The sequence below is a fragment of the Acomys russatus genome, chromosome 8 (genome assembly GCF_903995435.1).
Source record: "Acomys russatus chromosome 8, mAcoRus1.1, whole genome shotgun sequence".
NCBI lineage: Eukaryota > Metazoa > Chordata > Mammalia > Rodentia > Muridae > Acomys > Acomys russatus.
In genome coordinates this window covers 5539620-5681818 of record NC_067144.1, presented here as the reverse complement: position 1 = coordinate 5681818, position 142199 = coordinate 5539620, and the positions used below count along the sequence as shown (strand labels likewise).

Here is a 142199-nt window from a genome sequence, read left to right as displayed (position 1 = left end):
TGCAGTCAGAGTCCAAGAGAAATCTGCCCAAGCTGGGCAGTGGGGGTGCACTCCTCTAACCCCAGCACTCGGGAGGCACAGGCAGGAGGATCTCTAAATCTGAGGCCAGTCTGGTCTATAGAGCAAATTCCAGGACAGAGAAACCCTGTCTCAGAAAAAACTAATAATAATAATAGTAATAATATAAAAAGAAATCTGCCCCAATACATTTTTATTCTTTTTTTAAAAAAATATTTATTTATTTAGTATGTATACAGTTTTCTGCCTGCATGTACACCTGCACGCTGGAAGAAAGCATCAGATCACATCATAGACGGTTGTGAGCCACCATGTGGTTGCTGGGAATTGAACTCAGGACCTTTGGAAGAGCAGGTGGTGCTCTTAACCTCTGAACCATCTCTCCGGCCCACATTTTTATTCTTAAATCCTAGACACTCAATACTACAGAATGCAAGAGCTAAAGTTTCAAGGTAAGTAACTGATTGATTAAATATAGGAATGAGAGCTGGGCATGGTGGTGCATGCATTTACTCCCAGCACTCGGAAGGCAGAGGCAGGAGGATACTGTGAGTTCAGAGGCCAGCCTGGTCTACAAAGTGAGTCCAGGACAGCCAAGGCTACACAGAGAAACCCTGTCTCAAACAAACAAAAACAAACAAACAAAACCCCCAAAAAACAAGACAAAACAAAATATTGGAATGAGCAAATGGTTATATAAAGGCAGGTTTATTGGAAGCGGGAGGGGGGAGGGAAAAGGGAAGGGAGAGTGCGGGCTGGGAGTGGGGAAGTGGGGAAAGGAGCAAAGGGGGTGCAACAGAACCAAACTGTCTGGATTGTACAGTGAAGGGTCTCTGGGAGAGGGGACGCCCCATAGGAGAGAGGGCAGGGCCTGCCAACCTTGCCCTGCCACCGGACTTAACAGTAACAACTTCATGCATTAGGTCAGTCTAGGAAACAAGTAGTAGAGCTTCTGAGTCGGCGCTTAACTAATGCTCGCTTTTGTGTTCTTTTCAGACTCAGAGACTCAGACCCTGAGACAGCCCTGAGTGAGTTCGTCACCTACGTTCAACCACAAGGGGCTATGCAACAAAGCCCTCTGCTTAGTGCCCGAACAGGGTCTTTGCCTCATTCCCATTTCTCTGTGGTCTCTTTCTCTGATTTCTTCTTTGAGTACCCATCTCTTTCTATAATGTTTAAGGTTAGTAGGTGTACAAGGAATGGATGGTCCCTCATGGAAGCGATGCACTGGCTCCCCTTACTTCAGACACATTCTCTGCCCTCTGGGCTTTAGTAACAGGCGAAGGCGGTGACGGACTGTGTGAACGCATCGTAGTCATCTTTCTTTCTGTCATTAAACAGGAGTGAGGAGCCAGACACAGCAAGAACAGTTGGCGTGCTAGCTCTGGATATTCTGTGGATGCTACAGGTTGTCCTCAGACCACCATCTCAGTCCTCCTTTGTCACGACCCCTCCAGTGGAGTCTGTGTGACAAATGTTGCTGCACAACCTGAGGCGACAACCCCTGGCCAGGGAGAGCCTCCTGGGATGGGTCTGATGTTCCTGTCAGGAGGAACTGATTGCAGCCTTCTATTTTCTCATTGTGTGGCATAGTCTGTCTCTATTCTTTCTCCTAACCTTACTCCCATACCAGGACCCTTCAAACATGATGACGTTTCAATGTAACACCCTAACATGGGACTGCAGCCAGGGACCGTTCAGGCTGCGAGTTAACCACCAAGTTCTGCTCCACTTATTGAAAGAAATATGGCTAACAATTATTCGTTAGATAATAATATATATTATGGCTTACATGGCTTACAAAGAAACAAAGTGTTTCAGAAAGTTCCAAATAGTGGTGCTCAGATATGAAAACGGAGGGGGAAAAAAAAAAAAGATCTTGGCACACAGGTGCCGGGCAGAAGTAAATGAGAGAACATTGACCCTTGACAAAGAGGGCACATGCGTACTGATACCAAGCCAATAACTTAAGAATGATGGCGTCTTTACTTTGTATTCTGTACCCTGTATTATTTCAAGTCAATAATTAAAAAAAAAAAAAAAAATGACAGCACTATTACTTTGCGTTCTGTACTTTGTACTGTGTGTGCCTGATTGCTTCACTGACTCCCTTGAATCTACTCCATGGAAAATGTAACCACAACACACTCCCTGTTTCAGAATGTGTGTAAAAATCTAGACTGCTTGCCTGCAAAATGCATTCAGATTCAAACTGCCTCTGGGTTTGTCTCTGTCACCGCCGAATCCTTGTGCACCGACTCCCGTTCCCAAGGACCCGTACCCTGCTGAGAAGGCGGCGGGGCGCTCTTTCTCTCTGCTTCTTAGTGGGGGGCCTTTGCAGGCATCACAGTTGTCAGGAAATGATCTGGGTGAGCTAAGAATGAAACTTGGATTCAGCTTGACTCAGTCAGCCAGTACTGGGCCCAAACTTCTTTTTTCTTTTCTTTTCTTTTTTTTTTTTTTTTTGGTTTCTCGAGACAGGGTGTAGCCTTGGCTGTCCTGGAACACACTTTGTAGACCAGGCTGGCCTCGAACTCAAGCAATCTGCCTGCCTCTGCCTCCCATGTGCTGGGATTAAAGGCGTGCGCCACCACAGCCCGACTTCTCTCTTTTTAAATTGAAATAAATCATACAACATATTTTCATGTTTTCCCTCCTCTAGTTCCTACCAGATCCTCTGTACCTCTCGATCTTGTTTCCTTTTCTTTCTGAGATAAATAAACAGAGTAAAAAAATGTAAGAAACACCCCCCCCCCCCAATAAAACACAAAAAAGAAAGCAAAAACAAACAAGCAAGAGACCGGTAAGACACACACACACACACACACACACACACACACACACACACACACACACAAAAAAGCCCAAATGGCAAATGAGCCAAAATGTCTACAAAAATACCTCTTAATTTGTTTTGTGTCTCACAATTACTCCTACATGTGTGTCCTGCCCTTAGGCATGGCTAATATATATTTTCAGTGAGATTCCACGGGAGACAACGCATTTCCTTTACCAGCAGGTATCAACTGCAGAGTTTCCTTGGTTAGGGGTGGGAGCTCACATCCACTCTCCCTCTCAGTGCTGGGACCCATCTGCCTTAAACCTGCGCAGGCCTTGTGTATACTGCCATAGTCTCTGTGAGTTCGTATGTGCGCCAGTTCTGCTGTGCCTGGAAGACACTGTTTCTTTACAGCCGACCGTCACCTCTGTCTCTTACAATCTTTCCACCTCCTCTTCCACACAGAACACGGAGACTGGAGGGGGAGGGGCTACACAAAGATGCTCCAGGAAGGGCTGAGTGAGCCACAGTTTCTCACTCTGCACGCTGTCCAGGTGTGAGTCTCTGTGCTAATTCTCATCTTTTTCAAGAAGAAACTTCTCTGCTGTTGGTTGATTGAGTGTGGTAGTAAACATAAAAAATATCCAATAACGTTAATTGTCAAAACCTATAATTGCTGAGTGCGGTGGTGCACTTCTTTAATCCCAACACTCGGGAGGCAGAGGCAGGTGGATCGCTGTGAGTTCGAGGCCAGCCTGGTCTACAAAGTGAGTCCAGGACAGCCGAGGCTACATAGAGAAACCCTGCCTCGAAAATGCAAACAAAACAAACAAACAAACGCCGCCCCCAAAACCCTAAAATTATTACAGTGGCATTTTCTAACCCTCTATTATAATAAAGACACAGACACCTGTTGTATTTTAGATAAGCCTTATTTTATCTGGGGCTGGGCAGATATTAACCCTCTAAACTGGTTTCCATGATCTCCAAGCCTCAATCCAATGCCATCGGCTTTAGTCAGTTCTATCTGGGCTATTTCCCATCGATAATCCCCAGAGGCTAATGTTACTCTTCTGGGCGGCTTCTTTGCATGTGGAAGTTCAGAGCTCCGCCTCCCGTCCCACGTGACTCTTCCCTTTTCGCGTCATGGTGAGTCTCTCTCCTCCTTCCCAAGATCCTCCTCTCCTCAAAGACCGTGCACGCTGGTCACACCTACCCCATTCTGCCCTGCCCGGGTTAGGCCTTTTATTTTATTTTTGAGACAGTGTTTCTCTGTATAGCCATGGCTGTCCTGGGCTTGCTTTGTAGACCAGGCTGGCCTCGAACTCATAGAGATCCGCCTGCCTCTGCCTCCTGAGTTCTGGGATTAAAGGCCTGTGCCACCACACCTAGCTAGGTTAGGCCTTTTAATCAGCTAATTAGGAATAATTTCTTAGGCAAGGTTACAAATGCCATTTTGGGGAACATGAGTGCTTGTAAAAGACACTTGGTAATAGCCTGTGGAGATTTCCCCGGGGCCCCTTCAGTGAACGACTCAACAAAGTGTAACCCATTCCCGGCACTGGAGCTTTTACTTGGGAGTGTTATGCCGAGATCACCCAGATCGCGAGACCTCCCAAAAAGACCAGCAGGACTTGATACCGATGCAATACACACAGGGTCCTTTATTACCGGATCAGAGCTTCGGATCACCATCCTTCCGGATGCAGCAGGATAGGAGAGTGATCCCTACCCCATTCTGCCCTGCCCGGGTTAGGCCTTTTATTTTATTTTTGAGACAGTGTTTCTCTGTATAGCCATGGCTGTCCTGGACTCGCTTTGTAGACCAGGCTGGCCTCGAACTCACAGCGATCCGCCTGCCTCTGCCTCCTGAGTGCTGGGATTAAAGGCGTGCGCCACCACGCCTGGCTCCATCCCTATTTAATCACCCTATTCTAGATTCTCTTTCATCTCTCCATAACAATATATTCTATTTTTCATTCTTCAAGAGACCTTCCTCCCTTTTAGTTCCTTTCCAGGTACCAAACCTCTGTGGCTATTCAAATGGTAACACAAATATCGAAGATTTGTAAACTAATATACACATGTAAGGGAAAACATACAACATTTGTCTTCTTGTGTCTGGGTTACCTTACTCCGGATGATTTTTTCCCCCTAGCTCCATTTATTTACCTGCAAACTTTATTATATCATTTTTCTTAATAGTTGAATAACCACTGTGCAAATGTGCCACGTTTTCACTGTCCATTCATCCACTGACAGATATCTAGGCCTTTTCCAATTTCTAGCTTTTAGGAATAGAGCAGCAATAACTTAGTTGAGCAAGTGTCTCTGGATTTTTTTTTTTTTTTTTTTTTTTGAGACAGGGTTTCTCTGTGTAGCTTTGGCTGTCCTGGACTTGCTGTGTAGACCAGGCTGGCCCTGAACTCACAGAGATCCAGCTGCCTCAACCTCCTTGAGTACTGGGATTAAAAGCATGCCTATTGCCTTACCCTGAACTCTTTATATAATTTAGGATGAGAAGGAATAGAGCAACACTGAAAGTCAGTGAGGGGAAATTGAAACGATGTGAGCAATGATATTTTGTTTTGTTTGTTTTTTAATTGTATATGAGTGCTTTATCTGCAGAAGAGGGCACCAGATCTCATTATATATAGTTGTGAGCCATCATGTGATTGCTGGGAATTGACCTCAGGAGCAGCCAGTGCACTTCACCTCTGAACCATCTCTCCAGCCCTGTAAGCAATGTTCTTATCCTGCAAGAGACAAGGAGATCTCTGCAGAGAGGCAAGAAAGCTGAGACTCAGAGCCCAGCTGGAAGGCTTGGCCAGGTCCCTGTACCCTCACAGCCAGGTTGTACCCTCACCCCTGTGCTTGTCTCCCCAGTAAAGCTGCCCAGGAGAGAGCTGCAATGGAAAGCACTTGCAACCTCCTCTCTTCCCTGTACCGAACTCAAAGACCAGGGAGGCTGCGAAAGCCAAGGGCTCCCATCTTACCCTCCTCCTTGCAGCACCGCATGGAGCCAGCTAGAACAGCGGGAAGCTGCGAACTGTGTCATTCAACTCGGCACAGCTGTGAGCAATTCATGATGAGTGTTGTGTTTCCCTCTCATTTTCTACGACTTAATTTCCGCTCTGGCATGTTTGTCTCATGATGGCTTTACTCTTGTTGGTACATTGCTTGATTAGGTTTTAGGGCTGTGTATGTTTCTCCACCAGGCTTTCCAGAAGACATTTTTTTAAAAATTGAAAATAGGCTTTTTTTTTTCATATAATATATTCTGAGTATAGTTTCTCTTCTCCCCAAGACTCCACCTGGACAGCCAAGGCTACACAGAGAAACTCTGTCTTGAAAAACAAAACAAAGCAAAACAATAAATAAATAAATATAAAAAGAAAGAAAAAAAAGCACGAGAAACATACATAGACACAAAGACACACATGTTCACACAGACAGAAACATCATAAAATACAACACTGGAAACCTTAATATATGCACAAAAGACTTGTAACGGGGGAAGGGGAAAGTCCAGAGAGAGCATTATGAGACGAGAAACCTCCAAAACCACCACTGAGTTCGTTTCGTGTTGGCTAGTCATGGGGACTTCGCTTAAGTGTGGTTTGTGTACCCAGTGAGCTTCCCTAGGAGAAAACAAATGTTTCCTCTGTGAATGGTTACCAACTGGAGATAGCTTTTCGGTTAGGGCTGGGGGCTGTGTCCACTTCCCCGGGCAGCACTGGGACCCCAGGTGGCTTAGACCCACGGAGGCCCTGTGCGTGCTACCACACTCTCTGTGCGTCGTCAGGCACGCTCCACTGTCCTCTTCCGCCTCGTTTTATGTTCTCCCTTTTTATCCCTCCGTCGTTTCCTCTTTCTCGAATTCTTATCCCTTCCTCCTTTTACCTCTTAATTACAATATTCCATAGCGTTGGCAATCTCTCCCATCTGTGGGCCCTAACAGTCTCCCACCTTCTCCTAAACCGCCTCCATCTTTTCCTTTTAAAGGTTGACGGGGTACTTGATATTTACCTGCCCCCTTGCCCGCCCACTCCTGATCTTATTCAGTAAAATCTGAGCACACTCTATCCTGTCTTTGCTGTTTATCCCCCAGCAGCTGTTAAAGCTAAAGTTACTAACCGGCATGCTACTTGAATGATGGTAACACGGAAGCACCTGGGGTAAAGCCTTCAGACAATAGAAGTGTTTACACCAGGCACCTGTGCTTCTGGACTGGGGAACTGTTTTCTTCTCTCTCTCTCCCTCCCTCCCTCCCTCGCCTACTCTCCCCACCTCCTCTGCATGTGTGTGCTTGAATATGGGTTCAGATACCCACAAAGGCCAGATCCTGTGGAGCTGAGGTGACAGGCCGTTGTGAGTCACCCAACATGGGTTTCTCTGTGTAGCCTTGGCTGTCCAGGTGGAGTCTTGGGGAGGAGAGAAACCATACTCCTTTCCAGGCCCAGGAGGAACTATTTTCTGAATTATACATTCAACTCTGCCATATCCAGGTCTCATGTGAACATTGAAAATACTTAAAGAATACAGCTGAAAAAAATAAACAAATCAAAGGAATAATGTCAGATGTATAAAACCTATAATAACATAAAAAAATAATAAAACCCAAGACAACATAACTCCTCTAAAAATTATTAATTCTATAGTAATAAATATCTGGCGACCATGAGACAGATGACGATCCAGACAGAAACTCAAAAGAATTATTGTAAGTCTGCTCAAAGGAAAAAAAAAAAAAAAGAATATAAGATTGTGAACAAGAATGTAAACAGCTGGATGAAACAAGGAAGGTGGTACAAGATATAAAAGAACATTAAACTAAGATAGAAATTGAGGGGAAAAAAATCTGAAATGCTGCAATGAAAAACTTAAGTCAAAAAGAAAACTCTGTGGAGAGGACAGAATAAATGATTTGGAAGAAAGAGGGGCTGGAGAGATGGCTCAGAGGTTAAGAGCACTGACTGCTCTTCCAGAGGTCCTGAGTTCAATTCTCAGCAGCCACTTGGTGGCTCACAACCATCTATAATGTGATCTGATGCCCTCTTCTGGCCTGTAGGGGTACATGAAGGCAGAGCACTGTATACATAATAAATAAATCTTTTAAAAAAATGATTTGGGCTGGGCGTGGTGGCGCACACCTTTAATCCCAGCACTCGGGAGGCAGAGGCAGGCGGATCGCTGTGAGTTCGAGGCCAGCCTGGTCTACAAAGTGAGTCCAGGATGGCCAAGGCTACACAGAGAAACCCTGTCTCGAAAAAACCAAAAAAAAAAAAAAAAAAAAAAAAAAAAAAAAAAAGATTTGGAAGAAAAGGTGAAAGAACTGGAACAATCAAACAAGGACAGAGATAAAGCAATAAGATCCTCTATCAGTGAGGGTTCTCTAGAGAAATGGAGCAGATGGTATGTATGTTTGTATGTATCATCTGTACACACACAATGTAAAGTAGCTTATGTGCTGTGGTCTGGCTCTTCCTATAATGGCTGTCTCCCAACAGAAAGGCCAAGACCTGGTAGTGGTTGTCCGTAAGTGGAATGTCTCTGCTGGATTTGTGTCTATGTTGGAATCTGGAAGATGTAGGCTCTAGTACCAGTGAAGGGGGTGCCTCCATAGCAGCATAGATGAACGTGTCATCAAGAGTGAACACATGCAGGCAAAAAGCTTCATTCTTTTTTTTTTTTTTTCCCCACAGAAGGAAGAGTTTATTTGAACTTATGATTCCAAAGGGATTGTCCACAATGGTGAGAAAGGCACTAACAGCAGATGGTCAGACCAGGACGCTGAGAGATGATATTTTCAACTACAAACACAAAGCAGAATGTGAACTGGACGTCAGGTGAAGCTTTAAATTCTCAAAGCCTGTCGCTAGTGACATGCTTCCTCCAGTAAGGCCACACCATATAAAGGTTTCCTGACATCCCCTCAAACAACATTGTCAATTGGGGAACAATTATTTAAATACCTGTAGTGCTCTTTACCCCCCTCCAGATAGGGTCTCTCTGTGTAGCCTTGGCTGTCCTGGACTCACTTTGTAGACCAGGCTGGCCTCGAACTCACAGCGATCCACCAGCCTCTGCCTCCTGAGTGCTGGGATTAAAGGTGTGGGCCACCATGCCTGGAGTCAATTGAATTCTTTAAGCACCCAGCAGTCTCCTCCAAGCCGCTGAGCCCCAAGGGTTTCTCTGTCTGTCTGCTTCAAATAGTACCACCATCCATCTCTTGTCTCTTCAAACTGCTATGTGCCACGAGCCAGACACCACACTCCATGCTCTCTCTCTGCTCTTATTTATAGCCTTAGAGCCCTAGGCCACGCCCCTCTCCATGTTGCTCAACGAAGGCCATTACCAGCTGGGAAAAGACAATTAGCAGAGGCAGGCGGATCGCTGTGAGTTCGAGGCCAGCCTGGTCTACAAAGTGAGTCCAGGATGGCCAAGGCTACACAGAGAAACCCTGTCTCGAAAAACCAAAAAAAAAAAAAAAAAAAAAAAAAAAAGACAATTAGCAGATGTGTACTAGCTAAAGCTCAAACTAAAATCCCATACTGCACGTTGGCTCAGGTTGAGGATGGGGACAGAGCGGGACAGGGGACATTTCTCATATAAGTCCCTGTATTCCACTTCCCCATCCCTACAGCCTCCTGTGTAACAGGGAGACTCTGTCTTGAAAACAAAGAAAAAAAAAAAGAAAAAAAAAAAAAAAAAAAAAAAAAGAAAGGCAGAGTATACAGTCCTATTCTTAAAAAAAAAAAAAAGATAATGGGCCAAAGCAAAACTGAAACCCAACAGGGCAAACACCATGTCCTGTACCTCCATGTCTCACGTCTGGGACTTTATTTTATTTATTTTAAAGATGTATTTATTATTTATACAGTATTCTGCCTGCATGTTAGCTTGCACGCCAGTAGGGGGCACCAGATCTTATAGGTGGTTGTGAGCCACCATGTGGTTCCTGGGAGTTGAAGTCAGGACCTTTGGAAGAGCAGACTGGGCTCTTAACCACTGAGCCATCTCTCCAGCCCAAGTCTGGAGCTTTAGGTTCAAAGGGTTAGATGGCTCATCTTCCTTCAGAGCTGCTGCCTCCAATTTGCATTTCCCTTCTGGGCTGGTTCCACCTCTTTGTACACAGCTGTCCTTGGCAGATGGCTCCTGGCTCTGGCATCCTCAGAACCTTGAGCTCTCCAGGGCAAGTCAGGCTTCACCTTCGCAGCTTCGTGCAGTGGTCTGGACCGGCCTCCTGCCTTCAGGCAGGAACTTCCTTGTTGCTTGGTTCCAGTGGTCTTGGATCCCGCTGGTATTCTTGTGGGACTCCTTACAGTGGGAGCAGGGGCTGTCTCTGACTCTTTTTTTTTTTTTTCTTTTTTGTTTTTTCGAGACAGGGTTTCTCTGTTTAGCCCTGGCTGTCCTGGACTCACTCTGTAGACCAGGCTGGCCTCAAACTCACAGAGATCCGCCTGTCTCTGCTTCCTGAGTACTGGGATTAAAGGCATATTTGGGACCCCCCTTTTTTTTTTCTTCTCCTGGGTTGCTTCTTCTGGCTTTAATACAAAAGGTGGTGTCTTGTCTTGATATGCCATGTTTGGTTGATATTCCTAGGGGGCCATTACAAGCAGCAACGGGGATTCATGTGAGTTCTAGGACAGCCAGGGCTACACAGTGAGACCTTGTTCTCCTCCCCCCTCCAATAAAAATCTGTGTTAAATTGCTTTGCGATTCCATCTCACCCCAGTCAGTACGGCTTTACTGATGGATTAAAATGGATTGAGCTAATGGTGAGAAGAAAAAAGCTTCCTTCTTCCATGTTCTTCTATGTGGAGTGCCACCTGAAGGCTTGACCCAGACTCAGGGTGGACCTTCTGACCATAAGTGATCCAAATTTAAGGTGGGTCTTTCTACCCCAAATAATCCAATCAGGAGAATCATTTGTTACCGTTATTTGTATCCGTTCAGCCTACAAAGCAAATAACTGACACAGGGAGACTGAAATGTACTTCAAAGCTGCCAGCACTTCGCCCGGCAGAGTCTAAACTAATACAAATCTATTCCTAAACTATGGTAATCAAACTACTTAAAAATGATATATAATACTTATACCACTTACCACTATAATGATCAACAGGCCATTAACTCCCCTTCGTCCACTTCCTCCGTCAACCGGCCTCTCCTCCAGGAAGTCCCACCTTCCACTTCCTGTCCTTCTGCCCAGCTGATTGGCTAAACAGCGCTTTATTGCCGGTTAATACATTCACTCAGCATTTCTCCACAATCCTTCAAGGTGTGCTCAGATGCTTGGGTCTAGTTGATTCTGGATGCAGGCAAGTTAACCCAGTACATCACAAGTACACTTCCTGTCAACTCCAGGCACAATCACAACTTCTTATGTCTTTATTAATTTCCGTGCATGGTAGCGGGGGGGGGGGGGGGGGGCGGGGGCTGGGAGTAGAAGGGGGGAAGCACCGTGCACACGCGCGCGCACACACACCAACCATGGCTTGTACTAGGCACGAATCTCATTGCCTAGTCCACTGTCCTCTGATAGTGTACTCATAAGCTGTTCTTCCCTGCCTGTCCCCCAAAGATCACATCAAGAAAAACAGCCCCATGCCGGGCGTGGTGGCGCACGCCTTTAATCCCAGCACTCAGGAGGCAGAGGCAGGCGGATCGCTGTGAGTTCGAGGCCAGCCTGGTCTACAAAGCGAGTCCAGGACAGCCAAGGCTACACAGAGAAACCCTGTCTCGAAAAACCAAAAAAAAAAAAAAAAAAAAAAAAAGAAAAAAGAAAAACAGCCCCATGAACATATCAGACACTCCAGACTGAGTATAACACACACACACACACACACACACACACACACACACACACACACACACACCATGGAATAACTTAGGGTTGGGCAATACGCACCTTCAAATGCTAATAGCATTTGCAAGTTTTGTGCAATGACTAGAAAGAACTATAGAAGGAGAGAGGTGGCACCTCCACTCCTGGAAAATCACACATTCCCAGAGCACTCGTGAGTATTCATCCACATTAGCCCTATTTATCTCCCTCATTTCTTCAACTGTGTATCTATAACCCAAAAGGGCTGATGGTGCTGCACCCATGTTTTGAGATTCCCCAAAAAGAACCAGAAGACTCGAGACCACTGTAAATAAAGAGGAATCCTTAATATTGCAGTTTAAACTGGATCACACCCGACACCGAATCAAAAGTATCGGCAAGTGACCCTGGGGCGTTGATCTGGGCATTTTTTATAAGTCTTTTTCCTCCCAACGCCCCTCTAAGGGGGGGTGTCCTAGTTTGGCAATCAACTATTGGTTGAGTAGGGGGTCTAGTATTTAAAAGGTGACAAGCTACAGAAAAAGACGCCAAGACCACACCCATGGCTTAACTTTCTTTGCTCTCTTTGTTCACCACTTTGCTCAGAGAAATGTCTGTGTCCTTACTAATCCCATCTCTGGGGGGCGGGGGCAGGTCAGTTGCTGTCAGATAACGCTACCTCTGGTGTGGCTTCTTTCTTGCAGCTGTGTGCTTGAATTTCCCAAATTTTCAGGTAATATCAGGTCTCCTTCTGCTGATTTTCACCACCTGTGTAGAAATTGAGACACAGGCAAACTTTGGGCCCATTTAATGTTTTTTGGAGAATAGTCTGGTTGCTTAGGGAGGACCGGATCTCTGGAGTCGACTAGGGCCAAGGAAGGTTCAAGCCTCTAATGCGATGGTCTTTGCTACCTGGTCAACTCGGTTGTTTCCTACTGCTATGGGTGAGTTTCCTTTTTGGTGTCCTGGGGAAAGGATGATAGCTAGTTTCTTGGGGAGCCAGAGGGCTTTTCTTAATACCGATGTCCCCTTGCCTTCACGTTATCCTTGGGGTAGCACTGTTGGTCAGGGATGCTGATAACACTTGGACAGGACTTGATTGTTAGCACCCCCATGCCATTGAGAGGGTTCTAAGGCAGCCTCCAGACCAATGGATGAGCAATGCACATCTGACTTATTACCAGGCACTACTTCTAAACCCACCCAGAGTCACCTTCCTGTGCGGCTCATAGGAGGTGGGAATCTTTTTTTGGGGGGTGGGGTTCGAGACAGGGTCTCTCTGTGTAGCCTTGGCGGCTGTCCTGAACTTACTTTGTAGACCAGGCTGGCCTCGAACTCACAGCGATCCACCTGCCTCTACCTCCCGAGTGCTGGGATTAAAGGTGTGCGCCACCACTGCCTGGCTAGGGGATGGGATCTTAAGGACTGTTTCTTTGCGGGTGTCTGATAGGCACCTCTTACCTCCTTTTAAGATGAAGCCCAGATACTGTACCTCTGATTTGCATATCTGGGCTTTCTTTGTGGAAGCTCTAAATCCGAGTTTTCCCAGCGTCTGTAGTAGATCTCTCGTCCCTTGTAGGCAGGCTTCTATATCTGCAGCTGCTTGCGGCGGGTCATCTATCTACATACTGCAAGAGGGTAATTTGGGGGTGTTATCTTCTGTACTCACCCAAGTCTTCCTGAGGGACCTCATCGAAGATCGTCGGGGAGTTTTGAAGCCTTGTGGCAGCCTCCATTCGCTCCGATTTCCAGATCATGACACTCAAACGGGAAGTATTCCTGACTTTTGGAGCGAGAGGCAGGCTAAAAAAAAAAAAAAGGAGCCGGGCGTGGTGGTGCACGCCTTTAATCCCAGCACTCGGTAGGCAGAGGCAGGCGGATCGCTGTGAGTTCGAGGCCAGCCTGGTCTACAAAGTGAGTTCAGGATGGCCAAGGCTACACAGAGAAATCCTGTCTCGAAAAAAAAAAAAAAAAGCATTCTTTAGGGCTAAGACAATATACCATTGATACTCTGGGGACAGGGCACTCAGGAGGGTGTATGGGTTATCCATGGTTGCATAAATGTCTGTCACTTGCTTGTTGACCTCCCGGAGTTCCTGTACCGGTCAATAGTTGTATGTGTGTGGATTTTTGACCAGCAGAAAGGATGTCTTCTAGGCTGACTGGCATTATTTGAGGACTCCCAATCTCAGCAGCCGCCGGATATGAGGAGTGGTCCCCATTTTTAGCTTCTAAGGGGATCAGGTATTGTTGAACCCTAGCTGGATCTGTACCAGGTTTTTTGTTTTGTTTTGTTTTGTTTTGTTTTAAAGATTTATTTATTTATTTTATGTCTATGAGTACACTGTCTTCATGCACACCTGAAGAGGGCATCAGATCACATTATAGATGGCTGTGAGCCACCATGTGGTTGCTGGGAATTGAACTCAGGACCTCTGGAAGAGCAGCCAGTGCTCTTAACCGCTGAGCCATCTCTCCAGCCCCATGCACCAGGTTTTAATTCAAGGAAGATCGGTGGCCTGTGATTGGCCAGTCCGATGGCTCCCATTTCTGCCCATGCCTGGGGGAAATCTTTCAGCCAGGCTTCTATGGGCCCGTCTGGCTTTACACCTAGACTGAAAAGTCTGTATTCATCTGCTAAGGTGGTAGTGAGGATGTGAACTGAGGTCCCCTGTTGGTCAAGAACTTTGATGCCATTTGAGAAGAAATGTATCTGGGCTCCTAGTTGAGTTAGGCGGTCTCTCCCCAGCAGGGGGTGGGGGCAATCTGCTATCCACATAAATGAGTGGGTTATGCGGCCCCTTCCTAAGTCCACTGCTCTTGGAGTAGCCCGTGGATATTGTTTCGTCCCGGTGGCCCCTTGTACCCAGGATATTCTCTTGGACAGCCGGCCCTTCGGATGCAATAAGACCGAATGTTGGGCTCCAGTGTCAACCAGGATATCCACAGGTTTCCCCTCCATTTTAAGGGTTACCCTAGATCTGGGGAGAGGCTCTGAACCCCAGCCCCTTCAATCTTCTTTATCTGACCCGAGGGTGAGTATCTTTTGGCTTTCCTTTGTCTTGGGGCAATTCCTTGCCCAGTGCCCTGTTTCCTTGCAGTAAGCGCACTGGTCGCGGCCCAACTTTTGCCTTCCCCTGCCTCACCCTTTACCTTCAGGGTTGCGCGACATCCGCTCCACCTGTCTGCCGCGATCTTCCGGTTCAGAGGTGGCTCCTAGGGGCACCTTTGCCATCACGGTTGCCAAGTCCTTCTGACATTTCTGATTGACTCTCATTTGTCTTTCCTCTGCATTCTCCCTGCTGTTGTGTACCGTGGCTGCCGCGGCTACTAAACCTCTGAGGCTCCTTTCCTGCAAGTCATCCAAACGCCTGATGTCTGGTGCCGCCTTAGCCACAAAGGGCGTTGCAACTGTCGCAACTGTAGCCTTGTGCTCAGCAGCCTCGGATCGTATGGAGTGAATCTGCGGAAGGCATCCATGATTCTCTCAAAAGACAGCTGGGCTCTCATCAGGTCCTTGCCTGACATCATAGACCTTAGTTAAATTGGTGAGCTTTCTGCTTTGAGACCCGCCAATAGAGCCCGGCGGTAGACTAGGAGCCTCTCCTTACCTGCAGCTGTGTTGTAATCCCAGGTGGGTCGCTGTAGGGGGAAACCGCTGTCTATAACGGCCTGGTTGGCCGTGGATTCTCCATTAGCTCCTGGAAGCTGCTTTCTAGCCTCTATCTGGATGCATTCCCTTTCTTCTTTTATAAATAATATCTGTTACAGTTGGTGACAATTGTCCCATGTTGGCTGATGAGTGAAAAGGACAGTATCAAGCAATTCTATAAGGTCTTTCGGATCCTCAGGAAACCTAGCATGCCTTTCCTTCCAGTTATAGAGGTCGCTAGTAGCGAAAGGCCAGTAATGATAAAGGTTGGTTGCCTTGGTCATCCATCCACCCAGCCCCTCAGAGCGGGGGCGGGGGGGGGGGGGGCTATGATGGAGTCTAGCTTGAGCGTTCCCGCCCACTTGCTTCTAGTGCCCTGTGCAGGTGTGGCTTCTGCTGGAGCTACTGCTAGGGGGACCCTAATTTGGCAATCATCTATTGCTTGGGTAACATAAGGGGGTCTAGTATCTAAAAGGTGACAAGCTACAGAAAAAGGTGCCAAGACCACACTCATGGCTTAGCTTTCTTTGTTCTCTTTGTTCACCATTTTGCTCAGGGAAGTGTCTGTGTCCTTACTAGTCCCATCTGGAACGGGAGTGGGCCAGTTGCTGTCAGATAATGGTACCTCTGGTGGGGCTTCTTTCTTGTAGCTGTGTGCTCGAATCTCCTTACTTTGTCAACTCTCCTTGTCCTACCTTTTAAGTCTGTTTCTTCAAAGACCCTGGTGACACTTGGATAGGCCATTTGTGGCGCCAAGACCATCGGGTGGCTGGCTAGGGAACAGTGTTAGCTCAGGAGGGAATGCACTCCCTGCTACTCTCTAGGCCTGTTTATATTGGGGTTTTAGCCAATTTAAAAAAATCTTTTAGGCCTCATCTCATTCTCTGAATAGGTTGGTTTGAGAACTTATCTCTGCTTCTTCTTTTTCTCCTTGTCTTCTTCTCTCTCGCCCTCCTCGTTCTCTCTTTTTGAGCCAGGGTCTCATTATGTACCTCTGGCTAGCCTTGACTTTTTTTATATAGATCATATGTTGAGACCATGCTGTGCCCTGCTCTAAATTACTTGCTACAGTATAAGTGTGTGTGTGTGTGTGTGTGTGTGTGTGTGTGTGTGTGAATGTGTGTGTGTGTTCCATTCTAAGGCTGGGTGTGGTGGCACATGCCTATAATCCCAGCACTTGGGTGGGAAGCAAAGGCAGGCAGATCGCTGTGAGTTTGAGGCCAGCCTGGTCTACAAAGGGAGTCCAGGACAACAAAGACTACACAGAGAATCCCTGTCTCAAGAAGCCAAAATAATAATAATAATAATAATAAATTAAAAAGAAAGAAAGAAACTCCATTCTCTTTTTTTCATTTTTTGTTTGTTTTTTTCAAGACAGGGTTTCTCTGTGTAGCCTTGGGCTGTCCTAGATTCACTTTGTAGACCAGGCTGGCCTTGAGCTCACAGCAATTTGCCTGCCTCTGCCTCCCCAGTGCTAGGATCAAAGATGTGAGCCACCATGCCCAGCAAGAAACTCCATTCTATAAGCAGAGTTTGCTTTATTTCATTTTGAGGACAGTGCCATCTGTCTACCCCACCTACACAGCACAGACTAATATCTATTTACTCCCAGGAGTAGAAAGGATAGCATCTTATAAATTCATCAGGGTTAATTGGGCCTGTAAGGACACATGGCCATATTAAAATGATGTCAGGAAAACAAGACCTGAGAATTTATTGGGCACACCAGACCAAGGAAGGATTGTAATTCCCTCACCCGACCCTATAAAGAAGTGAATACCTAGTACTACGGTGGCAATGGCCCCCGAAACCTGTTCTCAGAGCATCCAGTGTGTGCATCAAGAGCCAACAGGCAGAGAATACTCAAATGTCCCAGGAGGTTTTGTAAGATTGTAGGTGTCCTGAACTCAGCCATCATAAAATTAACATTGTTAGCTAAGCAATGTAAGATTCCAGGTGGCTTGGATTTAGCCGCCATAACCATAGCGTTGTTAGCTGAGCAAAGCAAGTTAAGAATTACAGGCCGAGGAGGCTGGAGAGATGGCTCAGTGGTTAAGAGCACTGACTGTTCTTCCAGAGGTCCTGAGTTCAATTCCCAGCAACCACATGGTGGCTCACAACCATCTATAATGTGATCTAATGCCCTCTTGTGGCTTGCAGGTGTATGTACAGGCAGAGCAGTGTATACATAATAAATAAATAAAGTAAAAAAAAAAAAAAAAAAAAAAAAAAAAAGAATTACAGGCCAATGATGAGGACAAACAAAGCAACAGTAAACTGAAAAGGACAAGTTAAAAAGTCTCCACTAGCCTCCACTTCAACCCTGCCCCTGGAATTTACTGCCTGTATCTCACCCTACTTAGAACTACCTCAGACCTCCATTCACTTAAAAGGTCACCTAGTGTTAGCCTATCACTTGTTAATTAACCATTGTCACTAAGTTCTTCTTCTATAAAGAAGGGAGTCTTCCATCTCCTCAGAGCTTGGTGGACTCCAGCAGGTTGGTTTATCAAGCAGGTTGGCTTGATAAAATTCCTTTGCTTTTGCGTGGGCTGTGGACTCTGACTCTCAATGGGCTTCTGGGAATGGACTCTGACAATCTGAGTCTAGCAGTTTCAGTTCAAGATCCCTTCCTGCTGTTGACTCAGCATTCTTGATTTGCCATCTGCATGTCCTGTCAGCCTGTGCCCATCCATATGCCTGTCCATTGATCTGGACCCAGTCCTGCCTTTGGCTCACCCTCCACCCTGCAGCCCTGCTCGTGCCGTGCAGTCCAACTCTGGGAGCAAAGCATGTCCAGCTCAGTCAGGTCTGTTCCCAATGGCTCTGATTCTGAAAGAACTTGAGTGGGCACAGGACACCCCAAGACCAAGACAAAGGAGATTCATCTGCCCCAGAGGGACAAAGGGCAGGGAATAAGAGACAAAGACAGGAGAAAGAGGACCAGAGGAGGGAGAAGGGATATCGGTCCCAAGGGATATCTGCCTGTGGGTAGGAAGGAGACAAAAGTGGCATATAGGCAAAAGGCAGTTTTTAAAGGGATGAGGGAAACCCTGTGTTAGGATGAGGTGTTTGATTAGGTGAACCAAATGGGCCTTTTTTTAAAATGTATTCTTTTTTTTGTTTTTGTTTTTTTTTGTTTTTCGAGACAGGGTTTCTCTGTGTAGCCTTGGCCATCCTGGACTCACTTTGTAGACCAGGCTGGCCTCGAACTCACAGCGATCCGCCTGCCTCTGCCTCCCAAGTGCTGGGATTAAAGGTGTGCGCCCACCATGCCTGGCGTCTGTCTGTTTTTCAAGACAGGGATTCTCTGTATAGCTTTGACTGTACTGGGTTTTACAGGTAGGTGCCATCAAGCCAATTGTTTGTTTGTTTGTTTGTTTGTTTTTGAGCCAGGATCTTGTAGTGAGAGTTTTGGTTTCTTTAAAAACCCAAAAGGAAGAGAAGAAGAAGGAGGAGGAGAAAAATGTGACTGCTGCTGCTGGCTCATCCTGCAGTTGTGTTTGCTATTCCTGGATTTCTGGATTTCTGGATTTCTGGATTGCTGGGTCTTCAGATGAAGAAGACTGGTCTTGCCTCAAAGAACTCTATATCCCTGTTCAGCAGGAAGTAGTCTATAGAGGTTGATACCTTCTTTCCCTTCTGACCTTCTTTCTCTGTTGGGGGATTGGAAGAAATTGGGGTAGAAAAGGGAAGTAGATATAAGAACCCCAATAAAATTGCTTAAAAATATGCCAACAACCAAGAAGAGACTTGATACCCTATGAGCATATACAGGGAGAGGTAATCTCCCTCAGGAACAGTCATAGGGGAGGGGAATAATGGGAAAATGGGGGAGGGGGAGGGAAGAATGGGAGGATACAAGGGATGGGATAAACATTGAGATGTAACAAAAATAAATTAATAAAAAAATTTAAGAAAAATAGCTGAGTAACGTAATTGAGATGTAATCTGAATAAATGACTTAAATAAAAAGTAAAAAAAAAAAAAAAATTTAAAAACAAAAAACAAAACAAAAAAAAATATGCCAACAGGGTCTTACTGTGTAGACCTGGCTGGCCTGGAACTCACTATGTAGATCAGACTGGTCTGAACTTACAGAGCTCCACCAGCTTCTGCCTCCCAAGTTCTGTAACTAAAGGTGTGAGCCACTACACCCAACTATTTGTTTTTTTGTTTTTTTGTTTTTGGTTTTTTAAGGCAGAATTTCTCTGTGTAGTCTTGGCTGTCCTGAACTCACTTTGTAGACCAGGCTGGCCTCAAACTCACAGAGATCTACCTGTCTCTGCCTCCTGAGTTTGGTTTTTGTTTTTCAAAGACAGAATCTTAGGGCTGGAGAGATGGATCAGTGGTTAAGAGCACTGGTTACTCTTCCAGAGGACCTGGGTTCAATTCCCAGCACCTACATGGGAGCTCACAATTGTCTGCAACTCCAGTTCCAGGGAATCTGACACCCTCACACACATATACATGAAGGCAAAGCACCAATGCACATAAAAAAAAATAGAGATAAATATTATTTTTTTAAAAAAGAACTAAATCTCAGGCAGATTGCTGTGAGTTCGAGGCCAGCCTGGTCTTCAAAGCAAGTCCAGGGCAGCCAAGGCTACACAGAGAAACCCTGTCTTGAAAAACAAACAAAGGAAGAATAAAATCTACTTCACTTTTTAACTGGTGTGCAACCTTATTAGTACCACAGTTCAAACAGAGGATGATAGACCCAGATTGGGAGCCATAACTGGTGACATCACTCTGTCCTTTCTGGTGGCCCAGCTTGTAAAACTCTGTGAGTTTAGGAACTGACAAGATAATAACAGATGTAGTAGTTTATTTATTTGAGCCCATGTTGTATGTACAGTAAATTTTCCACATGCTCCGGACATGCCAGAGAACTCGGGGGTGGTGAGAGCATACCTAAAAAAGTTCTGGAGACTGAAGAACCAAAGAGAGGGGGAGAGAAGAGAGTGAGTGAAGAGTAAGGATTCCAAAAGAAGACTGAAGGGGGCGCTGGAGAGGTGGCTCAGAGGTTAAGAGCGCTGTCTGCTCTTCCAGAGGTCCTGAGTTCAATTCCCAGCAACCACATGGTGGCTCACAACCATCTATAATGTGATCTAATGCCCTCTTTTGTTGTGCAGGCATACAGGTAGGCAGAGCACTGTATACATAATAAATAAATCTAAAAGATAGATAGATAGACAGACAGACAGACAGACAGACCGACTGACTGACCTGGGGCCAGCGGGAGGCTTGGAATACTGCAGGAATCTGAACTAGTGCTCCAGATCTCTACAAACTGCTGAGCAGCATGTCTTGCTGACTCAGCACTCAGCCCTGCAGAGCCTTTGATTCATTGGGCAGATCGCTGCCAATCTCACAACCTCTTGGGCATCTGTGATGCCCTGGCAGGGCTGGAAGAGTTTGAGGAAGGGCAGCGGAGGGGAGAAGTCAGAAAATGCTGCTTAAGGGACAATTCTGTGACTCTCATTTCTCTCCTGGCTGTTATGACCTGGTTTCTCAGAGAGAGGAGCGGACGCCGGGTACAGGGTACTAGCTGCTGCTGGTAGAGATGCCGAAGGAGGGTTATTTGAGCCATCGTTTTTTGAGAGCAGTGAGAACAAAACAAAACACAAAACAAAACAAAAGATAGGATAAATGAAAGGAAAAGAAATCCTTGCTAAGGGCTGGAGAGATGGCTCAGTGGTTAAGGGCATCACCTGCTCTTCCAAAGGTCCTGAGTTCAATTCCCAGTAACCACATGGTGGCTCACACCATCTATAATGTGATCTGATGCCCTCTTCTGGTGTGCAGGTGTGCAGGCAGAACACTGTATACATAATAATAAACAAATCTTTAAAAAAAAAAAAAAAAGAAAAAAACCCAAAGAAATCCTTGCTAAATAAACAAGATCATAATTGACTTGTAGGTGAGTTGTTTTTCTAAATGTGGAGTACCAACAAATGAGTGGTCAGTGGAGCCTCTGCCTGCCTGAGGCAGCTCCTAAGAGAATGGGCCAGTAGAAAAAAAGGTTTTCAAAGTAGTAAGGCCAGTGCCAGGAGAGGAATTTCCCCTTCCTATGGTCCCAAGCAGGTGCCATCTCAGATGTGCTTTCTTCAGTCAGCTTCGTGCTCTTTTCTTAGCAAGAATATGAAGCACAGATCAACCCAAATTGCCACACAGACACTATAAGCAATAATATAGGATTAGGGCTTAATGATGGGTGAGTCATATGCTAGGCCGTGTGACAAAAGGTACAAAGAAGCCCTGTCCTGGCATGTTATTAATTTCTGAATCTTAAATTAGGGAAGCTGGATCTTGGACACTAATCTGTATTACAATTCTTCTTAATAGGCTTTGGTGTCCCTGTGTGTCACCCCACCCCCACCCCTCTGACCCCCCCCACCTCCCCACCCCCACCCCCACTTTCACATGACTGATAAATTAGATAACAAGGACTTGTTTCTGCGAGAAGACACTCAAGCCCAGGGTCCCTGGGCCCCCACCCCCACCCCGGGGTGCAGTGAACTTTATTTATGGTATTCAAAAGAGTAGGGCTTGCTAAGGCCCTCCCCTTCTTTTCTTTTTTTTTTGGGGGGGTGGTTTCGAGACTTGGGAGGCAGAGGCAGGTGGATCGTTGTTGAGTTTGAGGCCAGCCTGGTCTACAAAGCAAGTCCAAGAAAGCCAATATAACACAGAGAAACCCTGTCTCGAAAAACCAAAAAATAAAATAAAATAAATTAAAAAAAAATAAATAGGGGCTGGAGAGATGGTTCAGTGGTTAAGAGCACTGTCTGCTCTTCCAAAGGGCCCGGGTTGAATTCCCAGCACCCACATTGCAGCTCACAACTGTCTGTAATTCCAGCTCCAGGGACTCTGGCAGTCTTACACCAATGCACATGAAGTAAAGTTGAAAATAAATAAATAAGTAAGTAAGTAAGTAAATAAATAAATAAAATGAGGCTGCTTCCAGGCTTGTGAGGCTCACATTTGGATGGGCGTGAGTGATTGGGTGGTTTCTGCAACCATGGGGTCCTCAGGTGGACATCTGCCTTGGTGCTTCAGAGGACAATGATGGTGATGACCGAAGAGGTCAGGAAGATCAGGTACAGGTGTCCAACAAGTGAGAGCAAAAGTCTAGATGGAACCAGATAGACTGCCTATCGAGGCAGCTGCATCATGTCTCTCCCACTGTCATCTTTCTACATCCAGACCACAGGATTTGATTTACCCATGTTGCTTACAAAGTGAAGTAGGTCAGCTGCCCACTTCTTCTTCTTCTTCTTCTTCTTCTTCTTCTTCTTCTTCTTCTTCTTCTTCTTCTTCTTCTTCTTCTTCTTCTTCTTCTTCCTCCAAGACAAGGTTTCTCTGTGTAGCCTTGGCTGTCCTGGAACTTGCTCTGTAGACCAGGCTGGCCTCGAACTCACAGAGCTCCACCTGCCTCTGCCTCCTGAGGGCTGGGATTAAAGGCCTGTGCCATCACCGCCTGACTTTTCCTTATCCTTTTACGGTCTAATCTCTAGTGATTTTTCAGGTAGAAAGTCAAGACATCTGGAAGGGAAAGTGGACAGTGACAGATATTTTGTGTTTTGGGGGATTTCAAATCATTATGTACCTGTCTTTGTTACAGTTTCTATTGCTCTGAAGAGACACCATCACCACAGTAACCCTCCCCCTGCCCTTCCCCCCCCCCCCCCCAGACAGGATCTCTCTGTGTTAGCCTTAGCTGTCACTCAGTACATCAGGCTGGCTTTTAACTCACAGCGATCCACCTGCTTCTGTTTCCCGAGTGCTGGGATTACAGGCGTGCACCACCACACCCGGCAAAACCTCAGGCTTGAGACAGGCAGGAGGAAGGGTCGCTCTTTACCTGTTCTGTACCTGTATGCCCCGGCACACCCAGTCTCATGACCACTACCCCGCAATTCTCAAGGTAGTCACATATCCTAGCACCTGGAATTCCTCTCCGTGTAATCAAAGCATTCACAGCATCTCAGCCTCTTGCCAATGATATGCACCCACCCTGAAAACCCCTTCCCACTCCCCAAGGTTCATATAACACTCTGGAAAAGGGGTTCCCCTTTAGCCAAGCCTTCCTGGTGAAGGCGGCGCTCCTAGTTGCTTCCAGATGGAATCAAATTTGCAATCAAGACTGCCCTTGCCAAGGTTGTAAAGTGCATTTCTAGTTTCCTTTTTTATTCCTTGATTTGTTTATACTACACCAATTATCATGTACTGTAGTTCTGCTCCTCATCTTCCCTCTGGATGTCCAGGCACAGCCGCACACCTGGCTGGGACAGCTGCAGCAGAGCTTGACCTGGTGGGGTCTACAGGGTCCAGGTCCGCTGGGAATGCCTCCGGGAGAAAGCCTTCTCCGGCTCTCTTAGCTCTCCCAGTGCAACAGCAGCTTTTAGACGGTGTTCAGTAAATCAGCTTGTGCCTTTTACTTGCCTCTCTCTTTCTAACCCATCGGCAAGTTCTGATCATTTGAGCTCAAGTCACTTACTTTATCTTTCTGCAACCCTCATCCTCCAGCTGGGCTCTCCTCCTCACTCCAGCCTGTACTGGGCACTGGGCTCTCCTCTTCACTCCAGCCTGCAGACACAGAGAAGTTTTCTACATTTCTATTTCTTGGCCCTCAACATTAGTCAAGCTTTATTTTTGTAACTTAAATTTTTCTAAAAAGTATTTTTATGTGGACTGGAGAGATAGCTCAGTGGTTAAGAGCACTGACTGCTCTTCCAGAGGACCCAGGTTCAATTCCCAGCACCCACATGGCAGCTCACAACTGTCTGAACTCCAAGATATTACACCTTCACACAGACATACATGCAGGCAAAACACCAATGCACTAAAAATAAAGAAATTGGTTTTTTAAAGGTATTTTTATGTGTATGGGTGCTTTGCCTGCATGTACCATATTTTTCAGACCATAAGACTCACCTGACCATGAATCACACTCAGTTTTTAGAGTAGTAAAACAAGAAAAAACATTCTGAACCAAATATTTATTAAAATATTTCAAAACATAGTACTATTAAACAGTGTTAACTCAACAAGTGGAAAGACTTAGAGACTCAAGCATTTTTCTAGTTTTCTGGAAACCCCAAACACTCATCATCGCTAGTGTCAGATTTAGGAAGTTCAGTTGCTGACAATCACTTGTATCATTTTCTTCGCTATCTTCAGGTATGATATTATCTTCAGTTCCATCTAAGGCATTGCTAATACTACATTTTTTGAATGATTGTACAACAATTTTCTCGTTCACTGACTGCCATGATGTTTTTTTAAAAAAAAGATTTATTTATTTATTATGTATACAGTGCTCTGTCTGCTTGTACCCCTGCAGGCCAGAAGAGGGCATCAGATCACATTATAGATGGTTGTGAGCCACCATGTGGTTGCTGGGAACTGAACTCAGGACCTCTGGAAGAGCCCCTGCCATGATGTTTTAACCCATCCACAAACCTGAGTGACAGTGGGCCTCTTCTCATTCGTGCTGTTGGAGTCAGATCATGATTCCCAGCAGCCATCCATTTGCTCCACTCTTTTCTCATAAAGACTTTAAATGGCTTGCTAATTGAAACAGTGAGGGGTTGCAACTGTCTGGTAAGATGCCCAGGAATTACAGCCAGATGAGTCCTCACCTCTTTAAATCTGATTTTTCTGTTGTTGTGTGTGTTCTGAACTGGACAAGCACTAATAAAGCAGATTTTTTCCCCCCCAGAAGCCCTTCAGGACATTTGTCCCACACACTCTTTCAATCCATCTGTCTTCTCTAAGTCCTAACCTTTCATCAGCTCCCAATCACTCCATGGAATTGTGAATCAATAATTATCGAACCATTCATTAGGTCAGAGTCCCCAGAATCCAAATTCCTCTGGCCACTGCCTAGCATCGTGAGCCTGCTGGGGGAGCACTTTGTATGTATCCACACACAATGCCCACCTCCATCTTCCCCCTTTGTCTATCGGTTTTTTAAAGATTTATTTATTATGTATACAGTGCTCTTACACTTGCAGGCCAGAAAAGGGCACCAGATCTCATCATAGATGGTTGTGAGCCACCATGTGGTTGCTGGGAATTGAACTCATGACCTCTGGAACAGCAGTCAGTGCTCTTAACCTCTGAACCATCTCTCCAGCCCCCTTTTGTCTATCTTTTGTGTGTGTGTGTGTGTGTGTGTGTGTGTGTGTGTGTGTGCGCGCGTGCGTGTGCTTTGTTTTGTTTTATTTTGTTCTGGCGGGGGAGGGTTGGGGGGTTCGAGACAGGGTCTCTCTGTGTAGCCTTGGCTGTCCTGGACTCCCTTTGTAGACCAGGCTGGCCTTGAAGTCACAGCGATCCACCTGCCTCTGCCTCCCAAGAGCTGGGATTAAAGGCGAGCGCCACCACCACCCGGCTGCATCCTGTTGTTTTATTCTCTCTCTTACCCTCTTAAGCTAGGATCTCTCACTAAACGTGTAGCTTGCCCGGTAGCCAGCAAGTCCAAGTGATCCTTCTGTCTCTGCTCCACACAGTCCTGCCGTTACAATGAAAGTCCAGCCACACCTGGCTTTTTCCACGGGTGCTGAGGATTTGAACCCACGTCTTCATGCTTGATCCGTAAGCGCTCTTACCACTGAACCATGTCCCCAGGTCCTAGGCTATTGATCTTATAGGATTGGTCTAGTATTCCTTCTGTGTGTCAAGTACACACCCTGTCAATTAGTCCAGCTTTTTTACGTCAGTGTTCACACTAGCAAACTAGGAGGTTGTATGAAGGTGGACATTCTATTTTGTCTTTTTTTTTTTTTAAGTCTCTTCAGTGGATACTCATAAACAGGACCCAGGCAGGGAGGCTCTCAATAGAGTAGTCCTTATATTACGATACTAAAATAGATAAAATAGAAAAAATAAAATGACTAATGCCTCGGGAACCTCAATTTCATTTATAAAAATACATTGGTTAGTTAGCATATCGTTTTTATATCCCTTGTCACTTTGGAAATTGCGATTCTGGCATTTTATTACTTAGAAGCCAGGCTGCTGTGTGAGAGAAAAAATCCAAAGGTACTGTCCATGTGGAGCGTGGAGGATTAAACGCACCAGCAAAAGTGAACCGTTGCGTGACACCACAGCTAAGAGTTAGGACTGGACAGAAGCAGGCTACAGTGACCTTCACGGTGTTTTTTTGGCACGTGGAAAGCCAAACGCCCCCCGCCCAGCCCCTGGGACTCAGGACCACAGAGAAGATTCCAGACCCGGTTTTAGAAGACCGGGAGAGATTGGGCAGCACGGGATGCGCGTGGGAACGACGAACAGCCCGCACCCCATCCCGGGCACCCGCGGTGCTTCTGGGAAACGTAGTCCTTTGCGGTGTGCGGCGCCAGGAGCTGCCGGATCAGGGACTACGATTCCCTTCGGTCTTGCGCAAGCTTTGTGCAGCGCGCTTGCGCGGTGTGGAGGACGATGCCGCTATAAAGGCTTGTTTTGCTCCGGGTCCGATGTTCGCGAGCGAGCCCGGGCGGTCTGCTCTCCTGGGGAGAGGCTGGGGTGCAGGTAGGTGACGCCCCTCGCCTTTCCCATGCAGTGTCCGCGGCTGTCACGGGCTCACTCTTTTAGGCTCTCCGAGGCGTGCTGGGCGGTGGGAAGGCACGGGTGGGAAGAGTGGGGCCTGTCTCACCTCGATCTCGCGCGGCCCCCCTCCCGGCTTGTTGGCGACCTCGCGGGCTGTGTCCGGGGCCGGGGTGTTAGAAGGCAGGAGGTAGGTTTGATGGGCGGTCGCAGCCGGTTCCACTCTCGGCGCGGCCACCAGGGGGAGCTGCGTTCGCTCTGGGTGGGTCCTGGAGCTTCTGCTCGCCAGGCCGGGGCTGGCGTGGGAACGCCCTAGGGCCGGGGTCGCGGAGCTAGCCAGAGAGAAGCCTAAGACCCCCGGGACTGGAAGCCGGACTGGCAGCCACCTACGACGTAAGTTATTATCTGATTCTTGTTGCGATCTGGTTTGTGGATGTACGTGACATCAGCACGCACAGCCAAACCGTGGCAGAGCCGGGACGGGAGCCCAAGATCTCTTGTCACCGGTGCCCTTTTCGCTGCCGGCAGAGCTGGCACACAGAGCTGCTAGTGGCTTTGTGTTTATCACACCTGGGTCATGTGTTTTTCCGCACAGATGTGGACGTCTCCATGCAGATGGGCACAGGAATGAATGGGGAAGTCTGAGTTCCAAAGGGAGAAATGGATAGGTTTTAGTGGGGTCTCTGGAGCAAGTGGAAGGCGAAGGGAGCTTGGAGGCACAGGTGGGTTCTGGGGGCGTGGTAGGTGGACTTCCTTTAGCTTTCTTGCTTCTGTAGCTGCAGGGCCTGAGGGAGCTTCCTGAGAGGCTGGAAACCTCCTGAGAGATGTTGTGATAACACCACTTGGAAACACCAGCCTGGCTAGTTACAGTTCTCCAGTCCTACGCAGCGGTCCCCCACCCCCACCCCCCGCAGAATCGTCGCATCCTTACGCAGGGCCGGTAGCTACCCTTTTATCACCGGAAAGAGAATTTTAAAGCAAAAGCAAGTGGCCTCAACCTTGCCTGTTTTCAGTCGCGGCATTAATGTCAGAGTCCCTACTTCGTTTATTCTTACCCTTTTACAGCTTGCTTAGACGGAAACATGCTGGTTTTCCTAGTCTTCTGATACTTGAGCCCTTAGCTTTGGTTTTGGCAGTTCTGGGGACTGAATAGAACCTCTGGCTATAAGCTTTAATCGCTGAACCTAAGTTAACTTTAGTTTTGTTTAGTCTGTTTGTTTTACCAGACAGGGTTTCTCCGTGTAGCCTTGGCTGTCCTGGAACTCTCTTTGTAGACCAGGCTGGCCTCGAACTCACAGCAATCCACTTGCTTCTGTCTCCCAGAGTGTTGATGGCCCGATTTTAACACTAGTTTTGTTTTTGTTTTTGTTTTCAAGACAGGGTTTCTCTGTGCAGTCCTGGCTGTCCTGGAACTGTCTTTGTAGATCAGGCTGGCCCTGAACTCACAGAGATCTGCCTGCCGCTGTCTCCTGAGTGCTGGCGACACCATGCCTAGCTTAGCGTTACCTTTTTTTAAGTCCAGAAAATAGGGAAGTACTGTGTGTTGGCTGGAGACGGGGCCTGGTGTAGTAATCCTTCCTAAGTTGGTTGCTTCACACCCAGGCCTTGTTTTTTTCCTATACTTACGACCTTTCTGTGTGATGTGCTTGTCACACCACACACAGGCAGAAGAAGATGGTGTCCTCCCTATGTTCGCTGTGAAGAAACGGTAACTTTATGGCTACTCAGGTGTTTGCATACTTAGAGCTGTGCCTCTCCCTACCCCTCCCCACACACAGGGTTTCTCTGTGTAGCCTTGGCTGTCCTGGACTCGCTTTGTAGACCAGGCTGGCCTCCAACTCACAGAGAACAGCCTGCCTCTGCCTCCTGAGTGCTGGGATTACAGGCGTGCGCCATCATGCCCAGCTTTTTAAAATTTATTTATTTATTTTTCTTTAAGTGATGAGAGTGTTGAAGATAAGGAGGGATTTCCCCCATGCCCTTCTCATAGAAACTAGCTTTGTCTGGAAGGATCGGGAGTTAGGATAGGCCACTTAAGTCCTTATCTTATCTTGGCATGCGGGAAAACAGTTGTTTCTGTCATAACGGGGTCGTCGCTATCACAGTCTGCCTGTGTACATTCTACACATTCGGCTTCTTAATGATTTGAAGACACACGGTTGAGGAAAAAAAAATTTTGTCTCACATAGGCTCTTAGATAACTTTTCCTGTGCTCTTTGGCATGCTTGGTATTGTAAATGAGGTTTCTTGGCCTTCCCCTTCCAAGCTCCCCAACCCCCCTTGCCTATTTTTAAAGTCGCAATAGTCTTCCTCTTGCAGATGACAATGGCAGATGCCAGGTCTGTTTATAGCCTGGCCTTTGCAAGGCCTCCGTGGCACAAGCACTGTTTATGCTTAGTAAGCTGGTTCTTGTTGATAGTGTACATAGCCATTGGACTACGTGCTGTTTTTAATAAACAGCTTGTCAATATCATCAGCCGAGGGTGCTTGGACCAGAATTCTGGAAAACAAAACATCTAGCCCTCTTTGGAGATTTAAGGGAGTGAAAACTTATTTTATTTTATTTTTAATTTCAAGGATGAATAAGTATTTTATTTCTTCTGATACTTTAAAAATGAGTGATCGGGGCTTAGGATGCAGCTTGCCTAACCTGTGTAAAGCCTTGAGTTTGGTCCCCAGCACCAGATAAACCAAGCGTAGTAATGAGTACACTTTGGGGTGTAGAAACAGAAAGAGCAGAAGACAGAGAGTTCAGGGCCAGCCTGGGCTACTTAAGACCTTGTGTCAAAAACAGCAAATAAATCACAGTTGTCAAAATGTTGTGCAAGAGACACACTCTTATGGACTACAGTGCAGCATAGCCATACTCGACCCGTCATTGGTGTTTTCATATCTTGTACCCTGGGACTTGTGAGCCTTCTGAGAAAAGCGGGGCGGTCTTTTTTTTTTTTTTTTTTTTACAAGGGCATGTATGTGTTTTTACGAGATGGCCAGAGAGCCAGCGAGACTGGCCTGCTGCCCTGCCGAGCCCAAGGTTGGGAATTCTATTCCCAAACCTGAGTAGTAACAGAGGAGTGAGTCTTTCGCAAGTTGTCCTTTGATCTCAATGCACATGATGGCTTTTGTTTTCTGTCTGTCTCTGTCTCATGCAACGTTAGTAGAACAAATGCAAACTTTTTTTTTTTTTTTTTTTTTTAAGTGACCAGAGTTGATAGAACTTTGACTGGAATTAGCCAGGTGGTTTACAGCTATAGAGCAGACGGAGTTTTAGGAACAGACTAAATGATGCTTAAAAGGTAAAACGTTTTTTCTTCTTGGTTTTTGGAGACAGGGTTTCTCTCCATAGCCCTGGCTGTCCTAGAGTCAGGCTGGCCTCGAACTCAGAGATCCCCCTGCCCCTCTGCCTGGTGAGTGTTGGGGTCAAAGATGTGTGCCACCACTGTTCAGCTTGCTACTGTTTTTTAATGCCAGCTTTATTGAGATATAATTTGTGTATTGTAGAATCCGTGTATCATGCAGTCCACCCTTTAAAACTACACCCGTGTTGTAGGTTTCTTTGCTATATTTACAGACTTGTATAGTGTTATGACTGTCTGACTTTAGAACTAAAGGAGGAATTCGTATTTAAACTTGTCCTGTTGTTTCTATTTTAGTCGTGGCGCTTTAAAGTAATACCAGTTAATCCCATTAGGTAATTATGAAAATGCAGAAAAAGGATTTGTTAATGTAGGGTGAGCGTTTTGCACGTTGTATCTAGCCAGATTTGGTAGAGAGGTCTGGGGTTTGTAATGCTTGCTCAAAGCTGGAAAGGTTTCGGGACACCTCGATGTGTCTTTCTTAACGCCCCTTTCCCAGGGTTCACACCCAGTTCTCAGTTCTTGAAGAGAGTGTGCATTTACTAGCATGCTTACTATTTTTTTAGTTTTTTTTTTCACCTCTGTGTATCCCTGGCTGTCCTGGGGCTCACTGTTAGACCAGGCTGGCCTCAAACTCAGAGATCTGCCTGCCTCTGCCTCCCAAGTGCTGGGATTAAAGTCGTGTGCCACTATGCCTGGTTTGGTAATTTTTTTTTTTTTTTTAAGATTTATTTATTATGTATACAGTGCTCTGCCTGCAGGTGTAAAAGGCGTTAGATTTCACTGTAGATGGTTGTGAGCCACCATGTGGTTGCTGGGAATTGAACTCAGGACCTCTGGAAGAGCAGTCAGTGCTCTTAACCTCTGAGCCATCTCTCCAGCCCTTGGTAATTTTTCTTGATGCTAGAATGCTAACCTTTTTCTTTGAAAAAGTGAAGCGATATTTGTAGCCGTGTGTGTAAGAACATGTCAGTCTTTTTGTCCCTTCCAGTTGTAAAGCTCTTCGGCATATTATTAAGCACGATTGGGAAATGTCTGCTTTTGTAAATTTTTAATTTCAGAAATTCTGAAGTGACAGGAAGAGCCTGCGCCCTGGTCCTCCGCTTGGTGAAGATGAAGGACATCGCCATGGGAACAGAGTACGTCATCCCCAGCCCTGGGTATAGAAGTGTCGGGGAGAGAAACAGTGCGTCTGGGCAACACAGAGACCATGAGGAACCCAGATTCCAGAGGACAAGACCGGTTAGTGATTCCTTCCCCAGACTCCTGCCTACACTGTGTCTCCATAGTAGGATTTTAGTTGTCCCTATTGGCTTTAGGTCAATGTTAAGAATTTATGATTCCTGAGACCTGGAGTTTAGCTCAGTGGTAGAGTGCTTGCTTAGCATTCATGAGGCCCTGGGTTCAGTCCCCAGCACCACAAGAAAGGGCTGGTTCACTTAATGGACTGAGAGTTTGTCTTGTGACGCTCATCTGTGTTTCTTCCTTAGTGTTACTGTGTGTGTGTGTGTGTGTGTGTGTGAGAGAGAGAGAGAGAGAGAGAGAGACAGAGAGACATACACACATACAGACAGACAGACAGGGTCACACTATGTAGCCTGGCTAGGCTGGAGCTATCTATGTTGGGCATCTGCCTCTTTCTGTCTCACAAGTGCTGAGATAAGCTGCAGGTACCACCATACCTGGTTTCTCTCTTTTTCATTGATTTCATTTCCTTTTTCTATTCTTGATTTATTTGAGACAGGGTTTCTCTGTGTAGCCTTGGCGGTCCTGGACTCAAATTGTAGACCAGGCTGGCCTCGAACTCACTGAGATCCACCTGCCTCTGCCTCCCGGTTGCTGGGATTACAGGCATCCCGACTGATTCCATTTTCATAGCTGTTAATTAAATCCCTTGATTAAAAGGAGCAATGGGGTCGTACCTAAATGGTGGCACTCTTGTCTGGTGTGTGCACAGCTGGGTTCAGTACCCATTGTTGAAAAAAGAAAAAGACAGATAGTTTGGGGGTGGGGAGGGGAGAAATCCAGAGGATGATGGGAATATGTGCAATTCAGTTTCTTTTATGTACTTCAGTTTTTTTTCTTCTTCTGTCTTTGTTTTCTGTGCTGAAAATAGGAATTATTTTGCCAGGCATGCTGTGGGATGGCTTTAATGCCAGCACTCAGGAGGCAGAGGCAAGAGGGTCTCATAAATTTGAGGCTGGCCTGATCTGCATAGCAAGTTCCAGGTCAGCCAGGGCTACACAGAGAGACCCTGTGTCCTAGGTAGGATCACTATGGCTGTGGTGAAACACCATGACCAAAGCAACTTGGGAAGCAAAGGGTTTATTTGGCTTACAAGTTCTCATCACTGAAAGAAGTCAGGACAGGAGCTGATGCAGAGGCCATGGAGGACTATTGCTTATTGCCTGGCTCAGGCTGCTTTCTTATAGAACCCAGGACCACCAACCCAGTGGTGGCCATACCCACGATGGGCTGGGCCCTCCCTCATTGATCACTAGTTGAGAAAATACCCACAGGCTTCCTTATAGCTCGATTTTTTTTTAAATTTTATTTTATTAATTTATTCATATTACATCTCAATGGTTATCCCATCCCTTGTATCCTCCCATTCCTCCCTCCCTCCCATTTTCCCCTTACTCCCCTCCCCTATGACTGTAACTGAGGGGGACCTCTTCCCCCTGTATATGCTCATAGGGTATCAAGACTCTTCTTGGTAGCCTGCTATCCTTCCTCTGAGTGCCACCAGGTCTCCCCATCCAGGGGACATGGTCAAATATGGGGCACCAGAGTTCGTGTGAAAGTCAGACCCCACTCTCCACTCAACTGTGGAGAATGTCCTGTGCATTGGCTAGATCTGGGTATACAGCTCTATCTTATGAAGGCATTCTCTCTCTCTCTCTCTCTCTCTCTCTCTCTCTCTCTCTCTCTCTCCCTCCCTCCCTCTCCTTCCTTCCTTCCTTCTTTTTTTGGTTTTTCAAGACAGGGTTTCCTTGTGTGGTTTTTGCTGTCCTAGAACTCTCTTTGTCCTAGAACTCACAGAGATCCGGCCTGCCTCTGCCTCCTGAGTGCTGGGATTAAAGGCGTGCACCACCATGCCCTGGGAAGGCATTTTCTTAATTAAGGTTCCCTCCTCTCAGATGACTTTAGCTTGTGTCAAGTTAACATAAAACTCTCCAGTACACTCTGTCTCAACAGAACAAAAGGAGAGAAGGAATTATTTGGGGACTTACTCAGGTTTCAGAGTGGTTAGGACCGGTCTAGATAGTTGTAGGACAGTCCGTTTGCAGGTGGCCTTGTGGGCATGAAGCTGTTCTTGGGAATAATTCAAATTTTCTCCAGTAGAAATACTAAGATACAGCCGGACGTGGTGGCGCACGCCTTTAATCCCAGCACTCGGGAGGCAGAGGCAGGCGAATCGCTGTGATTTCTAGGCCAGCCTGGTCTACAGAGCGATCCAGGACAGCCAGGGCTACACACTGAAACACTGTCTTGAAAAACCAACAAAACAAAACAAAACAAAACACCCAACTAAGATATATTTTATTTTTTTTTTTTTTTTTTTTTTTTTTTTTTTTAAGATTTTATTTATTATGTATACAGTGTTGTGTCTGCATGTACACCTGAACACCAGAAGAGGGCACCAGATCTCATAATAGATGGTTGTGAGCCACCATGTGGTTGCTGGGAATTGAACTCAGGACCTCTGGAAGAGCAGCCAGTGCTGCTAACCGCTGAGCCATCTCTCCAGCCCCTAAGATATATTTTAAATTTTAACTTAGTGCATGTAGTCCGTCTGTCCACCCCCCCTTCCCCCAGCCTCCCCCCCCCCCCACCCCTGGTTTAAAAAACGCACACCTTTTCTGCAATTGCAAAAGAAGTGAATAAAGTTGGAGGGCACCTGGGCTGAGGAAGTCTCAGGTTCATGTTCAGGTGTCTGCCATGTGAACACTTGTCATGCCTTTGTCTTCGGAGCTGACACTGGTGTCTCAGCCAGAAGTGGCTTTAGTTCCTGGGTAGATGACAGCGTTGCTTGCTCATCAGTCAGTGGGCCGTCTTTGTCCGCACTGTAGTACAGAATGCCTCATCATTCGGCGTCCAGTGTTTGTAACTACCTGTCCTTGTTACCTCCGTCTTGTCCTGTTGAATGCCTGTCTAGTGGTTGTCAGGGCATTGTCTGGTGGTTAACTCTGGAGCGAGGCTTTGCAGGATGGTGATGAGAGCTCCTTAGACAACAAAGATGAAGACCTAGAGGCATAGAAAAAGGAGATGGCATGGACCCGTGTCTAACTTGTGTTGTTGTGCCTTATATACGTAGGATTAAGTGAGGCGATACATACAAAATACTTCAGAGTGGTGCCTGGCATGGCCAGTGCTCAATAAATAATTTGCTCTTGGATTAGTTATCTGTAGTGTGGGATATGTAAAGAGGGTGTCAGGGAAATTTCTGCTTTTTTTTTTTTTTTGGTTTTTGAGACAGGGTTTCTCGGTGTAGCCTTGGCTGTCCTGGAGTAGCTTTGTAGACCAGGCTGGCCTTGAACTCATAGCGATTTGCCTGCCTCTACCTCCCGAGTGCTAGGATTACAGGCGTGCACCACCACACCCAACTCTTTTTTTTTTTTTTTAATGGGCATTAGGAAACCAGTGGAAATCAATGAGATTTTAATTTTGCTAGGTGTGGTGATGCATGCCTGTAATCCCACACTAGGGAGGCAGAGGCAGGCTGTGATCTCTGTGAGTTCCAGGCCAGCCTAGTCTACAAGGTGAGTCCAGGACAGCCAAAGCTAGACAGAGAAACTGTCTTAAAAAAAAAAAAATCCCTATTTTTGAGATAAGTAAATTTATGTACTGTTACAAAAGAATAATGAAAGTCACCATGGGATTGACTGATCCAGTCCACTGATTTTATTAAAAGCTCAGCAGTTTATCAATGTTGTTGTGATATTGTACTGTAGTTATGCAGAACCCCAAAAATCATGTAAGGGATTCTTTTGGTGTTATTTTCCATAATTGCATGTAAATAAAAGAATAAATGTGGCACACGCCTGTAGTCCCAGCACTCGGAAGGTGGGATTAAAGGCGTGCGCCACCACACCCAGCTAGATTCATTTATTTTTATTTTATGTGCATTGGTGTTTTGCCAGCAAGTATGTATGTCTGTGTGAGGGTGTCAGATTTTGGGGTTAACAAACAATTGTGAGCTGCCATGAATGCAGGGAATTGAACCTGGGTCCTCTGGAAGAGCAGTTCATGCTCTTAACCACTGAGCCACCTCTCCAGCCCCTGACCCTAGCTGCATGCTGGACAAATACTCTACCAGTGAGCTATTTTTTTCAGCCCAGAACTTGCTCTGTAGTCCAGGCAGACCTTGCATCCACTCCCTAAGTATCTGGCTTGTGCTGACGGCCCTGCTGTCTTACCTGCCCCTCTCGGATGACAGTGTCCTGTAGCCCCGACCGGCTTGCCCTCTGAACCTCTGAATTACAGGTGTGTGATACCACCTGCTCTGAGAACAAGAGGGTCTCATGTAGCCAAGGCTAGCCTTGGACTCATTGTGTAGCTGAGGCTGGTCTTCTACTCCTGATACCCCTGCCTTTGTTTCCTTAGTGCTAGGATTTCAGCCATCTGAACTCACTTTGTAGACCAGGCTGGCCTCAGACTCACTGCCTGCTGCCTCCTGAGTACTGAGATTAAAGGTGTGTATCACCATGCCCGGCTGAGAAAAAAGTTTTTAAAAATATATGTATATATTTAAAAATATAGATATATTTATCTTGGATTAGTCTTGAAATAATGTAGAAAATTCTAGACAGAGGAAAGGAGGGAATAAATACGGGGAGCATCAGTGCCGGTCTGAGTGGCAAAGCTTGGCCTCTGCTTTTAAACACAGGTGAGGAAGGAGGTAGAGGAGAGATTGAGGGTATATCTCTCTGAAAGCTGGAGCCAGTGAGGTGTCTGAGATTAGCTTAAGGTTGAAGAAAAAGAATTAGAAGAGTGAATGATTTTGATCACTTGTGAGAAGAAAATCATATTAACCGGTTACATTTAAATAGCTATAATTTACTACAAATGCTTGGAGACAGTCAGGGTAAAAATAACGCACTTGTACCCTTCAGAACTGTAAAGTTAGTGATGGTCACACAAGGCCTGAGGCTTAGCGGGCATGCTTTACTCTCCAGTGCTGATTCCTTAGTCTATTGAGTGTTGGTTGGTATTGTTTTGGCTTGTATGTAGACTTTTCTCTGGACCGCTGCTGAGCACTCCTCAGCCTGAAGCAGGGTCTTCCAGCGCAGCCTCTTTTGCGACGTGTTGTATGTGCACGTGGAGAGTCCCTCAGTCCAGGGGCACTGGCGAGTTTTGGTTTTGGTGGTGTTGGTGTGTGGGCCTGTGGCATTGTACACACTGGGCAAGCATGCTACTCCTCCCTACTCCTGAGTTTTCTTTTTAATCATGTGAAGTTTTCATTTAACTAGTAGCCATGTTGGCTTGAAGGAGAAAGGGCCCCATAGGCTCATGTGTTTGAACGCTTGGTCTCCAGTTGGTGGAACTGTTGGGGAAGGACTAGGAGGTGTGGCCTTGTTGGAGGAGGTGTGTCGCTGGGGGTGGGTTTGAGTTTTCAAAAGCCCACACCGTTCACAGCTAGCTCTTTCTCTCTGTCCTATGGTTGTTATCTCAAGATGTAAGCCCTTGCTACTGCTGCCACACTCCTTGACATGATGGCCAAGTTGTCACCCTCTGAGACTGTAAACAGGTCCCCAACTGAATGCTTTCTTTTACAAGTTGCCTTGGTCATGGTGTCTCCTCACAGCAACAGAACAGTGACTAAGATAGCAAGCATGTGAGCCCTCTTTAACATGTATGCATGTACAATACATGCATGTGAGCCCTCTTTAACATGTATGCACGTACGATACATGCACGCGAGCCCTCTTTAACATGTATGCATGTACAATACATGCACGCGAGCCCTCTTTAACATGTATGCATGTACGATACATGCATGTGAGCCCTCTTTAACATGTATGCACGTACAATACATGCATGTGAGCCCTCTTTAACATGTATGCATGTATGATGCTGTGCACCCCGTATCTGGTGCAGGTACAGATGACTTCATTGATGCATGGCCTGCTTGCCTTCCAGTAGGATTTTAACTCAGATATATAAACGGTTTGCTGACATGTAGGTTCTATGCATGCTAACAAGGAAAGGTCCTCCTCAGGGAAGGCTTCAGAGAAGGAAATGTTTAGCTGCAGAACTGAGAAACAGAGTTTGAGAAGGGAGCAGTTGTGGAGACAGAGGAGGTCCTGGATTTCACTGCGTGTTTGGCCTAAGTGAGATCAAGCTGTCAGGTGCTTTGTTAAACTTCAGTTGTGTGGTCTCGCTTCTTGGTGACTCAGGCTGAAGTCTGGGGTGACGTGGCTTTCACAAGTTGTTGAATCGAGAAGAAGAGGAAGAATGGAAAATAACCAGAAGTCAGCTAGAACTCATGAGCCACTAGGACTGTGTTATTTTTCCTCATTGGTGGAATTTTCCTTCAAGTTGCAATATTCTGCATCTAGGAAAGTAACAGAGAACCCAGGGATTGTCATTTAGCGCTTAGGCAGGCTCTAAGCTCTGGCTATAGTCTTCGTGGTTGGCTGTTCAAAATACCTTGGAGAGTTCAAGCTGTATTTTAGGGATTAAGGATGTAAATCTAATCTTTTAAAGAAATTAGTCTAAGACATTATCAGGAAAGAAATAGGGGCTCCTTGTAGAAATGTGTGAAGTATGTAAGATTGCATCAGGAACATGAATCACCTCACTACGCAGAGACAATCCTTTTCATAGAGTGCTTTCCTGTGACCCGGAATGCTTCTACAGATGAAAGGCATGGGATTTTGTTTCTGCTTTTATGTTCTCAGAGTGGAGAACATTGCCTGTGGGTCAGCTTGGTTTAGGAAGAAGGGCAAGATAAAAACCAGTATTTTGCATCTCCACATTATTTTTCTCTGTGTTGATCCCCAGTAACTTAGTACATTTTCTGGAGTGTAAGTAAGAACCCCTAGCTGGGCGAGGTGGCCCACACCTGTAATCCCAACACTCAGGAGGCAGAGGCAGGCAGATCTCTGTGAGTTCAAGGCCAGCCAGGTCTAAAAAGTGAGTCCAGGACAGCCAAGGACACAGAGAAACCCACAAATAAAATAAAATAATCACCAAAGGAAAGGGATAAAGTTAAAGAGGGAAGTAGATAACTAATATGTTTAAATTAGCAAACTTTTCCTGAAAAATGTATTTTAATCTGGTCATTCAGTAGGTTCTTTTTTTAAAAGGACTACTATCTACAATAGTATTCTAGGGGACAGGGGATAAGAAAGTAGAAAGAGAAACGCTGTGAATCTGTGAGTTCGAGGCTAGCCTGGTTTACAAAGAGAGTTTCATGATATCCGGGGCTATTACACAGAGGAACCCTGTCTCAAAAAAACAAACAAATAAACAAAAAACCCCACAAATGTTGCCCTTTAGGAGGTAGTCAATGTGAAGGCCACACTGCCCTTGTAGCCTCACCTCCCTGTGGGAGTGGCTCAACAGAACTTACCCGCAGACCTGAGGAGGGTGGTATGGTACTCCTGGAAGATGACGCAGAAAGAGCAGTGGCTTCTCTTTGAAACATTAATCTCCCCTGCCTATGGTTTTGACCCAGTGCGTGGTACCATTGGCAGGTTCAAGTTTCATTTGTTTTCAGAGCAAATATTGCCAAAAGGATTTGTGTGCTGTTTGGTGTCATAGAAACACTTACGTTTGGTTTTGAGAAATAGGCCCATATTCCGGGTACCAATAAAAGCTGAAGTCATGTGGCTTTTAGAAGTCTATGAACCAGGGCCTGGGGCGGCAGCTGAGTTGGTAAAGTGCTTGTGGGTGTGAAGCCCTGGGCCCATGAAAAAGCAGGCCCAGCCTCAGCAAGGGAGACAGGCAGGGCTGAGTGTCCTGTCCCAGGTCCCAGTGAGAGACCCTAGTTCAAAACATAAAATAGATGGGTCCAGGATTGATTTGGCTTCTACATGAAGAAAGTTTTATCTCGGTGTTGTTCTTTTCCAAAGCTAAAAACTGAATATCTTCCTTTAATCCCAGCACTTGAGAGGCAGAGGCAGGTGGATTGCTGTGAGTTCAAGGCCAGCTTGGTCTACAAAGCGAGTCCAGGACAGCCAAGGCTACACAGAGAAACCCTGTCTCGAAAAAACAAAACCAAAACCAAAACAAACCACAAACAAACAAACAAACAAACAAAAACCCTGAATATCTTGAAGGAATTTTCATCAAGACCCGCATTTACAAGTTTTAGCGCCTAGATCAGTAGTCATTGAAGTCACAGGAAGAGAGTTAAAGTGCTGGGGCCCTGTTTTAGACACACCAGCTGGCCCCTGCAGTGCAGTGCAGACAGGTACTAGGGCAGTTTAAAGCTTCCTGGTGTGGCTGCCCTGGGGGCCAGGGCTTCTCAACCTGTGGGGCACGAGGTACCCTGCATATCAAATATTTATATTATGATTCATAATAGTAGCAAAATCACAATTTGAAGCAGCAACAAAAAGGATTTTGTGGTTGGGGGTCCGCATATTGGGGGTCGCAGCGTTAGGAAGGCTCAGAGCTAACTGCTGCCTGAAGCATCAAGCTCCCAGTCCTGTGATTCATTTTCAGTTTAGCTTTGAAACATAATCATGGTATTAACAAATTTAATCTCAGTCCCCCAATGTGATAGGACCTTTGAATGAATTGCTCAAATCAAGCTTCTGCGACAACTTCAGCTCTCCCTCATTGTGGGGTAATAGGAGATTACAGTCTGCAGAAAAATACCTATTTTACCATGCTGATGCTGTGTCCCTCTGCTTTAGGCATTTGCCCTCATTTATGACTTGTACACATAGGATAGCATGGGAGTTGGAGCTGGCAGAGTCGCTTCCCCAGCGTGGCGTGCTTGTCAGGAGAGCTTTGGATTGTTCTAAGGGTGAACCATTGCAGGGTGAGCACACTGCTGCCCTGTCAGCAGACGGGCTACCTAAAACAAGACGGGCAGCTCAGACAGGCAGCGGCTGTGCTTGCAGTAGGTGCATGAGTGACTACACATGTAAGATGACGTCAGTGCCCACAGAGCGGGGATTCCTGTGCGCTGTAGACCGGCTGCTGCTTGTTCTTTGTCCGGCTAGGCGCAGGATTGCAGCTCCCTGACCTCTGGCTGCATTTTGCCAGAATCTGAGCTTTAGTTCTTGTCCCCTTTTAGCTCTTCAGTTTATTCCCTCGTCATCATTGGCTCAGTAGTAAGATGCCCAGTACATGCAAATCATACAGTTGTTGAGCAGACACGACCGGCAGTAGTTACTGCTATAGGGCCTGTCCATGTGGTTGGGCATCTGGCCACTGAGGACCATTGACCACATTGTACTCCTCATCTCTTCTCTTCTCATCTCATTCCTCACCCCCCCTCCCCTCCCCTCCCCTCCGTCTCCTCATCTCATCTCATCTCATCTCATCTCATCTCGTCTCAGAAAAACTTTAGAAAGTCACTTCCGGGGCCGAGGCTGTTGAGTTGCTAGGCTGCTGGTGTGCGCGCGAAGCCCTGTTTTCATTCTCAGCGTTGCATAAACCCAGGTGGAGCTCATGCCTGTAATCCAAGCACTGGAGGTAGACATGAGGATCAGAAGTTCAAGGTCATACCTGGCTGTACATTATAGTCAAGGCCAGTCTTGGCTATCTGAGACTCCACTAAAAAATTACTTCTGGAAAGAATGTAAAGCATTCTAACATAAACACAAATGGCCTCACAAAACACCTTCCTTTAGATTAGTGTGTACTGGTGTGTACTGGTGACAGCTACACCTGTCTCCAAGTATCCTCGGGCAAACCAAAACAAACCACCTTCACTTGAGAACTGCTTACATTGCTGAGTATAGAAGCCACTAGCCACAGGTGGCTCTGAATACTTGAAACATTCCCAGTGTAAACTGAGCTGTGCCCCAAGAACAAAACACAGAACTTTACCACAGAAAACAAACACCTCATTTAAAAGAATCCCAGTAATGTTATAGGGCTTATGTGTTAAAAATGTGATAGTTTTTATGTTGCGCTAAGTAGAAGATATTAAAATGTTACCTTTATTTTACGGATGGCGAGAACTTCCAATTGCGGGCTGATGGCTGGTGGCAGAGTCAACAGTCAGCCCAAAATCTGTGTTCCAAAATCTGTGTTCAAAATCTCTGCGCTTTACTGTGGCCTCCAGTTGTAGAACAGACTTTAAGACCGTAAGAGAAAGTGGTTTTATTTTCTCTGAGAGTTTTGTTGTTTTTCTTTCTTTTCTGAATGTTAGCATTCTGGAGTTCCTACAGAATCTCAGCATCTGGTGCGTCTTGTCTGGACGAGATTTACCTCTGCAATTCCCAGGCTCCTGAGTGCCGCAGGACTGTGCGCGTGTCGCAAAAGTAGCTCTTCTGTCACATTCTAGTTCCCTGACAAAGGTGATGCAGAGTACCATGACAGGGTCGGCCCTATGAAAACTGTCTAAGAAGGAGTAACAGAAATGTGGCAACAGTGGCAAACTTTAATTTTTAGATAAAGAATCTTTTGTATGGAGGATTTGTGTCATCAGCCGGCTTATGATGGGAAGATTGTGGGGAGTGCAAGTTCTAAAATCCCAGCCATCTTGTCACACGACTCATGTCACTGTGGCATTTAGAAAACCCTCAGGGAACAGCCTTGCCTGCCAACTCTCACTTTAAGTTTTTAAAGTTTCTTTGATTTTGGTATCTGTATGTACAGGAAATTATATAACCCTGGAAAAAATGGAACATATCACTAAATGTGATCAAAGAAACAACCCATGCTGCAGTCACCTTTTTTTTTTTTAATTAATAGATTAAAAAAAAAAAACCCACCCTCCCAGGGGTCCTGCTCAAACTAAGGCACCAGCCAAGGACAATACAGGCAGTAAACTTTAAACCCCTACCCAGATCTAGCCAATGGTCAGAACATTCTCCACAGTTGAGTGGAGAGTGGGATATGACTTTCACACGTACTCTGGTGCCTCACATTTGACCATATCACCTGGAGGGGGAGACCTGGTGGCACTTAGAGGGAGGACAGCAGGTTGCCAAGAAGAGACTTGATACCCTATGAGCATATACAGGGGGAGGTAATCCCCCTCAGGAACAGTCATAGGGGAGGGGAATAAGGTGAAAATGGGAGGGAGGGAAGAATGGGAGGATACAAGGGATGGGATAACCATTGAGATGTAACAAGAATAAATTAATTAAAAAAAAAAAAAACCCACCCTGTTAGTAGGCATTTTACATGTAATCTCAGCCAAAAGGCTGAGAAGTATTTTTTTTTTTTTTTTTTTGAGAGGAAGAAAATGAAATTAATGTGTTGTGCACTCAGACTTGGATTGCTTTCTTCCCATCATCTGGCCCAGCCTTAAACATCAGAGGTGCTCAGGAACGTACTGTTACAAGGCTGAGGTAAGGCTGTGACTGCTGGAGGGTTTTCTTAGTACTTGTGTCTCACGTAAGCATACTAGTGGATGACGTACTGTGCTGCCAGGTTTATTTCCACAAGCTGGAGTCATTTGGGAAGAGGGGCCTCAACTGAGAAAATGCCCTTCAGCAGATTGTATTATGGGCAAGGCTGTGGGGCATTTTCTTGACTAACGATGCATGTGGGAGGGCCCAGTTCGCTGTGGGCACTCCATGCCTGGATGGCGGTCCTGGGTACTGTAAGAAACCAGGCTGAGCAAGCCATGGAGGAGCAAGCCAGTAAGCAGCACCCCTCCATGGCCTCTGCATCAGCTCCTGCCTCCAGCTTCCTGCCTTGTGTTGCTGTCCTGACTTCCCTGGATGATACATTCCCAGCTCCGTGCTGGTCTCTATCAGGACGGCCCATTGGCTCATATGTTTGATGATTGGTTCCCCGTTGGTGGGCTCTGTAGGACGGCTTAGAAATTATGGCCTTATTAGAAGAGGTGGTGAGGTGGCTTGAATGAAAGTGACCCCACTAGGCTCGCAGGGAGTGACATTATCACAGTGTGTGGCCTTGTTGGAATAAGCGTGGCCTTGCTGGAGATAGTATGTCACTTCGGGTGGCCTTGGAGGTGTCAAATGCTCAAGCCAGGCCAAGGCGCTCTCTTCCTGTTGCCTCCTCCTCCATGTCGGCCTGTGTGCCACCATGCTTCCTGCCCTTACAGTGATGAACCAGACCTCTTAAAACAGCAAGCCAGGCCCAGTTTGTTCCCCACCGTGATGGTCATGGACTCACTCTCTGAAACTCAAAGCAAACCCCCAATTAAATGCTTTGTTTTATAAGTTGCTTTGGTCATGATGTCTCTTCACAGCAATAGAACAGAAACTAAGTCAAGCTGTAAATTGAAATAAACCAGTTTCCTCCCCAATCTTCTTTTGGCCAGTGTTATATCCCAGCAGTAGAAACCCTAAGACAGAAATTGGTGCCAGAAGTGGAGTATTTCAAAGATTTTCTTTCTTTCTTTCTTTCTTTCTTTCTTTCTTTCTTTCTTTCTTCCTTCCTTCCTTCCTTCCTTCCTTCCTTTATTCCTTTTAGGTTTTTCTTTTTGTTTTTGTTTTTTCGAAACAAGGTTTCTCTGTGTATCCTTGGCTATCCTGAATTCACTTTGTAGACCAGGCTGGCCTTGAACTTACAGAGATCCTCCTGCCTCTTCCTCCCGAGTACTCTTTTAGTTTTTTTGAGACAGGGTTTCTCTGTGTAACAGTCCGGGCTATCCTGGACTCACTTTTGTAGACCAGGCTGGCCTTGAACTCACAGCGATCTGCCTGCCTCTACCTCCTGAGTGCCGGGATTAAAGGCATGCGCCACCACACCTGGCAAGATTTATTTCTTTATTATTATGTATACAGTGTTCTGCGGACATCAGATCTCATTATAGATGGTTGTGAGTCACCATGTGGTTGCTGGGAATTGAACTCAGGACCTCTAGAAGAGCAGCCAGTGCCCTTAACCACTGAGCAGTATCTCTAACCCCCAAAAGTGGGATATTACTGTGACACGCTGACCATACAGTTTTGGGAGGATATGGGAGAACTTTGGAACGTTGGGCTGGGAAAGCCATTGAGTGCCCAGAGCTCAGTGGCTGTTCTGTGGGAGTTGGGAAGATAAGTTGAGAGCAGTGCAGGCAATGGACGCCTGACTTGTGGAGCATTAGAGGGACGTTTGAGAGTCTCTCAAATTCTCTGTGGAAGCCATAGGATACTTTGAATTTTTAGTCTGTGATTGTAGTCGGGCATGGTGGCACATGCCTTTAATTCCAGCACTTGTGAGGTAGAGGCAGGTGATCTCTGAGTTCTGGAGGCCAGCCTGATCTACAAAGCCAGTCCAGGCCAGCCAGGACTACAAGAGAAACCCTGTCTAGAAAAACAAACAAACAAAAAGAATGTGTGGTTCTTGTCAGCTCGGGCTAAAGAATCTGCTATGATTAACAAGAGCAAAACCGTTAAAATGAAACTTCTGCTTTGCTGAGACACTCAGTTCTGGTCAGCTGGAGCTGAGAAGTCAGTGGTGATGAAGAAGAGCCCAGCACCACTGAGGTAAAATCTGAGTGTTTCTTCAAACGTCAGCGAGCACACAGAAGCTGTGGTTTAGAGCTGTCAACGCTGCATCCTGTGCTGCAAGCTGAGCTTGGTAATATGTCACCTAGGTGGTGCAGGCTGGGAAGGCGGGAAGGGTCATGGAGAGTAACTGATGCTTGGTACCATGTCGTGGAGTCAGGAGTCCCAGAAGATGAGCAGAGATACAGTTGGTGAAGGTGCAGCCCAGTTACATCAGGAGGCTGCCGAGGTATGACCAGGTATGACTGCTGAGGACAGGAGCAGCTGTGGAGTGCAGCCCGCCCTAACCCGTGAGGTGAACACGTGTGCTGCCCTTTGGAGCCTGACACTGGGTTTCACACTGCTGGACTTTGGTTTTGCTTTTATCTGATTGTGACTGTGCCCAGCTCTTCCCTCTTGGAATAAGAAAATATGTCACTTTTTATTTTACAGGAGCTCACAGTTATGAGACCTTGGCTATTTTAGAGAAACTTGCAATTTTAGACTTTGGCTATTTTAATGAGACTGAATTTTAGAGTGTTGAATTTGTAAAGATTGTGGGACCTTTAAAGTTTGGAATATATTTATGTTGTGATATTGATATTAATATGGCATCTTAGGGACAACAAGAAAAGAGCAAATATGACTTTTTTTTGTTTTTTGAGACAGGGTCTCTCTGTATAGCCTTGGCTGTCCTAGAATTGCTTTGTAGACCAGGCTGGCCTCAAACTCACAGCGATTTGCCTGTTTCTGCTTCCCAAGTGCTAGGATTAAAGGTGTGTGCCACCATGCCCAAGCTCTATTTTTTTTTTCAAGACCGGGTTTCTTTGTGTAGCCCTGGCTGTCCTGGACTCCCTTTGTAGACCAGGCTGGCCTTGAACTCGCAGAGATCCATCTGCCTCTGCCTCCTGAGTACTGGGATTATAGGCATGTGTGACCGCTGAGCAGTTATGGTTTAACAGTATTTGACCAGGGTCAATTGTGCTAATTTTTAAATTGAAAAAAATTATTAATTTACTATCTCTACAGTATTCTGCCTGCATATATGCCTGTACACCAGAAGAGGGCGCCGGCTATCATCTCAGATGGTTGTGAGCCGCCATGTGGTTGCTGGGAGTTGAACTCAGGACCTTTGGAAGAACAGCCAGTGTTCTTAACCTCTGAGCCATCTCTCTAGCCCTGTGCTGACTACTTTTATGTAAACTTGACATAAGCTAGAGTCATTTGTGAAGAGGGAACCTCAATTGAGTAAATGCCTTTAATCCTATTGGCCTGTGGGGGCATTTTCTGGATTAGTGGCTGATGTGGGAGGGGCCTTGCCAGTCATCAGTGCGCTTCCATGGCTTGGCTCAGTTGCTGTCCTGGTTTCCCTGGATGATGCGCACTACAAGCTGTAAGCTGAATTAGAAACCCTTTTCTCTCCGCTCTGCTTCTGGGCAGTGTTTTATCAGAGCAACAGAAACACTGATTCACAGACACTAAATTTACCCTTTGCGATGCTTAGAAAACGTACTGACGAGCCGGGTGTGGTGGCGCACGCCTTTAATCCCAGCACTCGGGAGGCAGAGGCAGGTGGATCGCTGTGAGTTTGAGGCCAGCCTGGTCTACAAAGTGAGTCCAGGATGGCCAAGGCTACACAGAGAAACCCTGTCTCGAAAAACAAAACAAAACACACACACAAAAAAAAGAAAAGAAAACGTACTGACTCTGGAACCAAGTCCCTGGCAAAGGCAAAAAGCTGCAATAGAAGCTGGGTGGCGATGACGCACACCTTTAACCCCAGCACTCAGGAGGCAGAGGCAGGCGGATCGCTGAGTTCCAGGCCAACCTGGTCTACAGAGCAAGTTCAAGGACAGCCAAGGCTACACAGAGAAACCCTGTCTTGAAAAAAGAAGAAGAACCTTTACCACACACCCACATCTAGCTCTCCTTTACCGCACACACACACACACCTAATAGTCCTTTACCACACACGCATGCATATCTAGCACTCCTTTCCAGTGTTCCACTTTTATGATCTCTAGCCACTAAATTGTTGGTGACAACTTCATGTAGGAGCCTGTTGACGCATTTGGCATTTTGTGCTATTATTTTCCTCAAGCCCGGTCTACCTTTCCAGTGATGAATGGAAGTGAGTGTGCTCCGCAGAAGTGTGCAGTCTCCTGATGCTGGACGGTTCACTATCTGAAGATAAAGAATTAGTTCTTGAATTAAAGCCATCAGATTTGAGTAGCCCAGGCTTACAAGTTACTTCTGTGCACAGAACATTTTCGACTCTTAATATTTGAGCTGCCTGTGTATGTTTTGGAAAAGAGGTGGCGTACACAGATAGAGGCTGTTTTGAGTGAGCATGGTGTGCTACGGTCTATGCCACCTTGCCTTGACTGGGGATCTGTTATTTGCCACCATAGTTATTGGAAATACTTGTGACCGTGTGAATTTCACTGCTCAGAGAGAAAAGGAAAGAAAGAAACGGAGGGGAGTGGCGCTTGTACAAGGAAAGGAAAGCATGAACTCTGACCCTCCCCTGCCTTAGGCCCACGTGAACGAAGCAGGCTTTTGTTAGTATAGTTAGCACGTATAAGCTGTGTAGTTGGTATGTGTGGCTGTATCAGTCAGCTTCTGTAAAGGAACAACTAATTTTGTGTGTGTGTGTTTGTGTGTGTGTGTTTGTGTGTGTGCATGTGTGAGTGTGCCTGGCTGAATGTTCTGGTTTTTTAAAAAATGTTTATTTATTATGTATACAGTGTTCTGCCTGCATGTGTGCCTGCCCACCAGAAGAGGGCACCAGATCTCATTACAGATGGTTGTGAGCCACCATGTGCTTGCTGGGAATTGAACTCAGGACCTGCGGAAGAGCAGTCAGTGCTCCTAACCTCTGAGCCGTCTCTCCAGTCCTGGCTGAATGTTCTTTAATGAGTTCTTAGTATGCAGCATTAGTGTCTGATCCTGTGTCCTGGGCGTTTCCAATCCTGATGAGTGATTTACTCTGGGTGTATCTTGAGTTCCAGTCAGCTGGATTCACCTCTCATTTGTTACACACTCCATTAACTGTTCTTCCTACCACAGTTAGAATGCCAAGATGCTCTGGAAACAGCAGCCCGGGTCGAGGGCCTTTCCCTGGATGTCTCTGTGCATTCTCACCTCCGAATTCTGGATGAAGAGCATACCAAGGGAAAATACCACCATGGCCTAAGTGCCCTGAAGCCCTTCCGGACCACCTCCAAGTAAGGCTTTGTTGGCTAACGATTCAGCCATAAAGCACTAGAAGAAGTTTTGAAATTGTTAAGGCAAGGACAGTTGGGGAGACCTAATGTTTGTCAGGAGCTGTTTACCGAGGCATGGCTTCGGGCTCTCAGTATGTGCTGACACCTGTGGTTACATTTTCCTCTCCTCAGGCACCAGCACCCGGTGGACAATGCTGGGCTTTTCTCCTACATGACCTTTTCATGGCTCTCACCCCTGGCCCGAGTGGTCCACAAAAAGGGGGAGCTGTTGATGGAGGATGTGTGGTCTCTGTCCAAGTATGAGTCGTCTGACGTGAACTGCAGAAGGTAGGCGCCTCTGCTCCGCCCTGTGTGCTGGGTGCCAGGCCAGAGCTAGGCGGTTGGGCCCACAATGTGCAGTCTAGAGCGTCTCACCCTTTAGGACCCTCAGCCAGGGCGGGCGGCTATGGGCTCTTCCCTTTGCTCATCTCTGTTTCCCTCTAATTGTGTTTTGGCCGAGGGCTTTCTCACCTCTCAGCCCTGCCTCTCTTCCCGAGCCTCTACATGGTAGCTGATTGTCTGATTAAAATCTAGTTTGTAGCTTTGCATTTTATCACAGGATCCTTCAGAAAGGGCTGGGGACTCTCGGGAAAGGAAGTTTTATCCACATTGTTTATTCAGGGAGAGACCTTTGAGGAAGAAGGGAGGGGCTCCTGCTCTCCTTGTTTTTTGGGAGTAAATGCATGTAGGCCAGGAAGGGAGTTTTTGTCTACAACATGAGGGCTATGTGCATAATTTTAAAGGACAGGTTTGCGTATGCAATGACAGGGCCTGTGGTGGCCGGAAGGGGGCTAGGTTGTGTCCTTTCCCTGAGGAGATGTGTAACGTAGGACATGTGCCCTTGTTAAGACTAGAGAGACTGTGGCAAGAAGAGCTGAGTGAAGCCGGGCCCGCCGCCGCCTCCCTGCGGAGGGTTGTGTGGATCTTTTGTCGTACCAGGCTCGCCCTGTCCATCGTGTGCCTGATGATCACGCAGTTGGCCGCCTTCAGTGGACCAGTAAGTCCTGTCTATCCTTTCTGAACATGTGCAGGGGCCGGGCCATGGCCAGCTCTAACCCTGTTGCTCTGTTGCCCCGAGGTTATGATCGTTTTTGGGACCAGTAGCAGCCTTAGAGACGCGTCTAGGGCTGTTGAGGAGGGTCAGTGGACTTGAGAGTGAATGGTGGCTTGTCAGCTAGATTGATGAGGACACAAGAGTCACAGAGGAGACCACTGGCTTGTTTTCCTGGGGCCGGTGAAGCTGGACTGGTCCCGGTGCTGCACAGGATCTGCTTGCTGGTCGTGTGCTGACATGAAGCACCGGTCAGGACAGCCATGTGTTGGCAGTGCTGTGAGTGAGCTGAGTGTTGTGCGGCAGGGGCTGGCAAGCCTGTGGTGGTAACACACCAGATGCCTGGAGGCATAGTTGCCATGTCTACCGACTCTGTAACAAATGATCCCTGCAGAAGCTAGGAGCCTACCAGGGTTTTGGAGAGTCCATTTCAAGTTTTGTATAGAGTGTTACCTGTGGCCAGCCCTGGGGCAGCAGCCGTGTGGAGACAGTGTGGACCGGAGGGAGCTTTGGGCAGGAGTGTTCAGGCATCGTTTCCTGCATCCGCTGTGCAGCCTGACTGTGTTGCATTCGTTCTCTACGTTATTTGCCTGGAGGCATTGGAGCAGTAGTACTATTTAGCCTTTTCCGTGTAGTGGGGGGTAAGTATGTGTCTTAAGATGCATGGTGACTAGGTAAAACTAATGTACACTTTGGAGGTTTTTCTTCTTCTTCTTCTTCTTCTTCTTTTTAAATGTGTGATCCTTTTTAAAAAAAGTTTTGGTATTATGTTTTTAATTGACCAACTAACACTTTTATATACTTTTTAAATAAAAGGGACCATGTAACTGAATGTTATTAGCTGAAACGGCAAATGTTTCCTAGAGCCAGCGTCCCCCAAGAAGAGCTTCTGTCATTGTTTCACTACAGGGCTGGTGGCCGCTCTGACCCCTCATGGAGTTCTTTTATCTGGGTAGTACACTATACAGCATTTCTCAATAAAATCACAGTGAGCTTTGTTTTAATTCCCTTTTTCTTTAAAAAAAAAAAAAAAAAAAAAAGAATGTCACGGATTACAGGGATTATTAAATTTTTTCTCCCCAAAAAGTGATTATAAAACACATGCTCAGCTTTGGTGTCATGAAGGCCACTCTGTTGAGCATCTGTTAATTTCTTAATGCTTCCGATACAGTATGGTGGGATGCTAGCCTCTAGAGCATGCTTCTAGCCGCCACGGAAGCTGGGCCTTCCAGGACAGGTACATGCGGTGCATCTGAAGAGCCCCTGAAAGTCACTAGGCCCGAGAGAGCTGCAGGCTTGTCCATTGTCAAAGTGTAGACAGTGTAGACCTCTTTTTTTTTTTTTGGAACTCTAATCCCAATTTCGACTGGAAATTGGAAAATCAGGCTGGTTTTTTTTTTTGGGGAAAAAAATTGAAATTAACATTAGGAATGAACAAACCTCCAGTGAGTGGCCATGGGTCCTTTTGAGGAAAATCCAGTGTTACATTTTTGCATTTTCTAATTGGGCCTGATTTTCAGATTGGCTTGTTCTGTTCTTACCAAAATCTTACCCTAAATTGTAGGCTCCATATATAGATCATCCCCTTAGGTCTCATACACAGAGCAAACAGAACACAACTAATTCGTGGTTGTGTGCATGGTTGTTATGGTCAGTTGATGCTGACCTCAGAGTAGCCCAAGCTTCTGCTAGTGCCGGCAACCAGCCCTCTATGTAGGGTGTCTCAGGGCTGAGGAAATGCTAGCACAGTGCCAGCATTTATAAGGTGATGGGCCTACGTGAAATGCAGGACCAAATCACTACATACGCAGAGATGCTTTGGGGGCCTTCTCAGGCTAAGTTAGTTTTAGCAGCCCAGGCCTGACCTATGATTTGTATCTGAAGCGTTAGCACTGGCCTTAGGCCTGCAGAGAAGGCTGCCTTCTGCAGCGCATCGTGAGTGCTAACGGCCTCAGGCTTGTGGGGAAAAGGACAGTGAGACAGAAGCCTTGAGAGAGGTAAGTTCCCACCCTCCAACCTCTCTCCAGCCACAGCTTGCTTGATGCTGTCAGGATCTGGATGTGGGGGGAGTGTCTCTGTAGTGGGACCAGTGACAGAAGCTGTTCTTTAGAATTTTCAGGATGGCTGTATTCTGCGGTCAGAATGAGAGTCCAGCTGGGCAGAATCTCTCGCCGCCGAGAGCTCAGGTAAGGTAATATTTATTCGCTGGGACCGCTTCCCACAGCGAGACAGCTCTGCTGAGCCTCTGTCTCCAGTTACCTCCCAGTTAGTTTAGACTTAAATGATAAACTTAGGGCTTTAAAAAAAAAAAAAAACCTGAATTTGTTTGGAATTTTCATGAAAACCTGCTTTTCTTTCTCCCATACAAGCTCATTTGAAATGTTGTTGTTTTTAAACTCCTGTGTTGGACATTTTTTTTACCGCTTTCTTCTTTCCCCCCTTTGAAAGTTTTGCATAGTGTAAATGTGCTCTGTCTTTCACCGTCCCTTCTCCTCCTTTCTGGGAGGGGTTGATTGCTTATCCAGTGCTGGAAAGGGGCACCCTAAAGGTATAGGAAGGAAGGAGCCCCACACCTGCTGGCCTTCCCTGCCGCCTTCCTGGGAGACTGCTCCACATGCAGCTGTGTGGGAAAGAGCTTTACCTGAGGAGGAGGAGGAGGGCTTCGGCCACATTTTGGATGCGTACTGGAAAAGAAGCCAATCTTCTTGCTAGTAAATCTGTTCAGTGAGGACCAGACATGGGTCTAAACACTCCGAGGGAGGGAGGAGGTGGGTTACAGCAGTTCTCAGAACCTGAGACGCCCCCTGCTTGATGAGGCTATATACTGGGGCTTGACATGAACCTAATTGTGGGGACCTCCTGGGACCTAGTAGACAACTTTGTGTTAAGTTTCTTTCAGGAAAACTGAAAGAGACAAATTACCCCAGAATCTGGATTCCCAGGTTCAGTGTTAGGCACTTGAGGGTGACACGTCTGGCTTCTGTTGTGTGTCACTTCAGCCCCAGCCAGGACTCCTTGCTCTAGGAACCAGGGTAGATGGGTGCATGGGTTTAATTTCTTTTCTCCTTTAAGGTGGGCACTGGTTTGGCTTTCTTTTGTCATAGTTTGGTTTGATTTTTGCCAACATCAATTTTAGCTGCCAGCAAGCACTTGAAAAGACTCCGAAGGATGCCAACACCCTATCCCGGCAGGCCTAGAAGTTTGTACTCTGTCTGGAGCAGAGCGTTGCCTCGCAGCGTAGCCGGCCAACAGCACCTGCAGTCTTAAGCAGGGTACCTCCTTAGGAAATTTTTAGTTTTGTTTTTTTCTTAATCTTCTTTCTTCTAACAGCAAGGTCTTTATTGCTAGAGAATCCACTTCATTGCAGCTTCAGGATGCCTGCCTGATGCCAGCTGCCAGCCTGGTGTACATACTACTTCAGACTTTGGAAGCAGATGTGGCTCTGCTGTATTCCCACTGTGTATAGTTACAAGCCGGAGGCCAGACGATCTGTGTGATGGCTGTCCCTGTACGACTCTGTATGTTCCCGCTGTATGTCCCTAATGCCCCCACTGCTGTACAGTGTTTGTGAGATGCTCTTTGAAGATGGTATCTTTATATCTCTATAATATTTCGATTTCAATAAAAGTACATTGCTTCCCACTTTCTGGTATTCAATGCTGTTGCCGAATGTGCCTGTGTGAGTGTGTGCTCCGGCGTTGCAGGACCTCAGAGCTGGAGGTGCCACTCGTGGCTCTTGGGGGCTGGCTGTCTTCCCTCCCTGCAGGTGGTGTTAGACATATGCTCCCTGAGGTAACACGTTTTTGTTTTTGTGAGGGAGTGGGCGTGGGGAGGGCTGGAGGGAGGGTCTCTGGAGTTTGATAGCCTGCTTTGTTTGTACTCTTCTGTCCTATTAAACTGCCCCTGTTTGTTTCCAGGGATGTTTTGCACTTCTCACTCTTCCCCGTACAACTGTAGGTACACTGTTCCTTTTTATCAAATACGCACGTGTGAAAAGGATACAGAGAAAGGTCTTGATTTCATTAAAGAACCGTAGCCATGTGTGAAGATGCTGGGATAAGAGGTCAATATATACCTTTGGATGACCATGTGTTTAGACTTAATTTCAGCTCATGGACAGGTTTATGTTACATTAGAAAGAGTAACGGTCCTGATGGCGGCGCCCCTCAGGAGAAAAGCAAAGCCCCCCCCCCCCCATCCTGCATCTGCAGGCAGGTTGCCGGCAACATTTGGTCCAACAACACAATGTTTCTGTGCTTACACGCTGATCGCCGTGCCTTGGAGCAGCCTGCTCTTTCTAACTTAACATAACACCATGGCATTGTGTGGGGTTACCATGGGGGTTGTTGACGGTGGTGTGTGTTTCTTCCTGTAGGCCTTCGTGGTGAAACATCTCTTGGAGTATACTCAGGCATCAGAGTCTAACCTACAGTACAGCCTGCTGTTAGTAGTAGGCCTCCTCCTGACAGAAGTCGTACGCTCCTGGTCACTGGCACTGACTTGGGCATTGAATTATCGAACCGGTGTGCGGTTGCGGGGGGCTGTCCTGACCATGGCATTCAAGAAGATTCTGAAGTTAAAGAACATTAAAGAAAAGTCCTTGGGGGAGGTCAGTTCAGGGCCCTGACTCTAGTCCGAGTTCCTCCTCTCCAGCCTTGCTCTGTCCTTGACCTTTTTCCTGAATACAGTGACTAGTGTCCTACAGGGTCCCTCACTGTTTGTCATATCTTACAGCTCATCAATATCTGCTCCAATGATGGGCAAAGGATGTTTGAGGCAGCCGCTGTGGGCAGCTTGCTGGCCGGAGGACCCGTGGTTGCCATCTTAGGCATGATTTATAATGTAATCATTCTAGGACCGACAGGCTTCCTAGGGTCGGCTGTTTTTATCCTCTTTTACCCAGCAATGGTGAGTGAGCCTCTTGGCTGCGTCTTGGGAGCTTCTTCACGGGGGACAAAGTACTTCTGCTGGGTTTTAGAGAGCACATCCTCGTAAATTTCCTCAAAGAAGGTACCTTGTAGGAAAAGTCTGGTGCTAGATAGTGAGTGCTCAGTTCACAGGGCTTGAGGGGAAGAAAGGTGTCTTTGCAGAGAAGGTAGGAGCTGTAAAAGCAGTGTGAGTCTGGGTGGAGCAGAGGGCTCCAGGTGACCGATGTGTCTGAGGTAACACGGGTGTGATTGAATTGAGTCTTTCCATCTGGGATTCCGCCTGGTGGTGCTTATGTTAATTGACTGCTAATTGTCTTCATTGTCCCACAAGGAGTGAGAATGAAGTATTTTGTAACTTTGGAGGTCCCTTAAATTTAAAACAACTGAACAACAGCATGAAAGCCAGCTTGTCCCCAGGAATAGGGTTGGTTATGTGCTCGTTTAAGGTAGACTGTTGTGAGGCAGATCCAGGGGTGCTTCCATCTGACAGGGCACTGCTTTCCCTTCCAGATGTTCGTGTCACGGCTTACTGCATACTTCCGGAGGAAGTGTGTAGCTGCCACCGATGGCCGTGTCCAGAAGATGAATGAAGTTCTCACCTACATCAAGTTTATTAAAATGTATGCCTGGGTCAAAGCGTTTTCTCAGAGTGTTCAAAGTGAGTTTAAAGATTTCCCTTGTGCATATGGTAGAGGGATTATGGATTTTTTCCCCCCTCAAGACAGGGTTTCTCTGTGTAGCCTTGGCTGTCCTGGACTCGCTTTGTAGACCAGGCTGGCCTCGAACTCACAGAGATCCACCTGCCTCTGCCTCCCGAGTGCTGGGATTAAAGGTGTGTGCCACCACGCCTGGAGGATTTTGCATTCTTTGGGTCTGCTTGTTTGTTCATTCATTCAACCAACTATGCTTCCTGCTTCCTGAGACTTCTGATTTCTAGTAACTTCACATACAATCTTTTATGTTTAAAAGGGATTTGAACCTGGGAAACTGATTTTGCCCAAGATGCCATGGCTGGTTGGAGTAGTATGTATAATCTAGCTATAATAATATGTGCAAATCCTCTTCTAACCCAATGTTTGGCCTGGCTAATAAGCTATTGCAGAAAACAGTATTAGTTTCCCAGACCCTGCTCTTAACCCTTTCTATTCTGTCAGTGCATAGGTGCCAGAGGTAGGTGTGTGACCCAGAAGGATGAGCTGCGTCAGGAGGCGTGGGCTTGGCGCCTAACTCTGTTAGTCACCAGGGGCTTGTTTTCGTATCTCTTAAGATGATTGGTTGATGTAGTTACAAGGTTCTCAGTGCTGGCTCCACTCAAAACTTTGAAGTGGTGCAGCAGGCATAAGTACGTGAAATACATCCGCGGGGCAGGCCTGCCAGGGTAACTAGCGTGACACTGGCATTCAAACAGGTCTGAACAAGATTAGGAAGGCTAGGCCTTAAACACGGTGCCATTTAGCCAGTCGCGGTGACGCACCCCTTTAATCCCAGCACTTGGGAGGCAGAAGCAGGTGGATCTTTATGAGTTAGAGGCCAGCCTGGTCTACACGGACAGCCAAGGCTACACAGAGAAACCCTGTCTCGCAAAAACAAAACAAAACCAGAAATAGTGCCATCTAAGAAGGAGAGGTTTGGACTGGAGAGATGGCTCAGAGGTTAAGGGCACTAATAACTCTTCCAGAGGTCCTGAGTTCAATTCCTAGCAACCACATGATGGCTCACAGCCATCTACAATGTGATCTGATGCCCTCTTCTGGCGTGCAGGTGTACATGCAGGCAGAGCACTGTATACATAATAAATAAATAACTAAATAAATCTTAAAAAAAAAAAGGGGGGGAGAAGCTGGGTGTGGTGGCACTCGCCTTTAATCCCAGCACTTGAGAGGCAGAGGCAGGTGGATCCCTGTGAGTTCGAGGCCAGTCTGGTCTACAATACGAGTCCAGGACAGCCAAGGCTACACAGAGAAACCCTGTCTCGAAAAAACAAAAAACAAAACAAAAACAAAAGCAACAACAACAAAAAAGGCAGCTGGTTTGGCCATTGATAAATCCTCCAGGAGCTTATCAGGACTCTTGGTCTTGCAAGGTGGTTAAGCATTCCCAGAGTAAATGACTATCAGTAACCGGGTAAGCAGGGGAAGCTGCCAGGTGCAGATGCAAGTCAAATGTTCGTTTCATGGAAACCCAGTTGACCCGAAAGGCAGCAGACCAGTGCACTAGTGCTGTACAGACTTTCTTTTAGATTTCTTCTTGTGACTCATCTATTGACACCTGATTGTAATGAATTGATTAGTGAATTGTAATAGAACTGATTGTTCTAGGGTTGAGGCTGGGCTGTGCTTGTCCAGCACACACAAGAGGCCCCTTGGTCCAACCTACAGAACTGACAAAGCCAGAACTGGTAGTATTGCTTTTACAGCTTTGGTATTGAAGGGTCATTTAAACACCTGTCTGTACCCTAGCATCACGGTACTTGGGAGGTTGAAGAGGAAGAACCTTTGTTTCAGGATAAGCCTAGGCTACATAGCAAGACTCTGTCTCAAGCAAACAAACAACAACACAAAACAACACCAAAAGATCTATTTGTAGTTGAGGCCTGATCCTTGTGTGCTGGTGGCGTAACAGTGTCCCACAGTGTGTCTTGACTTGCCTTGAAGATGGATTGCTTTTTCATAGAAATCCGAGAGGAGGAGCGTCGGATATTGGAAAAAGCGGGGTACTTTCAGAGCATCACTGTTGGGGTGGCTCCCATTGTTGTGGTGATCGCCAGTGTGGTGACTTTCTCTGTTCACATGACCCTAGGCTTCGACCTGACAGCAGCACAGGTGAGCTAACACTCGGACGGGCACCATCCTAGTCTGCTCCTCTCGTTCCTCATTTGGAACTGCTACCAAGAATTAGGTATATTTTCACTCATGGCTTTAAGATGAGAAGTGGAAGATCGGGAAAAGAGCTGTCCCTTCTGCAGGAGCAGTGTGGCTTATTTTCACTCATCCTGGGTTTGGGTTTAATTTTGTAACTACAGAAGAACTGTGTTTCATGTTCATTAAGAATTTTAGATGAAAGTCTCATTGAACCCAAAACCAACCCTACCTTTAAAATAAAAATATGGGGGCCTGGAGAGATGGCTCAGAGGTTAAGAGCACTGGCTGCTCTTCCAGAGGTCCTGAGTTCAAGTCCCAGCAACCACATGGTGGCTCACAACAATGAGATCTGGTGCCCTCTTCTGGTGTGCAGGTGTACATGCAGGCAAAACACTGTATACATAATAAATAAATAAATCTTAAAAAAAAAAAAGTGGCCTGGAAAAATGACCAGAAGTAAAAAGCATATACTGCTCCTGCAGAGGACTGCTGTTCTGTTCCCAACACCCACCCTGGGCTGCTTATTGCTATCAGTAACCTTGGTTCCAGATCTGACACCCCTGGGCTCCGAGGACTCCAGTTCATGTGCATATACTCACATACACATATACATAATTAAAAAAAATAAAAATTTAGGGCTGGAGAGATGGCTCAGAGGTTAAGAGCACTGGCTGTTCTTCCAAAGGTCCTGAGTTCAATTCCCAGCAACCACATGGTGGCTCACAACTATCTATAATGAGATCTGGTGTCTCTTCTGGCCTGCAGGCATAAATATAGGCAAAGCACTGTATACTTAATAAATAAATCTTTTTTTTAAATTAAAAAAATTTAAAGTATGGAATTGAGGCTGACTAGATGGTTCAGTGGGCGTAGGCACTTGCCTCCAATAATGCCCTCAGTCCAGTTGTTGGAACTCATGTGGGCGAAGGAGAGAACCGACTTCTTTAAGTTGGTCTCTGACCTCCACACTTGCATTGTGATGCACACAGAGGCACCTGCACACACAGCACTTCATTTTTGTGAAACTGATTGCACTACTAACATTTGCTAGTTACAGCCTTCCTCCCACCCGGAAGGAGACGGTGCCGCCTTGTCTAGTGCGTGACCTCACGAGGCTCGCTCTCACCTCTTTTTGTATTTTAAGGCCTTCACAGTGGTGACTGTCTTCAATTCCATGACTTTTGCTTTAAAAGTAACACCATTCTCAGTGAAGTCCCTCTCTGAAGCTTCAGTTGCTGTTGACAGATTTAAGGTAAGTGGTTCCCTGCCCCTCTCCCACATCAGGAGCTCACGGCTGCCTGAGTTCTGATAGTCCACGCGGGCCAGCCGTACTTGCCTTTGCTTGCTTTAAGGAGATGGTAGAGGCAACTCATTTAAGGGGTGAGAGAAATGCCTTTTAAAGTGAATGTTCATTTCTCTCTCCTGATTGGCCTTGTTCTGGGCTGTGTTCCCTTTCCCCACAGGCATATATGTTGTCATTACAGCCTTTAAGTGGCCTCAGTGGAGATGGCCAGCACAGCCCGGTGGCTGTCGGGCTCCTCCCTGCCCCGTCCTCAGTCCTCCTGCCACTTTGATTGGTTGCTCTGCTGAGTCCTTTTGATATTTCTTTTTCCTACCCAGTGATTGCCACTACATGAGGCAGGGAACGCAGTGACACGGAAATAGTCATAAAACTAGATCATGTTGAGAAGTTCAGTTAAGTAAGTATCAGCTCTGTTCCTGTGATGGGGAGAGTCCTGAGGGGTGACTGACACTAGCTCAGAGGCTCTGGAGACACAGCCCTGGGAGGACAGAGTTGCTGGGATTCATGCCAGCTGGTTCCTTGTACAGTTAGGTGACTTGCATTGGGCCAAGAAACCTCTTCCTTCAGGGTGCTCCTCTTTCCCTCCTGGCTGTTCAAAGGACAAGGGCCAGAACCACGGAAGAGTGATGGAAGGATGCTCTCAGAGCTTCCTCTCACTCAAGCCACTGTAGCCAGTCATGGAAGAAAGTGAACATTCTGACCAAGATTCTCCCTGTGTGTTTCTGTAGCCTTGGTGGTGGATGGGTTTTGTTCAGTTTTGGATAAAGGAAGAAGGACAAAAAGTAGTTTCGTGACCTCCTTGTTTTTGAAGTTTCTTCTCTTAAGTGAAAACATAGGCATGTTTATATTGAGATGATTTTTTAAGATTGCACCGGAATCCTGGTGTAGCTGTTGTAGCTAGCAGCTCTGTGAGCACTCCCTCTCCTCAACAGTGATATGGATGGCTTGAGTCCTCTGCTGGGTGGAAGTGAGTTAACATCCTCCTTGTTTTGCAGAGGGGTTTCTTTTTGAGACAGGCTGGCCGCTAACTCACAGTTCTCCGGCCTCCGCCTCCTAGGTGCTGAGGTTACTGGTTACTGTGAGGTTACTGTGGGGCTGGCAAGTGCTGTCAGTGGGCAGCATCCTGGTGGCTTCTGTGCCTCTGAGACCCCGCTGTTTGTGCAGCACACACCTCAGTCAGTGCACTTTCAGGTGTCGTAGGCCCTTGTCTGTCTCCATGGCCAGGCTGTGGGAAGCAGGGAAGCTGTGTACCCTAGCTAAGTAGTTCATTGGAGCCTAAACAGTCTTCATCCTTTTAACGGACCTCTCGGGAAAGAAAGAGTGGCTCTTCTGTGCACATGTGGTTTTGCTCTGTGAAGGCAATCAGGAAAGTTGATGTTATTCTCAGCCCAGTTCCTAGGAAAACTCTGGATCTATGGATCCCACAGCTATTCACAGACCGAGGGACTTCACCTGAGCTTTAGGACACACGGGTGGCGGGAGGGGATGGGGCGCATGGGAAGAGACACTGTGATCCTAGCTCTTGAAGGTGATGGGCGGCAGGAGGTCAGGGCTCAGGGCCATCCTCGGGTACCTAGGGGAGCTGAAGGCTAGCTTGGGCTACATGAGACCCTTTCTTTCTTTCTTTTAGGATTTATTTAATTATTTTATTTTTGAGATTATAATTACATACATTTCCTCCTCCCTCTAAACCCTCACATAGACCTTTTGTTGCTCTCTTTCAAACTTATGGCCTCTTTTTTCATTAATTGTTGCTATATACATACACATACATGTGCACATTCCTTAATACATACAAACAGCCTGCTCAGTCTGTATAATGTTACTTATGCGTATGTTTTCAGAGCTGAGCATTTGGTATTGAATAATCAATCTGTGTGCCCTTCCCTGAGGAAGACTGTTTCTCCTGCTCTCAGAATTCCTTAGTTGCCTGTAGTTCCTGTTTAGGGTTGAGGCCTGGTGGGCTCCCAACCCCTTCCGTGTTAGCCTGTCTGTTGCTGTCCTTAGTCAGTTCAGAGAGACCCTTTCTTTCTTTCTTTCTTTTTTTTTTTTTAAGATTTATTTACGTATACAATGTTCTGCCTGTGTGTACACCTGCAGGCCAGAAGACATTAGATTACATTATAGATAGCTGTGAGCCATCATGTGGTTGCTGGGACTTGAACTCAGGACATCTTGAGCCATCTCTCCAGCCTGAGAGACCCTTTCTTAACTCTTTGTGAAAGAAGACACCGGCATCCAGGAGGAAGGGGGAGTTATGTATCCTGTTTCCTAGTTCTTGCAGACCGGAAGCCAGTGAGGCAGTTAGGCAGCCGCCACTCTGCACCTCATCTTTCTCTTAAGTTTCTAATGTTTCAGATTATTTATCTATCTATCTATCTATCTATTTATCTATCTATCTATCTATTTATTTATTTATTTTCGAGGCAGGGTTTCTCTGTGTAGCTTTGGCTGCCCTGGACTCGTTTTGTAGACCCGGCTGACCTTGAACTCATAGTAATCTGCGTGCCTCTGCCTTCCGAGTGCTAGGATTAAAGGCGTTTGCCATCATGCCTAGCTTTAAAAAAAAAAGCATTCTGAAATTCCTCTGTGATAGTGCTCTGTAAAGCTTTGCTGGTGTGAGAGGGGTCTAAGTAAAACTAGAAAATGAGAGTCTCAGATCTCACTTGAGAGATGCTTCCCTGTTTGATGTTGCCTTTTCCTGTCCTTTGAAATAACTCAGTCGGACTCTGGAAGTGAGTGGAGAGAGGCCTCTAATTCTCCTCCTGTGGAGCGATTCTTAGGGAGATGCCTTCTCTTCCACACAGGCCCTTAGCATAGGCCTGTCCCAAACCCAGCAATTAGGCTGCGCCAGTCTCCGTGTCACTAGGTCCAGGCCGTGGGTGAGGGCAGTGTGCAGGCGTTAGTTAGCTCTACAGAAGTGGTCTGGAAGGTCAGTGGCTCTGGTGATGTCTATATAAAGGCTCAGCATCCCCTTCGAGTGACTGTGCGAGGGGCACCGTCTCCCTAGCAGTTATCAAATGACCTTTAACCCACAGCAGGCTAGCGGGGAAAGCAGGGCTACCTTAGTGTGTTAACTCAGCATAGCGGGTTGGGTCAGTGAGTGAGGCCCTGAGACCCCTTGTCAGTCTTGAGGTGAGGCTACACTAATGAGCTACCTTTTGCTCTTCAGCTTCCTTCCACTGTATAGCCTGATGTGTTTTGCTGCGTGAGTGTACGCCATAAGCTTGTCTCCCTGGTCTTGATCCAGTGTCTCATCTTTGCACCTCTCTCACAACTCCTATCAGAGTTTGTTTCTAATGGAAGAGGTTCACATGATAAAGAACAAACCGGCCAGTCCTCACATCAAGATAGAGATGAGAAATGCCACCTTGGCGTGGGACTCCTCCCATTCCAGTATACAGAACTCGCCCAAGCTGACCCCCAAAATGAAAAAAGACAAGAGGGCTACCAGGGCCAAGAAAGAGAAGTCGAGGCAGCTGCAACGCACTGAGCACCAGGCGGTGCTGGCAGAGCAGAAAGGACACCTCCTTGTGGACAGTGAAGAACGGCCCAGTCCGGAAGAGGAAGAAGGCAAGCAGATCCACACGGGGAGCCTGCGCCTGCAGAGGACACTGTACAACATCGACTTAGAAATTGAAGAGGTGAGCCCCGCCCCACCCCTGCACTGGCTCCTGCATCGCCCCACCTGACTCTGGCAGGACCCTATCTTTAAACAGAGCATTCTGGCTGTGAGCGGATCAGAATCAAGAGCAGATTAGGTTTGGATTCCGAAGGGAGCAACAGAGTGAATAACTAAAAAGATCTCGTGAGGTTTTTATTTTATTAAGGAGATGAAGCACTCAGGTGGAAACCCAAGATCCGGCTCTGTATCCGAGCTATCACAATCCCATCCGCTGCTGGAACTGTGGGGATTCCTTGTTACCACAGGCAATTTGGCCGTATTTGTTTGTTTTTAGTTTTACATATCTGTCTGTAGGTGTATGCCCATACATGCAGGAGCCAGTGCATGCCCAAAGACAGTGTCAGATGCCCTGGAGCTGGAATTACAATGGTTGTGAGCTACCTGATGTGGGTGCTAGGGGCTGAACTCAGGACCTTTGAAAAAGCAGCCAGTGCTCTTAACCACTAAGCCATCTCTATACAGAGAAACCCTGTCTCGAAAGAAAAAAACAACAAAAAAACCAAACATTCTGGCTATGACAGGGACTAGCCCTATGCTTCAAGGACCATATCATCTGCGCCCCACGCCCCCACCGACATTCACCCACCTGTTCAGAGTGCCAGCTTGACACCCCATACAGTTGAGGGATTGAGAACAAATAGCAGCAAAGTGCACGCAGTCAAGGCTTCCTCTCTGGAGTTTGTATTCCTAGTGGACAGACGCAAACAACAAGCAAGTGAAGCACACAGTGTCGGGTTGTGATGAGGACTATGCAAAGGATGGTAAAGGAGAGCGGGGACCGGGGCTGCTATGTTTGCGTTTTCAACACGTTTCCTAAGGAAAGACCCCATTTGAAGAATGTTTTAGCCAGGCTTGCTAGTGCATGTCCGTAGTCCTGGCTCTGGGAGGGTGAGTGAGTTTGAGACCAACCTGAATATATAGTGACACCGTAGCTAAGCGGTGGTGGGAGTAGGCATGGCAGATAAACAGTAATACCGAAGAGAGGCGGAGGAGGAGGATTGGAGCTGAGAGAGTGAGCCGTGTGGCTGTCTAGGGGCAGAGGGTCGTGGCTAAGGCACAGGAGCACAGAGCAGAAGCTTACAGCTGGAGTGTGCAGGGGAGTGTGGGAGAAGCTAGCAAGTCATGAAGATGCAGAGCAGGGGTGCTGGAGTCTCATTGACAGTCTGATGTCACCTTGGGAGGAAGAAAGGTAATGGGGGATTTGCAGAAGTAGCTGTGATGGAGAGATGACTCAGAGGTTAAAAGCACTGACCACTCTTCCAGAGGTCCTGAGTTCAATTCCCAGCAACCACATGATGGCTCACAACCATCTATAGTGTGATATGATGCCCTTTTCTGGCATGCAAGTGTATATGCAGACAGCATTGTATACATTAAAAAAAAAAAAAAAAAAGTAGCTGTGATTACATACGACCTGCAGGATTCAGAAAAGTGTGCAGAGAGACAACAGAGGAAAAAAGGAGAGCCCCCAAGGGGTCTTCTAGTGCACAAAAAAGATGGGAGAGTCTCCAACCAAAGGTGGTGGAGATGTGGGGGTGGGGTGGGGTGTGAGACATGCCCATGTGCAATGCTGGGAGGAGGCTGTAATGCAGCCAGTAGCAGCATCAGTATAGACAGGTCCACAGTGGACTAAGGAGACAACTGAAAGCTTCCTGCTCCTAGCAGCCATGAGCAAGGCGATCCTTGGTCACCTGAAACGTCAGTGCAGTTTATTTCAGCCTTAGCAACGAGCTTCTTACGTGATAACTGTTACTGATGACTGCAGCAGTTCCACTGTATCCCTGGTTGGCTCTTGTAGATAACAACCGCTCATAGTCAACTGAAAATTTACCTTTCCATTTTGTAATGTAATGCTTGATTCAGTGAGGAACTCGCCCTTCTCAGAGTCCAGAGGGAAACAGACAGTGTTGGCTTGGAACACCGGACAGACACACAGTTAGCAGGTGTGGATAGAGTTGGAATTCTAGTGATACACTGCCTGCCTGCAGAGCCTGGCTCCTTCTGTACCACTGCCCTCCCCCCCTTTTTTCTTTAGGGGACTTTATCACTATCAGGACTGCCAGACAAGTGACTCTCTTTAAAAATACACTGTTGGGCCTGGCAGTGGTGGTGCACGCCTTTAATCCCAGCACTTGGGAAGCAGAGGCAGATGGATCTCTGTGAGTTCGAAGCCAACCTAGTCTACAAAGAGAGTCCAAGTCCTGGGTTTAATGCCCAACACCCACAGGTGGCTCACAGCTGACTGTAGCTCCAATTCCAAGGGGAGTGACATCCTTTCCTGCCCTCCGCAGGCACTAGGCACACAAGTGGTATATAGACATGCGTGAAGGCAAAACACCCATATATACATTAGGCAGGTGGGTATCTGAGTTTCAGAACAGCCTGGTCTACACAGTGAGTTCCAGGACAGGGGATGCACAGAAAAACCCTGTCTTGAAAAGCCAACCAAACAAAATGATAAATAAAACAACAAATAAAAATATTTTAATGGGTTTAATATTACATGTAGTTGTTACTAAAACTAAATTAAATAAATTTAAAGACTCCTCCCAACTGGTCAGGGTGGCACACGCTTGTAGTCCCAGCACTTGGGAAAGCAGAGGCAGTGGGATCTCTGTGGGTTTCAGGCCAGCCTGGTCTACAAATCAAGTTTAGGACAGCCAAGGCTACAGAGAAATCCTGTTTCAAAAACCAACCAACCAACCAAAAACAACAAGTTGGGCGTGTTGGCACATGTCTTTAATCCCAGCACTTGGGAGGCAGAGGCAGGTAATCACTGTGAGTTTGAGGCCAGCCTGGTCTACAAAGTGAGTCCAGGACAGCGAAGGCTATACTAAGAAATTCTATCTTGGGGGAAAAAAACCCAAACAAACCAAAAAACACTACCACTGCCAAAAGAGAATCCTGCCTTGCAAACAAAACAAAACAAAAACAAACAAACAAACAAACAAACTTAGGCTTCTTGCAAAGTTGGCAAGAGGCTAAGACTTTCTAAAAGTGACTGTGGTGTACATATTTTTCCAAAGCCCTTCCCTGTCCCTGAACTGATGGACTAATGGCAAGGGTTTTTTTTTTTTTTTTTAGGATGAATGGCTGGTAGTCTCTTAACATCCTTCCTCTCTCTGTGTGCTTTGTCCAGGGCAAACTGGTTGGAATCTGTGGCAGTGTGGGAAGTGGAAAAACCTCTCTCATTTCAGCCATTTTAGGCCAGGTAAGATTTGTTTATTTCCTTGACATTTTCTGCTTCTTTCTCAGGCTCGGTTTAGCAAACACTTCAGGAAAAACAAACTCAGGAGCTGAAGGGGTGGGAACAAAGGGACCGCGGCCTATGCGGTGCTTCCTAATTTATCCACCTCTATCAGCCTTGTGTCTGGACAGGGTGCAGCAGATGCCTCACTGGGCACCATTTGTCCCTGGTGCCTTCTCTTATTCAGGAGGTCGTTCCTGGATGCTGTGGTTGTGCTCGGCATGAAGTAGCCAAGATGAGAGATGACCAAACACGCCACGCTGCAGCAGAGCAGCCAGAATTAGATTCAGCTGCACAGTCTCACTTGGTCCTTAGCCTACGCTCTGACACTGTTATTCCTTCAGGGAGTTCATGTCCAGAGAGGGGCTCAGTCATTTTAGACACACAAGTACATCCTGAGACAGTGAGGGGAAATACAGGGGGTTCTAGCACATGCTTTCAGCACCGCGAGCGAGGGGGAGGGGGAGCACAGAGTCTCTGAGCACCGCGAGTGAGGGGGAGGGGGAGCACAGAGTCTCTGAGCACCTCGAGTGAGGGGGAGGGGGAGCACAGAGTCTCTGAGCACCTCGAGTGAGGGGGAGGGGGAGCACAGAGTCTCTGAGCACCTCGAGTGAGGGGGAGGGGGAGCACAGAGTCTCTGAGCACCTCGAGTGAGGGGAAGGGGGAGCACAGAGTCTCTGAGCACCACGAGTGAGGGGGAGGGGGAGCACAGAGTCTCTGAGCATGTGGAGCCCAATAACCAGAACAGAACAGGCGCCCACTTGCTTTTAGATTTAGAGCGGCTTAACGTAGATGCAGATGAAGACAGGCATGCAGTTGTTACTGCCTCCTGACCGGTGAGGTCTTCTGAACTTACCCGTGTTGAGGACAGTGGGACCTGTGTGTTGTGGTGTTTGGTAGCAACCATTATAGTGTGCTGTGGTCCTCCTAGAACACGAGACTGGTCCTTGGGCCCGGCTATGGGTCTTCGTAGAAAGCGAAAACACAGAAGGTGGTTTCTCATAATCAGCCAGGTTGAGGACCAGGTATGAGGCTGGGCCTCTCAGAGTAGGAAATCTTCAAAATGCTACTGAGGGCGCGCAAGATGCTGCTTCACCGGTGACGCAGCGGCTCAGCCTAAACCAAGTGGGTTTTTGGCTTTTGTGGATCAGATCCTGGCAGCTCATCTGATGTGGAGGCTGGTACTGCAGGCAACCCCTGGGCCCTGCCCTGTCTTTAGAGTTTAACTCTTACTGAGAGCAGCCAGGAGAGGTATGTTTCCAAACACTTTGATGTGCATAGCAGATTGATTGCTAGTTTGTAGGAAAATAAGCTTTTGCACACACACTACATGCGGTGGTGTTCACAAGGGCAGGCTTGTTTGTCAGGCATTCCATGCGCTGATTAGTGAGAGTTTGCTTCGCAGCCTTAGCATCCTTAACTCAAACAGATGTCTACTGTTCGTACCAAAAAGAACCATGATAAAAATGATGAGTCAAAGGTACACGCCTTTAATCCCAGCACTTGGGAGGCAGAGGCAGGCAGATCGCTGTGAGTTCGAGGCCAGCCTGGTCTACAAAGCGACTCCAGGACAGCCAAGGCTACACAGAGAAACCCTGTCTCAAAAACAAACAAAAAATGGTGAATCAATCGATATGAAGCTATGATGGAAAGCACAGCAAAGCCATGCCTCATCCTGCGGCCTCTCGTGTTGGAGGATCCACAGTCGTCACGTGGTTGCTGTTCACATGAGGTGATGTCATCTAACCTGGAATTCTGTTTTCCTCTCTGGTCCTCACTCCACAGAAGCAGCTGGTCTTGGTATCCTGGATAAATCTTATAGATAGGTTGGCCACTCTTGCCTTGAGGCAGGCTCTGGCCGTAAACGTTCATAGCAGCCTCTGCTTTTATTGCATATTGCATATTGCATAGCGTACTCTGCTTTTATTGTAGATCTACATACGTGATCACTAATAACGATGTGACACAGTCAGTACTAGACTGTGTTGAAAATTTCTTCTGCCAATGATAATAGTCCAAAACTCTTCAGTTTTGCCTCTGGCAGGTTTTTACAACAACGGCAAAAAAGAGAAAAAAAAAAAAAAATAACAGGAAGAAAAAAAAAACAGCCACATTCTAAAATATCGTAAGAATGGTCTCTAATGTTCCCTCGCTCTGAAACCTTGAGCTGGGCCCCCATAGTCTACATTGCTCTCAGCACCACTGCCCTCCATGCTCATAATAGGATGGCCCATTAAGCCCTACTTACAACGTTCAACTGCTTTCCTAAGCCAGGGTCCACCATATGTCTTCAATAAATGGCCTGGTTAGGCCTGTCATAGCAATACCCACTGTCTGGTACCAACTTCTGTCTAAATTATTGTTTTGTTGCTGTGAAGAGACACCATGATGAAGGCACCTCTTACGAAAGAGACCACTTAATTGGGGGCCTGCTTACAGTTTCAGAGGATAAGTCTATAACAGTCGTGGCAGGAAGCGCAGGCAGGCAGGCATGGGGCTGAGAGCTTACATCCTGCTCCACAGGCAGAGAGACACCAGGCCTGCTGTGGGCTTTTGAATCCTCAAAGCTCACTCCCAATGACACACCTCCTTTAAGAAGGTTCCACCTCTGAATGCTTCCCAGACAGTCCCATTACCTGGGAACCACGGATTCAAACATTTTAGCCTATGGGGGCCATTCTTAGTTAAACCACCACACAGAGCCGCCTCCATCACTGATACTATGGCCACTTTGTTAATGGACACATTAGGCAGCGACAGGTATGGCTGGGAAGGCTGACTCCTGACAGGACACACCATCCTATTTCTTGATTATTTCACTCCTACACTGAGGTGGTTTGGTTAGCATTTACATAAGACACAAAATCTTTATGTCCTTTGCTCACTGGGGAAGTCTGTCCGCTTACTTCTTCCCCGAACGATTTTCTTAATTTTTTAAAAAAAAGTTTATGTATATGAGTGTTCTATACACTCCTGTACGTCTGCATGACAAAAGAGGGCATCAGATCCTATGGTTATGAGCCACCATGTGGTTGCTGGGAATTGAACTCAGGACCTCTAGAAGAATACCCAGTGCTCTTGGCCACCGAACTCTCTCTCTAGCCTTGGCTGTCCTGGGTTCACTTTGTAGACCAGGCTGGCCTCGAACTCACCACGCCCGGTTCTCTAGCCCATCTTAATGCTTTTTAATTGTGCCCTTTGCAAGTCCTTGATCATCCAGCCAGTTTATTGGATATAGCTCATGAGTAATCAATTATACTTCTGGCCGTGTCTCCTTCTATGCAAATGTACAACCATGTGTACCTGTCTGCACAGTGCCCACTGTGAAGATTTCCCTTGAGTATCTTTCAGGGTTGTTTCAGAAAGGGGCTGTGATGCTGCAGCTGTCCACTTCTGGTGGTGCCTGCACAGTGTGCAGAACCATCAGTCAACCAAACCATCGTCTTTTCTTCCTCAGTCAGCTGATCACAGGGTGATCACCATGAGGATATAGGTGCATGCTTAGGAACAGAAGACCTTGTTAAGGGAAGTAGAAAGGATTGGTAGTCGGTCAACTTCTTCATGTATCTTGGTGTGCTCTCAGGACCTGCTTAGGCCCAGTCACATGTAACCACTTCCAGCTGATAATGGATGGCTGCTGTGCACATCCTGCTTCATGGCTTAGTAGGTCAGATAACTCCCAGCTCATGATGGACAGCTCAGTTGCATGGTAACATGGTGGCCCATTGTCAAATGTTCATTTTCTAGTATGGCCGAGGACTGTTTCCAAAAGGGAATAGTTATCTACGGATGATGGTGGGGCCTTGCTCCAAAATACCAAGGGCCTCCTCTGATTCTCCTACAGGGGCGTGTCAAAGGCTCCAACAGCATCCCTGTCTGCCACTGACATTTCAGGTACCATCAGGTCTGCTAGGTCATATAGTCCCAGTGGTAGAGCAGCCAGCACAGTAGCCTGGACCTGTTGAAAAGCCTTCTCCTGTTCCAGGCCCTGAGTCCCTTGGCATAAGGGGCAGAGTGAGGAAAGCAGTGTCTCCAGAATCCAAATAGGTCCACTGTCCTCGTTACTTTTCTATTGCTGTGAAGAGACCCCATGACCAAGGCAACTTATAGAAGAAACAGTTTTTTGGGGCTTACGGTTTCAGAGGGTGAGTCCAGGACCATCATGGTGGAAGCACGGCCCAGGTGGGCAGGCATGGTGGTGGAGCAGTAGTGAGAGCTCTAGTTCCTGATCTACAAACACAAGGCAGAGATAGGTAACTGGGCTTTTGAACCCCCAAAGCCTGCCTCCAGTGACACCCCTCCCCCAAGAAGTCCACAGCTCCTAGTCTTTCCCAAATAGTTCTACTAACTGGGGACCGAATATTCAAACGTGTGAGCCTATAGGGACATTCTCATTCAAACACCACACCCTCTAAGCATTGTATAAGCCACTGCTGTAACCTATCCTTATCAACAAAATTCCTCACGGGTATGGCCAGGTGCTTGGGTGTTACCTATTCCAGATGTAGTCAACCTGACAACCAAGATCAGCCATCACAGTTGTACTTTTTAAAAAAAGATTTATTTATTTATTGTATATGAGTGCTTTATCTGCAGAAGGGGGCATCAGATCACATTGTAGATGGTTGTGAGCCACCGTGTGGTTGCTGGGAATTGAACTCAGGACCTCTGGAAGAGCAGGTGGAGCTCTTAACCACTGAGCCATCTCTCCAGCCCCCACAGTTGTACTTTTATAGTGAAATTAGAGAACATGAAACAGCCATGGGCGGCACGGTGTGTGCGCAGCCTTGTGAATGATGCTGTGCTCCCAGATCACATAAGGGAGGGTAACTGATGTTCTTTGTTGCTGAACAAATGTGTGCTCTGGAGTTAAGCCCAAAAAATTCCCAGAAGTCACCATTTATTGGGTGGGTGCTTCCTTTTGGATTCAAAACACTGCATGATGTCTGTCTCCCTAGATGACACTTCTAGAGGGCAGCATTGCAGTCAGTGGGACCTTCGCTTATGTGGCCCAGCAGGCGTGGATTCTCAATGCCACTCTGAGAGACAACATTCTCTTTGGGAAGGAGTTTGATGAAGAAAGGTAAGACACGTTTGGTTTCTGTTGTCTTTCCTTTGGCCATGTGTGAGAGAAGGCAGCCCATCAGTAGGCTTTTTTTTGTTTTGTTTTGTTTTGTTTTTTTGTTACTGAGTCCCTGATTTTCTGTCACTTTTGTGTCCTTCAGATACAACTCAGTGTTGAATAGCTGCTGCCTGCGGCCTGACTTGGCCATTCTCCCCAACAGCGACCTGACTGAGGTACAAGTCTTCTGCCCCTGACAGGTCTCCGTAGCACAGTTAGCAGGAAAGGCTTTGGAGGGCTTTGCAGGGACACACCAGCATCCCCTTCTAGGAGAGCTTCTCCTGGGACAGACCCACACAGGGGGCTTTGCTCTCGTGGGGCCAACATGTAGCAAAGCATTTGTTGATCAGCACAAGGGTGTCGTCCCTGTGGATCTTAAGTGGATCCCATTTGGATTCCAAATTGTTTGGATTTTACTCTGCTTAAATATATTTTAGCAGGCCATGGTAGTGCATGCCCTTTTTTGTTGTTGTTGTTGTTTGTTTTTGTTTTTTCAAGACAGGGTTTCTCTGTGTATAGCCTTGGCTGTCCTGGACTTGTTTTGTATACCAGGCTAGCCTCAAACTCACAGTGATCCTCTTGCCTCTGCCTCCCGGAGTGCTGAGATTAAAGGCGTGCGCCACCATACCCATCTCTCACAGGATTCTTAAAGAGTTTTTGGCAAGGGTGAAGACTGGTCAGTTTTTTGTTTTAGGATGCTCTTTCTATGGAAGAAGGTGTTGTGGGGCAGTGTCAGAGCCACATGTGTGTGTCTGGTTGGCTTTTAGACAGTTGTAGAATGTCTTCCCCAGTCCTTAGAAGGTCCACATTGGCAATCTATATAGGTGGGGACTGCAAGAGTCAGTTTGGGAAAGATGACTGGCATGCCCGCTAAGCCCTGTTCTGCATTTAAGATAGAGGCTTCCCAACTTTATGACAGGCAGATCTGGATCCTGGGGTCCTCCTCAAACTAAGGCACCAGCCAAGGAGAATATAGGCAGTAAGCTTCGAACCCCTACCAAGACCTAGTCGACGAACATGATACTCTCCACTGTTGAGTGGAGAGTGAGATCTGACTCTCACATGAACTCTGGTGCCCCTTTTCTGACCATGTCCCCCGGATGGGGAGACCTGGTGGCACTCAGAAGAAGGATAGCTAGTTACCAAGAAGAGACTTGATATTCTGAGAGCATATATAGGGGGAGGAGGTCTCCCTCAGTCACAGACATAGGGGAGGGGAGAAGGAGAGAAATGGGAGGGAGGGAAGAATGGGAGGAAACAGGGGAAGGGCTAACAATCGAATGTAATATGAATAATAAAAAAAAAAAAAGATAGAGGCTTCCCTTTGCTTTCTTTTGGGCTCATAGATTGGAGAGCGAGGAGCCAACCTGAGCGGTGGACAGCGCCAGAGGATCAGCCTTGCTCGGGCCTTGTATAGTGACAGAAGCATCTACATCCTGGATGACCCCCTCAGTGCCTTAGATGCCCACGTAGGCAACCACATCTTCAACAGTGCTATCCGGAAGCACCTCAAGTCTAAGACGGTTCTGTTTGTTACACACCAGTTACAGGTATGGGGCATCCGCTCCCAAGCTGCTCACGTAGGCTTGGGAAGAGGTGGGCTCCGGCCAGGGATCTCTGAGAAACTACATTCCCAGAGTTAACTGTTTTCATTTCCTCAGCAAATGGCCAATGTACCAGTCCTTCTAGTATCTAGAAGTAGAGTCTGGGAATGAGTTGTCTGGCAGAGAGCATTGTGGTAGCATCCGTGATGAGAACAGTAAGCAGCATTTGTACTTTGTCTCCGTCAGTCCATGACAGGCAGTCATTTTGGAGATCTGTTCAAGACTGTTGCTGTCTGAGTTGTCACGTTATGTTTAGGGTCTCAGTGTCCCTTTCTGTTCCAGAAAACCTGTAAATTCTGCATGCTGTGGAAGGGTTTGAATTAGTTAATTTATGTGAGACAGAGTCTCACTGTATATCCCTGGCCTGGCTCTTGTAGGTGTAGTCCAAGCTGGCCTCACCCCCCTCTGCCTCCTGAGTGCTGCCACACTCAGCCAGGATTTAAAACTAATGTGACGTCTGTGTAGCTACACCATCAGAACACCTGAGTGAGGAATAGTGTTTGAACTGTCTTAGGGATCAGTAAACTAAAGCAAAGATCTTGAGATTGTTAACATTCTAGACTGATGGTTCTTTGTTTGGTGGGGAGCGGTCTGCTCCTGTGCATTCAGTTCTTGAGCCACTGTATGCCAGCGGTATATCTCCCCCTTATTTTAACACCCTAGAATATTCTATTGTTGTCAACCGGGCAGCCAAACCATCTCTGGTTGAGACTTACCAAAATAAGACTGGGTATTTGAATGAATTTGCATAAACATCCGCAATTCTGTGCTTCCTTGTTGCTGTCCCCAGTACCTGGTTGATTGTGATGAAGTGATCTTCATGAGAGAGGGCTGTATCACAGAAAGAGGTACCCACGAGGAACTGATGAACTTAAATGGGGATTACGCTACTATTTTCAATAACCTGTTGCTGGGAGAGACGCCACCGTTTGAGGTAAGGTTTGCTGGGCTTGTACAAGTCATTTCTACACAGGGAAGTGTGATTCCACTGGGGTGGGAAGAGCGCAGTTTAACTCTATGGTTTCCCATGGCCACACTTCTGTGCTGGATTCACCTGGTCAGCATCCGGAAATGCAGGATGAGGGGCTGAGAGCTAGAGACTGTGTCCTGGTCTGTGCTCACAGCTTCGCTCTGTAAGCGCTGACTAAAACTGTGTGAGGCTCTTGGGGCAGACAAGTGAGCAAGGCGTCAGGGGAAGGGAGTTAAATACTGTGTACATTTGGGAATGACCTATGGTGCCTTGAATCCTGATTCGGCACTTAGGTGCTCTGGTTACTGCCTTTATCAATAAAGACTCAGGAGCCAGATGCTGGGATGAAAACCTGCTAGCTGAGAGAGGCAGAGAAAGCACTTAGCTGACCTTCATACTCAGCTCATGAACCAGAAGAAAAAAGCCAAAGCCCTATCTTCTCCTCTACACTATCTTAGATACGCTTCTCTCTCTCTCTCTCTCTCTCTCTCTCTCCCTCCCTCCCTCCCTCTCTCCCTCCCTCCCTCCCTCCCCAGGCTGGCCTCCAACTCACAGCGATCTGCCTGCCTCTGCCTCCCGAGTGCTGGAATTACAGGCACTAGCCACCATGCCCGGCAAATACCCTTCTTTTAATGTCCCTCTTTTCTGTTCACTTACTCCCTGTCAACTGGTTACTTGTTCTACCTCTTGACCTAGGGTTGACTTTATTTAATCCTATGTACAGAAAGCTCTTGGATTAAAGGTGTATGCTAGGGCTGAGCCACACCAAAATCACCTGTTTACAATAAACAGAAAGTTCTTGGGTTAAAAGTGTGATACAGCTGAGCTACACCAAACAATAAGCAGGTCTTTATAGTTCACAATCTCAGGGATCACAATGGGATCAAATAACCTGCAATAAGTAAGATACCATTTTGTTAGGCATTTTATTGGAGTTATGTGGCCAAATATGATCCTTTCTCACATTTAGAGGCTAAGGTGAGCGAAGCAGCTTGCTGGAGCAGATAGCTTGAGTCCTCATTTTTTGTATTTGCACCCCTCTCCAGTGCAACACCCCCCTCCAGTGTAGCACCCCCCTCCAGTATAGCACCCCCCTCAGTGTTAGCACCCCAGTGTAGCCTCCAGTGCAGCACCCCCTCCAGTGCAGCACCCACCTCCAGTGTAGCACCCCCTCCAGTATAGCACCCCCTCCAGTATAGCACCCCCTCCAGTGTAGCACCCCCTCCAGTGCAGCACCCCCTCCAGTGCAGCACCCCCTCCAGTGCAGCACCCACCTCCAGTGTAGCACCCCCTCCAGTGTAGCACCCCCTCCAGTGTAGCACCCCTCCAGTGCAGCACCCCCTCCAGTGTAGCACCCCCCTCCAGTGTAGCACCCCCTCCAGTATAGCACCCCCCTCCAGTGTAGCACCCACCTCCAGTGCAGCACCCCCCTCCAGTGTAGCACCCCCTCCAGTGCAGCACCCCCTCCAGTACAGCACCCACCTCCAGTGCAGCACCCACCTTCAGTGTAGCACTCCCTCCAGTGCAGTACCCACCTCTAGTGTAGCACCCACCTCCAGTGCAGCACCCACCTCCAGTGTAACACCCCCTCCAGTGTAGCACCCCCTCCAGTGCAGCACCCCCTCCAGTGCAGCACCCACCTCCAGTGTAGCACCCACCTCCAGTATAGCACCCACCTCCAGTGTAGCACCCTCCAGTGCAGCACCCCCTCCAGTGCAGCACCCCTCCAGTGCAGCACCCACCTCCAGGTGCAGCACCCACCTCCAGTGGTAGCACCCCCTCCAGTGCAGCACCCACCTCCAGTGTAGCACCCCCTCCAGTGTAGCACCCCCTCCAGTGTAGCACCCCCTCCGTGCAGCACCCACCTCCAGTGTAGCACCCACCTCCAGTGCAGCACCCACCTCCAGTGTAGCACCCCCCCTCCAGTGTAGCACCCCCTCCAGTGTAGCACCCCCTCCAGTGCAGCACCACCTCCAGTGCAGCACCCCCTCCAGTGCAGCACCCTCCTCCAGTGCAGCACCCTCCTCCAGTGCAGCACCCCCCTCCAGTGCAGCACCCTTCACCAGTGCAGCACCCTCCTCCAGTGCAGCACCCCCTCCAGTGCAGCACCCACCTCCAGTGCAGCACCCCCCTGCAGTGCAGCACCCACTTCCTGTGCAGCACTCAGGTGCCAGCTTTCCATGCCTCCACACAGGCCTCAAGCTAGACTGAATACAGCATGTGTATAGCAGTCTTTTTTTCCTGGGGTCCTTAGAGTGACTTAGGCTGGGAGTTGAGCTTCCTTGTTGCTTGCCAGGTCATTTTGAGATTGGCATGGAATGAAAGCAGGGTGCTCCTGGGATCTGGCTCTCGTGTCTTATGTCAGCCGTTCACTTTTGTGGTTTCACTGCAGCGCAGCCAACTGTGCATACCTCGTCCGTAGGGCCTTCTGACAGACTTGCAGCCTTCCCGGGATCACCAGTGACAGCCACAGAGACGCTCAGATCCAGATTTAAGTTCTGTGATCTGCTATGACTTCTGGAAAGCTTTGGAGTCCTCAGTTTGTGGTCTCGTCTTTGCAGACTTTGAGCTGAAATACAGAATTGTCCAAGGAGCAGAAGATAGATACTGCGCAGCTGATAGACAGGCGACACACTGTTGAGCTGGGGAGCATGCTTTCCCAGTGTCACTTACGGGGCCAGCGGGATGGCTCAGCGGATAATGACTGGCTTTGCAAGCCTAGCCACCTGAGTTCAATTACCAGAACCCACAACGTTGTTCTCTGACCTCCACATGTGCACCCTGACACACACACCATATTGGCTACTTATAGTTGTTGCATTAATATGTAATATGCTTCCCCCCAGAGAGTGGTCCACAGATGATAATATCTTTAGACAGTGCGTTTGCTCATGCACTGCAGTAAATATATTCAAAGCCCTATCTTCTGCCCCAGATACAGCTCTATCTAGATTTCATATTTTTAAAACCCCGTTGTGTGTTTAGAAAGTCTAGTTGGTAGACTAGACTTTCATATCATGTAAGATTGAATTCAGTGATGTGCACCGGAGAGATTTTCTAAGGATGTAGCTACACTTGGGAAGGAGAACATTAAATAGATTTGTGGGTTTTCAGTTTGATGAATGCTTTTTGATTACCACTGTGCCCTGTTCTGGGTAGTTCTAGCAGTAGGCACTGGGTAGTGAGTAGCCCTCTGTGAGAACTCACCTTTGTCTTGGAAGGATGTTAGGTCATGTAGGGTAGCGCAGTGCTTTCCTGCTCTCCCAGGTAACTAACCAGGTATGGCAGTGTCCTGAGTCCTTAGAGGGCATTCTAGCTTTATTGCAGAGGTGTGTAAGTTGCCTTACAAAAACCTGTCTGAAGCAGGCATGGTGGCGCACGCCTTTAATCCCAGCACTCTGGGAGGCAGAGGCGGATCTCTGATTTCGAGTTCAGCCTGGTATACAAAGTGAGTTCAGCCTGGTCTACGAAGTGAGTCCAGGACAGCCAGGGCTACGCAGATAAATCCTGTCTCGAAAAACCAAAAGAACCAAACAAAAACAAAACCCATCTTGACTAGGGACAGCCATGACTAAGACTGGAACAAGGAGGGGACAAGTGCACAGCAGTGGGAACTGGAGCTATGGGTGAGGAATGGTGTGATGTCAGGTGTGGCTGGAGAACAGGAGCCGTGGGGAGTAGTGAAACGGGAGGGGAACCCCCAGGCCTGGCTTAAGCAAGCAGAGAGGCCTGGGGATCTTCTGTGGTAGGAGAGGCAAATGGTGGCGTCTCAGGATCTGAGTTAGCAAGTGGCAGGTCAGAGGTAGGAATGGGCACTGGGACGAATGGGAGAGCAAAATGGTAAACCCTTCTGTTTTGGGAGCTTAGGTCTTGAACAGCTTAGTGGAGAGTAAATATCAGTGGACTAACAGGGCAGGTTGAGTTAGTACAAGAAACTAGTGTAGATAATTGCAGGTGGCTTTCTAAAGAAAACAGGTGTGCCTGCAGGCATGGTGTCTGCCCCATGATCCCAGCACGCGGGAGGCTGAGCTGGTCAGCGTTAGTGTGGGCATGACACAGAAACCTGGAATAAAAAATGAGTAAGAAGCCGGGCGTGGTGGCGCACGCCTTTACGCCTTTAATCCCAGCACTCGGGAGGCAGAGGCAGGCGGATCGCTGTGAGTTCGAGGCCAGCCTGGTCTACAAAGCGAGTCCATGATGGCCAAGGCTACACAGAGAAACCCTGTCTCGAAAACCCCCCCCCCCCCAAAAAAAAAAAAAAGAGTAAGAACTTGCCATGTGTTTTATTTATGTTACTAGCTCAGAGAGTGCTTCTCTAGTATGTGTCCTGTAGACATCCGTCTGAATGAACATCTTATGACCGGACATTCTTTTTTTTTAAATGTTATTAGATTAATTCAAAAAAGGAAGCTAGTGGTTCGCAGAAGAAATCACAAGACAAGGGCCCTAAGCCAGGGTCGGTGAAGAAGGAGAAGGCGGTGAAGTCAGAGGAAGGTAAGCACAGGTTTGAGAGTTTTGTCTGTCATTTATCAGGAGATGATGTCATGCATGTGTGTTGCATTTCTAGAATGGCAAAGTCCCAAGACAGTATTAGGTGAGGGAGCCAGGGTGTGCCAAACAAGGGACGTAAGATGACCTTTGGTCCTTGGCCTTTTCTTCAAAGGGTGGAGTCAGTTGTGGGTAGTCCCAGCTGAGTCATCCTGAGTGGGCCTCCCTTCCTCCCTTCGGATCACCTCTGTACTTGAAGGTAGTTGTGTGTATCCCAGCTGAAGGTCAGGTCCAGCCTCTGGTTTGAGGGTCAGGATCCTGGGGTGACTCTCCAGCCTCAGGGCAGATCAGGTTGACATCTCTCCAGATGCATGGAGCTCATGGGAGAGGGGGAAGCTTATTGTAGATAAAAAGGAGACATAGCTAGAGGCAGACACATCTGGAGAGTCCAGAGTGGTCATGACCTTGAACCTTAAGGGGAGAGGAAGGGTAAAGGGAGAGAGAAACCTAGTGCTGCAGCTAAGAGGTACAGAAGAGGGGCGGTAACCAAATGTCTGGGTTAGGTAGGGCAGGGCCTCTGGGGAAGAGCAGCCCAGCCCCTGTGCTGGAACCTGGAGGCCAGGGCCGCTTTGATATGTTAACTAGGAATCTCAGCTGCTGTCCTGGGTTTGTTTTATAGACTTCTTAAGCACAGTAATTTAAACTGAAAACATAATATTAGCCATGTCATAAAGGTTTAGGCAAATGGTCTAATGTTTGCACCTCCAACCTCAAAGGGGAATGAAATAGGCTCTGCTATTGCATTTAGTACATGTTCCTGTGTTCCCCTGGCTGGTCCCTGTCCTTTGTGAGGCTCTGAAAGGTGGGGATGGGTCGGGGGGGGGGGGGGTGGGTGGGTGGGGGGAGGGGCATGTGGCCTAATCCTGTAGATGGTGCTGTAAAAATGTTCCAGAAGGAGACGATTCTGATCTGGCCTCTCCTGAGGCTGTAGGTTCCGTGGCTCCGCTGCCGTAAACGTGAGTGAGTTTGAAGGGAGCAGGTCTGTTGAAGGGGAAATCCCCCACACAAATATGGTTCATTTGGGGAAAATAGCATCCACCAGTCAGACAGTTCCAAACCCCAGGTTCTGGGGACTCCCGCCCACACTGTGCTCCAGCCTTTACAGAAGGAAGTTCAGAGCGGAAGACAGTGTAATCAGCCCTAACCTACCCAATGACCTCATTGTTTGCTTATAGCTTAGCTAGTTAGCTTATGTACAGGCCAACCCTGTCTCCCACTGCCCACCAAAGCTGCTTTCCTGGACTAAACTCAGTCTTTGGGTGGAGTGTGGTGCTGACAGAGTCTTACTCCATACTGTCCCCTTCTCAGGTCCTGTGTCTATGTTCCTCTTTCCCAGGGCAGCTCGTGCAGGTGGAGGAGAAAGGGCAAGGCTCCGTGCCCTGGTCCGTCTACGGTGTCTACATCCAGGCCGCAGGGGGGCCCGTGGCCTTCCTAGTCATCATGGTCCTTTTTATGCTGAATGTGGGCAGCACTGCCTTCAGCACCTGGTGGTTGAGCTACTGGATCAAGCAAGGGAGTGGGGTGAGATCCCGCACTGCTGAGCGGCACGTGTGTGACAGCGTGGCCTTCCCTGTCTCCCCAGTCCCAGCCTGTTCTTAGGGAAGCTCCTGTACTTTTCATTAAGAAGAAGCACTAGAAACATTATGGGATGTGCGTAATATGCATAACTTTGTTTCATGTGTCAGCTGAAAGAAAATTTGAAAGGAACGTTCCCAGATCAAGGATGCTCAGTGCAGTCTCAGAGAACAGGAAGTAAGGCCCTGACCAGCTCAGGACCTGTAGATCTAGTCACTGAGTAGGACAGTGTAGGCCCTTGGTGCTCACCACTAGAACAAGGAGAAGTGCGTAGCGAGACTGCCTTGTGTTTGGCATGCCCAGGCCCCACGTCATTCCCTGTGTGTGGCTCTCCCTGTGACTGAACGTGACCTGGCTCGCTCAGGAAATTCACCCATGGGACTTTGCCTCCAAACAGAACACCACAGTGTACCAAGGGAACAGAAGCTCCGTGAGCGACAGTATGAAGGACAACCCGTTCATGCAGTACTATGCCAGCGTCTATGCCCTCTCCATGGTGGTCATGCTGCTCTTGAAAGCCATCCGAGGAGTTGTCTTTGTCAAGGTAGAGCACAGTGGGTGGGCTGTGGGCTGTGTGTGTGTATGTGCACGGGCGCGCGCAGCAGGTGGCCCTGCGGACTCACTGTGCCTCCTTCCCCGGTGCTGCATGGCTGTCTGCACAGTGGTCACTGCAGGAGGAGGAGCTGAGCCTTCCTTCCCTGGGTACCCAGGTCTCTGGGCCTGACCATCCTGTGTCTGCTCCCTAGGGCACGCTGAGAGCCTCCTCCCGGCTCCATGACGACCTTTTCCGCAGGATCCTGCGGAGCCCTATGAAGTTTTTTGACACTACCCCAACGGGGAGGATTCTCAACCGCTTTTCCAAAGACATGGATGAAGGTATCACTCATTGGTACAACCTCTCTTCGCTCTTATGCTCTGGAGTACAGCCAGTGGCCACTGCCCCTAGCCTTCCTGGGTGCCCGCTGCCCCCCATAAAAGGACAGTGTGCGGCTTTGTCTTCAGAGTCTGGTGTTTGCGTCAGGAATATTTTGTCTGAGTTCTCATTCAGCCTACGAAGGTTATGTCCAGAGAGGCTAAGTAACTTGCCCAAGGTCTATCAGGTGACTGGGTTGGGAATTGGGCTCAGATTTTTTCACCTCAAAGTTAGCTTTTAGCTGCTGCATGGTGGTCAAGGTTGGTTCACAGGTCACTGGGCAGTGTGAGGGGACGGCCAGAAGTAAGGGAGCCGGGACAGACTCAGTACCAGAACCGGTGCATAGCATGTTTCTACTCCTGCATACATGCAGGCACACTGTGCACATTTACACAGACACCTGCACACTCAGACATGCACACACAAACACACACATGAGTGCGCACACACACAGGAGAACACACATGTACATGCATGCAGTACAGATGTACACAGATGTACAGACACATGCACACTCAGACATCTATACCCGTACACACACAGGAGCACACACATGTATATACAGATGTACAGACACATGCACACTCAGACATGCATACTACCATACACACACATAGGAGCACACACATGTACATGCATGCACACACAAGTGTACAGACACATGCACACTCAGACATACATTCCCCCTACAGGAACACACACGTACATGCATGCATATACAGATGCGTGTGCACGCACACCCACACCCACAAAAACACACGTGCGCGCACAGAAAGACAAGAGCTAGACTTGTTGGTTCAGTCCTTGCTCTAGAGTCTGAGGTGGAAGGATTGTGGGTTTGAGGCCATCTTGAGCTTTATACTTAGACCCTGTCTCACAAGGAAGGAAAGAAAAACAGCAGTGCTTGTGACACAGCTGTGGTTTTCATGAGGATGCCTCTGCCCAAAGACAGGAGTGTAGGGAAAGTAGCTAAAGGAGGTGGAGACGTTGAAGGCTCTGTACACTTCTTTGATGTTCACGTATGTTTAGATTTTTCTTGTGTTGGTAAGAGCATAGGTGATCCTTCTTTTGCTTTTTCTGTGTTTATTTTCCAAGTATTTTATGTAAATAAAGTGTTTAGAAGCAGTAGGGAAAACTGAACCAAAGAGAAAGGATGGGAGAGGAAGGCCTCCTCAAATAAGACAGTGACAGCAGCGGATTTATTTTTCTTTGACAAAACTGCTAAAGTTAGTATCTCAGACCCCATAAATTTCATGGAGCCTTTAAAAAAACTATTTAGTTCCATTTTCCTTGCTTGCGTGTTCCACCGGTCTGACACGTGTTCTCTCCTGGTCTCTGCAGTGGACGTGCGCCTGCCATTCCAGGCTGAGATGTTTATCCAGAATGTGATCCTGGTGTTTTTCTGTGTTGGAATGATCGCAGGAGTCTTCCCGTGGTTCCTTGTGGCCGTGGGGCCCCTCCTCATCCTCTTCTCAGTGCTGCACATTGTCTCCAGGTAAACAGGATGCATGCAGGCCACGCAAGGCCATGATTGCTGGTACCCCGCTGTGACACGGATCGTGTTCTCCTGCAGGGTCCTGATTCGTGAGCTAAAGCGTCTGGACAACATCACGCAGTCTCCTTTCCTCTCCCACATCACATCCAGCATCCAGGGCCTTGCTACCATCCACGCCTATAACAGAGGGCAGGAGTTTCTACACAGGTTAGTGCTGATGGGGGCCGAAGGCTTTGACGGGAGCTGTCATCTCGACAGCTATAGTCACCGGAAGAGGCCATTCAAGGCCAGAGCCTGGGATCAGAGAGCTCACCCTGAAAGACATGCCAGACTGTCTCTGATGAATCTTAGCCACTTGCTAAGACTGTTTCTGAGAGAATTACAAGACAGAAACACAGACTAGGAGACGAATGTGGATATACACTGCCCACACTGACAGTGTGTGTGCATGTGTGCGTGTGTGCGTGTGTGCGTGTGTGTGTGTGTGTGTGTGTGTGTGTGTGTGTGCGTGCATGCATGCATTTAGCTATCTCTGAAAGGATATGTAAGAAATGGTAACTGTCTGTGGAAAGAAGAATCAGGTACCCAGAAATTGGTAAGAAAAAGACTGACCTTTTGTAGTGCCTTTTAAAACTTTGTATAGCACTTGCTATGTAAGTGAGAGGATGGGCTGAGGTCCGGAGAACTCACGTAATTGCCAGATGGGCATGGCATGGGAGCCCACCTGTAATTTCAGCCTTAAAAAGCCAAGACAAAAGATCCCCAGAGTGAGCTGGCAAGCTCTAGGTTTGATGGAAAGGCCCTTCCTCAGTAAATAAGGTGAGAAAATGATCAAGAAAGATTCCTCGAGCCTTCACAGGCACACATGTACATACATGCACATAGACACATAAAAAAACGCTAAATTCTCCCCCCCCCCCCCGCTACCCTCCCCCCAGTGTGTGTGTGTATGTGTTGTCTAGTAAAATAAAAATTAAGTCATTTTTACATGAAAAAAGTAGAGAAAAGAAGTTAGGAAAATTTTGATGACTCAGAGAAAGCCTTCTTAGTGTAAGATAATGGCCTGTGCAGCGTTTCATGGGAGGAGTGTGCAGTGGTACTGTCTGGCACTCTTTACATTTTCTTCTTTTTAAATTGCATTTTTCCCTAAAGATTTTATATTTTACTGTAAGAAAGAAGAGTAAAAAAAATTTTTTTTTAAATAGCAAAGCACATATGCCTAACAAAACTTCCTTACTCGAGCTCTGCTTGTCTGATGAGGTGCAGTGCTCCCTTGAGCTCCACCTGTCCGAGGCGCTAAGCCTCCTGGTGCTGGCGGGGCCTGCTCCATGGCGGAGGGTGCTGCCTGTCTCCCGCTGCTGTGCTTTGGTCACAGGCTTCTTGGCTCTGTAGCCCTGGGAAACAGTTTTGCTCTGCAGTAACGTGTCCACACACGCAGCAGCTACAGTTGCTCTGAGAGCTTGGCATTCCTGGCCTTGGGCTGCCTCTGCCGCCTGCCTTTGAACTCTCTTGCTTTGAGGAAATGACCTCTGACCTAAGATATTTTTTCTAAAGTTGACCACAGCCTGTGGATTTGGCCTCCTTCTTATGTGTAGATGTTTCTCCCTCATGTCTTTAGCTTTTAAAAAATGTTATTGACCCCCTCCCCCTTCCTCTCCCTCTGTGTGTGTGTGTGTGTGTGCATGCTTTAATGAATATGTGTACCCTACATGTATGCAGGAACCCTAGAAGGCAGAAGAGGGCGTTAGGTCCTCTAGAGCTATATGTAGCTATATATGGTTGTGAGCTGCCTGGTGGGTACTGAGAACCAAACCCAGTTCCCCTGCAAGGACAGTATGCTAAGACCTAGTCCCTAGGCTTTTCACTTTTTTTAACGACATGGTCTCAGCCATGTGGTGGTGACACACACCTTTAATTCCAATACTTGGGAGGCAGAGACGTGGTCTTTGTGAGTTTGAGGCCAGCCTGGTCTACAGAGCAAGTTCTAATAGCCAGGGCTACACAGATAAACCTGTCTGGAAGAAAAAGTCTACGTTGCCCTAGCTAGTCTGGAACTCCCTATGTGGACCAGGCTGGCCTCGAACTCACAGAGATCCACCTGCCTCTGCTTCCTAAGTGCTGGGACTAAAGGCGTGCGCCACCAGCCTTCCTGACATCTCTATGTAGGTTTTAGTGTTTCTCAAGGCTAACTGGCATCAGAACAGGCCGTGTCCTCATGCGAGGCCTGCGCTTCTGAGGCCTCCCCATCACTCTTTTGGTTGAAGACCAGGAAGTGCTTTCCGTGCTCTCTGTGGTCCACGGAAGGTTTGGCTTCAGCCCCTGAGTGGGGTTATGCGGTATTTTATCTGTCCCCTTGCCATCTTCCTCACAGGTATCAGGAGCTACTAGATGACAACCAGGCTCCTTTTTTCTTGTTCACCTGTGCGATGAGGTGGCTGGCAGTGCGGCTGGACCTCATCAGCATTGCGTTGATCACCACCACTGGGCTGATGATTGTTCTCATGCACGGACAGATCCCCTCGGCCTATGCGGGTCTTGCCATCTCTTACGCTGTGCAGGTCAGTGTCGGGGTCGTAGGCATTCGACTGGGAACCAGTGGCGGGGAGTGGAATCTGGAATGAAAACAGTCTGCTGTGTGTGGTAAACTCACGCGCTTGTTCTGACAAAGGATCTCACTTTGTAGCCCAGGCTGTCCTGGAACTCACTATGTAGACCAGGCTAGCCTCGAACTCAGAAATCTGCCTGCCTCAGCCTTCTGAGTGTTGGGATTAAAAGTCTTTGCCACATTGCCTGCCTGGCACAAAAATAATTGCAGTTTGGAGGCAGAGACAACTGGGTCTCTATGATTTGAGGCCAGTCTTGTCTACATAGCAAGTAAGTAGGACAGGTAAGTAGGACCCTGTCTCAAAAAAAAGAAAAAGAAAAAGAAAAAAGGAAATACGTGTTATCTTCATAAGGAAGCACTGACAAGTGACCTCATAACGACAGATGTGTTCGCCGCCATCTCACCTCTGGCATGGTTCTAGTGTTCTGAGTGTTACACCGCCGTTGATTGCTTGCATGCACTTCCTGTTTAGAATTCTGTCCTTCTCAGGTCTTCTAAGCCAAAGCCTTCTCGTCCCTGAGGATGATTAAAGGCCTCAAATAGCTCAAAATGAATTTGAGAGTCTGACTACTGACTTCTTAAAAGTTTTGTTTTTTGTTGCTAATGTTTTAAATAAGTTCTTTTTGTTTCTGGTTTTTTGAGACAGGGTTTCTCTGTACAGCTTTGCTTGTCCTGGACTCACTTTGTAGACCAGGCTGGCCTCGAACTCACAGCAATCTGCTAGCCTCTGCCTCCCAAGTGCTGGGATTAAAGGCATGCACCACCAACGCCCAGCTCAAGATGTTTTTTGTTTTTAAATAGTTAGATTTTAAAAGTGTTTTATTATTTTTCTTTTTTACATATACATTTATATTTTTATACATAAATATAATAAACTACATAAGCAAGAAGAACCACAAAACAATCAGGAATTATAAAAACGTTACATTCATAATGTTTTGACTATTTGTATTTGGCTACTTTGAAGGAAACATCTCAACTATCTTGGTGAGTCCAAAATTCTGAATGTAAATCAATAACTATCATAGCTCATCTATCTCTGTCAATGTAAAACATCTATCTAGACCTAAAAACATCTTAACCCCTAAACTGTTAATGCCCAGCTGCGACTCTGCAGAGGTCCAGGATAGGGTCTCTGGAGCTGGATGCAGATGCCTTTCCAGTTCGCTTTATCTCTTGGATGGCCAGAGCTGATGGCTCAGCCAACTGATTAGGATTGAAAGAAAAAGAGGAAATGGAGCCCAAGGTTTTTTCTCTAGGGACTAGCTGTACTGCGGCTGAGGAGAACTTAAACTGACCACAAGTTTCCTATGGCTAAGGCTGTAAAATTGTCTTCTGGCTGGAGACTGCACAGGGGTCATAAAAAGAGGCTCTTTGACCTGTAGATAGGCCTCTTTGCAGAGATCGCCAGTAAGTTGGTGTAAACTTAGGCTTATTAGCTGTAGAAGGCTGATGGCCCTGAGTCTGCTAACTTATTTGCAAATCTACAGAGAAATAAGAAATAAGAGAGAGGTAGAAAATAAACCACTTACACACATGCATTCAAGAGAAGAGGTGGATGAAGTCAGGTATCTTAATTTTAACTGAAGTTAAGCTTCCCAATTTTCAGCCCCGATTATTGTAGAAGACCATACTTATACTTCTGAGAAAAGGGAATTACCTCATAGTCAAAAGTACAATTAATCACAAAACAGATGAATTCTAAAATATAACAGGTTACATGTTTTAGAGCTAAGCATTTCTTATCTATGTATCCATTACATAAGTTCATAATGAGTTCAGTTTAGAATGACAAAGGTTGACAGGGCCTAAGGTTAATAGAGTCTAAAACTTAGAAGAGAGTTCAGTTCAGAATGACGAAGGTTGACAGGGCCTAAGGTTAATAGGGTCTGAAACTTAGAAGAGTATACAACTTATCAATTAGGACGGACCTGACTATACATTATCCAGCTATCTCTTAGTTCATTATGAGCTCAGGACGATAATTTTATCTGTCTTTCATTCTAAGAAACAGTAAATTCAGACATATCTAGGGAGCTTCATTCCACTTAGGTTCATAGAAAGTTTAAACAAACTTGCCTATATTTATGGTGAAATACCAGGATTCGTGGTGCCATCTGCAGTAGAGGCTTATCTGAAGCCATAAATCTGCTACAAGGCTATCCTTACCAAGGCATCTGGAGGTCCACAAAGGTATTTATTGCAGCCATAAACTAACTTTATCTTTTAAAATTATTTTAATCAAACCAGGAATTAATTCATCTGAATAACAAACAGTTCATCTTCAACAAGATCCTGTAGGAGGTTTGTTCAATCAGAGCTGGTCAGTACCCAGAAAATATCAGTTCACGCCAATGCCAGACGTGTTTACTTTTGGTTTACCAAGACAGCGTTTCTCTGTGTAACCTTGACTGTCCTGTACTCGCTTTGTAGACTGGGCTGGCCATGAATGTAGTCCTGGCTGTCCTGAACTCACTTTGTAGACCAAGCTGGCCTTAGACTAACAGTGATCCACCCGCCTCTGCCTCCCTGGGTGCTGGGATTAAAGACATGCACCACCATGCCCGGCTCTAATGCCAGATTTTAGAGAGATGCAACAAAGCACAATTGACAGGGTAGTCAGAGGTTGGAAGCAATTCTGGGTTACATCACAATACAGACCTTGCAAATACTGGATCATCTCCAGAGATCTCTCATGCCTACAGGACTTCCCCAAATCAATGGCTCCTGACAGCATGTCAGAAGATGGAAGCAGTTTGGGGGTGCATCATGGTACAAGACCTTGCAGACACCAGATCACCTCCTAGACAGCCCACATGCCTAGTGAGCTCCCTTAATAGGGTGGCTCTTGGCACTAAACAACTAAGAGTTCAATTGTAAGACTAAATTATCAGGTCTTCAACCCCATCAGAGACTTGAGAAGGAATAAAAATTAAATACTTCAGTAAACCAGAAGTGCAGGTTAGCAACTTCCAAAAAGAAAAAATGACAGAGACACTTTGCTTCCTGAACAGTCACCCAAAACTCTCCGTAATGTTGGAGCAGTGCCTTCAGCCTTCTGGCCCAGTGTATCTGACAAACATATTTGTGAGGTTACTTAAAGATGCTTTGGCATCAGTCCACAGAAGTAATTTCTATCATATTTTAAAAGTGGTATTGGAGAGCCAGCCGTGGTGGCCTCATCTTGAAAAACAAAAACGAAACAAAAACCAAAACAAAAAAAGTGGTATTGGAGTTGTTATAATTTAGACAGATACACGCAGAAACATTTAATGATCTCATGATGGAGTACTGGGGCTCTGCTTCCACATAACACAGGACGTGGAGCAGAGGAAACATACAGGAAGCAGTGCCGACCATATTGATATATGGGAGGTTTTTATACGACTGTATTGTGTGATTTTTGGATTTTTCTATATTGCAAAGATAAAAATAAGGCAGATGAACTCCAGAGAGCTGTGTTTTTATGGATGCCCAGGTGTCTGTGTAGACCTGCTAGCTGCCTGTGTGTCATGTAGTAGTCTGAGGTGCATGGGGCCGTGTTGTCTCATGTCACCTTCCTGCTTTCAGAAGTTGCTTACAGGTTGGACTCAGAAGTAAAGTAGGTGGTTCAGAAGCCATCTAGCCTCAGATGTGCGTTACTGGGAATACAATAGCCGGCTGGAAGCCCTTGGGGTCCAAGAGTGCAGAGACTCAAGAGCCAGGTGCTCACATGTGTGCTAAGCACTGTGTTTGATGAGGGCAGCGGGTATGGCAGTAAGTGCAGGAAAACTGCCAGGCCCTGAAACCTCACGCTGTGTGCATGAGCTCCAATGGCTCCTCTCTCGCTGCCTGCCCTGCACTGATGCCCATTGTCTCTTGTCGGTTTGCTTCTGATTTTCAGCTAACGGGACTATTCCAGTTTACGGTTCGGCTGGCCTCTGAGACGGAAGCACGGTTCACCTCAGTGGAGAGGATCGACCACTACATAAAGGTCAGGGCAGTGCAGGCCTTTCTGGAGTGCTTGGGTTCCTCTGTCACGGGTGGTGGGTGAGGAGGAGCTGTGCGTCCTCCACCTGTCTCATCCCCTGTAAGAGGATCAGCGGGAACACCATCAAATTTCCTGAATTGTCTGATGAATTCTGTCCAGTGGAGAACCCAGGTTCACTGCTGCTCTCTAGGGTTAACAGTGACACATTTAGAAAGGGTGTCTTTCAGTTAAGCTAATAATGAATGACACATTTACCGTACACTGTTTAAAACCATGAGCCATTTTTTTACATTTAATTTTTCACTTGTTTATTTTTGTGATTGTGTTTTAATGGCAACATTTTCCCCTTTCTTCCCTCCAACCCCCGCCCCCATATGCCTCCTCCCACTCTCCTTCAAGTTCACAGTCTCTTTTTCATCACTTGTGATCGCATGCACATAAGTACTTGTATACACACTTATTCCCAATATGGCCTTGGGTTATATCTGTAGCTGGGTCCTCAGGGAGGGGGCCTCTGGGCCCTGTTTCTGAAGTACAGACAATACATGACTTTAATTCTTAATCTGGCCTAGTTGTCCTTTGCTGATGATGGCCACCAGGACCCCTTACTGATCCTTCGGCAGAGATCAGCATGTATCTCCTCTCTGGAGGCTAATGTCATTGGTCTGGGGTAGGAGCCAGGCTTTGCAGTGTTAAAGCTGCTCAGTGAATTCCTACTGTTACCCCATATAGCTTAGAAACAAGTAGGTTTGGCCACTACTGAGACTATTGGCTCTCTTCGCCCTCCCTCACGAGCCTCTCAGTTTTGCCTTGAGGTTGTGTCTCACTTGTGTCCTTCCAGAAATTGTAAAGTGATTTTGTGTAGAAAGAAACGTTGCAGGGGAGAGTGAGGATTTTCAGGGTGGCTTGAGTGTCAAAGTCTCACACACACACACACACACACACACACACACACACACACACTCATGAGTGCGCACATGTGCATGCTCACGCACACGTGTGTACACTTACACACACACCTCACACTCCCCAAATACTAGTTATGTGTGCTTTACATTAATGGTATGAGGTCAGTACTACCATGGGTGGATAGGTCACACTGCCGTGGGTGGCTTGTGTAGGTCACACTGCCGTGGGCAGATAGGTCACACTGCCATGGGTGGCTTATGTAGGTCACATTGCCGTGGGTGGATAGGTCACACTGCCGTGGGTGGCTTGTGTAGGTCACACTGCCGTGGGTGGCATAGCTGGAACTGCAGTCTGTATTTCTTGGATTAGCCATCGTATTTAGATGCTTAATAAATGTTGAATGGGGCTGGAGAGATGGCTCAGAGGTTAAGAGCACTGGATGCTCTTCCAGAGGTCCTGAGTTCAATTCCCAGCAAACACGTGGTGGCTCATAGCCATCTGTAATTAGATTTGGTGCCCTCTTCTGGCATGCAGGTGTACATGCAGACAGAGCTCTGTTAAATGTTGAATATCTTACCGCAGTTTTAATCAGGCCAGTGGTGTTCAGTTTGCTGAATTCTCTTTCAACAGGAGTATTGTCAAAGGATTCCAGTGAAAACTCACTGAGGGAGGGAAGGCCTCGTGTTCTACCCTTAGCCCTCACTTCCCTCAGCCCAGGGCAATGTTATGCAAACAGGCGCTTGCAGACCATGGCAGTAGCCATGTGCTGTGTCTCTGTCTGGGTTGACACAGGGGTCATGGAGGCAGCTGCCTTGGCTCCTGTGCTTGCCCTCTCTGATAAGCTCTGCTGCGCCACAAGAATCTGAAGCACTCGCTCTCTCCTCAGACTCTGTCTTTGGAAGCACCTGCCAGAATCAAGAACAAGGCGCCTCCCCCTGACTGGCCCCAGGAGGGAGAGGTAACCTTTGAGAACGCAGAGATGAGGTACCGGGAAAATCTCCCTCTGGTCCTTAAGAAAGTGTCCTTTACCATCAAACCCAAGGAGAAGATTGGCATCGTGGGGCGCACAGGGTCAGGTGAGGTGGCACTGGTCTCTGGTCTCTGGAGAAGGGTGGGGTCTTTGCTCAGCACACAGCAGCTCGTCAGAGATCACTTTCATCTTTACAAACCAAACCCATGATACAAGAGTCATTATCTCAGGCCCCTCGGAAAGCAGCTTAGTTGCCTTTTTTTTTTTTTCCTCGAGACAGGGTTTCTCTGTGTAGCCTTGGCTATCCTGGACTCACTTTGTAGACCAGGCTGGCCTCTGAACTCACAGTATCCTCCTGCCTCTGCCTCCCAAGTGCTGGGATTAAAGGCGTGTGCCACCACGCCCAGCTCTCAGTTGGCTTTTAGCCTTGCTCCTTGGACAGGCCGTTCTTTCTCAGCCACATTCTCAGAACAGAATACTTGGAGCACATGGCAAAGTCCAGTAGAAGAAAGCACCAGAACCTATGACCACAGATGACATTTGGTGGGTCTTTTGTTAGTGTTTTTCTATTAACATATTTATAAGAGTGCGGTCATTTTGTATACCAGTTGTGTGGTTTCCCCATGCAACTTAACAGTTGTTACATAACTGCAATATACTGTTCTGTTTATTGGATGTACCATAATTCACATTTAACCATGCCAAGTCTGTAGAGAATTGAACCATTACCAATTTTTATTTATTTATTTATTTTAATGTTTTCTGAGACAGGGTTTCTCTGTGTAACAGCCCTGGCTGTCCCGGACTGCTTTGTAGACCAAGTTGGCCTCAAACTCAGAGTGCTGGGATTAAAGGCGTGTGCCACTACTGCCTGGCCAATTTTTCTTTTTCTTTCTTTCTTTCTTTTTTTTTTTTTCCCGTCTTTTGAGATAGGGTTTCTCTGTATATCCCTGGCTTTCTTGGACTCACTTTGTAGACCAGGCTGGCTTCGAACTCACAGATATCCACCTGCCTCTGCCTCCTGAGTGCTGAGATGTGTGCCACCATGCCTGGCCTTCCAGTTTTTCTTAACTAGTGCTACAATCAAAATATCCTTGGGCTCTCCTTTGTAGGATGTGACCACTGCCTCCTATTTGCCAAAAGTTTAGACAACTGTAGATAAGGAGCTTGTGTCCCTTTGCTCAGCACTAAGGAACTGAGGCAGGAGGATCACTACAAGTTCAAAGCAGGCTTGGGCTATATAGACTCTATCTCAACAGAAACAAACAAGATTGGCTTTCTTGCTAACGGTCCACATCACTCTTACTCTTAGAAATGAGTTTCTGTGTTGTGGGAGCATTTCCTGTGCCTCCTTATATCTAGGCAAGGAGAAGGTAAACAGGCCCTTTGGTTGTAACAGCCATTCAGTTCTAGGAGAGCCGGCCTGCTACGTTGGCTTCCCAGCTTGTTTCAGGCAGATGACTGTGACAATTGCTGCGTCAGGCTTCTAGAGTTCCTAGGGTTTCTGGCAAAAGCTTAAGTAGCGGCCAGTCCTAAGAACAGGTCTGATCCCAGCCCCTGCTGCAGCTGTATGGAATGGTTAGAAAGGCCAAGAACTTTCTTCTGTTCCTTTCACTTGTCTTTGAGGACAAGGCCTTCAGTTTAGACTGACCTCACTGTGTAGCTGACCTTGAACTTCTGCTCCCTCTGCCTCCACCTTTGAAATGCAGGCAGGAACAGGCGTGTGCCGCCACGCTCATTTTCTGTGGTGCTCAGGTAGATAGAGACCAAGGTTCCATGTACCAGGCAGGCAACACCACCAACACTACAGCCTACTCCCTTTCTTCTGTTTCTGACTGATTTTTTTTTTTTTTTAATTCATTGTCCCAGTCAAACGATTAAAAGAGTGATTGACTGCAAAAAGAAAAAAAGATTCCCCCCCCCCCCCCCCCCCCCGATAAGTGTGTTAGGGTTCTCTGAAGGAACTGTGTGTGCATGTGCATAGCTATACAAAGATTTATTAAAGCGGCTTAAAGGCAGTGTATGGCTAATTCAACAACAGCTGTCACAGATGGAGAGGTTGTCAGTCAGTGAGCATCAGTCCAGCAATATGGGTGTCTGAGCTGATTTTCAGTCTGTGTTAGAATCCTGAGATGTAGGTTCTAGCTTGATCGGGGAGGGGAGGGAGCCTTCACAACAGGATAGATGAACTTGCCAACAGTGAAAGCAAGGGAAGCAGGCAAAATGCAAAAGCTCCCATCTTCCTTTTTTTTTTTTTTAATGTGGGTTGCCACCAGAAGGTGTGACCCAGATTTGGGGTGGGCCTTCCCACTCAAACAGTCCAATCAAGAACATCCCCCCACAGGCCTGCCCAGCTGCCTCTTTGTTATTAGCTCCATATGGGGTCAAGTTAACAGTAGATACTCGCCACCACAAGTCCACCCCTGTCATCCTGACCACTCTTATCCTCTCACGTCATGTTTTATTTCTAAGGAAAACAGTAACCATGTCATAATAACCTGTCCCCCACACAACTGCAAACAGGTTATGTATTTTAGAATAGGCGTCATTGTCTCCCAAGTGCTTGATCTTTCAATGTTTCCTAGCTGGAATGTAACAATAGCCACTAATATCTCCAACTATGTATGTTGCACTACATGATAAAGAAACAGAATAAAGGAAGCACGGAGATCTGGATTATGCATATGTACGTGCACACACAGTCTCAACAAGCACTCACATCAGGTACAGTCCCTGTGTTAGGACCTGGTCACGTGGCCTTAGCTGGTGGTTATGACTACCTTCCTCTCCTGCCCACTCAGTATTTCCTCCACCCTCAGCAAGGCCCTCTGTAGGGTTTAGTTCTTTTTCTGGAGGAGTGAGCCATACCTTCTTTCCGGAAGGGTCTGGGCTCTTTGTCCTCCTGCTTAGATTGGGTTGGATTTTCCCATTGACATGGTAACAACAAGAGACATCCTTAAGAATTTTCTGCGCTCCAGACATAATCTCCCTTGCCTCCTTTGTGGAGAAGCAAGCCAATCCCCCCTGGTGTCTGAGCCAATCACCCTCCTAACACTACCAGCCCAGTGTGAATAGGGGAAGCCCGAGCTGCCTGTTTAATAGGATGTCTGTTTGTCTCCAGGCAGGAGCAGTCCCCAAGCTGAAACTGAACATTCTAGGCCACAGAACTTAAGGTTTTGGGAACAGGAACTGAATATTTCCCTAGTGGGCCACTAGCAGTGTTTGTGAGTGAAAACTTTGCTTTTCTCGCCCCTTGATTCCTGGACCTGTGAATCCTGGTTGTGGGAAAAACTGAAATATATATTGGATGCTGAGTCAAGGCATATATTGCCTTCTGGAGAACCCTGCCCTGACTCCTCCGGGCAGCTGCCACCTAATGACACTGTAAGCGTGTCTACAAAAGGCCATTTCTGGGTCCGGACAGATGGGTCAGCAGTTAAGAGTATGAGGTGCTATTGCAGAAGACCAGGCTCATAACTGTCTTTAGTTCTAGTTCCAGGGCGTCTGGTGCTCTCTTCTGGCCTCAGCAGGCACCAGGCACCTATGTGGTACACATACACATGCAGGTAAAACGCTCATAAGCATAAAATACATAAATTATATATATATATATATACTGGGTTTTTCAAGACAGGGTTTCTCTGTGTAGCCTTGGCTGTCCTGGACTCGCTTTGTAGACCAGGCTGGCCTCGAACTCACAGCGATCTGTCTGCCTCTGCCTCCCAAGTGCTGGGATTAAAGGCATGTGCCACCACGCCCAGCTCCATAAATTATATTTTTAAAGGCCATCCCACTGTTCTCTCAAGCCAGCTGCTTATGGATGGCAGGGAACATGGTCAAACCAGAGGACTGCATGGCCCTGGGCCACTGCTGCACTTCTCTGCTGTGAGTGGGTTCCCTGGTCAGAAGCAGTGCTGTGTAGGATGCTAAAAGGTCAATGGGACAAGGCATTCTATAGTGTACGGGTGGTTTTTCATGGATGGTGGTTTTGTCAGAGTATTATATGCAGGGAAAGAAAATTCATGAGCAGAAACAGCATCTGCTGCAGTAAGGATCAAAGCATTGTCTTTCTAGGAGAAAGTGGTCCAGTGTAGTCAAGCGGTCATCTTGCCTTAGGTGCCAAACTAATGACCTAGGGAATGGTGTCATGTCAGCAGCTCAGCATTGGTCTCTGTTGCTGTCTGATGTGTCACTCAACAGCAGCTGCAGCCAGGTCAGCCGTGCTGAGTGGAAGCCCATGTTGTCCAGCTGGTGCCTGACCTCCGTCTCTGCCTCTGTGGCCATTGTATTTACTCCTGGGCCCATTGGGGAAAGACAAGGACGGCTAGGAAAGAGGTTGACTGTCCACAGAGTGGGTCTTGCTCTTTGCTTGATTACTGAACTCCCCTGCTGAAGTCACCTCTTGATGAGCATTTACATGGAACACAAGTATCTTCAGTCCTTCACCCATTTGGAGAGCTCTGGCCACACACTTCCCCCCAGGTGTCTTTCTCACCAGGATTTCCAGCCCTGCTCTTTCTAAGTGCCTGACCCTCCATTGAGTCTCTTGGCCACAGCCTGTGAATCATGCTTCTGGCCGTTTCTCCTTCCAAGCAAAGGGCACGACCGTGTACTAACCGGAGTTCCACCCACTGTAAAGATTTCCCTTCCTTGCTAACTGTCTTAGTTAGCGGTTCTATTGCCATGAGGAGAGACAGTGACCAAGGCAACTTACAAAAGAAACAGCCAACTGGGGGCTTGCTTGCTCTTCCAGGGTTAGCGCATGATCACGATGGCTGGAGCACGGTGCTTGCAGGCAGACATGGTCCTGGAGTATTAGCAGAAGGCCATTCTCCCTAATACCATAGTGCCTTTCAGCGTTGTCCCAGAAAGGCAGCTGGCCACCTCTGGTGGTGCCTGCGTCCATGCAGAACCATCAGTCATCTAGGCCCAAGTCTTCTCCTCTTCAGTCAACCAGTCGTAGGGCACACACCATGAGGCGCTTGGTGCCTGCATGAAAGCAGAAGGTATTATAATGGGAATAGAAACCATCGGCATTTAGGCAACTTTGGTTTTTGTTGTTGCTTTTGAGACTGGTGTCTCTGTGTAGCCCTGGCTGTCCTGGAACTCAGTCTATAGAGCAGGCTGGCCTTGAATTTATAGAGATCCACCTGCCTCTGCCTCTCAGTTCTGAGATTAAAGGCAACCTGGTCAGGTCTGATCACATATATACCACTTCTAGTTGGTAATGTGTTGTTGAATAGTTATCCTAGAGGGCTTTCCTGTGACCCAGCTAGCTCTCAAGTAATTGAGACAGAGACCTGTTGATTTATTTAAATAAGCATTAAACACAATAACTGGGCAGGTAGGATTTAAATTCATTTCTAAGGGAGCTGGAGAGGTGGCTCAGAGGTTAAGAGCAGTGACTGCTGCTCTTCCAGAGGATCCAGGTTCAATTCCCAGCACCCACATGGCAGCCCACAACTGTCTGTAACTCCAAGATCTGACACCCACAGATATTCATGCAGGCAAAACACCATTGGACATAAAATAAAAATAAATAATTTAAAAAATTAAGTTCTAAGCTAATCTGGCTACATCTCAGATGCACTCCCCAAGTTACTTGCCAAATGTTGGTCCTGTCTGGGATGGATCTGCTCCATCAGGCCACGTTCTTTCTCTCCATCTTCCTCCTTCTTCCTCCTCTCCTTTCCAGCTTTGTGGTCCCCAAGCCTGGGAACCGAAGCCTCGCCAAGCCTCTTCTGCCCAGTTACCGGCTGTCCATCCTTATTTATTAACTAATCAGAGATAACTGCGGAGTGTGGAATTCCCTAGGGAGTAGGCTCTAACACAGGAAAGGGTTGTCCTAATAGCAGGACAGATGAGCTTGCCATACAGAGGGAAGGCAATGGTGCAAAAAGCAGAAGCTTCCTTCTCCTATGTCCTTTCGTGTGGGCCCGCCAGCGGAAGGTGTGTGTAGCCCAGATTTAGGGAGGCCCAGTCAAGAAAACCCCTCCCCCAGGCACCTGGCTGCTTAGGTTTTAGTTGACACACAATAAGCCAGTTCTACCTTTCCAGCAGTTACTCACAGAGTGCTGTTCTGTCTGTTCTGACTCCCCAGGGAAGTCCTCTCTGGGGATGGCCCTCTTCCGCCTGGTGGAGCTATCTGGAGGCTGTATCAAGATTGATGGAGTGAGGATCAGTGACATCGGCCTGGCTGACCTCCGGAGCAAGCTGTCCATCATCCCTCAGGAGCCAGTGCTGTTCAGTGGCACTGTCAGGTGAGACCCTGGCCTCCAGGACTCGATGATGCCAGAGCCATCACCTGGGGTGGAGTCACGTGTCCTTGGGTCCAGAGTTTCCCGTGCTTCTGTGATTCCTATTGGAGTGATGAGGCAGCTTCTGCTGTGCATGCTGATTAATGAACCAAGTGTCTCAGCAAGGCTCTGCCACAGGGCGTCCAGAGGCCAGGGAGAGTTGGCTCTATTTCTATCCTATGAACTCTTTTAAAAATATTTATTTATATGAGTTTTCTATTTGCATGTATGACAGAGGAGGGGATCAAATCCCATTACAGATGGTCATGAGCCAGCATTTGGTTGCTGGGAATTGAACTCAGAACCTCTGGAAGAGCAGACAGTGCTCTTAACCTCTGAGCCATCTCTCCAGCCCCCTCCTATGAGCTCTTTAACTGGTTACCACTCTTGAGCCTGTTTTCTCACCACTAAAATGGAAATTCTTTTAAGGCCTGTTGTGGTATAGATTGAATAAATTCATAACCACACTGTAAGTTCCAAGCCTGGCCAGTGATAAGAGCACAAACGGCAGCTGCTACCGTCATCCTCTGTGTTCTCCTCCATTCTGCCTCCTCTCTTATGCAGGCAGGGTTCCCGCTCCAGCAGTGCTAGCTGCCTGCATTGCTACCACTCAGCACCCATCCATTTCTCATTTCCTACTAACTCTGCTCCCCACCCCCCCCCCCCCCCCCCCCCCCCCTTTTTTTTTTCTGCTGGAGAACTGAACCTCTTTGAGGAATCTCTAGAATAAGCACTCTGACACCAGGGAGGGTGGGAGAGAGGAGATGCCACCGCTGGACCAGAGCCAGGGCAGCTCCCAAAAGGTGTCGGTCCGAGACCAGTTAGCATTCTCACTATATTCCATAACCTCAAGGTGAGGCCAGCAAGCCCAGCAAACAGAAGCATGCATGGCAATTAGCTTGGGGCCTTTGGGTTTCCCAGGGCGTACAGTTGACAAGCGTAAGCTCTTGTGGTCAGGTTGCTGAGGGTCAGGACCTGTTGCTTTAGCTGTTTCTCCGGGTCACTCTGCCCCAGGTAGCACGTGAAGTCATGCTTGGCAGTGGGCAGCACAAGCAGTGCTTCAAACAGGTAAACCAAGGAAGCCGCATTGAAGAGCTGGTCTTGTTGACTTATTCTGCGTCAAGCCAGGATTCTGCGAGGCTGCCGCTCTGCCAGTGAACAGCACGGCTCTTTCTGGTCATTTCTTTGGCAAGCGCATCGTTTTCTATATTTTACATTTTTCTGTCCTGGATATTTAGCCCCAAATTCTGAAATTTGTTAATATACCCAAAGATATATATATATTTGCTTCTGAATAGTAATTAGGAAGAAAACCATCTTCTCTGTCTTTATCCTTAAACTGCCTCCTAAAAGGTAGAGGTTTCTATGATTTGTGGAAATTTTCTAGAAATTTCTACTTCCAGTCAAGTTGCCTTTCTTTGAAAATAAAAATTAAAAAAAAAAAGAAAGAAAGAAAAGAAAAATTATATAGAACTAGATTGTGCTTTTTAAAAAAATTTTTTTTATTAATTTATTCTTGTTACATCTCAATGGTTATCCCATCCCTTGTATCCTCCCATTCTTCCTTCCCTCCCATTTTCACCTTATTCCCCTCCCCTATGACTGTTCCTGAGGGGGATTACCTCCCCCTGTATATGCTCATAGGGTATCAAGTCTCTTCTTGGTAGCCTGCCGTCCTTCCTCTGAGTGCCACCAGGTCTCCCCCTCCAGGGGACATGGTCAAATGTGAGGCACCAGAGTACGTGAGAAAGTCATATCCCACTCTCCACTCAACTGTGGAGAATGTTCTGACCATTGGCTAGATCTGGGTAGGGGTAGATTGTGCTTCTTATTTTACAACCATCCAAAATTAGTGTTGAATTTTGTGTTTAATTTTTAGCAGTTTCAAAAAAAAAGTTTTAACTTCAGACTTGCCTTTAAACCTGGGTATCAGAATAGTATTTGGACTCATTTATTCAAGGTGGGCTTTGTAGATAACTTCACCTGACGAGGCTGCTGTCATGAAATACCATGTCCTAGGAAGCTTAGATAACAGAAGTGTCTCACAGTTGTACAGTCTGAGAAGTCCAAGATTGGTGTGTAAAAAGGGGCCATCTTCCTTCTTTTTTTTTTTGTTTTTTTTTTTTTTTGTTTTTTTTTTTAGGTTTTTTGAGACAGGGTCTCTCTGTGTAACAGTCCTGGCTGTCCTGGACTTGCTTTGTAGACCAGGCTGGCCTCGAACTCACAGAGATCCACCTGCCTCGGCCTCCCGAGTGCTGGGATTAAAGGTGCCACCTTCCTTTCTGTCTTGTCATGTCTTCCCATGAACTTTATGTGTACATGCAGGAAAGCAGTGTGAGTTTCCATGTCTCTTCCTCTTAAAAGGATGCTAACCCTGTCATGAAGGCTCCATCCTTATGACCTAATCTTTCTCTTCTCTTCCTTCCTTTTCTTGTCCATTTAAAAAGACACATCTTGCCGGGCACACCTGTAATCCCAGCACTCAGGAGGCAGAGGCAGGCGGATCGCTGTGCATTCGAGCCCAGCCTGGTCTACAAAGTGAGTCCAGGACAGCCAAGGCTACACAGAGAAACCCTGTCTAGGGGGAAGAAAAAAAAAAAAAGACATCTTACTTTGTAGCCTTGGCTGTCCTGGAACTTATCATGTAAAGCAAACTATCCTCAGACTCAGAGACAGGCCTGCCTCCTCTCCTTGAGTGCTGGGAGTGAAGGTGTGTGCCACCGTGCCTCATGCTTAATGAGGGTCCTAATCCCTTCCTGCAGGTCTCACTGAAGGTGTGACAGATTAAAATCTGTAGGCACAGATGCTCAGTATATGGCAGTAACTAGAGAATCTCCCCATGCTCACATCGCCAGCACTACTGAGGGTGCTTAGTACTGGATTCGGACGTTGTGTGCTAGTGCTCTGGATCATACTTAACCAATGACCTTGGGTACTTAGGGAACAAGTTCATATAAGTGACACGAAAAGATAGTGAAGGTTGGCTTCTTTCCCTGCCACCTGTTGGAGGTTAAGTCTCTTTCAGGACTAGGCATTTCATTTGGAGCTAGTGTTTGAGCCTTCTGCTCATCACCCTAAAGTCACCATAAACTCTTAGACTAGCCGGCAGCTATAGACTTTGCAGATGTCCCTTGAAGAAAATTTCCCTGAAGATTCGTGGGTTTTCAGCTAAAATGTTAGTAAAGGACTATTGCAACTTGACCCTAGACCCTAGTGTGGAGTGTCCTTCCTTTGTGCCAGAAAGGTGGCTCTGAGCCCAGCACAGAATTGAAAGCATCTTTTGGGAATCCAGAGGTGGCTCTCCTGCCACTGGAAAGGGTCTGAACAGTACTGTCAGGGCTGATGGAATGGCAACAGACTTGAGATGTCTCATAAACAAGATGCCCCTGGCCTGAGAGGCCTCCTGGAGATCAGAGTGGAGCAAGAGCTGTGCTATTCAAATGTCCTTAGCCTTTATGCATATTCCACAGTGGGGTTCTGAGAATGCTAGAATCGGCAATGAGTGTAGCTCTGACACTGGTCTCTGCTGGTGCTGGTGCCCTGCAGCAGGTGAAGATGCTCTGTGAAATCAGCCTGTATCATTCTGAATAGTCTGTGAGCATGTGTTCTGTGATATGTGTGTGTGTGTGTTTTAATACAATATTTTTGATCATGGCTTTCCCTCCCTCATCTCCCAGATCCTCGCCACCTTTTTAACTTCCCAACTCTGCAACTTCTCTTTCTTCTGAGCAAATGGGCAAATAAAAAGACAAGAATAAAACAGATAAAGGAGGAAAAAAAAAGCATACTCATGCAGACAGATACACAGACACAGACATGTGCATAAAAACCCATAATTAGCAAAAGACTTGTAAAGTTAAAACAAGCAAACAAAGCAATGTGAGATAAAAGAAACATTCTCCAAAAATACCTTTGAATACATTTTGTGTTGGCCATCTACTGCTGGGCATGGGGCCTGCCTTTAAGTGTGGTTCGTATACCCAGTGAGACTCCCTTAGAGAAACTATTTTTCCTTTTCCAGCAGGTGTCAATTGGAGATAGTTTCTTGGTTGGGGATGGGAGCTTATGTCTAGTTTCCCGTCTCAGCACTGGGACCCCATTTGGCTTGAACCTCCATAGGCTGTATGCATGCTCCCACAGTTCCTGTGAGTTCACATGTGCATTGGTCCTATTGTGTCTTTCTGCCTCCTCTTTTGCAAATTTAGGGCTGAACGTTCCAAAGTGAATCTGCACATTTTCCAGTTGCGGGTCTCTGTGTTATTTCCCATCTGCTGCAGGAGAAAGCTTCTCTGATGATGGCTGAGGGAGACACAGATCTAGGGGTATAGCAGAATGTCTTTAGGAGGCATTTTATTGCAGGGTTCTTTTAGCAGAAAAAATAGTATTTGGATTCTCCTCAGGTCCATGGCCTTTCTATTCTTGGTTACCTGAGCAGTGTCAGGTATGAACCCTGTCTTGTGGCTTGGGGCATAAACTCAATCAGATAGTGGTTGGTTACTCCCACAGTGTTTGTGCCAGTAATGCACCAGCGTATTGTGCAGTCAGGTCACCATTGTAGATCAAAGGATTTATAGCTGGGTTGACAGCTCAGCTTCGCTGTGTCATCGAGATATATAAGTGCTGCCTTCAGCAACAGGGACTTACCAGTTTGTGGGACAGCCAGCATCCTTGCCAGTAAGTAGCCTGAGTTGTTTGGGGATTTCCACGGGGCCCCTTTGACCAACAACTCAGTTAGATGTAACACATTCTTGGCATTGGAATTGGGGCTTTGTGTCCCCAATTATTATTATTATTATTATTATTTTTTTTTTTTTGGTTTTTCGAGACAGTGTCTCTCTGTGTATCCTTGGCTGTCCCGGACTTGGTTTGTAGACCAGGCTGGCCTCGAACTCACAGCAATCTACCTGCCTCTGCCTCCCGAGTGCTGGGATTAAAGGCGTGTGCCACCACGCCCAGCTGTGTCCCCAATTATTTATTGCTTCTGTCTACTGCAGTAGGTTTCTCTGTGAACCCCCAAATGGTGTTCAATGTTCACTGTCCATCCTCCTGTTCCTTCCCGTACCTGCCTCTCCCCTCCCACTCTTCACTTAACCTCCAGGCTCCAGCCTTCCTGTTGTGTCTCTCTAACTATATATTCTATTTCCTGTTCCTTGGAAGAGCCATCTCTATCCCCTAGTCCCTTATATGTGGTTCTATAGATAGTAGAAAGTTTATTGAAACTTACTGAAACTTATTGAAAGTTTAACAGCTATCATCCTTATAAGAAAATACATACTGTATTTGTCTTTTTGGGTCTGGGTTACTTCACTCAGGATGATTTTTTTTTAAAATAGTTCCATCTATTTTCCAGCCAGTACATTTCAGTTTTATTTTTTAAACAGCTGAATAATATTCCATTGTGTAAATGTACCTTATTTTCACTATTCATCTGTTTCCAATTTCTGGCTCTTATGAATAGAGCAGCAGTGAACATGGGTGAGCAAGTGTCTCTGTAGTAGAATAGAATGTAGGATCTTTTGGCATATGCTCCTGAGGTAACCTAGACTTAGAAAGATAAATGTCATAGGTATTTTTCTCACTTGTAGATGCTAGCTTTGAGTCTCCAGCTATGTGTGTTCCATTAGACATAACCATAGAAATTGGGAGATTAAGTGGGGGTATTTCAAGAGAGGGGAGATAAAGAACCAGCGGTATAACGGATTAAAGGGAAATACTGAAACCAGGAAGCTTACTTAACCTAGGAGGGAGATGACCAGGAGTTCAGAAGAAAAAAAACTTCCTAAAATATATACATACATGTACATAAAACAGTCTAAGTGGAATTACCCTGTAACAAGACAAAATGCCTGTGCTGGACATCAGAGGCTCACAGGTAAAAAGCCTAATGCAGGAATGGACTGTGTCCTTCGGAGGTGCTGGCAGGTGCAGTCCCATAAGCCCCTCTCCCTGGCTGTAAGACCCCGTTGCTGAGGACACCGCACACTCGAGTCACAGAACATGCTACTGGAGGAAAAAAGGAGTCACCAATGTTCCCCGCATGTGAACCCTGTGAACTACAACAGTGACTGCTTTGGCAAGACATACCCACTGGCGCAGTAGTGGCGCTGATATCACGGAGTAACCGACTAGTTTCTGATTGTACCTAACATGGCATGTTTACTGGTTCCAAGAACCTGTGACTAGACAGGTCATAGGCCCTGGAGAGGAATCTGCTACTATTACTGCCCTAAATGGACATCATATTAAACTGACTTCTAATGACTCATTGTTACACCCAGAGAGCAATCCATTTTTCAACCCTCATCAGAGAAGTTTCTATTTGCAGTAGATGGTAATTAGCACAGAGAACTGCAACTGGCCAAGGGGCAGAGAGTCAGACTATGGAAGGTTCAGCTCTAAATGAGACATGTATGTCACAGCCCCTCCTCCCAAGGCTCAGGGACTCAGAGGGACAGAAAGATCCTAAGAGCCAGAGGATGAGTCTAAGAAACAATATTTTCTGGACACAGTAGAGTAGTTACACACATGAATTCACAGCAACTAACAGAACATGCACAAGACCTGAGCGAGCTCAAACCAAACGAAATTCCTGTGCAGAGACGGGGTGGGCAGAGAGTCCCACCGTTAGCTGAGGAGCTGTTGGGAGACCACTCTCCAGTGAGGCTGTGCATCCAAGAGGATATGGCAACCCAAATTGTACCTGATGGGGTTTTAAAAAAAAAAAAAAGGACACAGCTGAGTTGCGAAAGGGGTCAGACCTGGGAGGAATCAGTAAACAGGGCGAGTATAATCAAAATACGTTACATGATAATTCTCAAAGAACTAGCAAGTGAGGAAAATAGAAGGCACTTTTCTCCCATTTGTACATAAAGGGGTGATTAAAATATGGTCGTGTTTCTTTTGTGTTTTCATATCTGTATTTATAATTTTCTTTTACAGCCGACTTGTCTTATTTGGGTAATAAAAACAATAAACTTTGTTTTATGGAACAGGGAGCCCAGTCTCAGTTGTCCTGCAACTCCATGCGGAGCCCGGACCGACCTGCCTGTTTAACCACAGCCAGCCGTTGAAAGGGGCTTTGCTGCCAGGTGGTGGCCGTGTTCACACCTTAATCCCAGCACTGGGGAGGCCCAGGCAGGCAGAGGTTGACAGAGGAGTTCTAGGACAGCCAGGGCTACACAGAGAAACTTTGTCTCAAAGAAAAAAGGTTTCTTAAGCATTGACTTCTGAACAGTTTTTAATTACATCTCTCTAGGTCCAATCTGGACCCTTTCAACCAGTACACGGAAGAGCAGATCTGGGACGCTCTGGAAAGAACGCACATGAAGGAATGTGTAAGTCAGCCTGGGGAGACGGTGCAGGAATCCCGAGTGTTGCTTGTTCTGGTCTGGCTCCTCCTCACTGGCGGCCATCCTCCCCTCCCCCGCCAGGATGCCTGTGGAGGAACCCTTCTATGCAGGAGTTTCACATGCATACCAGAGTCAGTGTCTCAGCCACCAAGTCTCTAACCACCTGAGTCCAGTCCAGGATCACATGGAGAAAGGAGAGAACCAGTTCCCGCAGTGCCTAGGGTTCTCACAGCATCACAGACACATATACACACGCACACATACATCTCACACACATACATGGAGACACAGAAACACACACTCATACATACGCATGCATTACATACACACATACATACATATACAGAGACACACACACACATAGACACAGACACACACACACACACACACATCACAAACAGGTCTCTCAGTCCTACTTTTCACACTGCTCAGGGCCATATTGGCCCCATACTCTGCATTGATTGAGAATATACTAATGATAACTAGTCAGAACTTAGTAACTTCTATCACTTATGATAGTGTAACTCCACATACTCACAGAAGGTCTAGAATTTACTGCTGACTCGGTAACATGCAGTGTACCATAGATCACAGATGTCGTGGAGCAACCCAGCAGACCCTTGGCAGCAGCCAGTCTGCAGATGGGTACCACTGGGCCTGCATGGAGGGAGCACTGTAGCCCAAGTTCAGTCAGTATCCACTGCCCCGACCAGTTACAGGAGCCTGGCTTTCATCTTATGGAATAGCCTCAGATGTCGTATGAAGAAGAGGTTCCATGCTTCTTAGAAAAAGAAAAGGCTGTCAGTGTGGGAGTGGGACCCCATCTCCTGTAAAACTATAGTTTCAGAACCAAACCCACGCACCCACTGTCGATTGGGCTCTTAGGTTTGGATATTTTCATGGTATGAAACTAACAGAATCACACATTAGAACAAATGAGCTGCCTTAGAAAATACAGGTCCCAGGACATGTGTGACCATCTGGGTTCTTTGCATGTTCCAGAGCGAGTCTTTTGATCTGTACCTCTAAGCCCTGACCTCTTTGTAGATTGCCCAGCTACCTCTGAAACTTGAGTCTGAGGTGATGGAGAACGGAGACAACTTCTCAGTTGGGGAGCGGCAGCTGCTGTGCATAGCAAGGGCCCTGCTGCGCCACTGCAAGGTGAGGTGCACGCATGCACACACGGGGGTGCACGCAGAGTGTGGAGAGGTGCAGCCCTGCCCAGAGGGGCTTGACTCTGAGGGTGGCCTCTTGGTGCCACTTGGCATACTAATTCGAGGGATCTCTGCTCAACTTTTTTTCCTTCTTCAAGCTTTTTTTTTTGTGTGTGTGTGTGTGTATTACATTTGGAGCGCATGCCCCATTGTGCCATGCCCCCTCTTTTATTTTTTAACTTCCCCCTAAGCCTTTGGAATTCAAGGAAGACTTTGTTTCTGGCGAAGGGGTTGCTGCTGAGCTGCAGACACAGCAGATTGAAGGTGGAACCCCCATGAACCCCTCTTTCTACACACAGGAAAGGGGAGGTCCAGAAGAGCGAGTCCACACATGAAGGTCACAGAGAGAGCAGCGTTTGGTTAGATCACTGCTGCTTGAGTCGTGTGACTTCTGAGCAAAGGGCATTTTCACATACATTTGTGAACTTAGTACATGGCGTAGGACTGAAATGCTGAAATGCGTTTTTGTAAACTGAGGTCAACAAGCATGCCGAAGGAAGTAATTGGAGCTCTGTTTGCACTCTGCTTCTCTGGCAGATTCTGATTTTGGATGAAGCCACAGCTGCTATGGACACGGAGACAGACTTACTGATTCAGGAGACCATCCGGGAAGCCTTTGCGGACTGCACCATGCTGACCATTGCCCATCGCCTGCACACAGTTCTGGGCTCTGATAGGATTATGGTGCTGGCCCAGGGACAGGTATTAAGCTCTTTCAGGAGCTTCCAATTGGCACGGGCCTTTGTGTGGGAAGAAAAGAGGCTCCCGTTGGTGAGGGGCTGCCTACCACCTTCATCTTCCTCGGCATTCACAGAGCAGCCATAGCGACTTAGTTCCGGCTTCTGTGGATCGGACAGGTGCCTACACCTCAGGTGGTGCTTTCGAGGCTTCTGTGGCTTGTAAGCAGTGACATAGGCAGAGAGCACATAGCGACTTACTCACATACATAAGAGTGCCCCAAAGCCACCCAAAACAGTGGCCACCCTGGGTTGTTTCTCCGTCTCTGCCATCCCCAGGTCTCCATTAGTGCTCACCGTTGCAGTTCTTTGCAGAATAGCTAGTTGTTAAGTGTACGCATGTGGACAGGTGCCTCTTTCTGTGTGTGTAACATGCCATGTAAGATGGGGTAGTTGGCTTTTTTTTTTTTAACTTATTTATTTTTCCTTCATGTGCATTGGTGTTTTGCCTGCATGTATACCTGTGTGAGAGTATTGGATCTCCTAGAAGTGGAGTTACAGACAGCTGTGAGCTGCCATGTGGGTGCTGGGAATTGAACCTGAGTCCTCTGGAAGAGCAGCCAGTGCTCCTAATCTCCAAGCCATCTCTTCAGCCCCCTTGGCTTCCTATATAATAATAATAATAATAATAATAATAATAATAATAATAATAATAATAATAATAATAACAACAACAACAACAACAACAACAACAACAACAACAACAACAACAACAACATATATATATATAAAATAAAACACAATACTAATGGCACCACAGTCTCTGCTGCTGCCGAAGTTTAGTCTGTACATGTTCAGTGCTCAGTAGCCCATATCTCATCTTCAGTGTTCAGGTGTTCAGTAATTCCTCACAACTGAGAAGGAGCAGAGAGCATTCCCTGTGTGTGTGTTACAGGGGAGGAGTCTGAGGCTCGGGAGTCTGAGCTCCCTCGGGGCCACAAGTAGCAGCGTTGGCCCTGAACTCAGACCAGTGACTCCCCTGATGGCCCCCTGTCTCGTGCTTTGTGGGACATATTGAGAGGAGCATTGATAGAGGGTGAGTCCTATCTAATCTTGAAAGCTGAATTGAGAAAGTTTAAAGTTAAACTATTTTTCCTTATATTGATAATTTTAACATTAATATTTTGTAACTTAAGCTCGCTACTGCTGTGATGAAACCCCATGACCAAAAGCGAGCTGAGGAAGAAAGGGTTTGTCTGGCTTACACTCCCACAGCACTGCTCATCACTGAATGAAGTCAGGACAGGAACTCAAACGGGGCAGGAACCTGGAGGCAGGAGCTGATGCAGGGCCATGGAGAATGCTGCTTCCTGGCTTGCTCCCAGTGGCTTGCGCAGCCTGCTTTCTAATGGACCCCAGGACCACTAGCCCAGGGGTGATCAGCCACAGTGAACTCCCCATCAATCTCTAATCAAGAAAATGCCCTACAGGCCTGTCTCCAGCCCCCTCCTACGGAGGCCTTTTCTCCACGGAGGTTCCTTCTTCTCAGATCACCAGCTTGTGTCAAGGTCACAGACAACTAGCCAGGACACTGTCTCATTTGCATAACTCAATCCTGAGATTCTGCCATACCATTGATTTTCAGAGCTATTACTGAGTATGTAGATATTAAATAGAGTAGAAAGGTTGAAGGAACCAAGAAAACGTGGGATATTCTTTTTTTAAAAAAGACTCAGACCATTTTGTCTCCAGGGTACACTTATTATTTTAGAGGCTTTATTTTGTTTTTAAAGCAGGGTTTTACTATGTAGACCAAGCTATTTTTTTTCCTGGTTTATTTTTATTTTTATTTATTCATTTTTTTAATTAATTTATTCTTGTTACATCTCAATGGTTATCTCATCCCTTGTATCCTCCCATTCTTCCCTCCCATTTTCCCCTTACTCCCCTCCACTATGACTACTCATTATTAGTTTTAAACTCAGGGATTCTCCTGCTGGGATTAAGGTGAATGTCACCTTGCCTGGCCCTAGAGTGTTTGGTGTTTTAAGAGGAGCCGTAGGGCAGTGAGGCACAGCCTGTCTCGCAAGCACAAGGCCCTGGGTCTGTTGCATAAAGTAGGCATGTTGTCACAGACCTGCAACCCAAGAAACGAGGTGGAAGCTTAGGGCTGGCTGCACATTGAGTCATAGCCCAGTCCAGCCTGGAGCATGTGAGACTCTGTCTCAAAAAATCAGGAGAAACTCTCCCCTTCCCTTCCCTTGATAAATAAAGTCAAGTCCCTGTGCCTTGGCCTCCTTGCTTGAAAGTCGACATTCTTTGTCCCTCTTAGTCTTATGGGTCAAGCGCAAGCTGAGTGGTGAGACGTGAGCACTAAGCACAGCACTCAGCAGAGATACTCAGCAAAAGTAGGTATTGTGTGCTGCTGTTACCATGAGAGAAAGTAGGTCCAGGGTGCCACCGTTACTAACATATGTGGCTTCTGCCAAATTACTCCTTTTAAGAGCACACAAGTATAAGTGCAAAACCAAGGTCATCCAACACACCGTTAGCACCATCGCCAGCAGCACCCCTGAAATGAGACCAGCGTTGTTACACACTGTCCTAGCCCAGCAGTTTCCCCACATCATTCACGCAGACTTCCTTAGGTGAGGTGCTTTTGCTCTAGACAAACCCAGGAAGGAGCTTTGTCAGCCTCAAGGGTGGTGGGCACACGGCCGGGCTCTGCGGGCAGTGTTGGCCTTTCCTCCCTGGGACCCACCATCACCCCGGCACCTTGTCTACGGCACACACCCTTTCTCCTTATTCTCCTCTCCTTTAGTGGGATCCCCTGCCATCTCTAGCCGGGGTTGTGTCCCATGCATTTGTTCTAGACCAACAGTTCTCAACCTGTGGGCCATGACCCCTTACGTGTCGCATCAGATATCTGACATATGACATATTTACACTTTAATTCATAACACTATCAAGCCGGCCGTGGTGGCACACGCCTTTAATCCCAGCACTCGGGAGGCTGGGGCAGGCGGATGACTGTGAGTTTGAGGCCAGCCTGGTCTACAAAGCGAGTCCATGACAGTCAAGGCTACACAGAGAAACCCTGTCTCGAAAAAACCAAACCAAACCAAACCAACAATAAAAATAACAGTATCAAAACTATAGTTATGAAGTAGCAATAAATTCGTTTTATGGTTGGCATCACCACAACATGAAGACCCGTGTTAAAGTGCCGGGGCAGTTGAGAGCCACTGCCCTAGGAACAGCTAACACAGGTTTGCAGCTGCTGCGGTCATTCATTCATTCGCATGCAGTCGAACTCGGCTGCATAAAGCCCAGCAGAGAAATGATAGATGATGCCTTGCTTCCTGTTTCTCTCTACCAACTAGGCATCCTGAGATCTTACTCTTCTGACCAGAGTTCAGATCAGCTTGTCTTCAACCTGGGCCGTAGTTTCATTACAGAATCGCAGCGATGGATTTCTTTATTCCCGAGATGAGAGAACTAGGATGTTTGCGAAGGAAGCATACTCTTCTTCCCTCCAGCCTTTCCCTTGTTCCTGGGGTACCATGGCCCAGTTCGGCTGTCCTGTGTTCTGTCCCCAGGGCAGTACTGCTCAGCAGCCGACCCTCTGAGTCCATCCTGCAATCCCACCCTGACATGTCTCCTCCTTTGCAGGTGGTGGAGTTTGACACCCCCTCGGTCCTTCTGTCCAATGACAGTTCGAGGTTCTATGCCATGTTTGCTGCTGCGGAGAACAAGGTGGCTGTCAAGGGCTGACTCCTTCCTCAGAGCGTCGCCATTGTCTTCCTGGTTTGAGCCCCTCATCGTGTCCTGCTGAACCCCTGCCTTTCCCAGTTTTATCTCTCACACGCAGTTCGGGATTAGCTGTGTGTGTCACTTTTAGGGAAAGTCATATTTTGATTATTGTATTTATTCCCTATTCACTTAAATGAAATTTAGTTTTGTTTTTAATTGCACTCTTAAGAGGTTCAGGGAACCATCACTATAAATGTATCAGTGGCCTATAATGAAGCTTTATATGTGTAGCTATGTCTATATGTAATTCTGTATATAGCCTATATTTACAGTAAAAATGTAAGCGGTTTATTTTCTATTAAAGCGAGCACTGTGCTAATAGCAGTGCACACATTCATTTACATTGTTTTTGTACGCTGACTGCACTAGAGATCTCATTTCGCTCTTAGCTGTAGGAAAGGCAGCGTTTCCTTCTCTGGTCGTTTCACGGTGCTGGGCTCTCCAGATGCCCAGAGGGAGACAACGAGGGCAGCGGTGGGCCCTCCACCGCCTGCTGCTTGGGCTCCCCAGCGGGATCCCAGTGTAGCGGGGCTCCTGCTTTCCTGTCCTGGTGTCACTTACTGTCTGTGTTAGCACAGTGAGGCAAAGCCCCACCCCTTTCCCCCTCAGGACCGAGAACCCCAGCGTTCCTTGGAGGGGAGAGTTTCTCTCTGCCTTTTTCCTTCTGCTGTCATTTCTAAGCAAGATCCAGTGTGCTCCCAGTGTCCCGTGCTTCAGGCTCCCGACGCTGGCCACCACAGGGCTCTTGAGCTCCTTGGCCAGTTGGTTCCCAGCCCTGGGGTCCACTGCTGCTGTTGTAGGTGGCATTTTCATTTGCCTGACCCCACACCTCCAGAGCTCAGTGACAGGGCTCAGGATTTGGGGGTCTGTCCTTCCTCACTTCAGCCTCCTCTGCAAAGTCTGCACCCCTCAGCAGCTCTTGCTAATCAGTGTCTCACACTGGTGTAGAAGTTTTTTGTACTGTAAAGAGACCTACCTCAGGTTGCTAATTGCTGTGTGGTTTGGCGTGTTCCCTCAGACCCCCCCCCCCTTTGTGCTCCGAGGCCCATAGCTTGGGTGGGTGTGGTTGCCACTGTCATCAGTCGAGTGGTCAGCGTTGCATGTCGTGACCAACTAGACATCCTGTCGCCTTAGCATGTTTGCTAAACACCTTATGAAAGCAAAAAATCTGAACAAGTGAATAAAATTATTTTGGATTTTTAAAACTCTGGCTGTATAACATAGTTCTCTGGGAAGGGAGTGAGATGTTTAGGAATACCCTTGTAGTGCTGGAGACTTAGATATCCTAATGGTGAGATTACATCTGCAAGGGCCATGGGGCCCTAATACCCCAATTGTGTGTGATGGGCCTTAGTCTCCACAGCCTGCGTTCCTGCGAATAGTCACCAAATGAAGCACCCACGCTGCGGTAAGGTCAGGGTATGAAGAGGGAGCTGTGGTGGGGAGTTGTGTGTCTGTTTAAAATCACCTAACCATTGAGAGCTTGTAGCAAGTGAAACAATGTAACTGCCTTTTCATGCACTTGATTCAGATTAACCCACTGAGAGTTAGTGTTCTTTCAGAAGGATACACATCTTAAAGCTTTTATAGTGTACTGAATGCAGTGCAAAGTCTGCCTAAATTGTTAGTTTAATATTGATTCTGCCACCAACCAATAGGAATATTGCTTATACCTAGCCCCATCACTTTTTAGAATAAGTTACTATTAGCAAGGTGCAGTGGCATACACCTCTGATCCCAGCACTTGGAGGCAGAGGCAGGTGGAGCTCTGTGAGTGCGTGATATACGGATTCAATTCCAGGCTAGCCAAGGCTCTATAGTGAGACCCTGTCTTTAAAAAATAAACATCCCACAAGGACTCTGCTGAACTCCCAGGCCCCCCAGCTCTGCGCCTCCCCGTGGACTCTCTCACCAACACCACTCCTTATAGCTCACATCTATTTCCTTGTGCCAGCTGCCATGTCAGAGACACACTTTATCTGGGAACCTGGCTGGCCGTACCAGCCTGGAAATCGGGTAGACCATCTCCACTCGCCTTCCTGTCCTCCATTGCAGATTCCCATCTCAACTCCAGCCCTGTGACAGACCAATTCCAGGGTCTTATCTGCCCTCCCTGCCTCCATGCCCTGGAGACGTCACCTTCTAGCCTATTTTGGAACCTTTGAGTCGGCTGGCAAAGCTGAAAGCACTGCCTATCTGAGACCCCGCTGGCTACACCAGGGTAGACACTGATGAGGTGATCCTCATCCTTTCCTGCCCTCCAGTACAGATCCCCCACTCTCATCCCTAGAAGGGGCCTGTCCTCCCTCCCTGACTTGACTTCCTGAATATTCCACCAAACCTTGCAATGGACCCAGCTCGCCTCTTCCCTGAGGATGCTCTCAGTACCCCCGTCTAGCCTATGCCCATTCCTTTGGGTCAGCCCCCAAAACCTAGAAACACACCCTCCCCGGGACCTTGGGTAGCCAGATTTGCAGGACTGAGAAACAACCCATGGCCACCATACTTTCCTAAGAGCCAGAGGGCAGCAGAAATGGAGGAACGGAACACCCATATAACAAAGGCAAGATGTCAACACTTAGAATCACAGTTTTCACAAACCCAGATGCCAAGACACCAGCAGAAATGCGGTCATATCCACTGGAACCTAGAAACCTACTACAGTAGCCTGCGAGAAATGCATTATATCTGACTATTGACTTTTTCCTGGGCACATCCCTAAAGGATGAGGTTCTCAAGATCATGCCGGTGCAGAATCAGACATGGGCTGGCCAGCGGACCGGGTTCAAGGCTTTTGTGGCTATTGGGGACTACAATGGTCACGTTGGTCTTGGTGTTAAGTGCTCCAAGGAGGCAACCACTGCTACCTGAGCGGTCATCATCTTGTCCAACCTTTCTATTGTCCCTGTGCGAGAGGCCACGGGGAAAACAAGACTGGCAAGTCACACACTGTTCCATGTAAGGTGACAGGCCGCTGTAGCTCTGTTTTGGTGCGTCTCATCCCTACCCCCAGAGGCACTGGCATTGTCTCAGCTCCTGTGCCCAAGAAGCTACTGATGATGGCCGATATTGATGACTGCTGCACATCAGCCAGGCGCTGTACTGCTACCCTGGGCAACTTTGCCAAGGCCACTTTTGATGCCATCTCCAAGACCTACAGCTACCTGACACCGGATCTCTGGAAAGAAACTGTGTTCACCAAGTCTCCTTAGGAATTCACTGATCATCTTGTGAAAACCCACACCAGAGTGTCTGTTCAGAGGACCCAGGCTCCAGCTGTGCCTACCACATAAGAGTTTTTACAAGAAAAATAAAGTGAATTAATTTTTTTAAAAAAAGAAAAGAAGCCGGGCGTGGTGGCGCACGCCTTTAATCCCAGCACTCGGGAGGCAGAGGCAGGTAGATCACTGTGAGTTCGAGGCCAGCCTGGTCTACAAAGCGAGTCCAGGACGGCCAAGGCTACATAGAGAAACCCTGTCTCGAAAAACCAAAATAAATAAATAAATAAAGATTAAGAAAAAGAAACACGACTACAGCTAAAATCACATATTGACACATACAGTGACTGTGGGCAGTTTCAATACCCCACTCTCAAACCAGGCAGGTCTTCCAGAAAGAAACTAAACAGAGAAATGCTTTAGCTAAATGATGACGTAAATCAAATGGAGCTAGCAGGTACTTACAGAACCCTGCACCCAAACATAAAATAATATACCTTCTTCTTAACAGTTTATAGATCTCTCTCCCAAACTGACCACATACTCAGACACAAAGCCATACTCAACAGATATAAGAAAATTCAAACATCACTGTGCAGCCTGTCTGACCTCCACGATCAAAGCTGGATACCAGCAACAACAGGAAACAGAAAGCTCACACTCAGGGAAACTGAACAATGCACTACTGAGTGAAAAATTAATCCAGACAGACACTAAGAAATTAGTTTAGAACTGAATGAAAATGAAAACACGGGCATACACAAGCCAGTTCTAAAAGGCAAGTTCATATAGCACTGAATGCCTAGTTTAAGAAAGGAGAGACCTTATATCAGCAACTTATAGCACACATGAGGCCTTAGAACAAAAAGAAATAACACCCAAAAGGAGTGGATAGCAACAAATAACCAAACTTGGCTGAAATCTATAAAACAAGCAAAAATACTGCAAAGAATCAATGAAATGGAGAGTTGGTCCCTTGAGAAAATAAAGTTGATAAATCCTTACCTACATTAACTAAAAGATGGAGAGAAGATCCAAATTAACAGAATTAGAGATTGAAAAGGGAGACATTACAACAGGCAATGAAGAAATCCAGATATCCATATAGACATACTTTAAAAATCTGTACTCCACAAAATTGGAAACCTGAAAGAAACATAAATTTTTGATACATCCCACCTACCAATGTTAAATCAATATCAGACAAGCAATTTAAACAGGGAAAAGAAAAAAAAAAAAAAAAAAAAAAAAAAAAAAAAAAAAACAGCCCAGGGCCACATTGATTGAGCATAGAATTCTACCAGACATTGAAAGAATAATTAACATCAACACTCCTCAAAGTAATTTGCAAAATAGAAACAAAAGGACTTCATTCTAGACATGCAAGGATGGTTCAACATACATAATGAATTGATAAGTGTAATCTACCACCTAAGTAGCCTGAAAGACAAACCACATGATCATCTTATTAGATGCAGGAAAAGCCTTTGGCAAAAATCCAACACCTTTTCATGGGCAACACCAACGTTAACAAAGAGAAACTCAAAAGAATTGTCACTAAACTCTGGAACAAGACAAGGATGTCCACTCTCCCAACATCCATTCGGCACGATTATTGAAGTCTTACAGCAGTAAGACAACTGAAGGAGATCAAGGAGATACAAACAGGAAGGGAGGGAGTCTAAGCATCTTTGCAATGATACGATTTTACATGTAAAATCCCTAAAAATCCCACCAGGAAACTTCTATAGTTGATAAACACTTTCAGCAAAGTAGCAGGATACAAAATTAACACACAAAATCAGGAACCCTCCTATATACAAATGACAACTAGACAATGAAATCAGAGAAATAGTGCCTTTCACAATAGCCTTAGTGTGTGTATGTGTATCTAACTCTAACCAAGCAAGTGAAAAATATATAATAAAATCTTTAAGACATTGACGAAGATACCAGAAGATAGAAAGATCTCCCATGCTCATGAACCAGATCATTAAAATGGCCAACCTACCAAAAGTGATCTACACATTCCGTGTCATTCCCTTCAAAATTCCAACACAATTCTTTACAGAAGTTGAAAGGACATTTTCACCCTCATATTGAAATACACACACACACACACACACACACACACACACACACACACACACACACACACACACACTAGACATCGACCTTTTCCAAACCTACTTTATTTGAGGTTCTTTAATGTTTATACCTCCCTTCCAACCCACCTACCCTAATAGAAAAGGAAAGACATTAATGGGAAGAGGAGAAGTAGACCTTTTTGGACTCAGTTCCCCTGGCATAGCTGACAGGATTATAGCAGACCAGCAATTCACCAAAGTTGCTGCTGGAACCTGGAGCAGCAGCCGAAGCCCAGAGCCTGGAAGCCTTCGCTGGAACAATTCTCTCTTGGAGCATCTCAGATGTGTTTCAGCTGGCGATAAGCCAAGCCCCTGCACGAGATGGTTTGTCTTCTAGTGGATAAACATCACCTGGTCTCTCACAAGTCTGTTTCCCATCACACTAACTAAACTACCTTGAATAACAAAATCACTGCTAGAGGTATCACTGTTGGACCCTGGAGTCCAATTCAGGAAGGGGGTCGTCGCGAGAGACCACTCAAGTCACCCAGGCTGGAGGTATAGGTAAAATTTATTACTGACACATCAGAAGTCCCAATTGTTGATGTGTCAGGGTCCCTCAGCACTCGGGAGGTGAAGGACCCCGAGTAGCTGTTACAGGCTAGTTTTTAAAGGCTAAAACCACAAAGCAGGGGGGCGGGTTGCTTATCAAGTTAGACCATATGGACATTAGGACATCTGGCATTGGGAAGCTCTTTGTGGGGGCTTGGGTGTGGGTCCCTAGGGCGGTTACTGGAAACTGTATGGGACCTTTGATAGTGGGGAGCTCGCATGTAGCTGTTCTGGGAACTAGGGTGGAACTCCCGAGGCTGGCAGTAACGAGAAGTGGGAGAAGCCTCAGGTCTTACATTTTATAATTTTACAGTTTCTCATTACCACCCTCAGTCTCAGGTTGTACTACAGAGCTGCAGTAGTACAAACAGCATAGTATTGGTATAAACACACACACACAGACACACACACACACACACACACACACACACACACGTTGATCAAAGCCCCAGACATAAGTCCACATATGTATTGCCACTTGATTTTTCAAAAAAAAAATTTTTTTTTTTTTTTTTTTTGGTTTTTTGAGACAGGGTTTCTCTGTGTAGCCCTGACTGTCCTAGAATTTGCTCTGTAGACCAGGCAGGAAACTCACAGAGACCCCTCTGCCTCTGCCTCCTGAGTGCCCCCACTATCTGCCTCATTATCAGATATCAAGTGCTTATTTAGCAGGCGGTCTGTGATGCCTGTGTTACACAGTGCAGGAGAGCTTCTAGAAGCTCTGCTGGGCAGCACTGGGCTAGAGCAAGCCCGCAGGTGCTATGGACAAGTGCTGTGTTCTGTCCAAAGTGGACAGCAGCATCAGAGGGTGGGTGTCTCTACAACGCTCTTCCTGCTCCATTTGCAGCTACGGTGTACACCAACTTCTGGTTCGTTCTCTCATCTCTTGGTTCCCCTTCCTACCTTGCTCCTCCTGCTTCAAGGCACAAAAAAGAAAGCCCTTTCCTGTCCAGTGCAGGGACAAACCTTTAGCTGTGAGTGTGGCTTCTCTCAGTACTGCCCCTCACTAGCTGCTGATGGACCCCACTGAGCATGCCCCACATACCGGGCCCCTCAACAGTATTCTGTTGGCTCTGTTTCTTAACAATTAAACTTTATTATACAACCCAGCCAGCTTACACAAAAGGTCAAAAGGTTAAAGGGAAACAAGAGTGAACCGTCCGGTATCCGTTCCATGAGACGAGTCTCTAGGTGTCTCTGGCCTGTGCGCTGGTCCGGCCTGTTCGCTGATCCTCTTCCCGATCCACGTGCGCTCAAGCCCGGTCTGAACCTGCTGCTCCTCTCTGTCCTCTCCGCCTGCCTGTCTCTCACGTGCAAGGGGCAGTCTCCCTCTCCCATTGAGGGTCGATTAGAAACACAATGGTCCCCTTCCTGAATTCCAGGCCCAGGATGGCTTCACCCAGTCTATCTCAAGGTTAATCTCAGGGAGTTTCCGTGGTGTGTCCAAGGGCAAAGCCCTCCAAGACTGCTTTCACCTGTGACAAAGCTTACAATCCTTCCCACAGTAGTCTCTGCTTTAGTAGTGCCACTGACCTCGTCTTCATGACTGGTAGCCCTCAGCTCACCTCCAACCAGGAAGGGTGTGGATGGTGGTGAATGAGTGAGTGAGTGAGTGCATGCGTGTGTGTGTGTGTGTGTGTGTGTGTGTGCGCGTGTGTGTGTGTGCGTGTGTGTGTGTGCGCGCGCGTTACTAGGCTTCATGAGTGCCAGAAAACCCATGTACCTCCGAGCTGATCGACTACACCCTTCCCCAGATTCTGTTCCTTCCCTTTATCTGCTCTGACTCAGGCTCCCTCTCTTCCCTTTTTATATTTTACAGTTACAGCCCCTAAACTGTCTCAGTGTCCTGAGCCATCGGATAAGCTGCACCACCACCACCACCACCACCATCACCTCAACAACAACAACAATGCTGGCTGGTTAAGTATTTCACTCTCCCAAAACTATAAGGGACAGCTGCCTAGTGTATTAGGTAATAGAAGCTAGGAATAAAAAATAAAGCAGAGAAGAGCATTTGGAATGTTGGGACCAGGCAGCAAGATCTTAGACTGGGCAGGGTAACAGCTATTGAGAAAATAGCTACTGACTGCTCTTTGTATGCCCAGTCCAGTATTGTTGGTTAATGAAGAGGTTTCGGCTTTTCTTGTTTTGCTTGTCTTTACCTTTGATTTGCTGTTTGTTTGTTTGTTTGTTTGTTTGATCCCACTATAGCTCTGACTAGCCAGGAGTCTGCTGTGTAGACCAGGCTGGCCTTGACTTCATAGAGATCCACTGCCTCAACGCCTCAGTGCTGGGATTAAAGGCATAATCACCATTCTTTGCTAAATGTGATTTTTTTTTTTTTTTGAGATAGAGTTCCTCTGTATAGCCTTGGCTCTTCTGGACTTGCTTTGTAGACCAGGCTGGCCTCAAACCAACAGCTATCCACCTGCCTCTGCCTCTCAAGTGCTGGGATTAAAGGATGGACACCACCACTCCCGGCTAAATGTGATTTTCTTCTTCTTCTTCTTCTTCTTCTTCTTCTTCTTCTTCTTCTTCTTCTTCTTCTTCTTCTTCTCCTTCTTCTTCCTTTTGTTTTGTTTTTTGTTTTTCGAGACAGGGTCTCTCTGTTAGCCTTGGCTGCCATGGGCTCGCTTTGTAGTTCAGGCCGGCCTTGAACTCACAGGGATCAGCCTGCCTCTGCCTCCCAAGTGCTGGGATTAAAGGCGTGCGCCACTACACCCTTCTAAATGTGATGTTTTAAACGTTTCTGAGTAACAGAGGCTGTGAGCGTAACAGTGGAGACACGTTCTCAGCAGTTACCCACGATCCATGACCAGATAGAGGCGGCTGTTATCACAGGTCACTTTCCTAACCTCCAAACTTGGAGCTCTCAGTGGATCCTCTGTACTGGGCTTGTAGACCCAGGAAGGGGGTGAACCGTCTCGCCAGACCTGGAGACTGTAGGCAGCCATCTGTGGGAGAGACAGCCATCTGTGGGAGCTCTGCTGGAGGGTTTGTGCAAGCTTGTGTGTTAAACCCTGTCCTGAACATTTTGGGGCTGGACTGTACTGAAGTTTCTCAACCATTTTACAAGTCGGACTTGAATGACATAAAACGTAATGAAGATGCCGTTTCAAGCTGTACTTCTAGCAGACGGTGAATCACACGGAAGTCACGCCTGAACAGCCCCGGAGTCCAGCCTTGTGTTCATCTCGTCGCGATCTCAGCTTCAGTAATCAGGAGCGAGCGCTTGGCGAGGTGCTGTCCACAGTTCCATCTTCCTCTGTCTCGTCCCACGAGACAAATCAGACTAGGGTCCGCCTGAGAAAGGAGGTGCAGACTGAAGAGAAAAAGACCAGAGACACACAGGGAAATGGAAAGCCACCTCCCCTTTAGGGCAAGGGAGTGCGGTATTTATTGTGAGCACATAGCAAGTCTCTTGTTACAAGTCCCCTCCCTCTCCAAGCTTCTCAGGAAGGCTGAAAAGAAATCCTTCCCCGGAAAAGCTCTCTGCCTGAGTTCCTTTGTATCTCTCAGTGGAAGGTAATCGACACAGCAAAGCTTCTCCAGCAAAGACTCAGCATCTTAAGGAACACAGTGGATCATCCCAGCAGAGGGCGACAGCTCAAAATCAGCTGCAGGACCTGCTTCTGCTCAGCTGAGCCACAGCACAGAAATGCGGCCTGTGACATTCCTCTAAACATGACTGACATGAGTTAGTACATACAAGCTGCCGAGCCTGGGTCTTGCTGAGGTCACAAGGTCCCAAGAAGGAGAAAGTGGGGACAGGCTCCCCTCCTCCCTATTTTTTTTTTTCTGAACTGAAGCCCCATCATCCAGGCAACACCGGCCCCAGTATCATCCAGGTAGGCCTGTGGACACATACTACTTGGGATTTTACCCAGAACAATTGGTTTCAAGGCTTGGGGACACAGCTCTGGCCTGGTTTTATGCCCATACAGAAGCCAGCAGGCCACTACCCTGGGGCCATTCTGACGGCGGCGTCTCAGAAGCCGTGTGTGCTGGGCCTCACCCGACTCCACTGCACTGTGCTGCTTCCCTCCAGTCCTGGGGACCCTCAGCTGCCTAGATGCTCATTCTCCGTCTTCTCTGATAGCATCCCATCATCTGGACTTTAGCCCCTAGTTCCCCCCTCTCCCCTCAAATATTTACTGAACATCCAGTAAGTGCCAGGTACTGTTTGACTCTGGAGGGAAAAACACCTCTATGCTATTCCTTCCCCGACGAATGGAGGATGTTGGGGCTGGGACAGCCATGTATACTGGTATACCATTTGTGCTAGCATTCATAATTAGCTAGGCAAAGCCATGTTTGGCTGAAAAAAAAAACGACCCTTTGGGAGGACGTACATCATCCCCCATTCCTACCTGATCCCACCTGAACCATGTTGTCCTTCCCAGAGGTCGGAGGTCGGAGGTCATCGGCTCCGTGGATGCTGTGTCTAGCATGTGGTAGTCCAGTCTGTTTTCACAGTCCAATTCCAGGAAAAGTCTCCCTTTCTCAAGCTGAGTTCAGGAGCTCCTCAGCACACTGTGCTTATCTCAGCTTGTTTCCCTCATCTTTGGTAAGGTTTTGAATCTTTCCTTTTGATTATCTTGAGTATATATTTTTTTCTTTCTTTTCTTTTCTTTTTTTTTTTTTTTAGTATATTTTTAAAAATCTGCCTATTCTAAAGTGTTCTCTCTCTCTCTCTCTCTTTCTGTCTCTTTCTCTCTCTGTCTGTCTCTCTCTCTCTCTCAATCTCTGTCTCTCTGTCTTTCTCTCAGAGCATATATGTGGATGTCCAGTGAGAGTATCAGATCCCCTAGAGCCAGAGTTAGGGGCAGTTGTGAGCTGCTCAACGTGGGTGCTGGGAATTGAACTCAGATCCTCTGGGAAGGTGTTTGTAACTGCTAAGCCATCTCTCCAGCCCCCAAGCCTTGGGGTTGGTTCCTCAGTAGCAGAAAGCACTGTGAGTTCCCCTGACTGTGGTTGATGAGGGTGCTGGTGACTTTACCTCCACACCTTTAAGACAAGAAATGTTATTTTGAGCCCTGAGCTCATACACCCTGGATCACAGCATGATGCACACGTCTTTGGTTGTTTTGGCTCCCTTCCTTCAAGACTGACTTTGAAATCCTCCTGAAATGCCCTGTAGATTCTCAGCACTGAAGTCATGGCAGGTTGGCAGGCTTCATGGCATGTCCCCAGACTGCACACCTAGACATTTGACGTTAGTGTTGTAGTGTTTATGGGTGTGTTTGAGAGGGAGAAAAAGAACTGGCAATAAAGACCACAAAACGGCTGTGGTCTGGGTTTATTTATTTATTTATTTATTTATTTATTTATTTATTTATTTTACTTAAACAGTCTTTAAATGAGAGCTGTATATGAGAGGCCTCTATTCCTGCATCCGCTTAGTCGTTTCCTCCTTGTATTTGCTCTTCTCCTCTCCTACTTGTCGGGACTTGGCTTTCCTTTCTAGGATCTTCTTCTGGTCTTTGTCCAGCTTTAGCTGGTGATACCCACCTTCCTGGGGTGGATGCCCACGTGGACAGTTGTGCCGTTAGCCTTTTCTCACTGCACTTATTCAGTGCAGACTAGCACATTTCTTCCTGTACACCTGGACCTCCTTGCCAATCTGCTGGCCTTTGTAGTGTCCTTGGACAACCTGCACTCCATCGTCCTCTCGCGTGGGCGTGGACTGGCCGTTGTCCTTCTGCTCAGCTCGTGGGAAAGAGGGGAAGACATGATCTTCCTCCAAACGTGAGAAGGTGCATTGAAATGGTGTTTGCGGTTCTTGCTTCAGTCAGAAGTCACACAGGGATTGAGTTTCACTTCGGCGGCTGCGATCCAGCGATGGCCGCAAAAGGAAAGAGGTCTACGTGTGACTTCTGGTTCTGTGAAGTTGACTGGTTTGCCCTTTCTTAAGTCAGAAATCCTTGGGTTTCCAAACCTTCTCCAGAAATGGCTTCTCTCTTCTGGAGACTTCACACGGCCACCAGAGGAATCAGGCCAGGCTTCCATTTGTTCTCGTGACTCATAAGTAACACTGAAGAAAAAAAAAAGAAAAAAAAAAAAGCCGGGTAGTGTTGGCACACGCCTTTAATCCCATCACTTGGGAGGCAGAGGCAGACAGATTGCTGTGAGTTGGAGGCCAGCCTGGTCTACAAAGCAAGTCCAGGACAATCAAGGCTACACAGAGAAATCCTGTCTCGAAAAAACCAAACCAAACCAAACCAACAAAAAAACAAAAAAAGGAAAGAAAAGAAGAAGCACTGGGGCACATTAGACAAGTGAAACACAAGAAATAACTCCTCTTTGTGTGTGTGTAGGTCAGTTTAGGGATCTCTGCCTATGTCTCTGCCGTTGGTCCTGCAACCAGTACTTTGTACTAAGGGTTTCTAATGCCTCTACCTCCCTTCTCTGCCCTTTATTCCTCCTAATACCTTCCAACACCCCAACACTAGGTAGGAAAAAAGGGAGGTTAATGGGGAGAGGTGGTGGAGGAGTGCTCTTTGGCTGCTTCTGCCTGTTTAGGGTCGGATTCTTTGGGGCAGTACCAATCTCAGTCCAGTGAACCAGTAGCCTTCTTCCTCCTTCGACCATCTCCTCAAAGTGTTCCCTCTCAGAACATTCCTTTTCTCTCTCTCTGTACTCTGGTATTTATGCCCTCTCTGAGTCCTCAGAATTAAGCTATCTCCGGCTGGCAAAGACCACACCCATCTCTGAGCTGCACCAGGCAATTATCAGCTGTGGACAAACTAAAAGCAGCCCCATATCCCACACATTGGCGTTAAAACAAAGACATAACTGGGTTTTAAAGAAACCAAGATCTTCACTGTGTCTTCCCTCTTGGTGGGGGACTAAGCTGGGGGGCCGGAGTGGGGGGTCGCAGGCTCTACAATGAGGGACAATCTATAGCGAGAGGTGGAGCTCTACTACTGTGGCTGGGGCTGGAACCTTCCATATCACTGTTGGCGTAGAGCCGTGGAAAGGGCTCTTGGTTGACTGAGTCTGGAGACAGAGAGGAGCGAGTGGCCATTCCCAGAACCCCCAGGGTCCTCTCTCTTCCCTGCACTGGGAGAGGGATTATGGGTGTAGTTACTCAAGGAGGCAGGCAGCAGCCTAGTGGAGGCTAATCTCCCGTGGCTGGCTTGGAACCCACAAGCACAGCAAGGTCTTGGGGTCCTCCATGTCTTCTCTTCACCATCAGGAGTTTCCTTTACCAGTTCAGAGCCTCCCCTGCCCCAGCTGGAGGCGGCCATGAAAAGAAAACACTGAATTGGAGACAGGAGACCTGGGCTTGAATTATAACTTTCCCACCTCTGGCTTCACTTTGTAGAGTGTGAATAGAAGAGAAACATCTTTCCCAGTACTTCAAGAAGTACTTTGGAAGTACGTGTGGAGGCCTCAGAAAGGGCGTGCTGCCTTACTACAGTTTTTAAGAGTAATGGCATGGGACGCGGTCTGCGTTTTCTCCGTTTTCGCTCCAGAATTCTAAAAGGAAATAGCCCCATGGCCTGGGTAACAATGGTAGCTCTCTAAGAAGGCTGCCAAGGGCCTAGAACAACTTGCTGGCCAGCTATACCAAGGTCAGCCATGTGCTGCATGGGAAGTCCTTTAAGAGAGAACCTTGTGACCATTGCTCAGTCACTGAGGGTGAGAAATAAAGGCTTTTGTTCCCGGGGCTGGGATGGGGTGAGGGTGGGGGGGTGGTTTGCACACTTCTGTCACTTGCGGTCTTTGAAATATGGTGGCCCAACGTGCCGGGAGTGTCTCTGTTTTAGAAACTGAGTGCTGTCCTAAGCATGCAGAACAGTGTAATCCTTGGGCTAGGAGGGAGCAAGCCTGTCAAAGGTCAGCACACTTGGGAGAGTTGGGCAGGCCTGTTTCCCAGCAGACAGAATGCTGTAACCCTTGGGCAAGGGAGGAAGGAAGCCTGCCAAAGTTCAATACTCTTGGGAAGGTTGAGCAGACATGTTTCCCAGTAGGGTGACAGGTTTCCCATCTTTGAAAAAAAGCCTTTTAATGTTGCGTCTAATTTGAGAAGGCTCTCCATACAGCTGGATAGACAGTGCCGAGGCGGAACACACAGGCATATGACAGAGGCATTGCCTTTTTCATTTTCTTTCTGTTTTTTCTTTTTCCCCCAGGTTTTCAAGACAGGGCTTCTCTGTGTAGCCTTGAAATGCCCAAGTCATGAATCCTCCACAGACTACCAGAGACCAGCCAGATGCAATGTACACAGGGTCTTTTTTTATTGATCTTGCTCCAGAGCAAAGACCATCCATTCCCCAGAAGCTGAGGAAGGTAGGCAGTCTTGATTCCTTAGAATACAAGGCTTTTAAAGGTGAAACCACAAGCGGGACTTTCCCAGCCTTGCATCACATAACTGGGTAAGGGGCATGGGGAAAGTTGGCCTTAATTGATAAGGTACAGGGCAGAGGAGCTTTGAGTCATGCTGCAGGGAGACTCTTATCTAAATTTTTCATCTGCTGTAGCTGTTACACTGTGGGGTCTCCCACACAATTGGGGAAGGGGAAGCTGGCCCTAATCTGATAAGGTGAGCTTTTGTTTGGATCTCAGGGAAGTGAGCCCCTCATCTAGCTCCCAGGGAAGTTGACTTCAAGCTGATTGAGCACAGGGCAGGGAGGGGGCTTCTGTTCAGGAAAGCTAGGCCTTGTCCAGTTCCCACAGCCTTGGCTATCCTGACTCCTGGCTAGAACAGGCTAGCCCCAAACTCACAGATTCACCTGCCTCTGCCTCCCATGTGCTGGGATTAAAGGTGAGCGCCACTGTGCCTGGGATCAGGAGGAAATTCTTATACGAAAAGGCTTGTCATTACACATGAAGAAGAACAGTGCGCTGAGAGACAGGGCTCACGGGCTACCAGGTCCTTCCTCAGTAAGTGTGTCACTCAGTTTAAAGCTGAGGAACCTGACACAGAAAGCCAGAGAAAGAGAGGCCTGGTGTCATTCATTGAGCTGGCCATGTTGTAAAAAACCGGTAAGGGTGACAGAGCCATGAGTTCAATCCCAAACGAAGCTGGGGTGCTGTGGGAGCAGCGCAGTGTGTGGAAGCATGGGTGTGGGTGAAATCTGATAGGGAAAGCCTCAGAGGCCCAAAGTCTCGGCCTTGTTTTATTTTAGGAAAGGGGTTCAGTATAGGCCAGGATAGCCTTCAGTTCACAACCTTCCTGCCTTAGCCTCCCAAGTGTGCCGCCACAGCCGGCTAACACCTGTAGTCTATCAAGAGATGTTTTGAGAGAAGAGAGGCAGAACTTGCTAGAGGGAAGGCAGCTTAGTCCACGGAAGCTGCAGTGTTAACTGTTTGCACGCAGTGTTTCCACACCTCGCCGGTTCAGCTGAGCTCTCTTCCCAGGAGACCGGCAAGTTGAACATTACTCTACCTCCGATCGAGACCCAGAGACAGAAGCCCCAGAGGTGGAGATGGTGGGGAGAGCCTGGGGCGGGAGCCTGCCTGAGTTTGTCTTCAAGTCTACTCATCTAAGGAGCTCCAGCGTCCTCTCAGTTTGGCCTCCTGACCTTTTAAAAGTTGTGGTACAAAGCCCGTCATGGTAGCACTGCCTGTAATCCCAGCGCTTGGGAAGTAGAGGCAAGCAGACCAAGGAGTTCAAAGTCAGCTTTAACTATTTAGAGTTTGAGACCAGTCTTGGCTACATACTTTGTCTCAAAAGGAAATTAAAAAAAAAAATAGTAGTAGAAACTGGACAGGGTGGTATACACTTGCAATTCCAGCACTTGCATAGGGGAGAGTCATCTTCCACTATGCAGCAAATCTGAGGAGAAGGTGGGCTATCTGAGATCCTGTCTCAAAACAAATAAAACACATTAGTCAGAGAAGCTTCTCCCATGCCGCAGTGGGCAGCAGTTAATGCAAAAGCTCATAATTGGCCAGAGTGCTAAGAACAAATGACTGCTGGGGGCCCAGCCCTAAATGGGACACCTGCATAAAGTCCCTCACCCCTCAAGGCTCAGGGAGCATTGTGGAAGAGAGGGCGGAAAGACTTTAAGAGCCAGAGAGCTGTGAAATGCTCTAGATGCCTCGTAGCTGCTGCACTCACGAACTCCCCACAACTGTGGTTACCTGCACACATCAGAGCCATGGCAGCAAGGAGAGGGTGCGGGCTCATGGAGCCTCTCCTCTGGATGAGGAGTTGTTGGCAGTTGATGACCACTGGGGGAGGAGAGTCATTTCTGTGGGAGTAGGACCACCGGCAGGTCGCCTACACTCCAGCGACTGTCCCACATCCATGCACAGATGAGTGTCACTAATTGGATGTAGCAGGTTAATTAAAAAAAAAAATATTTTTAAAAGGACATGAAGCCGGATGATGGTGGCACATGCCTTTAATCTCAGCACTCAGGAGGCAGAAGCAGGAGGATTGCTGTGAGTTCGATTGAAGCCATCCTGGTCTACAAAGTGAGTTCAGGACAGCCAAGGCTACACAGAGAAATCCTGTCTCAAAAAACCAACCAACCAAACAAACAAATAAATAAACAAAAAGGACATGAGTTGTTTGGGGGATGTTCTTAGGGGTACCAGAAAGAGTTGGAAATTGAGAGTAGGGGTAGATATGCTTTTAAAAGTATGCATCTAGGACTGTCTCAAGAAAAATTAAAAAACATTACTAGAAATGTCATAAAATACTATGCATACCATAACATTTAGCTTTTTTTTTCTTTTTTGCCTTTTCAAGACAGGGTCTCTCTGTGTAGCCTTGGCTGTCCTAAACTCACTTTGTAGACCAGGCTGACCTCAAACTCACAGCAATCTTCCTGCTTCTGCCTCCTGAGTGCTGGGATTAAAGGCATACGCCACCACCCCCGGCTCTTTTTTTTTTTTTTTTTTTTTCCCCTCAAAACTGGGTTTTTCTGTGTCACCCTAGCTGTCCTGGACTCACTTTGTAGACCAGGCTGGCCTCGAACTCACAGTGATCCACCTGCGTCTGCCTCCCAGAGTGCTGGGATTAAAGGCATGTGCCACCATAGCCCAGCACATTTAGCATTCTTAAATGTGTGGTTTGGAGGCATAAGTGCATTCATCCGTTGTGCGTCCACGACCACTGTCCACCTCCAGAACTCATCCATGCCCTCAGAGAAGCCTGGAGTGGCAGGGACTCTCGCGGTGGCTGGCCTTACATCTATGGACATCCTACATTGCCTGTGCTCCTTTGTCAATAGTCTCTTGACTAAGCTCTCCTCAGCTCTCCCTGTTGGAGTGTGACAGTTCTGAGAGGGAGCGAGCTAAAGTAAGTGGCTATCTCCATCGCATATGAGAGACTGAGGCAAGGGGACCTCAGAAGTCTACTCCCAAGACAGTCAAAACACAAGCAGAAAGGCCTCCGACATGACTTCTGATGTGGGATCCAGGATAGGTGAAGAATCCATCTACGCGGAGGAGCAGAGGGCAGAGCAGGTGGAGATTCAGGAGAAGCTGCTGTGCAGCTGGGTGGAGACCAGGCCCAAAAGCCCAGCTTCAGCCACATTCTGATTGAGCATTTGTCCCCAGAGGATGCCGCCATTAACTCTTTTTTTTTTTTAAAGATTTATTTATTATTATGTATACAGAGCTCTGCCTGCATGTACATCTGCAGGCCAGAGGAGGGCATCAGATCTCATTATAGATGGTGTGAGCCACCGTGTGGTTGCTGGGAATTGAACTCATGACCTCTGGAAGAACAGACAGTGCTCTTAACCGCTGAGCCATCTCTCCAGCCCACCACCATTAACTCTGACTCATCTGTCCTCTCGGCTAGGGTAGTCAGTTAACAGACCGCTTGAGCAGAGGCTGAGCAGAGCCTCCCCAGCCAGCATGGAGCCATGGGCCAGCAGCAAGGCTGGTGTTCATGTTGGAGGACCGTTGCAACTTGTCGTCTGCTAGAGCCCTGCGGCTCCTGTGTGAGGAGTGTGACTGAGTGGATTTACTCTGCTTGGAGCCTGAGAGCATAAAAGCCAGAGTAGATGGCAGTAAGGTTGCCCGATTCTTGAGTGGGGAGCAAAGGGAGAGAGGAGGCAGCACAGGACTGCAGAAATGTTCTCTCTGTTCGGTGGGATGGCTTTCCTGGCTGCCTCCTTCCTGCTCCTGAGGCTCATTGCCTTCTACTGGGCAAGGAGCCGCCTTCCTCCGGGCCCATTCCCTTTCCCCCTCCTTGGGAATTTATGGCAACTAAACTTTCAGCTGCACCCAAGTATGCTGATCCAGGTATGGAGTGGGCCCTCACCCGTGAGGCCCCTAAAGGCATGAACAAAAGGACTATGTCCTCTTAGCTTAGGGACTTTGGAAGTAGAGGCAAGAATTAGGGCCGGGTCTTGTAACTTGCCAGCTCTGAAGCTTTGAGGCTCAGTTTCCTCACTTCCATATGCAGGGGCACACAGGGGTCATAAACCATGGAGCGTACAGACTGAGCAGGAAGTGGGGTGGGAGAGTGGGTGTTCAGGCCCACCCATGAGAAGCCCACTCAAGAAACCCCCAAGAAACTGTGACTGTTTACATAGTGTGTACTAGGACACACCCAGGACGGATGGGGCTTGAGTCTGTGACCCTGGGCCAGGTTCCTAAGGAGTCAGTAAGTGCTCTGAGGAGATGCACTGGATGTTGAGTGTCGGGGTGCAGGAAGGTAGGGGTTCACACCAAGAGGGCAGTCTCAGCCGGTGGGGCCACAGGGCTTCAAGTGCAGCCGTGGAATACCTGGTCTCTCCATAGCTGGCTCAGACTCATGGCAGTGTGTTTACTGTGTGGTTGGGCTCTACCCCCATCGTGGTGCTGAGCGGCTTCCAGGCAGTGAAGGAGGCACTGGTCTCCAACTCAGAACAGTTCTCTGGGAGACCCCTCACCCCGTTCTTCCGGGACCTGTTTGGAGAAAAAGGTGAGCCCACCCGTCGTATGAGGGAGGGAAACTGGCTGTATATTACTGCACTCAAGATGGCAAGGATTATTGAGACCTGTGAGAAGGGACTGTGAACGGTTTCAGGAAGATGTTCTCAAACCCCTCCACATGAGGGGAGATGTTAAAGAGACCTGCATCAAAGGCCCAGCTCAGCCCCTTCTGGGCTCCACGGTCTCGAGCGAGTCAGCTTCATGTTCCGACTTTCAGTGTACTCATCTTTAGATGGGAAACTGTTTTCACCTCCGAGCTCCCCTAGCCGCCCACTCTCCCATCCCCCCCAGCCCCCATACCCCTCACCCCCACCCCTGGAGAATAAGCTGTCCAGAATCCCCAAGAAGGCCACGTCTGTGCCAGCTCAGAAACTGCCTTGTCCCTCCTGTCCTTTTCTTGGGCCCTTTTGTCTCTCTCCTCCTCTATTTTTCTCCTCCATTTCTGTGGGGACTTGGGACGGAATCAGACTGGAGAGCCAGGACAGGAATATCTGCACTCACTGACCACCCCACCCCACAATACCCTTCTTGGTCAGAGCAGCAGCCCAGAGCAAGTGAAGAAGGTTCTTTGGGGGTCTGCTCTCTAGGCCAGCCTGGTGGAGTTGTCTGAGGGGATCATCTTCTCTCTCCTTGGATTCAGGTGTTATCTGCAGCAATGGACACACGTGGCGTCAGCAGAGACGCTTCTGCCTGACGACTCTTCGAGAGCTGGGCCTTGGCAAGCAGATGCTAGAGAGACAGCTGCAGCGTGAGGCAGCAGAGCTGGCTAAGGTGTTCCATCAGGAGCAGGGTGAGAGGAAGTGGGGCAGGGCAAGCCTGCCCTATCCCTGTGGCCCTTCATACCCAAGCACATCCCTACAGAAGTGTACGGACCTGTGTGTGTGTGTGTGTGTGTGTGTGTGTGTGTGTGTGTGTATGTGTGTGTGTATGTGCGTGTGTGTCTGTGTCTGTGTGTGTGTGTATGTGCGTGTGTGTGTGTGTGTGTGTGTGTGTGTGTGTGTGTGTGTCTGTGTGTCTCCGTGTCTCTGTGTGTGTGATGTCCCTGAAGCCTAAGAATGTTACTAGTGGTTCCACTTGCGAGTTTCCCCAAGGTTAGTGGGCATGGACCTAAAAATGCCTAAGTAAGTAGAAAGCCGAAAGGCCTGCTCTGTAGTTCTGGATGTGGTCTCAGTTAACACTTAGGGCCTTTTAAATTTCCAGCCTGTTCACACCTTGATTTCCCCACTGTTTTTTTTTTTTTTTCAAATTTAATTTATTTATTACATATACAGTGTTCTACCTGCATGTAACTCCTGCAGGCTAGAAGAGGGCACCAGATCTCACTATAGATGCTTGTGAGGCACCATGTGGGTGCTGGGAATTGAACTCAGGACCTTTGGAAGAACAGCCAGTGCTCTTAACCTCTGAGCCATCTCTCCAGCCCCTCCCCACTGACTTTTATAGGCCCCAACCCTTCCTTCCCTGTGGGGAACCAATACTCACCCTTTCAGGTCTCAAAAGGCCTGAAATCCCTGTCTCAAGGTCGCCCTGAATCCTAGCATAGCTGGTCTTTGCCAACAGCAACACATCTGCCCCATGTTCTGTGTCTGTTCAGCCTCTTTCAGAGCATGCTGGTGTTGGGAGCACCTTGTGGGCTTGAGTGAGGAAGGGGGGGGGAAATGCATTAAGCAGATGGTTGGCAGTGTTTGAGGCTGGGTGAGTGCTGTGACAGAACTCTGCGTGCCACCTCACACTCAGTCCTCCCTTCTCCTCACAGGGAGACCCTTCGACCCTCAGGTCCCTATTGTCCAATCCACAACAAGAGTTATTGGGGCCCTGGTGTGTGGCCATCACTTCCTCTCTGAGGAGCCCATCTTCCTGGAAGTAATTCAAGCCATCAACCTTGGCCTAGCCTTTGTCAGCACTGCTTGGCGCCGGGTAATTACTTGGCTTTTGGGGAGGCTGGTGTGCAGGCTGTGGGAATGTTGTCTGAATACAGTTTAGGCAGGAGCCTTCGCCAGGGTTTGGCTGGGATGGTAAAAAGTGGGCAGGAGGTGTGACCGGGTCTGATTCTGGCTTTCTTGGGCTCTCGCTTCTGTGTACACAATTTTGGGCTCTCCACACAAAAGCCAGACCTGAGCTTCTTAAATCGGGGACCCCACCTATTTTGGAGCTCAGCTGTCCTGCCTCAGGATGGTTGCCTGAATAAGCCCTCAGTGGGCTATTCTTTCCGTAGCTGTACGACTTGTTTCCATGGGCCCTTCGCTACATCTCTGGACCCCATCAGAAGATATTTAAGTACCACGAGGCTGTGCGAAGCTTTATCCGCCATGAAATCATCAGGCACAAACTCAGAACACCTGAGACCTCTAAGGATTTCATCAACTGCTACCTGTCACAAATCACGAAGGTTAGCCAGGAGCACAGGGATCGAGGGGCTGTGCTCCTGGGTTGTACCCCATGTCTCAGACGTGAGCCCTGTTTCTCATGTTTTGACTCATTCTGCAAACTTTTGGGCACCTTGAAATTTGGGTTAAGGAAGGGCCCCTCCAGGCCCGAGCTGGCTTCTCTACACATGGTAGGCTGAGAAGTGGAGGGCATGGCAGCAGGGGGCAGGGCTCCACTGCCATCTCCTGTTGAAGTCAACCCAGTCCTGGGGCTCAGGCCCTCCCAGGGCATCGCATCCTTAGGAAAGCTCTGATCCTACAAGTCTTGGGACAAGTCTGACCTTAGAAAGACACCAGGGCTGTGTCGCAAGGGACCCTTAGACCCACAGCCGTTCCTTCCCACGCCGCCAGACCATGGATGACCCTGTCTCCACATTCAACGAGGAGAACATGATCCAAGTGGTGATTGACCTGTTTCTGGGAGGCACTGACACCACGGCCACCACACTGCACTGGGCACTACTATACATGGTCCATCACAGAGCCATTCAAGGTAGGGGACCCTTGGTTATACCATGCCTAACTTCTCCAGATAGTTCCAAGGGGGCTTCTGGCTTCAGGCACGATGCACCCATCACTCTGTTCTATGGGCAAGGGGAGGGTCCTGTTCTCATCTCTGCGAGGCAGGGGTCATTTCAGTCCCCAGCCTGTGACTTGCTACAGGACCTTGGGAGTCATCACACCCCTTAGGACTGGTAACTGGGGAGGCGTTGCTTCGCCCATTCAGTAATGCTTCAGCACTCACTCAGTTCTAGGCTCTGGGTTAATGGTCAGATCACAGTTGTGAGGGACAAAGGCGTCTGGGGGGGAGGGGTTCTCCAAAGAACAAACTGGCTACAACCGGTTCCAGTTCTGTGGGGGCGGAGGACCTTCGCTGTAGGCTACGAGACTCACATCCGGGTCCTTTCCCTTCTCACAACTTCTCCCTCCAAGAGCAAACCCACAAAGCAGCAAATTCTCCCTCTCTAACCCTGATGACAGAGTGGGTGGCGAGTGGGGGGGGGGGAGGTGTGGGTATGAATGACCTAGCGCTGTAAACTTCAGCAGCTGTCTCTGGGTGGAAAACCGGGTAGAGGTGTGCGGTGGGGTGGGCTGGGGTGGGATGGGGAGGGGGCCCACGGGCATCTTCCCAAGACCCTCACTGAACCATCTGCAGAGAGAGTGCAGCAGGAGCTGGACGAGGTGCTGGGCACCGCGCAGACCATCTGCTACGAGGATCGAGAACGCCTGCCCTACACCCGAGCCGTCCTCCATGAGGTGCAGCGCCTGAGCAGTGTGGTGGCTGTGGGCGCTGTGCGGCAGTGTGTGACTTCCACCTGGATGCGGGGGTTCTACATGCCCAAGGTAAGTAGCCTGGAACAGGCCTGTGCCAGACCCAGCACTCGCAGGAAGCACTCCTGCCTGGTGCAGCCACTTACTACAGCTTCTGTCAGCCTGACACCTAGCATTCAGTCAGTCAGTGGCATTTGGGGCAGTCACTGATTGATAACCTTAAAGTTTCCTGTGGTTCAGAGGTATTTTAAGACACCCCCTTTTCCAATGTTTGTTGTCTACACATATGTTCTACCATGTGCAGGGTCCTAGGTTTAATACCCAATAATACAAAAATATACCAACAAATAAAAGTTAGGCTAGAGCCAGGTTCTGGTGGCATACGCCTTTAATCCCAGCACTCGGGAGGCAGAGGCAGACAGATTGCTGTGAGTTCGAGGCCAGCCTGGTTTACAAAGCGAGTCTAGGACAGCCAAGACTCCACAGAGAAACCCTGTCTCGAAAAACAAGACAAACAAAAAAAGTTAGGTTAGTAGTACAGACCTATATTCCCAGAACTCAGGAAGTAGAGGCAGGAACATCAGGAGTTCAAGGTAATTTCCAGCTCCATAGTCAAGGCCAGGCTAGATTACATGAGATTTTGTATCAAAAACCAAAACTAGGGCTACCAAGAAGAGACTTGATACCCTATGAGCATATACAGGGGGAGAAGGTCCCCTTCAGTCACAGTCATAGGGGAGGGGAGTAGGGGGAAAATGGGAGGGAGGGAGCAATGGGAGGATACAAGGGAGGGGATAACAAGAAATAAAAATAAAATAAAATAGAGCAAATAAATATAATTACCAAGTTAAAAAAAAAAAAAACCAAAACCAACCAACCAAACAAACAAAAAACCCAAAAAACAAAAACTAGGAGCTGGAGAGATGGCTCAGTGCTTAATAGCACTTGATCTTGTAGAGGACGCTGGTCATCACTGAGGGAAGGTCAAGGCAGCAGGAGCCTCATAGAACTGGTATGTTATATTCACAGTCAGGAACAGAGAGCAATGGCTAATGTCCAGTAATGCCCAGTCTGCTTTCTCTAGCCTTACACAGGCCAGGGTCCTTCGCCCAGGAAATGCTTCTCTCCTTACCCACATGGGTAGGTCTCACCACCTCATTTAACGTAATCAAAACAATCCCCCACAGCTGAGCTCAGACAATTCCAGATTTTGTTGAGTTGACAGTTAAGATTACTTATCACACGGCTTCAGCAGCCGAGGGACAGTCACAGCAGGGGACCACAACAGTGGGCACTCTTCAAGCTGTCTCTGCTCAGACATTCTACATGATGGTGAACCTCCAACTGCCATTTCCCTGTTGAACTCCTGTTGAAGTCAACCCAGTCCTGGGGCTCAGGCCCTTCCAGGGCATCGCATCCTCAGGAAAGCTCTGATCCTACAAGTCTTGGGACAAGTCTGACCTTAGAAAGACACCAGGGCTGTGTCGCAAGGGACCCTTAGACCCACAGCTGTTCCTTCCCCACGCCGCCAGACCATGGATGACCCTGTCTCCACATTCAACGAGGAGAACATGATCCAAGTGGTGATTGACCTGTTTCTGGGAGGCACTGACACCACGGCCACCACACTGCACTGGGCACTACTATACGTGGTCCATCACAGAGCCCAGGCTAGAAAAGAGTGTCCAGGAGGCAGATGACTCAGCAACTGGGGCGGGGGGTGGGGGGGGGTAGGGGGAAGGCATGTTTGCCTTTTATGTGTGGATGTGGGGCATTCTGAGTCTGCTCCACGAACTAAGGTCAGTCCGTGCTTTGCAAGGCACCAGATGCATTTGGAGTGGGAGACATAAGCACTCTGGCCTTTTTGCAGATGTCCCTTCACCTGAATTTGATCATGAGGGATTGTTGAGCTGGCTAAATAGATGACTCAGCTGTTACAGGCCAAAGCTCACCATCAAAAGAACAAGAATTGATGATGTGGCTGAGGTGTGGCTTAGTGATAGAGCACAGGCTTAGTACATGTGAGTGAAGCCCTGGCTTTATTTCCCAACAGCACAAAAACGTGGAGGGTGTGGCTGGCATGATACATCTGGCTATTTAATCTCAGGCAGATATCCAGGGGGAGTTCCCCCACTGTAATGGGAAAACGTGTAGCTTACTGGGGCACTAGTCGAAACACGTGTCTCCCAAAGCCTCTATGTAAAGCCGCAGAGTGAGCAGATCTGGGCTTCTTACTGGTCCACGTGGCTAGAGCCTGGCCTGTCCCTTCAGCCTAGGTGGTGCAGCGCCCTCAACAATAGCACGCACTCGCTGAGCGGTGGTGGTGCACGCCTTTAATCCTAGCACTCGGGAGGCAGAGGCAGAGGGATCGCTGTGAGTTCGAGGCCAGCCCACTCTACAAAACGAGTCCAGGACAGCCAAGGCTACGCAGAGAAACCCAGTCTCAAAAAACCAAAAAACCAAACCAAACCAAACCAAAAGAATAGCATACACCTACTGGGCACTCTTCAGAAGGGTTTGTTTTGTTTTTGTTTTTGTTTTTTTGAAACATAAAGCTCTCTGTGTTGAAAGCAAGAACCCTGCCGTCAGTCTTCTGGTCCCCATGGGATAGTTGGCCTGATTCTATGGACTTGATAAATATCCACGGGGTAGAAATCCTGAACCCTGAGGCTGAGTGCGCTAAGACCTAGGACCATAACTAAGCCCCGTTCTTCTCTGCTTGCATCTTTGTGTTGCCTCCCTTTTCACCCTCCCACCCTCCTTCCTTCCTGTGCCAAGACTGCAGGGTTAAACTCAAGCCCTTGTATACTAGGCGAGTGCTGAACCTCTGAGCTGTATCCCTAGCTGCTAATGGTGTTTCTCTTTAGCCCTGGGCCCACGTGGGAAGGAGCCTAGGTTATGTGGGCTGAAGACTTTGGCTCTTCCTGCTCCCACTTACTCAGTGTGATTGTCTTTTCGGTCCCTCAATTCACTTCACATGTGAGCCAGTGGGCGCTGACTGGGGTTAGAACTACAAAATAGGGAAAGGTTAGGACACAGTTCATGGTCAGCCAGTGAAGTTGCCATCTCTGGCCCTACATTTTCCTTCTTTCCAAAACTTGATCTTTCTTCCCCCCCCACCCCCACCCCCCCGCCCTTTTCTTTCTCTTCATTTTTTTCCTTCTCCCATTGTGGGCTGCCATGGATGCAGAGGTACAAGGCTCAGCTCCTTAATGCGTGTGAACCTAGAGCTAACTCTGCTGGCTCAATTTCCATGGGTCCCGGGCACCCTGGTCACTCCCATCCATGTAGTAGAGTTGCTTTAGCCCCCCAGGGCAGGCTGGGTCCTGGGAAGCCTGAGCCTGCCTGAGCTACAGCAGTCCTTCTCTGCAGGGTACCATCATCTTACCCAATCTGGCCTCTGTGCTGTATGACCCCGAGTGCTGGGAGACCCCTCATCAGTTCAACCCTGGCCACTTCCTAGACAAGGATGGAAACTTTGTGGCCAACGAGGCCTTCCTGCCCTTCTCCGCAGGTACCCAGGCACAATGTTTGGTGGGGGGGAGGGGGGGTGTCTTGGCATGGGGAGATAATTGGGACAGACACAGACCTGTTGTTACCATCCAATCTTTCCCTCTGCTTTCAGGGCATCGGATGTGCCCTGGGGAACAGCTTGCTCGAATGGAGCTCTTCCTGATGTTTGCCACCCTCCTGAGGACCTTTCGGTTTCAACTTCCAGAAGGGAGCCAGGACCTCAGACTGGAATATGTCTTTGGGGGGACACTGCAGCCTCAACCCCAGAAGATTTGTGCAGTGCCTCGGCTGGCCAGCCTCAGACCTGAGGAGGAGTAAGCAGACCTGCCGTGGCAGCGCCCCAACACATAAAGCTTCTGTCTGTCTGCCACTGCAGCCCCTCACTCCCATACACACAAAGCTTCTGTCAGCCCCGCAAAATCAGGGACTAGGAAGCCGTGGACTTTTCCTAGGTCAGCTGCTCACAGGTCTCACACTAGCTCTGATGGTAATCCCAGAAAATGGATGTGGCTAGAATCCTGCCACTGTAAATAACTGGATTTGGGTGGTTCCGTTCTTAAAGTAGGATATTTATGCTTCGGCAGAGGAGGACTTTATAACATTTGGTAAGGCTTGACACTTAATCCGTTCACATGGTTCATTTGGGGGAAATCAAGTGTCACAATGTTGTAGACACATAGACTCAAACCCAGTAGTGCACGCAAATTCTAGGGACTGGTAGCTGGTGGCGGTGGACACTCGCCATTTTCTGTCCCCTCCTCCCTGCCCTCTTCAGACCAGAGGGGAGAAGTAGTTACATCTGTGTTCTAGATAAGTGTTCTCATCAAATTTTCCATCAAGGACCCCAGCTATACTTTCCCTAAAATAGTCCCAATGCTTTGAAGTAGTATATCTCCAAACAAATATATATATATATATATATATATATATATATATATATATATATATATATATATTTTTTTTTTTTTTTTTTTTTTTTCCAAGACAGGGTTTCTCTGTGTAGCCTTGGCTGTCCTGGACTCTTCTTTGTAGACCAGGCTGGCCTCAAACTCACAGAGATCCACCTGCCTCTGCCTCCCAAGTGCTGGGATTAAAGGCGTGCGCCACCACACCTGGCTCTCCAAACAAACCTTATTAAAAAGAGAACTACTTGTGTTAAATGGAGATGAAAATAAAAACCTGCTAGAACTGCTAAAAACAAAACTCTGACACTCCTGGGAAATAGGATGCAAAGAGCCAAGAGTGTTCACACACTACGGGTGATTGTCAAAAGGTAAAATCTTGGTGGAAAAGAATTTGGCTGTTCCTTGTAAAATGAAGCATTGCACCACAACGCCAGCCATCTCAGTCCTCAGCATCTTCAACCAGAGAAGCAGAATATATGCTTGGATGAATGCTCATTGTTTGATTCCATTTCTATGCTACTTTTTAAAAGAGTAAAACAGGTAAGTAATTTTTAAAAAGATAAATGGAGGCTGGAGAGCTAAATTAGTGTTGAAGAGTACTTACTGTGTGTCAAGGAAAGAAAGTATAGGAGTTCCTCCATCATGTGTTCTTGCTGAGGCTATTTCAGGTTTAACTAGAATTTGATCTCTGATGCATCAGTCCCATGGAAAATTACCAAACTCTATACTAGGAACCTGAAGGTAGAGATGCCTCAGAGAGCTTATCTTACCTTCTGGTAAACTACCTGCTCATGCAGAATCCCCTACAGCTAACTGCTTATTTTAGCTTCTGTAAAACTGCTTGCTTCTTCAAATTCCCCTTCAAACACACCATGCTCTGAACACTTGGGTCTACAGTGGATCCCTGAATACCTGAGTGTGATCCCAGCTATCAGGAATAAAGCTTTTTAATTGTCTATTAACTATGTCTGAGTGGACTCCTCATAACAATTGCTCTTCCCAGAGGACCCAGGTTTTGATTCCCAGGACCCACATGGTGGCTCATAACCATCTGTAACTCCAATTCCAGGGAACCTGATATCCTTCTCCGATCTCCTCAGACATCAGGCATGAACATGGTAGACAGACACACATGCAGGCAAAACATATACATAAAATTAAGAAAAAAATTTTAATTAGAGAACTTTCTGTGGTGATGGATGCATAGCTGTATGTACTTAGGGAGACTCATACAACTGCACCTCAAAGATCTCTCTCTCTCTCTCTCTCTCTCTCTCTCTCTCTCTCTCCTCTCCTCTCTCGTCTCCTCTCCTCTCTCTCTCTCTCTCTCTCTCTCCTCCATCTCTCTCTCTCTCTCTCTCTCGTCTACCCCTTCTCTCTCCCTCTCTCGCTCCTCCTCTCTCTCTCCTCTCTCTCTCCTCTCCTCTCGTCCTCCCTCTCTCTCTCTCTCTCTCTCTCCTCTCTCTCTCTCTCTCTCCTCGCTCTCTCTCCTCTCTCTCTCCTCTCTCCTCTCTCTCTCTCCTCTCTCTCCTCTCTCTCTCTTCTCCTGTTCTCCTCATATATACTATTTCCTGTTCTCTTCTGCTCTTTTCTGACCAGAGGGTACATATCTTCTTTTTTTGGGGGGGTGGGCGGGTTTGAGACAGGGTTTCTCTGTGTAGCCTCGGCTGCCCTGGACTCACTTTGTAGACCAGGGTAGCCTCAAACTCAGAATGATCCACCTGCCTCTGCCTCCCCAGTATTGGGATTACAGGCATGCACCACCACGCCCAGCTGACATTGAAATTTTCATTTGCAATATTTCAGTCTGGTTTTTCTTCAGTATCCCTTCTCTAAGAAAATCCTTTATTGCCAGCAGTGGTGGTGCACGCCTTTAATCCCAGCACTCGGGAGGCTGAGGCAGGTGGGTCTCTGTGAGTTCAAGGCCAGGCTAATGTACAGAATGAGTCCAGGACAGCCAGGGCTACACAGAGAGACCCTGTCTCAACCAAAAAAAAAAAAAAATCCCTATTTATTCATTGACAATTTCATACATGTAGACAGTGTATCTTAATTCTACCCTAACTCCTCCCTCCTACTCTCCCCAGAAGCCTCCTAAAACAGCCTTCCTTCCTACCTGTCTTTTCCTTTTTCCTTTTTTGTAACCCACTGGGTCCAATTAGTGCTGACTGCTGGGATGCCAATCTTGTTGATATGATTGGTGGCAGTAATCACCGCTGAGGTGAATAGCTGTTGCAGCCACGACATGTCCAGAAGGCAGCATTCATGGGTTTTCTTCTCCTCCTTCTGGCTCTTATATTCTCGCCCACTCTCGTCTTCTACAGTGTTCTCTGGGCACTGGGGTAGCTGTCCGGCTTAGGGCTGAGCGCTCAGCAGTCACTGTCCTCAGGGCTTTGACTGTCTGTGAGTCTCCACTAGCCCACTAGCTAGAAGAAGCTTCTCTAGCTAAGGCTGAGAACTGCCTGCATGTGAGCTTGCATGTCAAAAGAGGGCACCAAACTTATCCGTACATATAATCTTATACATACATACATACATACACCTGTACTGTCCTTACATATGATCCTAAACATACATCCATACACCTGTCCTGTCCTTACATATGACCCTAAACATCCATACACCTGTCCTATCCTTACATATGATCCCATACATACATACACCTGTCCTACCCTTACATATGATCCCATACATACATACGCCTGTCCTATCCTTACATATGATCCCATACATTCATACACCTGTCCTATCCTTACATATGATCCTACACATTCATACACCTGTCCTGTCCTTACATATGATCCTACACATCCATACACCTGTCCTGTCCTTACATATGATCCTACACATTCATACACCTGTCCTGTCCTTACATATGATCCCATACATACATACACCTGTCCTACCCTTACATATGATCCCATACATACATACGCCTGTCCTATCCTTACATATGATCCTACACATTCATACACCTGTCCTGTCCTTACATATGATCCTACACATCCATACACCTGTCCTGTCCTTACATATGATCCTACACATCCATACACCTGTCCTGTCCTTACATATGATCCTACACATCCATACACCTGTCCTGTCCTTACATATGATCCCATACATACATACACCTGTCCTATCCTTACATATGATCCTACACATCCATACACCTGTCCTGTCCTTACATATGATCCCATACATCCATACACCTGTCCTGTCCTTACATATGATCCTACACATCCATACACCTGTCCTGTCCTTACATATGATCCCATACATACATACACCTGTCCTATCCTTACATATGATCCTACACATCCATACACCTGTCCTGTCCTTACATATGATCCTACACATCCATACACCTGTCCTATCCTTACATATGATCCTATACATTCATACACCTGTCCTGTCCTTACATATGATCCCATACATACATACACCTGTCCTACCCTTACATATGATCCTATACATACATACACCAGTCTTATCCTTACATATGATCTTATGGGAAACACCTTCTAAACTCACCTCCTGTTGACCATAAATTTCATTCTGTGAGTCTGTGAGGCAAGACCTGTAAGCCACTCTCCAGGGGTTGCTTTAGTGGCCATTAGTTTGTCAAAGCCCCTAAACCCCCGAGGCTCACCTGAGGCATGGAGAAAGCCTCTTACTCTCAAAGATCCCACTTCCCTCAGATCATGCTGGGGGGTGGGTAAGGGAGGAGTTGGGGGTAGATACATTTTCAACACTTGTGATATAGTCAAAAATACATTTAAAATATTCATTCGAGGCTAGCCTATAACAGAAAAACCTTGTCTTAAAAAACAAAACAAACAAATACATACATATATATATATATATATATATATATATATATATATATATAATATTTTTTTTTCTTTAAAAGGCTGGGGTGACACACACCTTTAATCCCAGCACTTGGGAGGCAGAGTCAGGTGGATCTCTGTGATTTCACGGCCAGCTTGGTCTACAAAGTGAGTTCCAGGACAGCCATGGCTGTTATACAGAGAAAACCTGTCTCAACCCCCCCCTCTGTGTGTGTGTGTGTGTGTGTGTGTGTGTGTGTGTGTGTGTGTGTGTGTGTGTGTGTGTATGTATCACATGGAGCCAGAGTTTCAGGCAGTTGTTGTAAGGACAAAATTAATGCCATATTCTATATGTAATGTATAGTCTGCAACTAATGCCGTGCTCTGTGAATGTTCTGTGAGAACTTGTTCTCCAGGTGACTTCACTTCTTCCTGTGTTCTGGGAATGACCATGCACTGCCATAAACTAGACCTGCCAGCCGTCTCCAGAAACTCCGCCAGAACGATTAGATACAATTAACTCCCAGTGATCCTCTGAGATAAAACAGCTTCCTTGGAGAGCCAGCCTCCCCCTCAATCTGCCTAAAGGTTGACATTCCTGTGACCCACAACCCCCACTTCCCTTTATAAACCCATTGCCCTTGAAGCTTGGGGTCAATCTCCTATCCTGCTGTGTCAGGAAGGATTGTGATCCAAGGCTCAAACCTGTAATACAGAACCCTGTGTATGCTGCATCGGTATCAAGTCCGGGTGGTCATTTTGGGGGTCTCCAGATCTTGGTGATCTCGGTATTACATTGTGAGTTACCCAGAATGAGTGTTGGGAACTGAACTGGAGTCCTCTAGAAAAGCTGCTAGTGTTCTTAACCCATGAGCCATTTCTACAGCCTCCATGGAAACAAACAATCAAACAAACAACAACAACAACATAATAAGAAAAGCTAAAAGAAGCCAGGCAGTGGTGGCAAACACTTTTAATTCCAGGATTCAGGAGACAGAGGCAGGCAGATCTTTGTGAGTTGGAGGCCAGTATGGTCTACAAAGTGAGTTCCAGGACAGCCAGGACTACACAACAAAAACTTTGTCAACAACAACAACAACCACCACCACCACCACAACCAAAACCCAACCAACCAAAAAATGTGAAGAGAATGTGATTTTGCCTTAGTCTGGCCCAAGGTGAAAACAGTCTGGGGATGCTTGACCAAACTAAGACTTCGTTTCTACAAGCTGATAAAGATCTTAGTGTAGACTGAGAGGAAGGATGTATTAGCCCAAAAGACAGGCCTGTGAATTGCCAGGGTATTGTATTGCAAAAAGCAGTGTGTGTGTGTGGGGGGGGCGGGAAGTAGGGAAGGGGGATTAGGGAATGGGAGAGGGAGATCGGAGGTTTGGTGCCTGGAGTTTCAAGACTGGAGGCAGCGATCTTGGTGGAGACCTCCGAGTTTGGTCAATGGACAGTACGGCTTTGTCTGTCGGAGAGATGATCTATTGGACTCCTGAGAAATTCACCAGGGGAATTGGAACTGATACTCAGAAAGTTTCATTTTTGTTCCCCTTAATCTCCTTTCCCTCCTAATTAGGGTAGTGGGGTTGTAAGGTAGGTACATGACTTTAGTGAATCCCTAATAAAGTAGAATCGTTAAGGAATCGGAGCCAACAACAACAAAAAAGCTAAAAGAAAAAAGGAAACACTGATAGCACCATGTGAATGAGAAGAAAATAAGCAAAGTAAATCTAGTGACTGAAAAGATAGGAGTTTTTTTTTTTTTTAATGTGTGTGTGTGTGTGTGACTTTTCTGTTTACCCACTCTAGTTCCTAAATAATGAGACAGAGACCTAGTATATTTATTAATAAGCTTTAGGCTCCATAGTGGACAGATATCGATCTGTTCTAACCCTTATGCTAGTTTGCCTACTTCCCAGCCACATGCCCCAAATTACTTGCATAATGGTCCCACCTGAGCTGCTTCTGTTCCATCAGGTCAGTCCTCATGGCCTTGTCCTTCCCTCCTCCTCCTCCTCTTCTTCTTCTTGTTCTTCTTCTTTTCCTTTTTGAGGAAGGATTTCTCTGTGTAGCCTTGGTTGTCCTAGACTCACTTTGTAGACCAGGCTGGCCTTGAACTCACAGCTCTCAGCCTGCCTCTGCCTCCCGAGTGCTGGGATTAAAGGCGTGTGCCACCTCTTCTTCTTTGTTCTTTCTCTACCTTGTGATCCCTATCTGAGACCCCAAGACTGGAAATGGAAGTTCAACTCCTTCTCCCCCCCCCCATCCCCGCCGAAGACAGAATTTCTCCGTGTAACAGCTCTGGATGTC

At 47.3% G+C, this 142199-nt stretch overlaps 2 protein-coding genes and 1 pseudogene across 4 annotated transcripts; all 3 read left to right on the top strand.

The window, feature by feature from the left end:
• The first annotated feature begins 26650 nt into the window (after nt 1-26650).
• Abcc5 (ATP binding cassette subfamily C member 5) lies at nt 26651-109104 on the top strand. Of its 3 annotated transcripts, none has more exons than XM_051150706.1 (30): nt 26651-26814; nt 31247-31427; nt 47834-47991; nt 48163-48318; nt 48880-49027; nt 53457-53690; nt 53816-53989; nt 54520-54667; nt 56683-56831; nt 58015-58122; nt 61461-61817; nt 64998-65069; nt 70064-70188; nt 70331-70403; nt 71574-71777; nt 72622-72765; nt 77193-77295; nt 78686-78870; nt 79322-79468; nt 79671-79800; nt 81179-81332; nt 81411-81539; nt 83704-83890; nt 87821-87910; nt 89703-89892; nt 95887-96046; nt 103338-103416; nt 104479-104592; nt 105183-105347; nt 108995-109104. In XM_051150706.1, exons 2-30 carry the CDS (start codon nt 31299-31301, stop codon nt 109094-109096), a joined length of 4314 nt encoding a protein of 1437 aa, XP_051006663.1. In that variant the 5' UTR covers nt 26651-26814; nt 31247-31298; the 3' UTR covers nt 109097-109104. The 3 variants fall into 3 exon arrangements, with proteins under 3 accessions (XP_051006663.1, XP_051006665.1, XP_051006664.1); XM_051150707.1 differs by lacking the exon at nt 26651-26814 and adding an exon at nt 27107-27222 and having other exon boundaries at nt 108995-109098; XM_051150708.1 differs by lacking the exons at nt 53457-53690; nt 53816-53989; nt 54520-54667; ... (20 more) ...; nt 105183-105347; nt 108995-109104 and adding an exon at nt 51192-52904 and having other exon boundaries at nt 26653-26814.
• Nucleotides 109105-111668: 2564 nt separating this feature from the next.
• On the top strand, nt 111669-112420 carry LOC127193231 (40S ribosomal protein S2-like; annotated as a pseudogene).
• A 13987-nt stretch (nt 112421-126407) lies between these two features.
• LOC127193230 (cytochrome P450 2J2-like) lies at nt 126408-135512 on the top strand. The gene is made up of 9 exons (XM_051150529.1): nt 126408-126509; nt 127764-127926; nt 128578-128727; nt 129694-129854; nt 130153-130326; nt 130715-130856; nt 131520-131707; nt 135008-135149; nt 135261-135512. Exons 1-9 carry the CDS (start codon nt 126408-126410, stop codon nt 135464-135466), a joined length of 1428 nt encoding a protein of 475 aa, XP_051006486.1. The 3' UTR covers nt 135467-135512.
• Nucleotides 135513-142199: the final 6687 nt, after the last annotated feature.

What these genes read in the sequence shown, in the direction of transcription:
- Abcc5 (XM_051150706.1), top strand. Translation starts at nt 31,299, where the DNA reads ATGAAGGACATCGCCATGGGAACAGAGTACGTCATCCCCAGCCCTGGG. An exon ending in TTTCAGCCATTTTAGGCCAG is followed by an intron (nt 65,070 to 70,063) that starts GTAAGATTTGTT and finishes CTGTCTCCCTAG; the next exon opens with ATGACACTTCTAGAGGGCAG. An exon ending in GTGCTGCACATTGTCTCCAG is followed by an intron (nt 81,333 to 81,410) that starts GTAAACAGGATG and finishes GTTCTCCTGCAG; the next exon opens with GGTCCTGATTCGTGAGCTAA.
- LOC127193230 (XM_051150529.1), top strand. Translation starts at nt 126,408, where the DNA reads ATGACTTCTGATGTGGGATCCAGGATAGGTGAAGAATCCATCTACGCG. An exon ending in AGAAGCTGCTGTGCAGCTGG is followed by an intron (nt 126,510 to 127,763) that starts GTGGAGACCAGG and finishes GTCTCTCCATAG; the next exon opens with CTGGCTCAGACTCATGGCAG. An exon ending in ACCTGTCACAAATCACGAAG is followed by an intron (nt 130,327 to 130,714) that starts GTTAGCCAGGAG and finishes CCACGCCGCCAG; the next exon opens with ACCATGGATGACCCTGTCTC.